Source organism: Mixophyes fleayi, chromosome 4 (assembly GCF_038048845.1).
Source record: "Mixophyes fleayi isolate aMixFle1 chromosome 4, aMixFle1.hap1, whole genome shotgun sequence".
Taxonomy (NCBI): domain Eukaryota; kingdom Metazoa; phylum Chordata; class Amphibia; order Anura; family Limnodynastidae; genus Mixophyes; species Mixophyes fleayi.
This window is the reverse complement of record NC_134405.1, coordinates 245,950,775-246,094,953: the sequence shown is the minus strand read 5'-3', so window position 1 is coordinate 246,094,953 and position 144,179 is coordinate 245,950,775. Positions and strand designations below refer to the sequence as shown.

Below are 144,179 nucleotides of genomic sequence, written 5' to 3'. Positions count from 1 at the left end.
CTTTGACCCATCCTCTCTCTAACTATCGCCCCATATCTCTGCTTCCCTCTGCTTTGAAAAACGACTTGATTTGGACATGACCCACTTTTTCTCTTCCCACTCTCTTTCACTCTACTGAAACCGGCCTTACTAAAATAACAAATGACTTGTTCTCAATTAAGTCCAATGGTCACTTCTCTTTTCTCATACTCTTTGACCTCTCTACTGCTTTTGACACCATTGATCATTCTCTTCTCCTCACTACCGTTCACTGCCTAGGTCTTTGCGAAACTGCTCTCTCCTGGTTTGCCTCCTACCTCTCTGGCCACTCTTTTAGCGTGTCTGCTTCTGACTCCCCCCCCTCTTCCCCTTTCTATTTGAGTCCCACAAGGCTCTGTCCTTGGCCCTCTGCTCTTCTTTCTCTATACCATCTCTCTTGGTGAACTCATTCAATCATTTGGCCTCCAATACCACCTCTATGCTGATGACACACAAATCTTTCTTTACTCCCCTGACCTATTCTCAAGAAACCTTTCTTTGACCCATCCTCTCTCTAACTATCACCCCATATCTCTGCTTCCCTCTGCTTTGAAAAACGACTTGATTTGGACATGACCCACTTTTTCTCTTCCCACTCTCTTTCACTCTACTGAAACCGGCCTTACTAAAATAACAAATGACTTGTTCTCAATTAAGTCCAATGGTCACTTCTCTTTTCTCATACTCCTTGACCTCTCTACTGCTTTTGACACCATTGATCATTCTCTTCTCCTCACTACCGTTCACTGCCTAGGTCTTTGCGAAACTGCTCTCTCCTGGTTTGCCTCCTACCTCTCTGGCCACTCTTTTAGCGTGTCTGCTTCTGATTCCCCCCCTCTTCCCCTTTCTATTTGAGTCCCACAAGGCTCTGTCCTTGGCCCTCTGCTCTTCTTTCTCTATACCATCTCTCTTGGTGAACTCATTCAATCATTTGGCCTCCAATACCACCTCTATGCTGATGACACACAAATCTTTCTTTACTCCCCTGACCTTTGTCCCACCTTCCTAATCCAGGTATCTAGCTGTCTCTATGCTATAACTACCTGGATATCACAGCGCTTCCTGAAACTCAACATCTCCAAATCGTGCTCATCATCTTTCCTCCTACCACTGTTGCTTTCCCTCCCAATATCTCCCTCTTGTTTGAAAACAGCACTCTTTCTCCTGTCACCATAGACTCAGCCCTCAGCTTTACCCTTCATATCCAGTCCCTCACCAAATTCTGACACTTCTGCCTCCGTAAAATTACGAAAATCCGGCCCTTTCTCTATTAGGAAGCAGCCAAAATCCTGGTCCTATCACTCATCTTTTTCTCATCTCGACAATGCAACCTCCTTTTCACTGGCCTTCCTTGCTCTCGCACTTCTGATCTTCAATCCATACAGAATGCTGCGGCTAGGCTCATCTTCCTCTCCCACTGCACCTCTTCCGCTTCTCCTCTGCGTAAATCCCTTAATTGGCTCCCTATGCATTTCAGAATTCAGTTCAAGCTCCTTACCCTCCCTTACAAAGCCCTTACCGACACTTCTCCCCTTACATCTCTGACCTTGTCTCGAGGTACATACCTATCTGGCCACTCCACTCTGCTCTGCTTCTGACCTCCGTCTCAATTCACCTCTTATTACCTCCTCCCATGCTCGCCTCCAACCATTCTATCTATCACCTTCACTTCCTTCGCTGCCAACTACATTTTTCTCTCCTATGGTAATCTCACCACCCCTTCCTTTAGAATGTAAGCCCTCCCGGGCAGGGTCTTCTGTACCTATTGTCCTACGTCTGTCTACTGCTCCTCGTACATCCTGTCACAAATTTTGCTGCACAATGTGTGAGTGCCAATAGCATTTCTCACACTCATCTGTGCTACTGACATGTATTACCCCATCTATTTGTTACTTGCTTCTCTATCCGGTGCTACAGAATTTGTGACACCTTATAAATAAATAAATAATAATAATAATAAACTGTACTTCTGTGTACCCTACATCTGCTATTCCCCAGCCTATCACTCCTATAATACTATATTATATATATTGTACCTCATCCTGTCCAGCCCTGGATGTGTATATTACTTCCTGCAGAGCTCAGTACAGGGTGTCTGCTAGAGATGGGCGAGCTCGGTTCCCCGAGATCCGAATCCATCCAAATTTCGCCTATCCAAGTACCGAGCCGAGCACGCTTGGTACTCTCCCGCCCATTCGGTATCGAAATCGAGGCAAAACGTCATTGTGACGTATTCGTATTTCTGAGCTCGGTTCTCGCGAGATTTGAAAAGCATAAATACCCGCCTCCACAGCAATCCATCGCCATTTGACAGAGGGAGAGAGCAGGGTTAGGTCACAGGCTATATTAGCGCAGGGACAGAGCAATAATTGTACACATTATTGTTTCAATTCTATTCTATACAATTATAATATTATTACCAATTGTATTATCAATTGTTAGAGCAGTAAGAGAGGAGGATAGAGGAGGCTTTTATTTTAAATTTTTGGCACTCCAAGTGCTTTTGGGGTGTCCCATATTCCCCAGTGTTTTACAGTAATTTTTCTGGCTGTCAAAAGTCATATTTGTCAGCAGTATTTCTACAATTTTTTGCACTACAAGTGGTTTGGGCTCATTAAAATGGATTCAAAGAAGTCCACATATGAGCAGAATCAGCTACCAGGTTCAGTCATCAGTCCTGATGGTAGTGCTCCCAGTACGTAATCTGGTAAATGCTATGTAAAAGTACATAGTCTTTTTAAATCAGAGAAAAAAACACACACCCCAAAAAAAATTACCGTGTTGAAGCGAAAAAGAAGTGTAACTGAGGAAAAGTTAAGTGCCGATAAAAAAAATTTGACAACATGCCATTCTACACACGCAGTGGCAAAGAAAGAATGAGGCCTTCGCCTTTCTCTATTAGTGGCAGATCAAAAAATGTTTTTGAGCCTTCTTCTTGTACGGTCACTCGTGAACAAGCAAGACCAAGTAATTTGGAGTCTAAAAGTGGTGCACAACTAATGTTACGCGTGAAAGCCGAGCTGCAAGAAAACAGTAAGGCATTAGAGGATAATGTATGCTCTGAATCAGAAATGACAACAATCCCTGTGGAGAGTCCATCCACCTGTGGTATGTGTAATCGTGAGCATTCTGTTAGTGTACCCATAAAGAAGGGCCCTTTCAGCAGTTCTGCTGATGTGTGCATGAACAGCCCGAGTGTAGCCGGTGATACACAATTTGAGGATGCCACTTTGGAATTAGAAGAGGATGAGGGGGAGATTTGTGTAGGCGACGAAGGCGCTAATGAGGATGTTGATGAGGATGAGGTTGTTTGTGTAAGTCCTGCACCAGTGGCAGAAGTTCTGGCACGTGACAAGAAAAAGGCCATTGTCATGCCTGGCCATAAAACAAAAAAATCAACTTCTTATGTGTGGAATTATTTCTACCCAAATCCAGACAACAATTGTATAGCCATTTGTAGTGTATGTCAAGCCACAGTCAGTCGAGAGAGGGACCTTAACCATCTTGAAACTTTGTCTATGTTACGCCATTTGACGAGAGTTCATGGCAAAGTGTTGGGAAAAGCTGAAAGTTCTTTCCAAAAAATTACAAGCACTCCATCATCAGCTAGGACCCTCTGGTCACCGACATCCCGACGGCTACAAAATACACCCACTACACCATCCTCATCAATATCCTCAGTAGCGCTCGGAGTTATCACTGCATCCCACTTATTAAGGCTGGATGACTCCTGCACTATAATTGATTCCTCTGAAGAAAGCGTTAGTCCCACTGCTGCTGCTGTTGCTGCTGCTGGGGGTGAATCGTCAGCCCAAAGGAAGGCCAAGAAAAAGAGCAGTCCTACATTTCAACAATTAACTGTAAAACAATCATTTGCTAGGGGAAGCAAATATGACAGCAGTCATCCAGTCGCCAAGCGAATCACAGACGCCATGGCTGCCATGTTAGTGTTAGATCTGTGTCCAATATCCACAATAAACGCAGCTGGTTTTTCCACAGTTAATTGAGGTTTTGTGTCTGCGTTACAGAATTCCATCGCAACACCATTTTTCCCGTAAAGCTATTCCACAACTCTACCAAAAAGTGTGTACAAATGTAGAGATTGCGCTGAAAAATGCCATTATGCCCACTGTTCACTTAACCACAGATATGTGGACAAGTGGAAGTGGTCAAACCAAAGACTATATGACTATGACAGCCCACTGGGTTGGTCATTCACCTTCACCAGCAGGTACAGCAGCAGAATGTACACCACTACGTAACATTTGTCACAGGCAGGCCACTCTTTGTATCACCGGCTTCACTAACAGGCATACAGCTGACAATTTGTTACGCAAACTAAGAGATGTGATTGATACATGACTTATACCACTTGGAATCTCCCCAGGATATGTCATTTCTGATAACACCAACAATATAGTGCGAGCATTACAGCTGGGTGAATTCCATCACATTCCCTGTTTTGCTCACACCATCAACTTGGTGGTGCAGAGCTTCCTACGAAATAACCGTGAGGTGCAGGAGATGCTTTCTTTGGCCCGTAAAATTTCAGGCCATTTCAGGCATTCTGCCACAGCATGTAGGAGATTGCAGCAGCTCCAAGAGCAGTTTAACTTGCCCTGCCACCAACTTAAGCAAGAGGTGGTAACTAGGTGGAATTCCACTCTGTACATGCTTCAGAGGATGGAGGAACAGCGCAAAGCCATCCAAGCATACTGCACAAGCCATGACATTGGGAAAGGAGGGGGGATGTATTTCACTCTTGCACAGTGGGGAATCCTTTCAGTGCTGTGCAAGGTGCTGAAACCATTTGAAGTTGTGATGTGTGAAGTGAGTGCAGAATCTGCTAGTTTGAGCCAAGTCATTCCTTTAATTAGACTACTGGAAAAGCAGCTTGAGAAACTGAAGGAGGAGATGAAAGCAAGCAATTCCGCAAAGTATGTTGGCCTTGTCGATCAAGTACTTAATTCGCTTCACAATGATCCTCGAGTTATTAAGATCTTGAACTCGGATCAGTACGTTTTGACCACTGTGCTTGATCCAAGGTTTAAGACCTACATTGAGTCTTTGCTTCAAAATTAGCGAGATGTGAACTTTTGCAAGGAGCTATTGCTCGTGACTGCTGTCTGGGAGCATGGAGGAGCTAACCACAAGGGGCTATTGAATGCTGGTGCTGGACTATTGCTCTCAGGGATGTTTGCAGCTAAAGTTTCAGATTTACAAGCTTGGAAAGAAAAATCTTTGGAGAATCAGGAAATAGACCAAGCTTGTCACTGCCTATCAGATGTCAGCAGGACTCGTATGAAGACAGATAAGTCTCTGATGCTTAGATCGTGACAAATTATCGTATATAAGGACTTCACGACACTATTATCCTACTTTGAAAAAGACTCTGATCTAGAGTCGAAACGCGTTGGAGGATAAGTGTGAGCGGGATTTTGACACATCGGGGACTGATATTGTGGAGGAAATTTCCATGCGAATATCCTGAATCTATCTGGTACGAGTACACACATTACCATTTTGGGATATCCTTGATGTTATGTTTTATATGTACAGGTCTCTGTTTGGAGATAATACATTTTTATTAAATGGTGTTTTATGATAATGCACCAGATTGGTTTTTATTTCTTTTTATCTGGCACATCATGTTATTACTCTGTGGAGGAACTTGAAAGCGGTACACAGAAAGGATCACTAGAGATGCTTTATTAAAGCCAACATCTTGTAAGCATATACCTTTGGGGGAGATGGTGTAAAAAAGTCACAAGAATAACGGTGGTATTCCTTCGTCTCCATCACGAGGTTGAAGATTACATTCTTTTTCCGGGAACTTTGTGGACTTTTATATGTTTATTTACAACAATCTGCACTATCATTTCTCCATTTGTTTTATGTTTCCATGAGTCTGATTTTCAGACTATAGGAACTCTAATTGAGGAGAGAGATAAGGGTCATCTATCCAGTGAAGGGAGTATAGGAGTTCCTATCGCCTGTGAAATGTGAAAAGGTGCGCGCTAAGTATATGTTAATTATATTTTATGTCTATGCTTTATTTGTGGAGAATAGTGGATACTCCTCTACATATATCAGGCTGCACACTGAGTGAAGCGCCACATCAGATCAATTACTTTTTATTGTAATAAGGAGCTATTGCTCAGCAAGTTGTCCGCTGAACTGGGCCTTGGCTTGACAACGTGTCCTCCTTCAGTTTCTCAAGCTGCTCGTAAAAATTTATTTTTTTTTAAAAAAAAAAAAAGCAGGGAAGACGCAGAGGGCAGACCAGAACAGTTTAACATCTGGGGGTAAATGTATTAATGTCCGGATTCTTCAACTCCGGCGTGTACAGCATCTTCGGCGATTAAATTTAAAGCGGCGCTGCATTGTAAAGGGAAGTTTCCCTTTACAATGCAGCGCCGCTTTAAATTTAATCGCCGAAGACGCTGAACACGCTGGAGTTGAAGAATCCGGACATTAATACATTTACCCCCTGGGCTGGTTTGAAGGATTTTTCAAAAAAATGTGTGACTTTGCCCATAACTCCATCCAATATAAGTATTAACATGCAAAGGATGGTGGAGGATTATTTTCAAGAGGTAAATGATATGGAAATATCAGACAGTCCCTTTCCTTTCTGGGAAGAAAAGCAGGCAATTTGGAAACCCATGTACAAACTTGCTTTGCAATATTTAATCTGCCCACCCTCCAGTGTGTACTCTGAACCAGTGTTCAGCACAGCCGGGAACTTAGTCAGTGATCGCTGTAGAACAGCGGTTCCCAAACTGTGCGCCGCGGCTCCCAGGGGTGCCGCAGCGATGTTACTGGAGGTGCCGCAGGTCAGCCAGAGAATAAACACAACAAAACAAAAACTTACAAATTCGCCGGGCGCCGGGACCCAACATCCTCCGCTCTCACGCAGCTGCGTGAGAGAGGAGGATGCTGGGTCCCGGCGCCCGGCAGATTTGTAAGTTGACAAGCTGCATGAGAGAGGAGGATGTTGGGTCCCGGCGCCCGGCAGATTTGTATGTTGACAAGCTGCATGAGAGAGGAGCATGTTAGGTTCCGGTGCCCGGCGGATTTGTACATTTTTGTTTTGTTTTGTTTATTCTCTGGCTGGCCCGCAGCACCCCTGTGGCATAGGGCACAGGAGGGGGACAGCGTGGCAGAGGGCAGAGGAGGGGGACACCGCGACAGAGGGGAGAGGAGGGGGACTGCGCGACAGAGGGCAGAGGAGGGGGACAGCGTGACAGAGGGCAGAGGAGAGGGACAGCGTGGCAGAGGAGGGGGACAGAGGGCAGAGGAGGGGGACAGCGTGGCAGAGGAGGGGGACAGCATGGCAGAGGGCAGAGGAGGCGGACAGCGTGAGGGGGCAGAGGGGACAACTTGAGAGGGGGCAGCGTGAGAGGGGGCAGAGTGTCTGGATGCAGAGGGGCATTTTTGCATACAACTAAATACTAAATAAGTATTTCTGTCCTGACCTAAATACTTATTACATTTTTTTGACCCAACTACTTCTTAAACAGGACTGCTCGTTAATTATTTTGGAGGGGTGCCTTGAAAAAATTATGGAGACTCTTAAGGGTGCCGCGAACTGCAAAAGTTTGGAAACCACTGCCGTAGAAGGTTACTTCCCAAAAATGTGGAGAAAATGATGTTTATAAAAATTAACTACATCTTCCACGAGGAAGGCCTTCACCATCCAAGACATCCAAGCACTGACTGTTCTCTAATGGCGATGAATTGATAGTCTGTGATGATGACGTACACACTGATGGAGGTGAGGATGAAGCTGAAGATGATGACGATAACATCTTTTTAAAACTTTCTATTTAAGTGTAGGGTGCAATCTACCCCAAAGAGGAAAGGGACTTGGGGCATTTCTATATCACGTATCCTCTTGAAAGGCTGCTGTTTGGGCAATTTCTCATTAAGGGTAGGGTGTCATACACAGACTGACCCCAAACTGGCTTTGTCCACTTAAATTAATATTGTACAGTCTATAACGGCTGAATTTTTTTTTATTTTCTACAAGTGGAGGGGGGCCTAAAGAGACAGAAACCAAACTGCCTGTGTCCATTTCAATTAATATTGTACAGTCTATAATGACTGAATTTTTGAGTATTTTCTACAATTGGAGGGGGGCCTAGAGAGACAGAAACCAAACTGCCTTTGTTCTTTTTTTTACATATTTAACTATAAGTGTAGGGTGTAATATACATCCAAAGAGGATGGCTGCATTGCCAATATGCATAGATGGAGAGGAAGACAATCTGGTTTGTGTGTAGAATTAATGAAGGCCTACCAGGAATTAAACAGTTTTTTTGATAATTTATTAGCTTTACAATTACATTACTTATCCAAGAAACAGGTGGAGCACTAAATTTGGTTATTTTATGCCCAAAAACATTGATTTTTAAACAAAATAGCAAAACAAAACCAAACAAAACCAAAACCAAAAAACGCAATGGTGGTTTGGCAAAACCAAAACCAAAACACGGGGGTCAGTGAGCATCTCTAGTGTCTGCAGTGTCAGAGAGTCGGGGCTAGCTCTGCCCTCCCTGTTTAAACTGCATCTAGCCTACACGGAGGATCTGCACGTTACTGTCACACCTCTCTGGGACTGTGCAATGCTGTGTTCATGTATCACCTTGCAGATACTGACTCGGAGAGTGCTATATCCTATCCCCAACAGCTGTGCTCATAAACCTCAGAGTCTAGCTAAGTGATGATAGAGCAGGTAATAAAACTGATACTTGGACTGTAAGACTGGCTATGCTTCCATCCTCAACTCAACAGCGAGGGCTGTTCCCACTGCCCGCAGGTATCCCTGGAGAACTGACTATCCTATTCCCTTGCACTGATCACCACTCTGTGCGATCAGTGCAGGATCCGCAGCTGAGAGCTGTTTTTAAATTCCCGCGCCCAGCTCAGTGCAGTGAATAAATTAGCTGACGTCACTGAGGGGAGGGAGTTTTAAAATGGGCTCTGTAACGGCTGTCTCTGGCACCACACTCATTGTAAAGTTTAATCGGGTGCCAAGGCTAAAAATGCTAGTGCGTGTCCTGCGCAACCCCAAAAGCCCAACTATCTCTCCTGCTCACAGAAGAATATTTTTTCGCGAGAGAGGTCAGCCATATTTGTACTCGCATGTGAAGCCAGTTTCAATACACCCAGCACACACCTATGTTTTTTTTTATGAAATTTGTCATGCGGTACGCATAGACATTTCTACATTGGCATGCCAAATTTCAGTTTAATAGCTATAGTACTTTTAAAGTGTAGCCCCTTGAACACCATGCCCCCCTCTCACAAAATTAACATGGCAGAAAGCCATTTTTTAGATTCAACCTTAATATAAGGGCACGACTGTGCCCTTACAATATATATAACCTAAAGGTGTAAAGCACAAATAATAAGCACCGAGTATATGATGATCTTCTCTGGAGCTTCCCCTATGTGAATATGCTTACTTCACTCCAAGTGTAAAAGGCTTTGTATGAGTCCAATATTGACGGACTAGAAGATTTTCATTGATCCTATATCAATCCTCAGGATATATGGCTAGCAAAAGAATAGAGGAGCACATAGTGCATTATCTCTCTTATTATTAATTATAAAAAAGTTATGTTAAAAAAAGAACATAGACAGGTTACACAATTCCCAAGGAGACAATAGAGTTTATCAGCCTACCAGAAAGCACAAGATGTGATATTACAGCATCCCATGGGCCCCCAGGATGCCGTAAATAAAACTGGGATGGCAGAAGTCCAATGTCCTTAGGGTAAAACAACCAGCATCGATGAGTTTCATCTGCTAGGTCTTTCTCAAAATTATTTGTTTCAAAGTGTTTCCTGTCCTCTATTTATATAGTGTTTTTATATTGTTTTAATTGTTTTTGGTGTACATACACATACATACCACAAGATGGAGTTTTTTTTATTTTTTTCTGTATGGTTTTAATCACATTTTAAGTTTTACTTACATATTATTACAATTAATATTTTATTACCTTAACCTGCTACACCATATACATTTTTCTCATTTTTTCCCACATGTTTTGGAGCTCTTAATTGAATGAAATTACACAGAAGGACCATACGGTATTTTGTATGGACTCAGGTTGAAATATATTTCTGCACAATTAGTACATTTTAGTTTTTGTACTTGTTTCCAATGGTGCTAATTTGTAGCGCCCATAAAGGTGAATTACTTTATTTGTGTTACCCATTGCACTACTATGCATATGCACAAAAAGACTCACGCTTGCGGCTGTTTGCAGAGTCAGTTGCATCTTGCGTAAACAATAAAGGCTTGTTCAAGTAAATGCAACTGTTGTAGACGTGGATGTAGATAAGCATATCTGTTTTGGGTACTCTAACCCTGGTGTAAGATATGAACTGATAATTGTGACAATCGACTGACGTGTTTGATTAGCTGAATGTGTCTTTACCCCTCCTACTGACTTAATCCATAACGTTACTGTGGCTGATATATTATATAAAGTCTATGCAGTTTATTCACATTACTTAAGCATTTGGATATAATGCTATTTTAAATGCTAAATGCGACTTTCACTTTAATAACTAACACTGTCCATTCACTATTCTATTATCTATCTATCTATCTATCTATCTATCTATCTATCTATCTATCTATCTATCTATCTATCAATCTATCTATCTATCTATCCATATATGACTCTTCATTAGAGCATTATATTGTACACAAGTTGGGTATTGACAAAGCCATCTTAATGACTTAATGAATGGGCAGGCTGAGCAGTTGCCGGCGGTCCCACGAGTATAGGAGCTCCATAGGCTTTCCAACTTTTCAGCATATTATTCTATTGAATTCAAGCCAATTATAAAGCAATTCTCTGCAAAGAAATTTCACAAATGTTTGTGTTGAACACTTGATTAATAATAAAAGAAAATCATAGTAATTTCATACTATGCCATCTCAGTCTGTATGATTTGCCAACTGAGTACCATTTTTATGTTGAATTTCTTGTTTTTCAACTTCAAGGCTCATGTTATTTTGTCCAAACATTTGTGTGGATTAATCTCTGCTCAACAGAATATTTTTTAATGTTTAAACACTGATTTTGTTAGATGTACCAATAAATATATACTTAATTGTATCTATAATTTACTTTTTATTCCTGTATGTGGTGTCAAACTTGAATAATTGGATGAAATAAACTATATTGATTGATATTGTTATGACACAATCGCACGATAAATAACGCACACATACACTTACACATTCACTTGTAAATAGTTCACCTTAAAATAGTTCCAACACAGTTGTTTATAATCAAATGTAATAGAGTTTACAGTTAAATATAATAATATTAAAAGCACTTTAAAAGTATCCAAGGCGACTTCCGGTGGGCGGGGCATCTGGAATGGCCGCTTTTTACTTCGGCTCTGTGCAGCTCCCAACAATCCGTTGAGCATAGGGGACAAGAAAACTCTAAAAACTACAAAATCTGGCTTACACTAAGCCCAGGAGTTTTGAAGAAACCCAAACAGCAGCACGGAGCCAGTTTGTCACTTTTACCCGAAGTCTGGCTCTGAATTAGAGCCACACCACATCTTCCCGCCTCATGGCGGAAAAATTTCACAGAAGGACACAAGAAAAATACTATGTCCTATCTACCTGTACTATTCCAAAACGGGATTTGATATTACAAACCACCTCATAAGTGGACTGAATTAGAGTCTAAACTCATCTTGCAAGTCTCTCAAGAGTGAAACAGTGTCGGCTGGAAAAAAGGGCGCGAATCCAGAGGCGCCATCACTTACCTGCAAGCCTTACTCGGAGTTCCTGCTGAGGTGGTGGAGTCCTCGGTGAACCTGGGGCTGCGATTGCGTGCGGCTGAAGCGGGAGAGGAGGAGAGACCGTAGAGGTGAGCCAGTCACCCAGAACAAGCCCAGCAGAAGGAACAACACGGGAGAGGACTCGTGAGGCCGCAGCGGAGTACATCGCTTGGGTCATTGAGACTGCGCAGAGGTCCCTCAAGAGAAGCTAAAGTGGTGGTGAAGTCTTTACGAAGGCGAGGTGTCCCCGGTCCTCTTGCTGTGCATCGGAGCGGAGACGGGAGGAGGAAGAGGAGAGACTGAGTCTGTGGAGAGAGTAGCCCATCTTGGGCCCCGTGATACCTGTTCTGGTACACAAACATCTGGAGAGAGATGATCGTTCCCTAAAACGCCTTTACACTCTCCCCCAGCATCACTCCTGACTTGGTTAAAACAAACTTATTATTCGCATCTACTTATACTTTCTAAAAGTGATCCATACTGAAGCAGAAAAGTAACAGGTCGTATTTTTCATGGTGTAATGTCACTCTTCTTTTAAAAATTCTAACATTTTGCATATTTGCGAGCTTATTATTCTTTGCAAATGGTAAATGCTTTATATCTCTGAATGTCTCATGCAAAATTTTATAACAAATAGTTCTATACAAATACTGTGTTTATACTGCCACCTATTGGTGAGTGACTCTCAATGTTTGTGAGACTCATAGGCTAACTTTGTATTGCAATATACATAGAAAACCAAAAGATCACCTGGCTGAGTGTGTGACTACTGAGTAACCAGAACTAAAAGGTCACTAAACCTACCCTTGATTCATACGTGTTAATTAAACTACGTAAAGTGTCTAACTAAATAAATCAAAACAACGCTGCTGTCTCCTGCTGCCTGCCACGTCCTCGTTTCTCCCACCGCCTGGACTGCCGGCCACTTCCTCTGGACTCCTGCCGCCATCTCATCTTCCCGCCACCTGGTCTTCTACCTGTGCTCCGCTGCTGTTCCCGTGGCCTGCCACGTATCCCGCTGCCTGTTCCCGCTCTCCAGTCCCTCTGGACGGCTACAGCGACCTGCCTCTAGACTCTCCCTGGTCTCTGGACACTCCAACCTGGTCTCTCCACACAGGGCTCTCCATCCAGGACTCTCCCGTTTCTCACCTGGTACCGCCTCTCTGCAGCCCTCCTTTAATCTTACCACTTCCACTTAATTTTATCGCATTGTATTGTACTGTTTACTATTTTATCCTATTGCTCTGTATTTTACTTTGATATTATTTGCACTGTAATTTTATTCTATCTTAATTCATTATTTCAATTTTAATTTATTCTATCTTAATCTGAGTTTATTTTAATTTTATGCGCTTTTACTTCATTTCATCTCACCTCATTTTCATTTTTTATTTCTTTCTTTCATCTGCACTTTGTTTTAATTTTACTGCACCGTATTTTACCGCATTCATATTTTATATTGCAACTCATTTCATATTTATATTTCATATTGTCTTTGCCACTGCCTTTGATTTTGCACCGTACAATGCCGCCCCACTCCTTTCCTATACCTATCCTCTCCCCCAGAGATCTTCTCTTGCACAACCCTCTCCACCCCTCCTCTCACCCTCCCACTCGCTCCACCAACCCCAACAATCTCATCCGCATATCCCCTGCTCCCGCCCTCCCTTTCTCATGTGCCCTCTGGAATTCCAGGTCCATCCGTAATAAACTATCCTCCGTCCATGACCTCTTCATCTCCAACTCTCTAAATCTTCTTGCCATCACTGAAACCTGGCTTACATCTTCTGACACTGCCTCTCCTGCTGCTCTCTCCTATGGGAGCCTCTCCTTCACTCACTCCACCAGACCAGATGAGCGCCCGGGAGGTGGAGTAGGCCTCCTTCTGTCCCCTAACTGTACTTTTCGGGTAATTCCTTCTTTACCTTCCCTCTCCTTCTCCTCCTTCGAAGTTCACTCCATCCGTCTCTTCTCCCCTATCCACCTCCGTGTCTCCGTCATCTACCGCCCCCCCCTCCCCCCGGGCCCCACGTCCCTCTTCCTCGACAACTTTGCTGCCTGGTTCCCCCACTACCTCGCCTCTGACCTCCCCTCCATCATTCTTGGCGACTTTATTATCCCCGTTGACAGCCGTTCTGACCCCGCCACCATCAAACTTCTTGCCCTTTCCTCCTCTCTTGGCCTCACTCAGTGGACCTCCTCCCCCACCCACTGTATTGGTCACTCCCTCAACCTTGTCTTCTCTCATCTCTGTGATCTCTCTGACTTCTCCAACTCTCCCTTCCCACTCTCGGACCATCATCTCCTCTCCTTCACTCTGTCCTCCTCCCCTACTCCCGCCTCGCCTAAAGCCGCCCTTACTAGGCGCTACCTTGATGCTATTGACCCTTCCTCTTTCTCCTCCTCTCTTGAAACTCTCCTATCACCTCTTCCATCCCTGGCCTGTCCTGACCAAGCGGCCTCTCTCTACAACCTCTCCCTCACTACTGCCCTTGATGCTGTTGCCCCGGCCTCCACCATCCGGCGACGCCGCCTTATTCCCCAACCCTGGCACTCCAAACTCACCCGCTTCCTCCAAAGGTGCTCTCGCACTGCTAAACGCCTCTGGAGGAAATTTCATTCCCTGGCTGACTTCCTTCACTTTGAATTCATTCTCTCCTCTTTCCACTCCGCCCTCTCCCTCGCTAAACAATCCTTCTTTAAGTCCCTCATTTCTTCTCAGTCCTCCAACCCCCGACGCCTCTTTGCCACCTTCAACTCCCTTCTCTCTCCCCCTCCCCCTCCTCTCCCGCCCTCCCTCTCCGCTACTGACTTTTCAACCTTTTTCTCGTCCAAAATTGAGGCCATCAGACTGAACACCTCCTCCTCCCCTTCTCCTGCCACCCCCATCGTCTCGCCTCCCCCCAGCAACCAACTCTGGTGCTCCTTCTGCCCCACAACAGGGGAAGAAGTTTGCTCCCTTATCCTTTCATCTCCTCCCTCAACCTGTCCTCTCGATCCCATCCCCTCTCACCTCCTTCGCTCTCTTTCTCCCACTGTCTGCTCTTACCTTGCACACCTCTTCAACTTATCACTCTCCTCTGGTTTAGTCCCCTCCTCTTTCAAACACGCTCTTATCTCTCCCATCCTTAAAAAACCCAACCTTGACCCCACTTCCCTCGCTAATTATCGCCCCATCTCACTGCTCCCCTATGCCTCCAAACTTCTTGAGCGGATCGTCTGCTGCCGCCTCGCCAGACACCTCGCAGACTTTTCCCTCCTTGACCCCCTCCAATCCGGCTACCGTCCTCTTCACTTCACCGAAACTGCCCTGGCCAAGGTTAGTAATGACCTCCTATCGGCCAAATCCAAAGGTCACTTCTCCATACTTATCCTCCTTGACCTCTCCGCAGCCTTTGACACTGTGGACCACCCTCTCCTGCTGCAAACTCTTCTCTCTTTCGGCCTCCGGATCTGTCCACGCCTGGTTCACCTCATACCTCACTAACCGCTCCTTCTCTATATCCATGTCCGGCTCCTCCTCCTCCCCCTACACTCTCCCTGTTGGAGTCCAACAGGGCTCTGTCCTCGGCCCTCTACTCTTTTTGCTCTATACTTGCTCCCTTGGTGCTTCGGTCTTCAGTATCACCTTTATGCTGATGACATTCAACTGTACATCTCCTCCCCTGTTCTTTCTTCCACCCTCCTCTCTCGTGTATCTGACTGCCTCTCCGCCATCTACTCCTGGATGTCTGCGCGCTCTCTCAAAATCAATATCTCTAAGACGGAACTTATTGTCTTTCCTCCGTCCAGACTCCCATCTCACCATGACCTCTCTATTGTCGTCAACAACACCACCATCTCCTCTGTCACCCAACTCAGCTGCCTGGGTGTCACCCTTGACTCCTCTCTCTCTTTTGCCCCCCATATTCACTCCCTTGCCCAAGCCTGTCGCTTCCAACTACGCAACATCTCGCGCATCCGTCCCTTTCTCTCTCAGGATGCTACCAAGACTATCATCCATGCACTCATTATCTCCCGCCTGGACTACTGCAACCTCCTCCTCACTGGCCTCCCCCACTCCCATCTCTCCCCCCTCCGTTCTGTACTCAATGCGGCCGCAAGACTCATCTTACTCTCACGCCGCTCCTCCTCTGCCTCCCCTCTCTGCCTTGCCTTACACTGGCTTCCATTCCCCTACAGAATCATTTTCAAACTCCTCACCACCACTTACAAGGCTCTCTCCAACTCTACTGCCCCACACATCTCTAACCTTCTTTCCATTCACACTCCCGCCCGCTCCCTGCGCTCAGCCAATGACCGACGCCTCTCCTCCACTCTTATCACCTCTTCCCACTCCAGAATCCAAGACTTTTCCCGTGCTGCCCCCCTTCACTGGAATGACCTCCCTCGTTCCATCCGCCTCTCTCCTACTCTGTGCTCCTTCAAACGTGCGCTGAAAACCCACCTCTTCCTTAAAGCCTACCAATCATCCACATAACCCCTTTCTCTATACTCCACTCACTCTCCCCTTGCCTTAGCTGGCTCCCCCGTGCCTTATCTGGCTCCCCCTGTGCCAGTCTGTTTTCCCTCCCTTAGGATGTAAGCTCACATGAGCAGGGCCCTCTTCCCTCCTGTCTCCTTACCGTTCTTCTGCTCCTTGTTTACTACATCAACCAGCCTGGAGTTTCTGAAGCATTGGTATTTTTGTTTATTGGTTTGTACTGTTTTACCCTGTTTAGTCTACTGTTTGTACTGTGTACAGCGCTGCGGAAACCTTGTGGCGCCTAACAAATAAAGAATAATATTAATAATAATAATAATGTAGTCTCTTGAGGGGAGGGAAAAAAAAAGAAAGCTAAACTCTAATTCTGGTGGTGACAGCTTAGGGAGGACTCAGATTTAGTGTTAAAATGTAATTCATTATCTAAATCTACCTTAGAGAGAGCTCCTAACTGAAATGTAATCATCACTCTTTTTTCTTACTTTCTAAGTTCTGTAAGCTTGATTGAACCTAAGTCCTAATTTCTGTGTGGTCAACCTTATACTAAAAGAGGGTTTTATAAAAACAAAAACAAAAAGAAAATAAAAAAATAAAAAAATATTATACTCCCCAGAACACTGGACATTGGGCATGTTTTAGACATGGAAAAATACTGTAATAAATCCAAGTCAAAACATGCAAACTCAAAACCCGATCAAACAAGACCAGGTCGAGGTAAATCAATAGTTGATAGGGGGGGGGCCTCCCCTTCTTCCTCTCCCCTCTCGTCGGGGGGCTTGGGAGAAGGTGACCAGCTACCCTTACAGGCTCCAACTGGGGAATCGGGGTCCGAAACGGCCCAGATAATTCTAAATATCTTACTCCCCATTATTGACAAAAAATTTGAATCACTTCGGGCCTCTCTTGATGCTGCTGTTCTGAAGATTTAAGAAAATACAGCCAAAATTGTAACTCTGGAGCAGCGCACAAGCGATGTTGAAGACACAAATTTACAACTACAGAATAATTCTGAGAAACAAGATCAACAAATGTCTCAATTCCAAGATAAATTAGATGACTTGGAAAATCATATTAGGAGAAATAATTTGCGCTTTATTGGCATCCCAGAAACAATCAAAGGCCCTGAGTTAGTTTCGTTCTTGAATCAGGATGTTGTCACGGGCCTTGGTCTTCAGGATGAGTTAGATTCCCCTCGTATTGAAAGGGCACACCGTTTGGGTCAATTGAGAGAGGGTCAAAATGGTCATCCTCGACCTGTAATAGCCAGATTTCTAGACTACACAGAGAACGAAAAAATTCTACTAGCTTATAGACGTAAGAAAGAACTGGTCATAGACAGTGATAAAATTCTAATCTTTCAGGACTATTCGGCCATGCTCACACAAAAGCGCAAGGAATTCACTTCGGTTTGTAAATTCTTAGCGACTTATAACAAGTGCTTTGCGCTCCTCTACCCGGCAAAATTAAGGGTTATAGAGAATGGCCGACCTGTTTTCTTTGAGGACCCGTCTGTGGCCAAACGCCATTTCGAAATGACCGCCTCACCCTCTGGCAATGCGGGTCATGCCCACTCGCTACCCCGTATACCACCTTGAGGGAATAGCTTGTTGTAAAGGTTACATACTTAATTACAAGTGCATAATAAAAAAGGTGGTTTAAGAGATTTACTAATGTGATGTTTACTCATTGATATAATATATAAGAAGATAGAGGAAAGCTCTTTCTGTGGTTTAAGATTACAATAACTCGTTTGGAAAAGTTTATTTTGATCTCTGGTAATTTCTCCAGAGGTCAATTATGTTTAAATTTGGTTTGGAAAATGTTCGAAAATGTATTGAGATTGCGTGAATTTACTGTTTTTGATTCACACTACTTAAGCACAATGTTAACTGTTATCCAAAGTGTTGCGCACTGTTTACGAGGATGCATGGTCAGCACCCTTCATTCTGATCCCCCGCGAGGGATGGGTTAAGTCATGCAGTCTTTAGGTTCTAAACCTCCTTCCCCTTCAACTCCACAAACGCTAAATATGTTATCATGGAATGTGGGAGGCCTTAATACCCCAATTAAACGTAAGAAAGTGATAGCACATCTTAAACGATTACATACAGATATAGCATTCTTACAGGAGACGCATTGAAAGGATTCAGAGGGCCTTGCCTTACGAGCAGGATGGATAGGTGATTGTATTACAGCCCCACATACCTCAAAATCCAGAGGTGTTGCTATCATATTGGCAAGACACCTTCAATATACCATTCAGGAAATGATAATTGATCCAAATGGTAGATATTTGCTAGTTTACATTCAAATTAATGATACAAAATTTACACTATTAAATGTTTATGCTCCAAATTCGGCCCAAGAGGATTTTTTCCGCTCCATTAAGCAAATGTTAATGCAAAAGGATACACCTAATCTTATTATAGCAGGAGACTTTAACTCGGTAGCAAATCCAAAGTTAGATAGATCAGGGAAAACAAATTTGATCAGAACTCCTGACTCTAATAACTTTTCGGGATTGACGGTGGAATGTGGTGTAGTGGACCCATGGCGCCTACTTAATCCGTCTGACCGTTCATACTCATATTATTCTAGTGTACATGGCTCGTTTTCTAGAATTGACTACATATTGGTTGCAGACCATTTGATGCCCCTAGTCAGACAAGTGGACATTGATGATATAGTCATTTCGGATCATGCGATAGTCTCAACTGTTATTCAACTACCCTGTTCGGGTCAGAAAACTCGTATTTGGAGGTTTCCATCGTACCTGCATGGCTCTGAGCATTTCCAATAATTCTTGACCAATGCATGGGCAGAATATTTGGACGATAATATAGATCACTAGGAAAATCCTATTCTTTTTTGGGAGGCTTCGAAGGCGGTCATGCGGAGAAGAATAATTGCATATGTCTCAAATCATCATAAAAAGTCAAAAGAAACATACGAAGCTTTACACAAGGCCTCAGCGGACTCTTACAACCGCCATATTTTACTTCAAACAGATGCATCCCTAGCGACACACAAGAGAAGCGCAACAATTATTGGAAAGTTTTTTAACATGCCAAGCTAAACAACAAATTGATTATACAAAAAACAAATTCTTAAGATGGGGTAACAAGGCTGGTAAATTACTGGCAAATATGACTAAAACCAATAAATTTAGAGGACATATTGTGGTAATTAAAACAAACTCGCCTAAGGGTCTACTCACTACTTCAGAAGAGATTCTGATGAATTTTCATAAATATTACTCAACCCTGTATTCAGGTACCCCGCCAGATCAACAATTGATGTCTAAATTACTTGGAGACGCAAAACTCCCCTCATTAACATCTGATCAGAGGGAGATCCTTGCAGGAGATATTACATCTCAAGAGGTAGATTTAGCAATTAAAGGATTGAGATTACACAAAGCCCCTGGCCCAGATGACCTTACAGCCGAATATTATAAATCCCTGCGTGCAGAAATTCAGCCAATTTTGACTGAACTTTTTTGCAAACATCACAGGGAGTGCCCGTCTTATCCTTCCTTTAATAGTGCTCACACAATCCTCATACCCAAACCTGGGAAAGATCCTCAGGAGGAAGGCTCTTATCGTCCAATTACTCTCCTTAATATAGAGTATAAACAACTGGCGAAAATATTGGCTAACAGACTTCAAAGTATACTCCCCCATTTGTTAACTTCTCATCAACTGGGATTTGTCAATGGTCGTCATTCAGTTAAGAGGGTGCGCTCGGCAATCTCGGCTATAATAGCTTCCACAAAAACCCCTTCCACAAACATGCTATTAAGTCTCGATGCGCAGAAAGCATTTGACACGGTGTCTTGGCCATACCTCCATGAGACTCTCTCGCTAAGGCATTTTGACAGCGACTTTAAGGCTTTAATAGCCTTCTTTTATACTTCCCCTAACACATCACTACTGATCAATGGTCTCAAAAGCCCAACTCTAACAATGTCCCGGGGTGTCCTCTCTCTCCTCTACTTTTTACCTTAGTCCTAGATCCTATGCTCAGAGTCTTGCAGAATTGAAATCTCCTTGAAGGTATTAAGATTGGTACTCAGGAGATAAAACTTTCAGCCTTTGCTGATGATGTATTGGTCTACATTTCTAACCCAAAACATTCTCTTCGTCCACTGATTGTCCGTATTGCTGAGTTTGGTCAGGTCTCTGGTTTTAGGGTTAACTTTGAAAAATCATCAGCCATGAATTTATCAAAGGAAGTTACTAAACCAACATGGGCACATGGTATCCCTATCACATGGATAAAGTCCTCTATGACATATTTAGGCATCTGTCTTCCAAAAAATATCCACCTATTATATCGCTCAAATATCACTAAGACAATCCTGGAAACTGAACGAGAAATAAATGGATGGGGTAGATTAAATCTGTCTATGGGAGGCCGGATCAATCTAATAAAAATGATTACCTTTCCGAGACTGCTATACCCTTTGCAAATACTCCCCTTACTTTTAACAATTTCAGATGCATCAAAAATAAATTGGATTTTTCGTAAATTTATTTGGAACTCGAAAAAAGCCCGAATTGGACTTATAAAATTGCAACAACCAAAGGAGAGGGGAGGCTTTAATCTACCAAATGTGGCTCAGTACAACCAGACGGCCCAGTTGAGGCATTTAAGAGACTGGATTCATAACACATCTACATACACGTATACTACACTCAATCAAAACTTCCTCCCAGATATAGACCTCCGTGCATTTATTCACATACATAAACAGGAACTTCTGGACCTGGTTAATGATAACCCAATTCTTTTTACTACCTACAAGCTTTGGCATCAGCTCTGTAGGCAAATTAAATTAAACACACATGCCTCGGTACATCTTCCATTACTAAGTAACCCTGAATTTCAGGACTGCATGGCTTCCTATCCTTTTACATTGTGGGACAAAATGAGAATCTCAACAATTCGCTCACTAATTGACAAGGTGTTACATAAACCCATGACTTATGATTAAGCCTCTTCTTCTTTCCCCTCCATCCGTGCTCATAATTTGGCCTACTTTCAATGTCAACATAATATTAAAACTGTCTTAAACAAGTTCTCTCAGTCAGACTGGGTCAACCCACTAGACCCAATTTTGTCTAAGCCGGACACTATTCTATTCTACGTCATCAATTTGATTTTAATAATTCTAAGACAGGTATTGCCAAATGGCAGGAATGTTTCCCTTCTATGACCCCAGATTTTCTTCTGAAAGCTTTGTCAAAACAGTTACGTTTAATCCCAGCTATGACTTATTCAGAGATGTTTATAAAAATCTTTCATAGAGCTTATCTCTCCCCATTCAGACGCTTTCAAATAGGCATGGCAGATAACCATAATTGTCCAAAGTGTGGAACACATCAGGCAGATCTAACACATTGCTTGTGCCCTCACATAAAGCGTTTCTGGGTCCAGATCTGGAGATACTCACTTGCCCATTTAATAAACTATGTCCCACTCTCCCCGGAATGGGCAATATTCAGTATCCTGCCAACAGGAATCAAGGTGACCAAGGGCTGTAGAAAGATATTGCTTGCCATTTCGGCGGCAGCCAGAAAGAGTGTTCTTCAGGTCTGGGCTCAGAAAGAACCACCTACATTATCATTATTTAGACAAAAACTTTACCATGTCTTCCATATGGATTGGATAGAAACCTCTTTACAAAAAGAAAGCAGAGTTGAATATTTTTTTAACACCTGGGAAAGCTTAATAGATCTTTTACCGAAAGTTATACGTACACAAGTTTGGAAAAGCTTTCATAACACAGAATGGTATGAGCTACGTATATGTATCGGGATCCGCCGATTGAACATTTGTCCCCTGTGTAGCTGGTTTTGAGGAAGAGGGAGGGGTGCTGGCCTGTGCCCTTGTGCTTATTTATACACTTACCTGTTTCTTAAAAAGCTAACAATTTTAAAAATCTTTGACTGTAATCTTTGGAACATAAGGGTTGTCGGTTAATTATACCAATATATTTCAATATATGTAAACACTTTGTATGTTTATTGTGCTCAATGTATTTATTGTGCTTACTCTTGTTGTCAATCTCATAAATAAAAATGTTAAAAAAAAAGTATCCAAGGCTCAGGATTTAGGAAATGTATCATGTTTAATGTCATTTTGATCTGCACATTACTATATCTCATCCTATAATTTCGGCTTTGCGATCGCTTCCTGCAATCAATAGTTATGGAAGATAAAAGATTGAATGATCAAAATGGCATTGTGTTTTAAGTTGTTTATAACTGGTTTGGGTCAGTTTCCTTGAGAAGCACATGTTTTCAGCTGTTGGGGGAAGGTGATCCCCTCTTCCCAGAGAAATCCTTTGAACTGACCTAAGACCTGATTTACATTAGACTGTCCAGAACCCTGAACCAATGGAAACATGTTCTATACTGAAATCGGATACTATCAAGCTTTTTTATCAGCTCTTTCTCTCTCTCTCTGAACGTGGCTACATGTGAGCATGGCTGTTATTCATTGTCCACGGGGGAGCTCTATAAGGAAAATGTAATGTATTCAGTGTTTTTATACTTTCCTGTTTTAATGTAACATCTTTAATAGGTATCATGTATCGGCTATATTGTACTGTATTGTACTTATTTATTGAACTGCTAAACAAATTGCTTTTGCTAAATAAATTGCTTGTGCTTCGGAAACACAATACATTCGCTTGGACAATGCTTGTTTGAAACGATAGAATTACTTTAATAGTGGTTGTGTAGGTAGGGCCCCAGTGCACTGCTTTGCCCAGGGCCTATAATGTTGTTAACACGTCCCTGGGTACTGCATATAAACATGCTAATGCATTTGATACAAACACCATCAAGCCACATCTCTACTGTTACAGACTTACCATTTCACGCTCCAGCACTGGTCTCTCTGTTGTTGGAGCCACACTTCCGGGTATCGGCAGTCACATGACCGCAACCCAGGTCGGGGAATTCAAACGCGCTAGGGTATTTAAACTTCACTCTGACACTCTGTTAGTGTCAAAACAATTTGTATGCTTCCAGGCTCCTTTCTCTTTGTAGACTCCCTGTGCTACTTGGTTCCTTGCCTGACTCCTGTGTACCAGTGCTACCTGTCTGACCATTCTTTGTTCTCCTGCGTTTTGTGTACCTACCTGGCTTGTTGACTATCCGCTGCTGACTCCTTGTGTTTCAGACCCGGCAATCCAGACTTTGTACCCCACCTTCTGATTTTGCCCTGCTCCACCTGATCGTGTACTGAACCCAGATCATCCCCACTCTGAGACAGCCTGCTGCTTTTGTACATTGCCTACCAATTGTGTACCAGATCCAGCTTTTCTGACTGTGAAAATCCTACTCCACTGCCTACTACTACTACTTTCATTCTCTTCCCCTAGTGCTACATCTTGGGGCAGGCCAGGGGACCGCGACCTGCGAGCTCTCAGCAGCTAAGTCCATCCTGCCTTGCAGCTGATCTTGGTAAACATTGGGGAGCTCGTTAGACTCCAACACCTCTGGTTGGCCAGCGCCAACCTAGATTAGCACCAGATCCTATCATCTGCGTTATATCTATACTAAATGTGTGTAAAAGTGTCTGCCACGTGTTGCGGTTGATTACGCTCCTCCATGCCGTAGCGTGCTATACGCAACCATAATTTCAGACAAAGACAATCAATTTGTTAGATATTAATTGAAATGACCATATCTAATTATCTGACTTCGACACTGCGTTTTAGACGGGCATTGCGTCCATCATAAGGCTCTTAGAGATTGGGACAGAGGCAAATTATATAGGGATGAAATAAATCCCTTTTGAATATGAGATTTTATACATAATCCTTCAAATGGAGACAAAAGTCCAGCTCCTCTGGAATAAGACAAAAAGTGCCAAAGTTGGAAGTATTTAAAGGTTTAAAGGGGAACTTTTGCTGGAAGTCCATGGTTTTATTCTGAGGGAATTTCTTTTCCAAACAGGAAACCAAGTTAGGATATTGATGCTCAAGAAGTGTCTAAAAATTAAGTACAGTAACTGAAGAGCCAAATTCATCTTAAGGGCTATGATCTTTAGCCATGAGTTAAGGCTTCCAAGATTCCATTTCTTTATTATCTGAGCCAATTGTCAGTAATCATATAGGAACATTCTGGACTCAACAGCTAGTCTGATTTGGCACTAACTGCAATGGAGTAGCGAAGTCTAACAAAGGGTAGGTATTCACTAGGGACCCTGGGAAGGAGGTATGTTCTTGACTGTTATCCCCTTTCAGGTCATTGCCCTTCGAGCAGGTATTGAAAATGACTGGCAGACTCCACCCACCATGGAGGCACAGAGGTTAATGAGATGAAGATTTTCACAAGAGACAGAGGCAAGGAGGTTTGGACTTTGCTGCTTAAGCCCACAGGTCGCGGCCCTCTAGATGGGTATCAGGCAAGACTGACAGGAGATGTTATAGCTGACAAAGAATGACCAGAAAAGGAACGGATACTGGATAACAAATTACCAGGATAAGCTGAGAAACAAAAAGCACAGCATACCAGGATCTGCGAAAAAGGAATGGATACTCAAAACCAGGATTGGATGAGAAGCAAGTATTGCTGGATACCAGAGTCAGTAGAATAGACACAAGTAGATGAATAGAAAATACCAGGATTAGCTGAGAAGCATATGACGCTGGATACCAGGACTTGATTATACAGGACACATGATACAGGATACCAATTGACAGGGCCGGACTGGCCATTTGGCACTTCTGGCAAATGGCAGAAGGGCTGATGGCTAGTTGGGCCGATCCAGCAGCTAGCAGCATGCCCGCCCCATCCGCCGAGCAGCTCACTGCACGCTGCTCGGCGGATGGAGTTTCAGTGATGTGTGGCCATGTGATTTTAATCACATGGGACGGCACCTATCATGTGGTGCGCGTCCCATGTGATTACTGGCATCGGCCGCATATCACTGTAACTCTGTTCGCGGAGCAGCGCTCAGGGAGATAATAAGGTAAGTGTGTGGCCGGAAATGTAGTGAGTGTGTGAGTGTGTGTGTGTTCATACAGTGTGTGTGTTCATACAGTGTGCGTGTGGGGGCCATAGTCAGACAGTGTGCATGTGGGGGCCATGGTCATGCAGTGTGCGTGTGGGGGCCATGCTCATACATTGTGCGTGTGGGAGCCATGCTCATACAGTGTGCGTGTGGGGAACATGCTCATACAGTGTGCGTGTGGGGGCCATGCTCATACATTGTGCATGTGGGAGCCATGCTCATACAGTGTGCGTGTGGGGAACATGCTCATACAGTGTGTATGTGGGGGCCATGCTCATACAGTGCGCATTTGGGGGCCATGCTCATACAGTGTGCGTGTGGAGGCCATGCTCATACAGTGTGCGTGTGGGGGCCATGCAGATACAATGTGCGTGTGGGGGCTGTCGAATCTAAATCAGATTGTTCACCTGTAAGTGTCAGTTTATCAGTTTATGAGCTCATCAGCCGGAGAGAATAAAAGACACTGCAAGTTCTGCGTGTACAATTAGCTCTGATTTATTAGTTACAGGTCCATATCTACATAGTACAAAATCACGTATTACAGAAAACTACGCCCCAAAAGGTTTTAACCACTCATGCTTCCTTTACACAGATCTTGCTACATTCTCACATTTTCACACAGGAATTCTCCCCAAGGGGAGTTGGCTTATCTCCTGTCTGCCACATCCAAGGTTATCTGTATAGTTTCTTGCAAACAATGAATAACTCCTATAAACTAGCTGTATCTAATCTGTCTTTAAGCTATAAGAGTACAAAATGGCCATAAGGCAACAAGATGGCGTCAGCTTAGCAAAATCACATTTCTCAGGGCCATGTGCATACAGTGTGCGTGTGGGCGCAGTATTCTCATACAGTGCGCGTGTGGGTGCAGTATTCTCATACAGTGTGCGTGTGGGCGCCGTATTTTCATACAGTGTGCGTGTGGGCGAAGTATTTTCATACAGTGTGGGTGCAGTATTTCCAAACAGTGTGGGCGCAGTATTTTAATACAGTGTGCGTGTGGGCGCAGTATTTTAATACAGTGCGCGTGTGGGCGCAGTATTTTATTTTAATATGTGAGGGAAGGGAGGATCTTAATATAGTGTGAGAGGTAGGCTATTTAATGGTGGAGTGTAGGTTAGGGGTAAATATTTAAGGTGAGGTGAAGGAATCTTAAATTTAAGCTGGGGTGGTTTAGGGCTATCAATTGAATATGGGGCTGATTTTGGAGAGGTAGGCTATTTATTAAATGTGAATATGAATTATTTATTGTTGAGGATGGTTGTGGAAAATGGCTATATTTATTAAACTTTAATTCTATTTAATTTATTACTGGGACTGTTTGGAGGGTGGGAAATATGTTTTATGTAAATGGGTATATTGTTAATTTAATGTTGGGGCTGGTTGGAGGGAAATAGGTCTACTTATTAAATGTGAATATTATTATTGTGGGGCTGGAGGGAGGCCTAATTATAAAATGTGAGTGCTATTGTTTTAACAACGGGTCTGGTTGGAGTTTTCTAAATCTCGTGTACCCATTTTTTTTCTAAATATGGCATCCAATATTCCCGGATCAAGACTAGAAGGAACTGAGCTAAAGAAACCAGCTGCTACAAGTGGTGATAGTGACCAAGACAGGTAGGAGAGAGCAGGACAGTCTGCCAACTGTCCTGAATCTGGTGGGGCAGTCTTGAACTTGGGTGACTGTCTCACTTAGTCAGGATTTGGTCTGACTGCAAGGACAGTTGGGAGGTATGTCCCACTTCACAATGTACTGCTTATGAAGGTAGAGCTGTGTACCGTATTTCCCCATGTATAAGACGCACCCTTTTCCCCAAAATTTTGGGTCCAAAACCTGGGTGCGTCTTATAAAGGGGTAGCGATACAGGGGTAGCGTTACAGGGGCAGCGGAGGGGGGGGGGGGGGTTGATCCAGTAGGAGGGGGCAGGCAGCGTGTCAGCGCGATCCAGCAGGCGGGGACAGGCAGCGGGGATGCAGAAGGCAGAGTGTCAGCGCGATCCAGCAGGCGGGGGACAGGCAGTGGGGATGCAGAAGGCAGTGTGTCAGCGCGATCCAGCAGGCAGGGACAGGCTGCGGGGATGCAGAAGGCAGAGTGTCAGCGCGATCCAGCAGGTGGGGACAGGCAGCGTGTCAGCGGGGATTGCAGAAGGCAGAGTGTCAGCGGGGATCCAGCAGGCAAGGACAGGTTGAGAGTGTCAGCAGGGATCCAGGAGGAGGGGGACAGAGGCACAGTGGCAGCGATTGCAGGGAGAATGTGCTGCCCGGCTGCTCTGATCACTATCAGAGCAGCCGGCCATTACACTCTCCCTGCCTTTTTTGACAGCTACCGTAATATTTTTTTTCCAAATTTCGGGGCCAAAAGTAAGGTGCGTCTTATACATGGGAGCGCCTTATACATGGGGAAATACGTTACTTCTAACAGTATTGCCTGTGTATTTGTCTAAAATGATAAACATGTTACATAATAGGGGCCCTGCTGTTTTAAATCCCCTGGGCCCCCTGAGCCTTAATCCACCTCTGGTTAGGGGAATGGAACTGATAGCTACTCCCAGTTCCCGGACAGGACACAGACTACAGAGCAAGCCGAGGAGTTCTAAGTATCACAAGATTTGGTAATCTTGTGAGACAAAGAGCTTCCCTACTCACTCTACAGGAAGTTCCCACTCTTATGGATATCAGCAGCACCAGAAGCATAGATAAGTACAGTGGGCTGGGGGTGTCAAAATGTGCCTGGGGGGATGGCATGATGTGGCTGGAACGGCGTGATAAATGTAATATTTTATTATAATGTATAATAATAATAATGTATTTTAATGTTAAAATAATCAAAATATTTTAAAAACATTTATTTATTTATTTATGTTTAAAGATTAGTTTTCTGCTACTGCTTAACATGAGCCATAATTGATACGGTTAATTGTGTGTTTTTGTGTAATTATTTTTGTTATATTGATTTATAATACGATGGAGAGAAAACCTGTTAGGTGGTTTAAATAATTGAGATTTTTTATGCATGTGTGATATCTTAATGTTCTAACGGATATTACGGAGTTTCAATGTCCCACTATCAGCCTGTTAGAGATGATGAAGTTCGGATTCTGAACCAGCTGTAGGTTGATTAATGATATTGAGAATATAAAATGTGGGATTGGTCTGTAGCGGATTACTTCCTCTGATGAAATCACCAGGCAGGTGACCTAGAGGCTACATTGAGCCGGTGGATCGCCCAGTTCTCTGACCCAGTCACTTTATCGTAAAGTTGTAGAAAGTTGTCTTTGGTGAAGATTTTTTGAGCCGCGAGATATACACTTACCTGTGATGTTTCTGCGGCGTACAGCCGCAATTGAAGTCTCCACTCTTAAACCGGTGTACGGAGCTACGGCTTCAATACGGACCCTACGGAGCTCCACTGCCCATTGAGGTATACACATTTGCAGACCTAATTACGGGACTGAACATCGGAACAGGTCTGTATAGCACAGAGTGCACATTCAGTGAGTGAGATTAATGTCTTCAAAAAGACTCATTTATCGGGATTGACGGCTTTTCATTCACCTCTGTGAAATATGTACACGATTTGTTGAAGCGAGTATTTGTTGTATTTACGGTGATATCAACTTTAGCGATCACCAGTGTGGCCACACTATTTCATTCATCATCGCTTTACTTCGTGCCTGCAATTATTGGGTCATTGGATCACATGATTTACATACTGCGGGACATTTTTATCATGCTATGATATGATTTAGTGACTAATCAGATTGGATATCATCTATTTATTGCCACGGCATGTCTATATAACATTTCCATAGTCATTTATATATATATGTATTTTTCCACTCTCCAGTGGTTGCCTATGTTTTATGCTTTTATTAATAAAGTATTTTTAATATCACTGCACGGATCTGTCCTTGGATGGGGTGTATTTCAGTAGTCAGCGCTGTTGTCTGTATTTTTTCCTGAACAGGACACAGCCTGCAGAGCAAGCCGAGGAGTTCTAAGTATCACAAGATTTGGTAATCTTGTGAGACAAAGAGCTTCCCTACTTACTCTACAGGAAGTTCCCACTCTTATGGATGTCAGCAGCACCAGAAGCATAGATAAGTACAGTGGGCTGGGGGTGTCATAATGTGCCTGGGGAGATGGCATGATGTGGCTGGAACGGCGTGATAAATGTAATATTTTATTATAATGTATGTATCAATTCCCCATGTTGGCCACACCCACAACACAATGTGGCCACGTCCTTTTTGGCGCCGACGCTGCGCAACGGCACACAGTTTCTTTCCTGCTGGAACTGAGGTGGGCTTGTGTACTTTAAATGTCAGGGCTGATTTTTTGTCCCAGTGCGACCCTGCCAATAGACATGAATACAGGATAGCAGGATTCAGAGGAGCCAAATATTCCAGCAGCTTAGCAGGCTACAGGACTTGAAGGTCTGGCACCATTTTGCTTAAACAGATACCTTAAATAGTTTAGAGAATGAGGGTGGGTGCTAAGTAATCAGCCAATGGCTGAATAGAGAAAATTATAAAAGAATTGGACGGACCGTCAGTGCCCGTAGGAGGCCCAACAGAGTAGGCCAGGTCTGCATACCGGACTCTGGTGAGGATCCGGTACATGACACATGGATGGATTAACCAAGACACACTGGCATGGTTGGAGAGACCAGGACACATTGCGTGGTTGGAGAAACTAGGACACACTGAAGTGGTTGAAGACACTAGGACACACTGGCATGGTTGTAGAAACCTCTACATACTGGCATAGATGGAACAACCAGGACACACTGGCGTAAATAGAACAACCAGGACACACTGGTTTGGTTGGAATAACCAGGACACACTAGCATGGATGGAATAACCTGGACATATGCAAAATACAGGAAACACAAGATCAAATGGTCATAAACAAGACATAATCTTCTGGCACCCTCTGACTGTCAAAGGAGCCATATATGTTCTAGAGAAAATAGGGAGGCAGGGAAGGTAGAGACCAATCATGTGGAGCCGGATTAAATAAATATAATGGGTATGGCCAAAGAATCATAAATGGTGTCTGCCATCTAATGAGGCAGCGGATACACCGAAGAGGAATGGGATCCCCAGTGCCATCTAAATCTAGCATGACTGACCTCAAAGATAAAGGTAGAGGGTCCAGTGCATGACACCAATAAGTTAGAAAAATTTGCAGTAAATAATGTTACATAGGTATGCCTAATATGTACCCCATATACTTAGTACAGAGGGTCTGCTACTTAAATTCGAAGGCAAACAGCAAAACTTTCCTGTACCTTGAATGGATGTGCCAGGGGAGAGCTTGTGATTTAGTGTAATTTTGTAACACTTCAATGCAGAAATCACAACTAAGGAGCCAGGAATATGGTGAAACACACAATGTTTATTGCAGGATGGTACAAACCGGATGGTGTAGATATAGAATGAGGACTGCATGGAGAAGCAGAAAGCAAATACCAGGAACATGGCTGATGCAGGTGAACAGGTAATATGAAGAAATCCCAGAGAAAAGGTGACTCAGGAGCACAGCAGGGAACAGCACAGCAACATACAACAGCAACAACAACAATGACCAGCAAGGTATACTGGGAGTGACAGGTATAAGTAGAGAGACACCTATGTGCAAGAGATAATTGGTGCAACAAGTTAACCCCTAGTGATGAAAGGAAAGGAACAATAGCAGCACATCTGGTGACCAGAGGCACTGCAGATAATACATAAAAGTCCAAGGACCAGGAGGCAGGAGCTGCCAATGCAAGCAGCATGCAATGCAGAGGGCTGCAGGCAGATCCTGACACATTTATTTTATAGCTCAATATTTTCCAAACAGGTATGCTGGCATGAAAAGTAGAGTTATCAGCATGCAGAGATAGCTTATATTGACAGGAGCCCATTACTATTCCTCTAATGTCTGTGGAAGCTCTATCAGTCACAGCGCAAAGCTCAGTGATTTTAGTAAAGATATGGGGGGGAAAGAGGACACACCTTTTTTGTGCCATTACTAATGTTTAAGACATTCGAGCTGGTACCAATGAACAAGACTCTGGTTGTGAGGTTCTAATATATTTCTTGGACATTGGTAAGGAAGTTCACTGAATTCCAAAGTTTTTGCAACATTAACCAGAAAATCTTATCCAGTGATATGGTTGAACAGTTATATGAATCAGGTCGACAGTGCACTTTGTATTGTCCCTTCCCTGATGCCCCGGAATAGACCATGCCTGATCACTTTATATGACAGTTGGAAGAACGGCCTGAGATGTGCTGCCAAAATGTTAACATATTTTTACATCATTGTGCCAGAGTGATTCAGTCCTTTTACTAACTCCGTCATGTGCTGTTTACCTTCTTTATGGATGACCACAATTCTGGCCTCCAGTCCCTGTATGAAAATATGTAAACTGATTTGTAAGAAGCAGGCTCCATTCTAAATAAATTATTAAATGATAGGACAAAGTTGGCCTTGAGGAAGTGCAAACATAAATATTACTAGTGGGGAATAAACCAGCTGGCTAGAGCTTTACGAGCCCAAAGGACAGCCTTCTTTATCCATTCCATAAAAAATCAGGTAGGTAGGGATTGCCATTTTAATGAAGTAATAGAGGAAATCTTCCATTAATTTTACACAAGGTTTACAATATTTCTGGGCCAGCTTCACCTGATGCTCTTAGATGAAAACAGGTGAAGATACCTGCTTACCTTAGTAATCGTAATTTCCCCAAAATTTCAGCAAAAGGCAGAAGTGCCTTAGATGAACCTTTCACGTTACCTAAGTTGTAAAAGCAACAAGAGTCCGGGTCCATATGACTTCTCTATAGCGTACTAAATATCCTTCAGGTCAAGGATTATTCTTGAGCACTCTTAACCAGATATCAGCTGATGTAGGCTTCTCACAGCAGTCTCTGGAAGCACATATCACGGTGATTCCAAAGAAGGGTGTCACGATTTGAATAGTTTTTTAATGATCCCTTGCCTCTGTCTATAATGATCTACCTCAAAAGTGACAGAGTATAGGGGAGGCAACACTCAGGCTGAATATCTTTAGCAATAAGACACTGGAGAGATGATAAAATTGAAAGATATATTGCTTGATGGCACAACAGGTATATATGCTGATGGTATAATAGCAATGGAAGAATATATATAACATGGAAAGCACACACGGCAATGGAATACAAACAGAATGCAATTCACCATATATACTTCAGTTTGTTAGTAACTCTGAGCAACTGTTATGGGATGAAATAGCAAATAGTCCAGACATGAAGATGGTATATTCCACATAGCAGGTGGTCACTGGTATCACGATAATTCTTGGACAATATATATATCAATCCCAATATGATCAAATAGAAACAGTCCGGTACTTAGAAGTAATAGAAAAGCAAAGAATCCCAGCCGCGTGCCGCCCCGTAAAGCTAATATCTTCCAACAACAATCCAACACAGAGATATCTTAATATTAAGGGTGTGCACCGGCCACTTTTGGTGTTTTGGGTTTTGGGTTCTGATTAGCTTGAGGTTTTGGGTTCTGATTTGTTTTGCCAAAACACCCCACGAAAGGTTTTGGTTCTGATTTTGGGTTTGGGTTTTCTGATTTTTTTTTAAAAAAAGCATAAAAAGTGCTAAAATACATATTTTTTATTTTCTTTTCACTCCTACACTATTATTAACCTCAATAACATTCATTTCCACTAATTTCCAGTCTATTCTGAACACCTCACACCTCACAATATTGTTTTTAGTCCAAAAGGTTGCACCGAGATAGCTGGATGTCTAAGATAAGCGACACAAGTGGGCGCCACAAACACGTGGCCTATCGTAGGTGGCTGTGTAGGCTTGAATGGCCTTTTGCTGCTCCTCCATTCTCTGCAGCATATAGAGGGTGGAGTTCAAGCAAGTCACTACCTCTTGTTTTAGTTGATGGCAGGCAGGTTCATGCTTTTTTGATGTAGCAGGAACAGTGAACGTAGTTTAATATCTGATACTAATATTTCTGCACTGCAGGAACAGTGAACGTACTTTAATATCTGATACTAATATTTCTGGACTGCAAGAACAGTGAATGTAGGTAAATATTGCAGTACTAATATTTCTGGACTGCAAGAATATATTGCTCTAGAATTTTTTTTATACTTTTTAAATTATTTTTTTATATTTTTTTTAGCAGATGCAAAACGATGAATGACCACTGGCTTCAACAATGATACATGAAATGAATTAGAAATATGCAGTGATGAAGGAAGCCTTAATTTGAAAGAAACTGGATTACTAATCTTCAAAATTTTATAAGGACCAATAAATCTAGGAGCAAATTTCATTGAAGAAACTTTCAGACAAATGTTTCGAGTAGACAACCAAACTCTATCCCCCACCTTGAGGGCAGGAACAGCCCGACGTTTCTTGTCTGCTGCAACTTTATAGCGAATAGAAGTTTTCTTGAGCTGAGATGTAACTTGAGTCCAGATAGAAGAAAAGTTCCGAAGAAGTTCCGCAGCAGCAGGAACATTCGTGAAAACTTAGGCAACACAGGATGTAAATCATACACTACAAAAAATGGAGTAGAGGCAGTAGATTCATGGAATAAATTATTATCAGCAAACTCCGCCCAAGGCAAAAGATCCATCCAATTATGCTGTGTGGCAGAAGAAAACATACGAACAAAAGTCTCAAGATCTTGATTTACTCTCTCTGTCTGTCCATTAGATTGCGGATGATATCCTGAAGAGAAGTTAAGCTGGACTCCCAATGCTTTACACAAGGCTCGCCAAAACTTTGAAGTATATTGTACTCCTCTATCCAAAACGATCTCTTGAGGACAGCCATGTAACCGGAATATCTCCCGAATAAAATGTTGAGCCAAAACTGAAGAAGACGGCAGACCTACAAGTGGAACAAAATGAGCCATTTTTGAAAAACAGTCTACCACGACCCAGATGGTATTATGACCCTTGCTAGTAGGAAGATCAGTTATAAAATCCATGCTGATGTGAGTCCATGGTTTAGAAGGAATTGACAATGGCAGTAACGGTCCCATAGGAGCCAAACGGGAAGATTTATGCTGAGCACAAACATCACAAGCAGCCACAAACTCTTTAACATCAGTACGAAGAGTTGGCCACCAATAGGAGCGAGAGATCAGTTAATAAGTCTTCAAAAATCCTGCATGACCAGAAAATTTAGAAGCATGATACCAACGCAATAGTCTCTTCCGGAGTGTTTTAGGAACAAAAGACTTGCCAGGAGGAGTAGAAGGAGAAACTGTAGACACTTGCAAACACTTGGGATCCAAGATGGAATGACTAGTAAATGAATCCAAATCAGATGAAGTATCAAAAGCTCGAGACAAAGCATCCGCTCTTTTATTTAAATGTCCTGGTTTAAAGGTGACATGAAGGTTAAAACGAGAGAAAAAGAGGGACCATCGAGCCTGATGAGGGTTAAGACACTGTGCCGTCTGTAAATACAAAAGATTCTTATGATCTGTAAAAATGGTCACCACATGTTGAGCTCCCTCCAACAAATATCGCCACTCAGCTAATGCCAACTTCATTGCCAATAACTCTTTATCTCCTATCGCATAATTCTGTTCTGCTGGCAAAAATCTCTGACAAAAAAAAAGCACAAGGCAACAAACGATTGGTAGATGATCGCTGGGAAAGAACTGCTCCAACTCCAACCGCCGATGCATCCACCTCCACGAAAAAAGGCAAAGACAAATTTGGTTGCTGAAGAATAGGTGCTGAGGAGAAGGCTTCCTTGAGATAGGAAAAAGCCTTTAAAGCCTCTTCTGGCCATTTTTTCGGATTTTCTCCTTTTCTAGTCAAAGCTGTAATGGGAGCCACAATACTAGAATAGTTCAAAATAAACTGTCTGTAATAATTTGCAGAGCCCAAATTGAATAGTTTTGAGAGTAGTTGGAAGTGGCCAATTTAAAATAGATTGAACCTTTTCTGGGTCCATTTGAAGGCCTGAACCGGAGATAATGAATCCTAAAAAGGGCATAGAAGCTGCTTCAAAGGAACATTTCTCCAGCTTACAATAAAGATGATTTCTGCGAAGTCTAGTCAAAACTTCAGCCACATGTCTCCTATGAATGTCCAAGGTTTCAGAAAAAATGAGGATATCGTCTAAATATACAACGACATAAGAATACAAAAGATCTCGAAATATCTCATTAATAAAACTTTGAAACACTGCAGGAGCATTAGAAAGTCCAAAGGGCATTACCAAATATTCGTAATGGCCATCATGGGTATTAAAAGCGGTTTTCCACTCATCTCCAGACCGAATACGAATTAAATTATAAGCCCCTCTGAGGTCCAGTTTGGTAAAGATTTTAGCACCTTTAATTCGATCAAATAACTCAGTGATCAATGGAATAGGGTAACGATTCTTAATAGTTATTAAATTAAGTCCACGATAGTCAATGCAAGGACGAAGCGAACCGTCCTTCTTCTTCACAAAAAAGAAACCGGCCCCAGCCGGAGAGACCGATGGTCTAATAAAGCCTCTTTGTAGATTTTCTTTAACATAGACAGACATGGCTTCAGTCTCTGGTTGAGAGAGAGGATAAACTCGACCTCTAGGTGGAATTTTATCAGGCAACAATTCTATAGGGCAATCCCATGGACGATGAGGTGGAAGGGTCTCTGCACAAACTTTATCAAAGATGTCTTCAAATGATTGATATTGAGGAGGTAGTGCAGAAGATTCCAAAGACATAGCAATTTCAGAAGAACGAAGTGGTTGCACCTTAGTTAAACATCCAGAATGGCAATGAGAACCCCAAGATAGAACCTCAGCAGTCTTCCAATCCAATTGTGGAGAATGTAATTGGAGCCAGGGAAGGCCCAAAATAATTGGAGAAGTAGTACAAGGCAAAATCAAAAAAGAAATTTTTTCAGAATGTAAAACACCAACATGCAGAAAAATAGACTAGGTCCGAGTGCGAATTATTCCTTGAGGAAGCTACGATCCATCAATGACTGTAATGGACATTGGGGTCTTCAAAGAAACAAATGGAATTGACCATTTATCAACTAAAGTCTGAGAAATAAAATTTCCAGCCGCACCAGAGTCTAATAAAGCTTGAGTGGTATAAGTCATTGAATTATCCAACAAGGACACAGGAAGAATACAAGCAGTAGATGAGGAGACTTTCTTAGGCCCCAATCTGACCTCCCCAGAACAGATTAGGGTTTGGCCTTTCCCGATCTCTTACCACAAGAATTCAAAAAGTGACCTGCGTCACCATAATAAATATATAACTTGTCACGACGTCTCCTATCACGTTCCTCTAGAGTCAAATGAGGTCTCCCAATTTGCATAGGCTCATCAGATATTGAAGAATGCGATACAGGGTATAAAGTTGGTCTATAACTTTGGTGACAAACCACCTCTTTCTCCACAGTTCTTTCTCTGAATCGTAAGTCCACTTTGTTACATAATGAAATGATGGCCTCCAAGGAGGTAGGAAGTTCATGGGAAGCCAAAACATCTTTAACAAGATCAGATAGCCCCTGCCAGAATGCAGCCACCAAAGCTTCATCATTCCATGACAATTCAGAAGATAATGTACGAAATGTAATGACATATTGAGTGTCACGACTTGCACTCTGCAGCTGCTGTCTGCAGTGACTTTATTGGATTCATTATGTATTCTACTTGTAGTACCACTGCCCACCAAAGGGGCCACTGTGCTACTTTGATTATTTTCCTTGATCACTGGGAGTGGTTTCAGCTGCATGAGGCCTATACAAACCTGCCTGCTTCAAACAATCTGGGCCAGATCATCAGGTCATTCCTGTGAGCATTCCCTGTGCTCAGCTTCTGTCTGCTGTTTCCTGTGTACTGGACTTCTGCATTTACAACCATTATACCTGGTACTAGTAGTTCAAGAGCCCAGCTTCTACCTACTATTACTGTTACCTGTGTACTGGACTTCTGCATCTACAACCATTATACCTGGTACTAGTAGTTCCATGCTGTATGCTGAAGTTACCTGTTTCCCATCTGCACACTGAACTGTCTTGTGAGTTGTCTACTTCATCTGTGTTCATATTGATTGGCTCAAGTACCTCTCTGCTCTGTTGTCTGTATCCTATACTGCACTGCAATCAAGTTACTTTGTCATCTGTGTTTCTTAATAAAGTCATTATAACCACTTTCCCCCTCTCCGTGGTCATACCTGGGAAATCCGTGACATTAAGACACAGAATGATTCCCTTGACGTAAACGAAGTATAGCCGTGGAGGCAGAGGAGAGCCGCCCAGGTTCATCAAACATCCGACAAAAGGTCAACAAAAAGGAGGCATAATCAAAAAGGAGTTGATCACCCCTCTCCCACAGTGGGGGAGCCCAGGCTAAGGCTTGGCCATTTAGTAGAGAGACCACAAATGCAACTTTAGACCTATCAGTAGGAAAATTCTGTGGTTGAAGCTCAAACTGAATTGAACACTGATTAAGAAAGCCACGACAAAATTTTGGGTCCCCATCAAACTTGGCCGGAGTGGGTAATCTGAGCGTTGAGGAAGTCACAAGGGAGGCCTGATGTCCTGACGATTGCTCAGGAGGAAGAACTTGTACAGTTGGTTGAATTACTTGAAGTGTATCCAAACGACCAGCAAGTGTCTGAAAACTTTGTAGCAACTGACGCTGTGTGTTCTCCTGTTTCTCAACTCGAGCAATAAGATGTTGTAGCATATCTCTTGCAGAGAACTCCACCGTGGGATCAGACATTGAGACCTGTTCTTACTGTCACGATTTGAGTAGTTTTTTAATGATCCCTTGCCTCTGTCTATAATGATCTACCTCAAAAGTGATAGAGGATAGTGGGGGCAACACTCAGACTGAACATCAGTAGCAATAAGACACTGGAGAGATGATAAAATTGAAGGATATATTGCTTGATGACACAACAGGTATATATGCTGATGGTATAATAGCAATGGATGAATATATACAACATGGAAAGCACACACGGCAATGGAATACAAACAGAATGCAATTCAAAATATATACTTCAGTTTGTTAGTAACTCTGAGCAACTGTTATGGGATGAAATAGCAAATAGTCCAGACATGAAGATGGTATATTCCACATAGCAGGTGGTCACTGGTATCACGATAATTCTTGGACAATATATATCAATCCCAATATGATCAAATAGAGCAGAGAGCCCTTAAATAGTCCGGTACTTAGAAGTAATAGAAAAGCAAAGAATCCCGGCCGAGTGCCGCCCCGTAAGGCTAATATCTTCCAGCAACAATCCAACACAGAGATATCTTAATATATAGCAAAGTTCACAAGAAGAAGTTCAATAGTAATAAACTTAATAGCAAGCTCGCTATGGAACACAGTCACAGTAGAATAGCGAGCAGAATCACAGGAGAGTCTTCAACGGGAGCCAGCTTGAACATACAGCACAGGTGCATAGAATTAACTTGAATATGCAGCGATCAACTCACGGAAGATGTTTCCAATCTGTAACTTATCAGCGGTAAAGTTCCACGGACCACAGAGGACTACAGGTACCAGGTGCATAGATGTAAAAGCAAAAGTTCAATCAGCAGACATCCATGATAGTAGATTCGGCATAGTAGAACTACAGGTACCAGATGCGAAGATGTCATAAGCGGAAGTCCGGCTAGCAGGAAACAGCAGCAGCAAACTCTGGGCACAGCGTAGAACTACAGGTACCAAGTGCAACGATGAATTAGGTAAGTCCAGCCGGCAGGTCACAGCAACAATAGACTCATTAGGCCCAAACAGAGGAACAGGTAATGGTAACCAGGAGCCAGGCAATCTGAGTAACACGAAGAACAGGCAATGACCCAAAGGTCATGGGTAGTTTAAATAGTACTCAGGACCAATGAGAATCAGGGAGGAGGTCCTGATCACACAACCAGCAGCACCTGTATGAAAGTAGTGTCTCTGAGTGGGAACAAGTCCAAAACATAGTTCATAGGGAAAAAGTCACAATGCCGGCACCTATCTACGGGACCGGCGCGTGACAAAGGTATGGACCCATCCCAGTGCTCCAGCAATAGACCTAACTCCCTGTTGAATTTTGTCTTGAAACTGTTTCCCAAAATGATTGTGAACCGCATTAAGCTTCTTTTACCTTCCCTGATTCATAGCAATCAGGTTGGTTTTGTGCCGGGCCAAAAGGCTCAGGACAACACCACTAAGATCATTGACTTAATATATTCTGCTGAAAAATTGAGTACCTCTACCTTACTTCTCTCGACGCATAGGCAAACCGAGGGGGAGTTTCCTAGTGCCTGGAAGCCCCCTCCAAGCCTGGGGCACTGTATAATTGAGGTGGCTGGACCCTGCTCCCTCTTCACCTAGCTCTGCTTGAAAAGGGAGAGCTGTGTGCACAGTAGTGCACGCAGCATTGCCCATATATATTATGGGGATAGGAAGAGTTAGAGAGCAGCCAAGCACTGTCTAAAATTATAGCCCCCATCCAAAAACATACTGGTAGGTTAATTGGCTGCTAACAAAATTGACCCTTGTCTGTCTGTGTCTGTCTGTCTACGTCTGTGTCTGTCTCTGTTTGTGTGTGTGTTAGGGAATTTAGACTGTAAGCCCCAATGGGGCAGGGACTGATTATGAGTAAGTTCTCTGTACAGCGCTATGGAATTAGTGGCACTTTATAAATAAATTGTAATAATAATAATAATGCATGCTGGTCACGTCCACTGGTGGTGTGGTGTGGAAACCCCACTCTACAAATCCTGCGTTTGCCCCTGTGACGGATGGTCAAAACCATTCGTCAGGGTGGATTGGTAATTTGTTTTAGGAGTACTGAACCTGGGTTTGGGATCTGTTTGTATGCATAGAACTCTTTCTTTATATAATAATACCACTACCAGAAATAAAATTAATAGCTCTCACTCGGACCCCTTTGACATTTGGAATGGGACAAGACAGGGTTACCCCCCTTGGCTTTTTTTGTGCCTGAAGGCCCTTGCTAATTCAATTAGAAATGATCCCGGTATTTTGGGTATCCAGGTGGGGGATAATATTAACCAATTAACCATTTTTGCAGATGATTTGTTGTCCATTATTACAAATCCAGTAATTTCTCTTCCTAATCTGATGTTAGAATGTGGTCACCTCTCAAACTTCAAAATTAATTACTCAAAATCAGTTGTGTTAAATCCATTGTCTCAGAATTCAGAGATCTCTCCAGGTTTATCTCATGGTACGTTTGCTCCTTGGTTGGATCGAGGGGTGCTTAGGTGTCGCCAGCTGTTGAAGGGTGGCAAGGTATTCTCTTTTCCTGCTCTACAAGAGATATCTGATTTACCTCCAACCAGTTATTGGCTGTACTTACAGATCAGACATTTTCTTGATAAACTAAATCTAACAGCAATGAGCAGGGCCGTGACATCTTTTGAGTCTATGTACTGTGATCTCCAGGACCTGAAACACTTCATCTCTACAATCTATGTATTGCTAATAAAAAACCTATATGACTCTTATCCACGATATACCAAATTATGGGATCGAGATTTGGACAGGTCAGACTCTGACCAGATTTGGCCCAAGATTTTCCAATATACCCAGATGAATTCCTCAAGCCTTTCGGTTCTGGAGACACAGTTCAGCGTCCTCTCTAGATGGTATTGATGTACCTCTCAATTGTCAAAGATGCATCCTGGGTCTTGTGTACGTGCTGGAGGTGTGGCTCGGAGTTTGGGACACTTTTACATATTTTATGGAATTGCCCTAGGCTCACCTCCTTTTGGCTTAAGGTTACAGAACTCTCTGCAAAAGTCTTGTCATAGCCTGTTCCCTCTGGTCCAGGTTTCTGGTTGCTGAACCTCATGAGTGTACCAATATCTCATTACAAGAAATCGCTCCTTAGACTTCTAAATAACACCACAAAAGCGATAATTCCTGTTCACTGGAGATCCCCTGGTCCTCCTTCCCTAAGGGATGGGAAATTTGGGCTATGGGAGATTCATCAGTACTGCCTAGATAAATATGCAGATTTCATAGCAACTTGGATTAATTGGATAGAATTTAAAGACTCCTCAGAGTTCAGCTGTCTATTCACAGAGTAAACACTATGGGCTAGAAGGTACCTCGGTCTACAAAATTTGTATCTGATTTACACAATTTCACGAACGCCAAGCCTGTCCCAGACACAGCAATCTGAACAGCTGGCCATCACTGGCGTCACCTTAGTCACTTAGCAATGAATACACCTTTTCTGCTACCACAAAGATTTATTATGATGTCCTTACGTTCACTAGAACCACTTATAAATGTTTCACACTTAAATCACATACACAAGTAGCATGAGCCTCCCTGGATTCATTAAATGCACAAAGAATGACAGAGAAATACACTAGATTAAATTTATTTAACCTGAAAAATGTTTCTAAGGCTTCTTTACAAAAATTATTAACAAAGACATAAAATATGTTGCACAAAAGAGCTTCAGAAACTAAAATAGGAAATAAAATCAGAGTACTTCTTACGAGGTAGAATGGCTGTGTGTGAGGAAACACAATTGAAAAGTATGGGACATTTCAGTCTTGATAGACCCCTCAGGAAATGTACAATCTGATGTCTAAGGCAGAAGATGTTAAACCATTTCTTGTTAGCTCTTCACCCCCCACCTTAGGAATTAAGCTGTCAATAAAGACAGGTTGATCTCCCAAATGTCACAAGGCTTTCGAAGTGAGCTGAGATCGGAAAGTCCACAGGACTTTGAAGTCTCACCTCTGCTCGTTCGTTTGGCTTGGCTAAGTCTAACTCCTCTGCATACACAAACTACTCAGAGATATATCTGGGCCTGACTACTTTCACAAGACCATAGACATTTGCCTAGATCAGACTCAGGTCAGTTAACAAAATACACTTTGAAAGGTTACATAAAATATTCACAGTGTTATACATAAATTCAACAGAAAATAACAATCAGTCATTAGATATGCTACAGTTTGTCCCACACGAGTTGAGCCGTCTACCTCTGGTACTTGATCTACTCTTATTTTCTTAAGTTTCTGATAATCACCCTCCCTCCCATGTTAAAATTTTATGTATTTATAAAGATTTTTATAAGTGAAGATTGTATTTTGGCTCTGCATTATTCTATATCAATGTTTATGATATTTACATACAGTATTATTCCTTTTTTTGTTTCTTTGTTCAATCTTCAATAAAAACAAATTACACAAAAAAGGGCATTTTATTTTTTGCAGAAGCAACATCAGAGAAATGCTAATCCAAAGTGAGAGATTTATAAAGGCTGCATGCAGATGAGATCTGTTAGTCCTGTTTGAGTTGATCTTCAAACTCTGATGCTGCAGGTGGCGTCTCTTAGTTCTGATTGCTTTAATATTTTCCAGAAGTGCTGAGACTGTCGTGTCAGTGTTGACTGTGCACTGCCACCTGCCATCCATAGCTAGTATTGTAGTGCATCCTAACACAGTTTCAACAGAGCAGGGACATTAACATCAATTAACTTAGAGAGTGGTCGTGAGTACCAAAGCCCTTTTTTTTGGGGGGGATAGCCACATTTTGTCGCCCAGTGAGAACACTGGCCCATCCCATCTCCTCTGGTCCTCAAACCTTTTTTGTTTAGCTACAATCTCTGGAGATTCTGCACATGCTTTTCTACAGAAAGATCCTAAAGGGGACATGGGAAAACATGATGAGAGGGGTGAAAGAGCCAGGGGAGAAGGTGGTGCAGGGGGTTAAGTGAGAGGGACAAAGGAGAAGATGGTGCAGGGGCATAGGTAAAAGAAAGTGTAAAGGGAGAGACATCTTAAGAATGGAAATGTCAGGGATGCAGGTATGCAGGAGGAGTACGAAATAAAGCAGGTTTTAGCTGTTTGCATATGCAGAGGTTCCGAACAATATCTGGTATACTGGAAGGGATTTGGCCCGAGGAATGAACCTGGCTGGTGGTATCAGATGTGCATGATTCACAGGCAATCATAAGTTTCGAGGAAATTCCCCCATAAAAAGATTTGTAGCTGTCCAGTGGCCACCCTTTTGAGGGGGGTATTCTCAGTACCAGCAGTCTTAGACACCACTGGCCTGCCTCCAACACTCAGCAGTCCACCGACTGCTGGCCTTCCCAATTAGAATCCTTAACTGAACTCAGCTGGACTCAGGCTAGAGATGACATAACAACTCTCTCACTAACCTTCAGTATGGCACATGAGGGGAATCTCAAAACATAAATAAACTGGATCATGTTTCACCTACTTCTGACTCCTCATCACTCATTTTTTTTTTTTTATTGAAGCTCGAGGTGCGTGCTCCAAATCACCCAGTGCCGTGCTGGGGGCTTGGGACTTAGACCCTTCCCAAAAAGGAAAGGGCCCCGTTGCTCCCTATCCCCCGAAGCCAAAAGGCCTCTTTGGAGGAAAGAGATTCTTCGGGCACCCCTTCGCTGAAGCTAGGGGGTGCCCCTTTACATCCCCGACCCTCGGAGCCAAAAGGCCCCTTAGAGAGCAAGGGTCTTCAGGACTGCCTCCGCTGCAAGGCTCGGGCAGTCCCCTTTACCTCAGAGTCGGCCGAAGCTTTCCCTGGGGGACTGGCTCTTCAACTCTCCCCATAAGGAGAGAGTCTCAGATAACTGAGGGAGAGGGGTTCCCCTTAGGGTCAAACCCAAACCCAAAACGTGCAAACGGAAATCACACAAAATAAAATTCGTGCAAAAAAAAGTGCCATACTGTGCATAAGTGCTGTAGGTCAATAAATAAAAAATAAAAAAGTGGCCAGAAGCCCCAGCCTGATGGCCGGAGGGTGTAAAAAATCTTCTGGCCCAGCCATAAGGCCGGGACCAAGAAACTATATAGTGGTGCAGGGTACTCTCTCAGTGTATTGTGCTCCGTGCCTTACTCTCTGCTCATGATAGTGGGTCGCCACCACCCGTGCATTTACAGGTCACCTGCAGGCCCTGTCCCCCAGAGGCACAGACACCTCGAGCCGCCAAGTCACCACCGGCCTTCTGGCATCAGACCAAGGAGCCCCATCCCTTCCAGGGCGTTTCCTCTCACCCCTTCTAGGACAGGAACTACACTTGATCTTAGCCAAAAGGCAGAGAAGCGGTCTCTGAAGAGCAGAGCTGGACAGCGCATCTGTGGAGGGATCGTGTGATCCCTCCCTGTCACTCATCGTACAGGTTACCTTCCAGTATGTTAGTGCGCAAGCACCAAGTTTTCGGTCGGTGCATGCGCACTAACAAAAAAAAACCCAAAAAAAAGATCACCGCAGCCTTCAAAAGTGAGAAAAGACTGCGATGATCAGGTGAGTCACTTCTCAGGGACAGCAGGTTATTGGCACTGCTGTCCCTGAGAAGTTTTTTAATACATAGCCGTTACTTTTCAATCCTTATCAAGGAGATAAGGATTGAAAAGTATCAAGTGCAAAAAACAAAGGGTCATAAATAGACCCCATAGCCTCTTCACTATCTCCATCCCCTGGCCCTTCTTACAGACATGTAATGGTAATTAACTTTTCTGTGTTAATCTCCGTATAAAGCGCAAATGCTGCGCTGAGGTCCTAATGGTATAGTTTCAGACACTACTTTTACCGTTTTAGATATAACACTGCCAATGGGGCCTTTTGGTGCATATTGCCGCTGTTTACCCCCATACTTGCTTCTTGAATTGGGACTCTACCTGTTTTGGAATTCTACTAATCTTCAACTACCCAGAGTTAGAGAAAAGCGGCTAATTCTATGTCTATATTCAGCCATCTGGGTGTTAATGTTTCAAGATCATATATCCATTTTGTCTCTAGTTGATTTAATTTTCTCCCTAGATCCCCCCCCTCTCCAATGAGGTTTAACATGCTGTATTCCCAAGGTTGTGGGGTCACAGTTATGGTGTGTCCTGTATCGATTGGACAAACTGTGTGTCTCTTTGCCTATTTTGATATTTCTGATGTTCAGCAACCCAGGTTTTCTAACTGTTGCCCACATACTGTACCCAAACAGGCAGGCAATCCACTATATGACATTTTTCATGTCGCATGTAATGCGATCTTCCATGGTGAATTGTGTCTTTGTACATGAGGAATGGAACCATTCCATGGGTTTCGAACTAGTGATTTTAGTGGTTCTGCATCCTGTACACTTGGTACACGGATAGAAACCTTTCTTGGTGGTGCTTGTAAGCCAGGTATCTTTTGGGGATTTCTCTTTACAAGGGTGGTTATCGGTTTAATTTGTGTGCCTTAATTAATAAAGTCCTTAATGCAAAAAGAGCAGACATTGTACAATATCTTTGTCTTCTAGGTTGAATGTGCTCAAATGGAATGATCTCTGATCAACCTTATTATATAATAAATTATCTCAATACTTTGCATGTCCTTAGAGCTACATTATTAGCAAAAAATTAAAAAGCATAAATAAAGCAAAGCGACTCTATTCTTCCTTGCTGACATCTGCACCCTTCTGTGCTTTATCTCACTAAGGCGCACACACATACTTTGCGGAATTGTTTTAATGGGTATATAAGCAATATTTGCAAGATGTTATGTTTATAATCGCACAGCAATGCTTGTGAAAACAAAATTGTGAATGTAATGGACAAGTAAAAACAGTGACAGCGCAGAGATAGATGGGCTAATGCTCGCTCACATGTCTGGTAGTAAAACTGTGTTTCCACTTCAGGGCTAGTCCTGCTTAACTTGTCCTGCATTTAGCTCTGCTCTTCTAGGCCACTGTTCCTCATACTTTCCTACTTTTGGAGGCAGCTGTCCGGGAGGGGGTCCGTCAAGGGGGCGTGGCCACTCGCGGTGCACCGTTAGGCTCCGCCCTGTCAATCTTGGCCAATTTTAGCCATTCGCAGCAGGGGGTGGGGCCACGATGCGCATTTAGCCCCACCCCCCACCATCTTTAAGAACGGCGACAGCTGGATCCGGGATTTTTGCCTGCTCTCTCGGGAGTCCGGGAGAACTCCCAAACATTCGGGAGTCTCCCGGACATTCCGGGAGAGTAGGCAACTATGCCCTACTCATCCTACCACCCCCATTACCAGAGAGATGAATGTCCATTACATCTCTCATATATAAAATAAATGTATTTTGCTGGTAAAAAATAAATATCACTTTGTTTTAATGATGGCAGACGAAACATAATTGGTACATTGAGCCTGTCATTGTAATTCTGCAGCCATTGTAATTCTGCAGCCATAGTCTTGGCCTTATGTAGCATTTCCACAAATTTGTGCCTGAATGGGCACAAGGTGAATATTTTTTTTTAGTGGTTCTGATATTATTTAGCCCATAACACACTTGCAGCACCATCAGAAAGTTGATTATGATCACTGTAAGATATTTTACAGTGAACATGTTCTACATAAGTCATCCTTAGTTAATGCTCAATTTCTGAATCATCACATGTAAAGTGCAGAATGACACTCACCGTTAACCAGGTCAGCAATGTTACCAGCATATTTGTTGAGCAGAAAATGCAGCTGAGCTGGTTGTGTCAGTCCCTTACAATGAATACAATGAGGAAATACTTCTTGTCTTGCTTGCTGAAATACTAGTGACACAAGAAAACATTAGAGACCTGAATCAGCTCCTATCTGACCATGGCTGCTAATAGGAGAGGCAGCATCCAGAAACATCAAACTAGTGGGAGGTAAGTATATATATTTAATTAATATAATATATATAAGTATGAACAGCATGTTCTGACATCAGAATTGATGTACTGTCTTACCAAGTTCATCTCTATGTTAGCTGTTTCTACTGATCATCTAATCACCCTATAAGGAGATGTCCTGCTGCTCTGCTATTGTCTCTGACTGCCTCAATGACCTGGTAGTATGCCTATCCCAGAGCTGTCAGTCTATTTATCTAATCATTCTCAGATAAGAGAACATGTGTGCTCCAGCATTTTTGTATGTGTGAGAGATAATTTGCAATTTATTTATTTTTCTCTTTAAATGGTGTATATTGTTTTGACATCACAGGTAAGCTTTCACGGGATAGTTTACCAGGCACTCAGTAACAATACTTTAGTATACATATGCATCAATTTAGCCCTTAGAAGCACCTGTTCATCTAGGCATATAGTGGACATATTATTTAATATTAAGGAGGTGAGAAATGTGTATGGGAAAGAAGGGAAAGGTGTTAAATAGATATCACAGCTAAGTGAGAATTAGAGGCACATTTAGAGTTGCATACATTTGGGCACCCAAACTGTGTTGAAAAAGACAGTAGCATTTGTTCCAAAACGCACATCAGGCTAAGTATATACAAGTGCCCCACGATAGAGCAGAGATGTGGCTTGACAGAGTTAGCAGGTAATGCTAAAGTTGTATTACCCTAGTTGTCCATAATATAATAATGTAATCAAGTGTCATATGCACGAGAGACAATAATTTCTTGACAGTCATTAATAAATACAAAAGTTGCATTTACCATATAAAATATAATTAAGTACAAACACCTCCACATCTGTTATTTTCCCCTTCAAATGGGAATCTTATTTCTTGCAGTAGTCCAAAAGAAAATGTCAATTAAGTAATGCAAATAGATGTCTGCAACTTAATGTGCTATAGCTGATATGATAATAATTTAAGCACTAACAGCTAGAGATGTAAATATTCAATCAGCCAATCAGAAGCGGTTAGAAAGTTCTGCTGATAGTCATCAACATCATTACATATCGTTAAGCCATCACTTCAGTGGAAAAAATACACCTCCTAAAAGGCATATGTGCGGATGCGTCCATGACTAATTGTTTACCAATTATGTGAACACGCTGTTACTGTACTCACCCTACGTTTCCACTTTTCCGCCTCTCAAGATGGAAGGAGACCCAAGTCAAGGTGTACACAGTGGTCGAAGTGTAAATTTAGAAATGGCGGTATGGAAAATGTAAGTGAATGGAATTTGATAGTAATACATTGAAGGCAGTAGGAAAAGTGGCGGTCAGGCATACCACCGTATACCAGACCATTTTGACCACTGGGTATACACATTTGGCCAATTTTGGAGATAAAGGGATGAAATTGAGGGGAGATTTCTGTCATATGAATAATGGTCTGTGGCTGTTTTTCATGGTTTGGCCTGGGCCCATTACAATGACATTCTAGAGAATTGTGTGCTTCCAACTTAGCGGTAACAGCTTGGGACAGACCCTTTCTTGTCAAAGCCCCTATGCACTCATGAAGTTCTATCAAAAAATGGTTTCCTATGTTTGGTGTGGAAGAACTTGAATGGTCTGCACAGAGCCCTGCCCTCAACCCCATCAAACACATTTGGGATCAATTGGGAGTGCCGACTGTGAGCAAAGCCCTATTCCCCAACATCAGAGTCCAACCTCACTATTATTCTTGTGGCTAAATGGGTGTGAACGCCTGCAGTAATGTACCAAACTCTAGCGGAAAACCTTCACAAAAGAGTAGAGGCTTTTATAGCAACAAAGGGGGGACCAACTCCATATTAAGGCCCATGGTTTTGGAATGATATGTTCAACTACCACATATTGATGTGATGTTCAGATTGTCCACATGCTTTGGCCATGTAGTGTACACCAAGGATAACACCCACTTTCCTCTTTGAGAAAATACCCCATAAAAACTCTCTGAATTCAAAAGGCAAAACAACCAGTTCTGAGTCCTTCCTATTGTCACTTTTGGACCACTCCCTTAATTAATTTCACCTTGTTATTTTTCACCAACAATACTACTCATTTGAGCCTCATTTATATCTTAAACAGACATCAATAGTGTGGGAGCACAAGGAATGTCTTTATTTCCTGTGTCACAGTTGTGCTTTTTAATACTTTTTTTTAAGTTGGTATGTATGAGTCTAAAAGTGCACTTTGCACCTTATTTACAAGTAACACAACTAATAATCTCTTTTAAAGGTACATTATCATCAATATTGTGTATACTTTACAGTATATTTTATGTATATACATGCAACTAAATCTGGCATAGGTACATGTAATGTTATGTAAAATTTATATCATTATCTTTTGTGTGTGGGTACAAATTTTACCCAAAATTTAAGCTGTTATCATTGTAGCTTTTCTTACTCAGTCTCAATATCTTATCATTTTATAGTATGCAGCAAACAGTATCTATCTAACTATTTACTTGGCTATCACTGAGCCAGGCTAAAGCAGGGTACACACTACACGGTTTTCGTCCAATAATCGGCCCAATCAGCCGACATACGACCACTCGTTAAAAACTCGGGTCAGTGTGTGCAGTGACACAATGGTGGAAAGTCTGCCCAAATGGACGATTGTCGCCTCATTTGGTTGGTCGTACCGTTAAATATTTTCGTTCCAATCTTGTTTCCGTTGTGTAGTGTGTATAAACTTCCGACCGATCCACGACAATCCTCCGATACTTCCTCGATCTGGGGGGCGTGTGTATGTAAATTTTTTGATGTCTATCCCAGTCCCACGTGGTGCGGAATCCGCAGATCACTGACTTGTGTTTTGTATAGATGTATATTGCACCTGTCTGGCTGCAGACCATTACACTTGTATAAAGCACATGTGTTATAACCCTTTGCGTCTATGTTGGCAATGTATTCATATTTACTCTTTATAAACTTTAACCTTTATAACCTATCAAAGTTATATTAACCTTTATTAACTTATAATTGTGAGGTACCCAGAAGAAACCACACAGTGTTCATGCAACATTTCTTATTGCAGGAAAAATGTACAAATTTTTTTACACACACAGCTGCCTGAAAGATCCACATAAGAAGTGTGCGCGCCCATACCAATCAGAGCGCAGAGTGCTGCAGAGTATTATTTTTAGTATTTTTAAAGGTGCTACTGGTTTGTGGCAGAACAGGTCTTGATGTCGCTTGGGTTTCTATACCCTTTGATTTCTTTATCTACGATACAAGGAAATAAAAAAACCATTTAACTTCTATATCTGTAATTTATATTCAACGACATAAATACTCTCATATTCAAACCTTGCACACTGCTCGAGATCAGTTTATATTTTGGTCCCTGTGGCGAAACTGCAATAATAGCGGGCTTAACCTCCATACATTCTGGAAAACAGGCGCCATTTTGGTTAATATAACGGTACAGGTATGTGCAGGGGCGGATTGGGAACTTAAAGTGGCCCTGGAAAAAATTCTTGAAGTGGCCTCATGTGGGCGGGTCCAAATCAACTGTGGGTGGGGCCAACACAAAAGTAGGCGGGATTTAAAACTACTGGAATTCGGTTGTAGTAACATTTAGGAAAACCTAGATGTGATGACTTAAGACACAGTAGGTCATTTCTAAAGCAAATCAGGGAAAAAGCTGCCAGTCCTGTGCTATAAAAATACATGAAATCTTTTACATTATATGAGACTGATTTATGCCTCTGTGCTCAAACTTCTTTTAGTTGCCTACTAACACATCCTTCCAAAATTCCCTTCATAGAAACATATCTGACTTTGTTTAATAAGTTTAACTATTACGAAACATGTTGGCAGAATCCTATTTGATCAGTCTGCAGCATATGAGAACCTCACCGCACTGTTGCATCTTTCCCTGACATCATGAGCTGTAACTACCAGTCAAATCTCTCTCTTTAATGTATAAAAATGTGTACTGTGTGTTTCAAACAATGCATCAAAAATAATCCTTATAATAAATGGCTATCAAGTGCGATCACCAGAAAAGTAAAATGCTTCAAGCATCTGCAAGAAAACCCTTCTTTGGTAACAATTATGTATGAGCCCTAAATGTGCTCAGTGATTGATGGTGGTTTGATTTAATAACAGTGCAGGGAGGGTTGGCAGACAATGGCATAAGTGAAGAGGGGAGCTATTCCAAGGGTTTGCTGGTGATATAGTAAGTTTAAAGGATTAATGATATTGTCAGTGCAATGGGGGCTGGCCATATGTTCAGCAAAGTGATCTGAGAATGGGACCAATGCAAGGTAGAAGGAGGCAAAGGAATCAAGGCGAGAACCACTAAAGTATCGCTAGAGCTGGAATAAGGCTCCGGGGGGCCCGGGGCACTTAAGACAGGGGGGGTTATTATATATGACAAATAAACAGGCAAAACTGTGTGCACTACTGTTAGGTACACGCAGCTCTGCCTTCACAAGTAGTACAATGTGAAGCGGGGCATACCTCTCAACTGTCCTTTCAGTAGGACCAAATCCTAAGCGAGACGGTCACAGACATTCTGGACTGTCCCACCAGATTCAGGACAGTTGTCCTCCTCTCTCCTACCTGTTCTTGTCACTGTCACCACCTATGGCTGTTGGATCAGTTGCTGCTTGTTTGGATCATGGAATGTTGGCAGCCCTACAAGGAAAAAAAAATGGGTAAATGAAATTTAGAAAACTTCAACCATCCCTGGCATTTAATCAATAGCACCCACATTTAATAATTAGGCCTATTTCCCTCCCTCTAAACAGCCCCAGCAATAAATTAATAGCATTTACATTTAATATAACCATTTTCCAAAAACATCACGGCATTACATAATTAATATTCACATTTAAATAAAAAATAGCTCTCCTTCCCAAACTCAGCCCCACATTCAATTAATAGCCCCAAAACATCCCAGCATTAAATTAAAGGTCCCTTCACTCCATATTAATTTAATAGGCCCAGTATTAAATGAAATTATCCCACCAATAAATTAAATTGCCCCACCATCACCCCACAAATATTAGCACCCATTAAATATTTAGCCCCAACATAAACTCCACCATTAAATTAATACCCTATCTCCCACCCATGAACTATTAAGACAGCCCCCTCCCTTCCCTCTTATCACACAATATATTAAGACCCTCCCAATCCAACCTTTAGCAGCCCCCACTCCTATCCTAAACACCCTTTAGTAGCCCCCCTCCTATCCTACATAACTGGTAGCAGCCTCTACTCCTATCCTACACACCCTTTAGTAGCCTCCCTCCTATCCTACATACCCTGTAGCAGCCTCCACTCCTATCCTATACAGCCTTTAGTAGCCCCCCTCCTATCCTACATACCCTGTAGCAGCCTCCACTCTTATCCTACACACCCTTTAGTAGCCCCCCTCCTATCCGACATACCCTGTAGCAGCCTCCACTCCTATCCTACACACCCTTTAGTAGCCCCCCTCCTATCCTACATACCCTGTAGCAGCCTCCACTCCTATCCTACACACCCTTTAGTAGCCCCCCTCCTATCCTACACACCCTTTAGTAGCCCCCCTCCTATCCTACATACCCTGAAGCAGCCTCCACTCCTATCCTACACACCCTTTAGTAGCCCCCCTCCTATCCGACATACCCTGTAGCAGCCTCCACTCCTATCCTACACACCCTTTAGTAGCCCCCCTCCTATCCTACATACCCTGTAGCGGCCTCCACTCCTATCCTACACACCCTTTAGTAGCCCCCCTCCTATCCTACATACCCTGAAGCAGCCCTCACTCCTATCCTTTACACCCTTTAGTAGCCCCCCTCATATCCTACATACCCTGTAGCAGCCTCCACTCCTATCCTAAATACCCTTTAGTAGCCCCCCTCCTATCCTACATACCCTGTAGCAGCCTCCACTCCTATCCTACACACCCTTTAGTAACCCCCCTCCTATTCTACATACCCTGTAGCAGCCCTTACTCCTATCCTAAACACCCTTTAGTAGCCCCCCTCCTATCCTACATACCCTGTAGCAGCCTCCACTCCTATCCTACACACCCTTTAGTAGCCCCCCTCCTATCCTACATACCCTGAAGCAGCCCTCACTCCTATCCTTTACACCCTTTAGTAGCCCCCCTCATATCCTACATACCCTGTAGCAGCCTCCACTCCTATCCTAAATACCCTTTAGTAGCCCCCCTCCTATTCTACATACCCTGTAGCAGCCCTTACTCCTATCCTAAACACCCTTTAGTAGCCCCCCTCCTATCCTACATACCCTGTAGCAGCCTCCACTCCTATCCTACACACCCTTTAGTAGCCCCCCTCCTATCCTACATACCCTGTAGCAGCCTCCACTCCTATCCTACACACCCTTTAGTAGCCCCCCTCCTATCCTACATACCCTGTAGCAGCCTCCACTCCTATCCTACACACCCTTTAGTAGCCCCCCTCCTATCCTACATACCCTGTAGCAGCCTCCACTCCTATCCTACACACCCTTTAGTAGCCCCCTCCTATCCTACATACCCTGTAGCAGCCCTCACTCCTATCCTAAACACCCTTTAGTAACCCCTCTCCTATTCTACATACCCTGTAGCAGCCCTCACTCCTATCCTAAACACCCTTTAGCAGCCCCCCTCCTCTCCTACATACCCTGTAGCAGCCCTCACTCCTATCCTAAACACCCTTTAGCAGCCCCCCTCCTCTCCTACATACTCCTACACACACTTTAGCAGAGAGACACATACACTTTAGCAGACATACACTTACCTTGTTCCTTCTGCAGACTCCCCCCACTGCACACATGGTACGTCAGCTGTCACGTGACACGTCCCATGTGACCTGTGTAGGAGACTGCAGCTACAGAGGGGGGGAAAGACCATTTTTCTCGGCCACATTAAGGTAGGTGGCTGGTCCCGGAGGAGGGGCCAGCTACCTAGTACCACACTGCCTTTCCCCCTCCCCCTCCGTTCATGGGGGGGGGGGGGCGCGCTATACATAATTATTATTTTTTTTATTTTTTATTTTTTATTTTTAATAAACCCCTAAAAAGACACTAGTCGGCCTCCTGAGGCTGTCGGCCTCCCGTGATTTTTACCGGTAGGTTACATGGCCAATCCGCCCCTGGGTATGTGCCCAAAGCATTTAGTTATCTACACATGTTCACTGAAATACCTTTGTGTAGAACTTCTTTAGTATATTTTTCTTTTTAAATTTGTTCTTGTTTGATAACAGGTGTAACATTAGTGGTATCAGTGGTATCTAAACAGGCCTTCTCACCAGGGTCGGACTGGCCCGCTGGGGGACCGGTCTATCCACTGGTAGGCCCCGACCCTGATCGCTCCCCTCTTCGTTGGTGGGGGTAGTGAGTAACTGAAGGAAAAAAACAAAACCTCGCGTGACTGCGAGGCCGGCTCCGTTCGCACTAAATCGTGCGTCACGTGCGACGATGACGTCGCACGTGACGTCATCACGTCCGACATTCAGTGATGAGCGCCGCAGACAGAAGACAGAAGAGAAGAAAGTAGCAGATAGAAAACGTAAGTGAGGGAATGGAAGAAAGAAGGGAGCATGATGGCAGAGTGAAGGGGGACATGAAGGCAGAGTGAAGGGGGACATGAAGGCAGAGTGAAGGGGGACATGATGGCAGAGTGAAGGGGGACATGAAGGCAGAGTGAAGGGGGACATGAAGGCAGAGTGAAGGGGGACATGATGGCAGAGTGAAGGGGGACATGAAGGCAGAGTGAAGGGGGACATGATGACAGAGTGAAGGGGGACATGAAGGCAGAGTGAAGGGGGACATGATGACAGAGTGAAGGGGGACATGAAGGCAGAGTGAAGGGGGACACGATGGCAGAGTGAAGGGGGACATGAAGGCAGAGTGAAGGGGGACATGAAGGCAGAGTGAAGTGGGACATGATGGCAGAGTGAAGGGGGACATGAAGGCAGAGTGAAGGGGGACATGATGACAGAGTGAAGGGGGACATGAAGGCAGAGTGAAGGGGGACACGATGGCAGAGTGAAGGGGGACATGAAGGCAGAGTGAAGGGGGACATGAAGGCAGAGTGAAGTGGGACATGATGGCAGAGTGAAGGGGGACATGAAGGCAGAGTGAAGGGGGACATGATGGCAGAGTGAAGGGGGACATGAAGGCAGAGTGAAGGGGGACATGATGACAGAGTGAAGGGGGACATGAAGGCAGAGTGAAGGGGGACACGATGGCAGAGTGAAGGGGGACATGAAGGCAGAGTGAAGGGGGACATGAAGGCAGAGTGAAGTGGGACATGATGGCAGAGTGAAGGGGGACATGAAGGCAGAGTGAAGGGGGACATGATGGCAGAGTGAAGGGGGACATGAAGGCAGAGTGAAGGGGGACATGAAGGCAGAGTGAAGGGGGACATGATGGCAGAGTGAAGGGGGAGCATGAAGGCAGAGTGAAGGGGGAGCATGAAGGCAGAGTGAAGGGGGAGCATGATGGCAGACTGAAGGGGGAGCATGAAGACAGACTAAAGGGGGAGCATGAAGGCAGAGTGAAGGGCTAAGCATTTGATTTTTATTAAAAACAATAATCACAATCAAAATATAAAAAACATAATGGGCCTGATTCAAATCAGAATGCAACTTGTATGTAAGTTGCATTTTAAAAAAGAGCATGGAACTTGAGTGGAATGAAGGGCTAAGCATGATGGCAGAGTGAAGGGCTAAGTATGATGGCATAGTGAAGGGCTAAGCATGATGGCAGAGTGAAGGGAGAGCATGATGGCAGAGTGAAGGGCTAAGCATGATGGCAGAGTGAAGGGGGACCAGGAGAAGGCGGGAACAAAAGCAGCATGGCACAGGGTGATGAAGGGGGGCAAAAGCAGCATGGAGGGTGCAGTGTGATCATAAGGAGGCCCAGCATGGTGATTAAGGGGCACAGTAATGTGTGTGTGATGGCACAGCGGGCTTGTGGCAATGTAATGTGTGCGTGGTAGGTGGTGGCTAAATAATGGGTGCTACTTTCTTTGTAGGGTGAAGGTGGGACAATTTAATTTAAGATGGGGTGGTTTGGGTGCTATTGAATGTGGGGCTGAGTTTGAGGAGCGTGAGGTCTATTTATTAAATGTGAATATGAATTATTTAATGGCAGTAACAGTTGCTGGAAATAGGTATATTTATTATACGTATTATACATAAATGCAATTAATTTATTGCAGGGGCTCTCTGGAGGGAGGGAAATAGGTTTATTAAATGGGATACTATAACTTTAATGTTGGGGCTGGAGGAAGGCCTAAGTATTAATTGTTGGTCCTATTGATTTAATGACAGGGCTGGTTGGAATCTTCTAAATGTACTAATTATTTTTTCCAAATAGGACACTCAACATTCCAGGATCCAGACAAGCCGCAACTAAAGAAACCTGCAGCTACAGGTGGTAAAAGGTAGGACAGTCTCTCAAATATTCTGAGTCTAGTGCAGGCTTAGCTAACCTGTGGCACTCCAGGTGTTGTGAAACTACAAGTCTCAGCACACCCTTCCAGCAATAATCTGCTATATATTGGCAAAGCATGCTGGGGCTTGTAGTTTCGCAACACCTGGAGTGCCACAGGTTAGCCAAGCCTGGTCTAGTGGGACAATCCCGATTTATGGTGACTGTTCTGCCCAATCTAAGAGGCAGGTCAGACTGTGTATACACACACTGCATTCTTTATATACTACACTATGATGCTAGCTGTCCTTCGTGGGCTGACCACTCCCCCTCTAGCGTCTAGTCTCGCCTCTATGATGGCTGGCCACACCCCCTCTGGTGGGCCTCTAGCGTTGCAGTCCTCCGGTGGGCCCTTAATGCCCCAGTCTGACACTGCTTCTCACCGATAATTCTTCGTTCTGACATAAAAAAATTAGGTTACAAATTAGTTTACTTTGCTTTATGTGACACTAGAATGAAATAAAGTCCTTCTAATATGTCCAGGTATACTACACGTGCTACTGACCTTTTTTTAATGTCGTTGTCGTCCTGGTCCAGTACTTTGACCATCATCTCCACCTATCTTGGGCTCATTGGATTTGCTCTTTGCTCTTCTTGAGTACATTTTTTGGCCCTTCCAGCACCATCTCTGACTCTGTCTCCGTCTCCATAGCTGCAACCCCCACTGACACCTTTTCCTGAACCTTAACCCCCACTGACACTTGCTCACTCGCCAACTTCTGACGCTCCTCAGCGCCAAACAGGTTCCTCTGTCATTTTATACACTCAGACATTCGTTCGTTTCTGCTGTGGACCAATCAGCGATGATGCCCGCCGAGAATGGAGCATTCCATTACATACGAAGGGATTTTATTATTAGGGAATATTTATTGAATTGCACTTTAGCAGTTTAATGTTTTTCTAAATTTTATGTATGTTACTAAACTTCTATTTTATATGAATGGATGAAGAGACAGTGTTGCCTTCTCTTTTTATGCAGCTTTGGGTGTTAACTATAGCGAAAGTTCTGCCCCTTTATGCTAATGTATTTGGTATCTCTTTACATTTCCCACAAATGTCGCTGCAGTGCGTACGAAATTAAAATCATTGCTGACGACAACATGGCTGTAAAAAGTCGCTAAAGGGACGTCCGCTCTTCCCTTTATCGTCCTAAACAAGGCTAGTGTGTATGCAGTCCATGGACCGAGCGATTGGACCATCGATCGCATGTAAAATCGCTCGGCATAAAAAGTTGGTCAAAATTTCTGTAGTGTGTACCCAGCTTAAGTGAGTGAATGAGGCAAGACCTATGACAAAATGAGACCTATCAGCTGTGCATGACTGTTGTATAGACACAGTGGGTCCTGCACTCTGTGAACTCATCTACGAAGTGCAAAACATGTACTCTGCAATGCAAAATCAGCTTTGTTCCTGCTGTGTGCCTTGATTTGCACAAGTGTGCCTAGATCTCTGCCATAGAACATGGGTTTGTGGAACAAGAAGGTGGTATTTGCAGCAAAGCAGTTGTTTGCACAGGGTGTTCCGTGAAAAGTCCAGAGTGCTCAGTCTTATGGAGCAATTTAGAAAAGCTTGATATCAGTGGTGGTGCTTATATAGTCTGGCCCTGGTGTGCAGTGTCTTGATTGAATATAATGGACATTTTTTCTGGTCTAATTTTGAATGAGGACAAGTGCTGACACTTGTTCCTCAGTGTGGACATCTATTGTATCAGTATTCCAGGACAATAAAAATAAACTCTTCCTTTTGTTTCTCTTCTCATTTCCTCTCATCACTCCCAGCTTCTTTCTGCTTAATTCTCACTTCCCTCTACTCATTTCTCACTTCCCTCTGATTTCAGCACCCTCTCTATGGAGTCTATTTATTAATACCATGTGGTGACAATCAATATGGGGTTTATTTATTAAGATGCGATCAGTCACAGAAATAGCAGTTTTCTCTGCAAAATGGGCATCGCATAATTTATGATGGGTTCAACGCATTTCTCCTGCCATAACCCATTTAATGTTCCTCAACTTAGACCGCATATATCATCTATGATATATTACCTGTAATTTTCAATGGGATCCGGCAGAAGCCTCTCTGGCTTCGCTGGATCACTCACCCATGGAAGTGTATTGCACATGCACATAGCACTTTCACCATTCACTGGCAGCGCTAGGCTTTAGTAAAAAGTATAGTAAAAAGAGTTCATGGAGGAAGGGGACTTCGCTCAGGGCTCTCCGAGTTCCCACAGCATGGTAAATTGCAGCACTGTTTAAATATGCATCACTTCGATTAAGTGATCCATATTGATTGACACTGCACAACCTTAATAAATAGACGCATAATCATCATCATCATTTATTTATATAGCACCACTAATTCCGCAGCCCTGTACAGAGAACTCACCTACATCAGTCCCTGCCCCATTGGGGCTTACAGTCTAAATTCCCTTACAGACTCACAGACTAGGGTCAATTTATTAGCAGCCAATTAACCTACTAGTTTTCGGAGTGTGGGAGGAAACAAGAGCACCCGGAGGAAACCCATGTAAACACGCGGATAACATACAAACTCCACACAGATAAGGCCATGGTCGGGAATTGTACTCATGACCCCAGTGCTGTAAGGCAGAAGTGCTAACCACTTAGCCACCGTACTGTAAACCACCACTGTAATTTACTATGCTCTGGGAGCCCTGGCAAAGACACCCCTCCTCTACAAAGATTATTTGCTGTTGGCCAGCAACCTAACTCTGCCAGCAAATGGAGGAATTGCTATGCATATGCGCAAAGCACTGTCACAGGAGAGGGATTCAGCGAAGCTGGAGACGCTTCAGCTAGATCCCATTGTAAAATACAAGTAACATCACCCTGAGACGGTGTTACTTTGCCCTTCGCAAAGACAAGGTCCTGTGTAGTTATTAAAAATCTTCAACAGGAACAGCAGTCATGAAAAACTGCTGTTCCTGCAAAGACCCCTCTTATATCTTTTCTATGGTCACTATCACAAAGTGACCACCTTTTGAGATAGTGACCAGAGGGGAGAGCAGTAAGATACGGTGAGGGATCCAAAGATCCCTCTACCGCAATGCTGTCCCCATAGGGCAGAACTGAAAATTACATATACGGTAATGAATGCCAGCCTGTACATTATCGTATGTGTAAATACCTTTTCATTCCTTATTAAATTGCTGTAAATAGCAGTCCCCGCTCTGTATTTCGAACAAAATGCAAAGAAGCAGATATCTATGATATCTGCTGTGATGCACTGTTTATAAATTTGCACAATACTTTGATATATGTCTGTTGCTCGAAAACCCCTTAAAGATACAAAATGATTTTATTTACAGCACTATACACTGTTTATCCCCTCAGAATGCCACTCTTGCAACATTAAATGAGTGCAAAAAAATGTCACTCATTCAGTATTTAGGTGCCCCTGAAATGTTGGCACTCTAGGCGACATCCTTATAGCACTGGCCCTGGACTACCTCTAATTTGTATAAATATCTCTAAATGTATCTCTATGCTATAACCTCATATTTATTACTAAAGTAGTTTATTTATTTTTTATGAATCAATAAATGTTTGTTGTATGGCACAACAGCTCACTTCCCAAAAAATATTTCTTTCCTGGGAGGAGTCTAGACAACTGTGATATCCCCTAAAATCACATATAAAGATTTTCGTGTCTAAGCATATAGTGTCACAGTACACTAGTTACATAATATTCTCTTTGGCTTCCTGAAATATTGTCAGATAACATTAATATTTAAGGAAAACTTTGACAATATAAAACTAACCCTTGCTTTTCAACAATGTACTTGGGGGAAAAATATTAGTTGTGGTGAATAAAGGCTGTTTCATGCAGTTGTTTTATTAGATACTATATTATATTCCCCGAGGTGCGGTCATTCTGCTGCAGGTTACACAATCTGTATAGCCGGCTCAGCGATCTGTTTGCTGGGTGCAATGTGAGCTCAGCACCTGCTGGTCGCAGTAGTTCCCTCCCAGGCAGCGTCAGAATGGTAGAATCACTGAAAGCAGCATAAACAGAGCATGGTGCCAAGGAGGCTGTCCTTATTGTATTCATACGCTGCTATAGCCTCAGGTTCCGGACAGCTGGAGAAAGACCAGTCTTCAACCTTCTGGGGAATATCAGCTATTTAAAGGTAAAGGGGGTGTGGCAAGAATACATTTTGGGTTCTGATAAAAAAAAATAATCTGAACTATCATAGTGCCAGCAGCGCAACCTGTTCACTGTTTGCTACATCTATGTCTAATTTGTATGCAGGATCTAAGCGTAAACTGGCTTGTGTAAACAAATACCTATTAGACTATTGTTACTAGTAATAATCCTCGCCTTATCCCAGTGCTCTATTACGTTATGTAAAAGTATGGATGCCAGAGCTAGTGAACGAGAACGCCAGGCACTGTAATACAGGAAGTGATGATAGATTGGAGCAGGTGCAATCCAGCTCCTCGGTCTGACTTTATGACGAACAAATGGACTAAAACTTGACCTATATCTATTTTGGGCTTCTTGTATGTAAATTACTGTTTCATGCTGCTACAAAGACATTCCTAACTAGGCTGGGTCTTGGTTTGTAAAATATGTTTATAATACAAGAACAGTGGACTATCAACCTTGTAGCTAATAAAGATAAACTGATTTTAAGGCAGACTTGTCCAGCAGGGTTATTACAGCATACCAAATGATTCAGTAGATTAGCTGCAGGGCATAGGTCCCTATTTTCCATGTTCAGTCCTATGTTGTCCCTATTTTTCAATGCTGACCACCAAACACACAGTTCAGTATATATATATATATATATGTAAAATAAAGTGGTTATATATATCACTTTTTTTACATACATATATTTTTTTTTTACACGCACACACACACACTATATATATATATATATATATATATATATATATATATATATATATATAGTGTGTGTTTTTTTTACACGCACACACACACACACTATATATATATATATATATATATATATATATATATATATATATATAGTGTGTGTGTGTGTGCGTGTAAAAAAAAAAATATATGTATGTAAAAAAAGTGATATATATAACCACTTTATTTTACATATATATAAAAGGGCCCCCCCTAACTTACCTTAAGTCCGATCCCCTTCTCTTCTTTTTTTCTGCGCTGAGTCTCTCTGTTCTGCGCTCCTCCGTGCTGTGCTTGCAGTAAATGTTAGAAGTGACATCACTGCGAGCACAGCACGGAAGAGGGAACCAGGGAGGGAGCCCGATCGCCAGCTGACATGACCACGTGGCTGCAAGCTTTGCACGGCCCCTTGCCCGCAGGGCCCCCGGGCACCTGCCCATTGTGCTCAATGGAAGAGATGGCCCTGAATCAGTCCCAATCCAGTGAGATATGTACAGCATGGGGCCCCTAAAAAGTGAGGAACTTAGTCTTAATAAATCCAGTGGGATATGTTCCATAGTGAATCTCTGGCAGAGCATCACCTCTTGGTTAAAACCAGTCACATGTCCAGCTCCCAGGGTAGCCTCTTTTATCACCTCCTAGTCCCACCTTGGGAACTGCCTGCCCAGGGGAGTTGCAAATGGTCTCGATTGGTCGGCTTCTCACACTATCCAGCTCCCTTCCCTACCTCCTCAGGTGTCCTCCCTCTGGTGACCTCTGCTGGGTTCTGCTTCTGGCTGACTGTAAAGCTCAATAGTAGACAATAGGGAGCAAACAGAAGGAACAATGGTACCTTATTCACTCAACTCCTGAGGGTTAACTTTGGAGGTGGAATTTAAGCCCTGAAATGCTTTCCCATGGAGATGTTATATTTCTATACAATAACCTTTATATTGAGACAGTGTTCTGATTACAAACCAAATCTAAGCCACGCCTCATAACAATGAACATTTGAGACAAATGATAATTACCTTAGCTAACACAAGCGAAATGACTTCTGCTGTCCTTTTATTTTCACACAATATGGCAATATTCTTTCTATTTCTAATACATACATTATTGCAGAATATTGCAGAAGGTAATGGCAAGAGCAAATTGTACCTAATAACTTGAACTAATAATACACATAATACACCGATGCTCTGGTGTATATACTTAGACTGGGCCAGGGATTAAAATGTACATTAAACTGTGAGAATCAGGTGATGAATAAAAAGTTCTCAGTCCAGTAGCACCCCGTTTCATCACATAGTCAAAGAAAGCAACCAGCTGGAGGGACAACAACTAGAATGGGGGTTGTACAGACAGATGGGGTAGAAAGACAGGGGAGACAAGTTGGAGATGAGGAGAAAAGAACTATGGGGTAGGAGAGTGCTGGGGTACAGAATAAAGAGGTTGGAGGAGAAAAGAGAAAGCTGTGGTGAGCTTGAAGCTTGGGGCAAAAACTAAAAAGCTTTTTTGAGAGCGTGTCAGGAGAAAAAAGAAGAAGCTGGGTTTGCATTGTAGGGCAGGCATGTCAAACTCAAAACCCCAATTAGGCCAAATAATCAAAGTCTAAAATTGTGTGGGGCCGCAAGAAAAAGAAATGTCTCCTTTGCAATTTTGTCACCCACTACCATCACACTGTGCCCCCTTCATCAGCACACTGCGCCCTTCATGTTTCCCCTGTTTCACACTGCGGGTTCGAAAAAGTTGATGTTGTCTATAGCAACAAATCAGATTCTAACTGTCAGTTTGTAGAATGTACTAAACAAATAATAACTAGAATCTGATTGGTTGCTATAGGCAACATCTCCACTTTTCAAACCCACAGTTTAGTAAATATACCCCTAAGTGTTTTGTTTCATATAAAAGCACATGGGTAATAGACTCTAATTATAGGTTTTAAATATTTGTCCCTGGAAAATGTTTGGTATTTGTTAATTATAAGGGAGACATTATTGTTAGCTTTGCCCATACACTGTAATAAAATGACACTCAAGCTCAGCACAAATCTCCCGCTCAAAGCCCAAGCCCACTAAATTTGATCCCGTTTTCTGTTACCCCAAGCCAGCTGCCTGCTAGCCTGCCCCTGATCCACTGCCTGCCACCCGGAACCCACTGCCTGCCTAACTATGAAGAGCTGATGTGGGATCTTATTAGAATGTACAGCCAGTGCTGACTAGAGTGACGTTCATGTACATATTTATAAAGTACTACATCTTTTTACTTGTAAATGTCTTTATTTTTCATTATTGGCCACCTGCACGGTATTATTCCTATTATATGCTTTATGAAATACAATACTTACCATTTGTTTTTATTATCTTTACTTTAAAATATCCACTAACAAGGAGTATTTAAAATGATGAAAAAAAACCCACACGTATCAATACCTCCACTCCTTGCTCCCCTCTCCCAAGGCTCCTGGCCACTCCGATGGGAGTTGGACCTCCATGGGACCTTTACTAAACAACAATGGGAAACCATTTATATCAGTTCCCATCGTATGACCACACGCATTAACCACACGGAAATGCAAGTCTAACTTTTAAACCTGTTGCATCTCATGCCTGATAGGCTACACACTGTTTGGCTGTCCTAATCCAAATACTGTTGGCGCCAGTGCACTCAGGTGGCCGATGTCTTTCATACCTTTTGGGTGTGCCCCTACATCCAATCGATTTGGAAAGACGTCTTTGCATTAACCTGTGTTGTGCTTGGTGTCACAGTCGCCAGCTTTGGCGCTCCTCCATGTCTATCTGCCCTCTGTCCCCAAGCTTGACAGATATCTATTAAGCTACATTTTAATAGCAGCTACAGCTGCGATAGCCCAGAACTGTAAGTCGCTTGCCCCTCCCCCCATATCTTGAATCATCGCTGTGATCCAATACAGCTTTGGCATGGAGACCATAGACATGCCCTATTCCACATCTCCATCAGCTACCATTATGAAATAGTTCATGTGACATGAGTATGCTACTCGTGGTGCTCGGGGAGCTCCTACCTCCTTCTTGACCCCATCACCTGCAGCCTAAATTGAAATACCTCAACCTGATGGATAAGATACATACCAGACTCCCCGTTGGTATTCAGACCTTGCTTCCCCTGATGTACTTGCTCACTTTGTGGTGTTTTAATGCATGATTCTTTCCATTTAATATAATTGTGCTGTTTCATGTGAGTAACTACCCCCCTCCCCATACATGGGGATGTCCTGTGTACCCCTTTTTTTACCACCCTTTTTGCATTGTGTACTCCCTTATAAGCCTTTAAAAAACTTAAAAATCATTGATGGGGAAAAAAACCCCCACACACGTAACCATATAGTACCACATGTATCATTCTTTCGTGCAAGAGCCCAACAACATAGTGTCACTGGAAATTATTTTAAAATGTTGGAAACTATGGTAACTCTTTGATCTTAATGTAGTTGGTAAGGCAACAAGGCAACTTAACTTTAAGCCATATACTTTGGTTAGCCTGTGCTGGCTCTTATTCTGTATGTATAGACAAGGATAATGGTACTATTCATGCTAACCTTTTCTTGCTCTGTATGACGGATGTCAATTTCAGCATCTGTTTAGATTTGTTATAACTAGACAACTGTGTGCTTCCACTTGTCTTATATCTGCAACACACTGGGATCATTTACGAAAACTGATACCCAGCAGCCCAGAAATATATGTTGTAATCTTTAGTAACTGATCTGAATTTGTCATTTTTCAAGTAGTATTAAAAAATGGAGGCTGATATTTGGTAGCTTGAAGTAATATCAACCTTTGCCTGTGCACCATTTTCATAAATGTCCCCAAATATTCACAATGAGTTCTACTTATTAAAGTGGCTGTGCTAAGAAACGTTAAAGGGTCTATTTATTAAAGTGCGATCATCCATTAAAATGGAGAAAACAGCAGATTGATATGGGGACTGTGAAGTTCTGCAATTTATTAAGCTTTGAAGAGCTTTGCTTTTTGCAACATGGTAATGCCACCTCAGTATGGTGTTACCTGTAATTTTCTATGGCATACCCATAGCACTTCCTCCATTCACTGCAACGTTAGGCTGCCGGTAAATAGCAAAACAAAAGTTTGTGCTGGAGTTGGGACATCGCTGGGGCTCCCAGAACAGCCTCAGTATGTTAAATTACAGCAGTGCTTCATTACGGCTGCGATTTGCAAAAAGGAATAATCATTGTCACTGCACTGTTTTAATAAAGACCCAATAGTAGGTTATGGCAGGAGAAATCTTTGGTTTGTCCTGCTCCTGCCATTTATTCTAAACTGCTGTTTTGAAACAGCAGACAATAAATGGTGTCCGCACTTATTCGGTTCCTGGCACCCTTATTACAGCACACAGTATTTACAGCAAGTGCTGAGTGTTGCTTCCTTGTTTGAGGAGGGAATACTGTAATGTCGCAATCTCACACATGGTCAGATAATTTACTTGGGACTATGTACTACACAGGGAATGGAGGTAACCTTATGTTTACCTTCAGATAGATGCAGTTGCACTTAATTAAATGTGCTGTCTGGTGAGTAATTGACCAGGATTCTCTTTCTGGGATTTCTGAAAACACATTTTTCATGCGGTATTGGTGTATATCACAAAACGTCCAAAAGTGCCTAGAAGCATAAACCCTTCTTACCATTCTGCTGAAAGAGCACAGTGCTGGGCCGTTTTATCCCTCAGGAGGACACCAGATTAGGGTAGCATTGGACCAAATGCAAGAAAAACTTTTTTATTTTGAGTGGACTTATCCTTTTAGTATTTTACTTTTTTTATTTTTACTATGTGCAAAGGTTTAGTGCATTAAAAGTGGTTCTCTGCTCCCTTTGACACTTTTTATTAAAGTCTTGGCATCATTTATAAGCTTAATGAGAATTGACTGAATGTACAATGTAAATTTTTTTTAGATAAAGTGCAGTTTTTTCATGTGCAGTTGAGCCTATGTCACTGCACCGCACAATGACATTTTCCTTTCTGATAGGATAGGATTTAAAGAAAACATACCCTGCCATATGGCAAAATTACTGTACTATCGGTAATAGTGCATACTTGCCTACTTTTGGAGGCAGCTGTCCGGGAGGAGGTCCGTCGAGGGGGGCGTAGCCACGCGTGGTGCACTGTTAGGCTCCGCCTCTGTCAATCTTGGGCATTTTTAGCCAATCGCAGCAGGGGTCGGGACAACAAAGCTGCGTTTAGCCCTTCCCCCACCACCATCATAAAGAACGGCAACAGCTGAATCCAGGATTTCTGCCTGCTCTCTCGGGAGTCCGGGAGAGCTCCCAAAAATTCGGGAGTCTCCTGGACATTCCGGGAGAGTAGGCAACTATGTAATAGTGTGCAGGCCACATTACTTTCACAAGTAACTTGGCCACTTGAATTACCCCTATATGTAGCATTTGTTTTAGGGGAACCTACCACACAAAATGTTTTTCTAAGCTCCCTACACTAGGGGAAGAAAAAAGTGCATCCTCTGTGTAGGATTGGACCTGCTTCCTGGGGAGTGGGTAGGCTTTCATCCAGCTTCCCTGTGTTGATAGGTATGGGAGCTGTGATGTAAGATAACAGCCGTCCATAAGTGGGCAGGATGATGCTATTAGCATGGCCATGCCCCCAGGACACGGACAACATTGGAGATCTCCCGGAACGGTGATCTCCAGTGTTGACAAGTATGCTTTAAGTGTAACATTACCTAAAATCTTCTTTTTAAAATAGGTAACAAATTAGCTTTCTCATTTATTCTATTGTTTGTTTCTTTCCAGAATAGTTATTTATTTATTTCAACCAAGCAAGTTGTGGGAGCTCTGATTTTGTTTGCTGCTATTTAATTTAATTTACTACTAAATATACAGCTGTTTTTGTTTATGTGACAGAAAACAGTTTCCATTGCAATAAAAGAAATTACAATAAAAAAAAAAAGTGCTATAAGTGAACGTTACCCAATGTCATAAAATTAGATAAAGACAGTTCATAAATTAGGCAAGCACCTAAATAGGAGGATCACTCTCCGAGTAGTGTTCCAAGGTTTTTCAACTAAAATATAATCCACAGGAAGGAGAAGTACAATCTGAAATAGCTATACATTATGAAAATATAGTAATGACCATCAATAATATTTATTAGAACTATAGTTAAATGTATAAATTGTACTCAGATGAACACAATACTCTGCCCACTGGTTTCTGCCAATTGCGCCATGTTCAAAAGCTGATATGGTCACACACCCACTGAATTACTGTGAGGTTGAACTGTGCATATACATTCATATGTATCTTTAGGCTCAAGCCTAAAGCTGGGTATACGCTAGAGAACATTTCTTCCGATGTGATATAATTAACGATTTTACCAAGGACTGAATGTCCTGATCAGCATGCCTATTAATCTGTACACACTTACAAGATTTACCTTGAGACCTGTGCTCTTCATCTGTCATAACCATCACCTGAAAAGATTGTGACTCTGCAAACTCTATTGAGATCTGCCTAGACTGCTGGTCGTGAGTGCGCACACACTGCAGAATTTACCAGACATCGTTCCATAATTTTATAGAGATTTTTAGTCCAGTTGTAAAATCAAATGAAATTATACAATCCTCTTTGGTATGATAAAGCATGATCGTGGGAGCGTACACATTAGTGCAATATCGGACCTAATATTGTGAGATTGGAACGAAAATTGGATGCAAAACCTGTAAGGGTTTACTCAGCTTAACACCTGCATCTGACAGCACCACTAGCGAAATATATGGGGAGATGTTATCATTATCTAACATGGGTGAGCTACAAGAATATGCAGAGTTGGCCATAAAAAAGAGAGTAAATTACTCTTTAAAAAGAGCATGGAAAATTAGCATATTTCCTCCCATACACATCTCGAGATGCCTCCGTCTCCACATTAACAGCATATGCACCCGGTTTACAATAAGTAATCATAACCAGTCAGTATTTGTAACTGCCCTTTATCAGGTGCAAAAGATACGCCTCCTAACAGGTGTATATGCGTGTTTTGACAGGTCTGCATGAGTCGTCTTTACTGTACTCGGCCAACATTAGAACACCCCTTCCCTCCCTCTCCCACTATTCCAAGCGCGGGCAGGCTTAGGTACCAGATTTGCACAAGTCTGCACATGAGTTTGCCCACTTTCTTGGCATGCACAGACCGATTTCACTCAAGGTATGTCCCACTATGCATTGGCCTCTATGCATTTATGTGCATTTATCTTGGGAAGGAGCACATGGCTGTCAGTAAGCTCTCATAATATGGATAAGAACTTCTTTTATTGAATATGTCAACCTTAACGCATTGTTTTTTATTTGCATTATAGTTTTTCATAATATTAAATAGTAATACGCATGCAGGAATTATAATGATAATTACATTAAATGTATAATAATGTGGGCATGTCTCTAAATTGCTTAGAAAATGTGTGTGTCTGTTTTCTGGCATTGAATAGGCTGTTTGCTGAATGTCCTGTTTGTTATCCCGTGGCATTGTGTAACAATGTCCTGTTGTTGCGATGACTCATATCATAAGGCTTTATTGTGGGGTGGAAGCTGAACGACAAGCCACACCAGTTATTTCTTCTGATCCTGCCCACAATAAAAATTCCATTTACTTTATACGAGATTATAAATCTACTACAGGTAAGGAGAGCACTATATCTCTTACATTCCAACAAGTTACATCACATATACAGATTTTCCAAACCTCCTAGCATGATGATAATTGAGTAGCCTTTGTTTGACTGAATGCATAAGATAATTACAGACCAGTATGTCTATTCATTATACTGCAAATGAGTTCTGCAAGCAGTTGTAAAGAAATCTTTATTTACTCTAATGTTGGATGACTTTGCACTGCTTCTTATGAATTTGTACAAATTAAGTTTTTTTTTCCCCCACGTGGATATGTCTGTTGTTTTTACAAAGCAAAATCTTATGGGCATACCTTTAACCTTTAAGAGAGTTTAATCAAATGCTAAATGTTGAACACAAACATGATAGTCATTGCACAAACAAGCAAACAATAATTGTAAGTTATCAAACAGAGATCTGTTTGGATTTGATCAGGCAGAATGGGAAACTGACTCTCTTTGCTGTTTAATTTTATATAGATTAAGTAAATAGTGCACATTTTAAACAAGTTCCAGATTGTTTCCTTTTCTATTTTGCAGATGGTATAGTTAATTAAAACTGCAATCTCACAAGAGCACACACCACATCAGAAATGTGGTCTCTATGCATTTTACCTGTGCAAATAGGACTTTATAGTATTCTTTTCAGTGTTTTTAAACTAGTCCCTTACTGCTCGCACCATGATCCTAAATGTTTTGTTTACTGTAGTGAAAATTTGTCAGATTACATTAAATTGTTAACATTTCAAAGAATTTTTGAGACGGTATCAACATTAGGGTCCTGATTCATTGAGGATCTTAACTTGAGAAACTTCTTATTTCAGTCTCCTGGACATAACCATGTAACAATTAGGGATGTGCACCGGCGACTTTTGAGGTCTCGTGTTTTGTGTTTTGGATCCGGATTTTCGTTATTTTTGGGGTTCGGATTTGTCTCGCAAAACACTTGACGAAAGGTCTCGGTTCGGATTTAAGGTTTTGGATTCGGATTTTTTTTGAAAAAAACATAAAAAGTTTAAAAATCAAGTTTTTGGGCTTATTTTCACTCCTAGGCTATTATTAACCTCAATAACATTCAATAACAAGCATTTCCACTAATTTACAGTGTATTCTGAACACCTCACAATATAGTTATTAGTCCAAAACGTTGCAACAAGGTATCTTTCTGGACTGCATAGAGGAGTGGGTCACCACAATATATATTAAAAACCCTGAACTTTTATGATTCGCACCAATAAATGTACCTGGACTGCGTAGAGGAGTGGGTCACCACAATATATATTAAAAACCCTGAACTTTTATGTATCGCACCAATAAATGTACCTGGACTGCGTAGAGGAGTGGGTCACCACAATATATATTAAAAACCCTGAACTTTTATGATTCGCACCAATAAATGTACCTGGACTGCGTAGAGGAGTGGGTCACCACAATATATATAATAAGAAAACCATCAACTTGTTTGATTCGCACCAATAAATGTACCTGGACTGCGTAGAGGAGTGGGTCACCACAATATATTAAAAACCCTGAACTTTTATGAATCGCACCAATAAATGTACCTGGACTGCGTAGAGGAGTGGGTCACCACAATATATATTAAAAACCCTGAACTTTTATGATTCGCACCAATAAATGTACCTGGACTGCGTAGAGGAGTGGGTCACCACAATATATATTAAAAACCCTGAACTTTTATGATTCGCACCAATAAATGTACCTGGACTGCGTAGAGGAGTGGGTCACCACAATATATATTAAAAACCCTGAACTTTTATGATTCGCACCAATAAATGTACCTGGACTGCGTAGAGGAGTGGGTCACCACAATATATATAATAAGAAAACCATCAACTTGTTTGATTCGCACCAATAAATGTACCTGGACTGCGTAGAGGAGTGGGTCACCACAATATATTAAAAACCCTGAACTTTTATGAATCGCACCAATAAATGTACCTGGACTGCGTAGAGGAGTGGGTCACCACAATATATATAATAAGAAAACCATCAACTTGTTTGATTCGCACCAATAAATGTACCTGGACTGCGTAGAGGAGTGGGTCACCACAATATATTAAAAACCCTGAACTTTTATGAAACGCACCAATAAATGTACCTGGACTGCGTAGAGGAGTGGGTCACCACAATATATATAATAAGAAAACCATCAACTTTTATGAATCGCACCAATAAATGTACCTGGACTGCGTAGAGGAGTGGGTCACCACAATATATTAAAAACTCTGAACTTTTATGAATCGCACCAATAAATGTACCTGGACTGCGTAGAGGAGTGGGTCACCACAATATATATAATAAGAAAACCATCAACTTGTTTGATTCGCACCAATAAATGTACCTGGACTGCGTAGAGGAGTGGGTCACCACAATATATTAAAAACCCTGAACTTTTATGAATCGCACCAATAAATGTACCTGGACTGCGTAGAGGAGTGGGTCACCACAATATATATAATAAGAAAACCATCAACTTGTTTGATTCGCACCAATAAATGTACCTGGACTGCGTAGAGGAGTGGGTCACCACAATATATTAAAAACCCTGAACTTTTATGAATCGCACCAATAAATGTACCTGGACTGCGTAGAGGAGTGGGTCACCACAATATATTAAAAACCCTGAACTTTTATGAATCGCACCAATAAATGTACCTGGACTGCCTAGAGGAGTGGGCACTGGGCACCACAATAAAATATATAAAAAACCTTCAACAGGTCTGCATTACACTACACATACGGCTGCTCCTCCATCCTCTCCATCATATACATGTTGGAGTTTTAGCGTGTGACAACCTCTTGTTTTTGATAATGTCAGTGCATTTTGAATATTTTTCAATTTGCCCCACACCACTGAATGTACTTTATCTATGATACGCATCTATCTATCTTGACTGCGTAGTGTGGTGGCCCCGGTACACAATTTGGTACCGAGGCCACAATATAATTAAAAAACCCTCCACGTGTCAGAATTCCACCAAACAAGTATCTGGACTGCGTAGTGGGGTGGCCCCGGTACCCAATTTGATACCGGGGCCACAATAAAATAAATACACCCTCCACGTGTCAGAATTCCACCAAACAAGTATCTGGACTGCGTAGTGGGGTGGCCCCGGTACCCAATTTGATACCGGGGCCACAATACCTCCTCCAAACATGGTACAGACAATTCGTCATTGAGATCCCATCAAGTATGTTAAAGACAGACAGGGTCCAAGTGTTATTGGTTGACTTTGTAAACCAAAAAACTGTCCCTGTTGCACATAGTCGTGCAATGAAGACTGACTTTTTCATTTAAAGGCACCATCTTTCAAGTGTAGTGTTTGTAAGTCTAAGTCATATTATACTTTTGGTAAAATTGGTTTATTTTGTTCCTCTTTATGGTAACTACTAATAGAATTAAAGTATTAAATAGAAGCGGCAGTTCCTCTTTATAATAATTAGTAATAGAATTAAAGTATTAAATAGAATTAAAGTATGAAATAGAATTAAAGTATTAAATAGAATTAAAGTATGAAATAGAATTAAAGTATTAAATAGAATTAAAGTATGAAATAGAGTGGTATAGAGTTGTAGTGTGGTATAGATAGAGTGGTCCCCACAATATAATAATAAAACCCTCAACTGGTCTGAATTCCACCAAACAAGTATCTGGACTGCGTAGTGTGGTGGCCCCGGTACACAATTTGGTACCGAGGCCACAATATAATTAAAAAATTGGGCATCAACTGTCACCGTTGTTTAATATCTGATACACCTAAATATGGACTGCACAGTGGAGTGGCCCCGGTAGTAAATTTGGTGCCGGGGCCACAATACCTCCTCCAACTTCCAAGTGTAGTGTTTATAAAGACAGACAGCGTCGAAGTGTTATTAGTTGACTTTCTTAACCCTAAAATTGTCCCTGTTGCAAATATTCGTGCAATGGACAGTTACTTTTTTATTGAAAGACTCAAGCTTTCAAGTGTAGTGTTTATAAAATATAAACAACAATACAGTAGTTTTAGAGCACGTCAATACCTCTTGTTTTAAATTATGACACGGCATTTTACTTTTGGTTTAATTTCTTGAATTTTTTAAAATTTGGTTTTACTTTTTGAACATGGCAAACGACTGTTGATTGGTCATATAATGCCAAAAAAAAAGTTCCAAGATGGAATTGTCCTTGGGCCCTCACACCCACCCTTATGTTGTTGAAATAGGACATGCACACTTTAACAAACCAATCATTTCAGCGACAGGGCCTACCAAACAACTTTGGCTGAAATGATTGGTTTGTTTGGGCCCCCACACCAAAAAAGCTATTCATCTCTCCCTGTACAGACTAAACAGGCTCTACTGAGGCAAGATGTCGTCCTCATCCTCAACCTCTGATTCCTCTCCCCCTACAGTGTGTACTTCCTCCTCATCACACATTATCAATTCGTCCCCGCTGGACTCCACAACCACAGGTCCCTCTGTAGTATCTGGAGGGCAGTGCTGTACTTCATTGAGGAATTGATTATTCATTTTTATAAACATCATTTTTTCAACGTTCTGAGGAAGCAACCTCCTTCGCCGCTCACTGACCAGGTTCCCCGCTGCACTAAAAACTCTTTCCGAGTACACACTGGAGGGGGGACAACTCAGGTAAAATAGAGCCAGTTTGTACAGGGGCTTCCAAACTGCCTTTTTTTCCTGCCAGTAACAATATGGACTGTCTGACATGTCTACTTGGATGGTGTCAGCAAAGTAATCATCCACAATTTTTTCTATTGTGACAGCATCCAATGCAGCGAGAGTAGACATGTCTGCAATGGTTGGCAGGTCCTTCAGTCCGGACCAGATGTTATCAGCATCCCCGCCAGTGCCTCTTTTGGGAAAACTGAGCTTTTTCCTCGCAGCCATAGATGTGGAAGAAAATGAGGGTGGAGCTGTTGGCATGTCACGGTCCTCTTCAGAGGACAATCTCCTGACCAGCAGGTCTTTGCACCGCTGTAGACTTGTGTCCGCCGGAAACAGAGACACAACATACGCTTTAAACCGAGGATCGAGCACGGTGGCCAGAATGTATTCCTCTGACTTTAAAAGAGTGACCACCCTCGGATCCTGGCAAAGCGTACGAAGGGCTACATCCACAAGAGCTACATGCTTGGTGTAATCGCAATGGCTTACCAGCTCCTCCCTCACTTTCTCCAGCTGCTTCTGCAACAGCCTGATCAGGGGAATGACCTGACTCAAGCTGGCAGTGTCGGAACTGACTTCTCGTGTGGCAAGTTCAAATGGCTGCAGAACCTTGCACAACACGGAAATCAGTCTCCACTGCGCTTGACTGAGGCGCATCCCCACTCCTTTGCCTATGTCGTAGGTGGCTGTGTAGGCCTGAATGGCCTTTTGCTGCTCCTCCATCCTCTGCAGCATATAGAGGGTGGAGTTCCAGCGCGTCACAACCTCTTGTTTGAGGTGATGGCAGGGCAGGTTGAGGCTTTTTTGATGTGCCTCTAGTCTGCGGTAGGCACTGGCTGAATGCCGAAAGTGTCCAGCAATTTTGCGCGCCACCGCAAGCATCTCCTGCACACCCCTGTCACTCTTGAGGTAATGCTGCACCACCAAATTAATGGTGTGGGCAAAACATGGGACGTGCTGGAAATTGCCCATATTTAATGCCCGCACAATGTTACTGGCATTGTCTGACACCACAAATCCCCATGAGAGTCTAAGTGGGGTAAGCCACTGGGAGATAATTTCCCTCAGTTTCTCTAATATGTTGTCAGCGTTGTGCCTCTTATTAAAGCCTGTAATACACAATGTTGCCTGCCTTTGCATGAGCAGCCATTTTGTAGATGCTGCTACTGATGCAGCTGTTGCTGTTGCTGCGGAAGGGGATGCATCTACCCAGTGGGCTGTCACAGTCATATAGTCCTTCGTTTGCCCAGAACCACTTGTCCACATGTCCGTGGTTAAGTGGACAGTGGGTACAACCGCATTTTTAAGAGCACTGAGGACACTTGATCGTACTTCTCTGTACATTTTTGGTATCGCCTGCCTAGTGAAGTGGAATCTCGAGGGGATTTGGTACCGGGGACACAATACCTCCATCAACCCTCTAAATCCCACTCCACTGATGGCGGACACCGGGCGCACGTCTAACACCAACATTGCAGTTACAGCCGCAGTTATACGCTTTGCAATAGGGTGACTACTATCGTATTTTGTGGTCATGGCAAACGACTGTTGGACGGTCAATTGTTTTGTGAAAGACTTAGCGGTCTTACGACTTCCCCTCTGGGAAGATGACCGACTAACAGCAGCAACAGCAGCAGTGGCAGTAGTAGGCGTACCGCTGCAGGATTCCTCGGATGAATCCCGTATTGAGGAGGACTCAGTCTGGCTGCTGACTTGGGCTGCAGGACTGAATCTGATGGAGATTGTGGAGGAAGTTGACGAGGAGGGTGTTGCTGGTGTGTATCCAACTGGACCACGGGATTTAGGTGTCCCTGTACCGATGAGGGTCCTAGCCCCAGTTCCTGAACTAACCACTGAACTATGAAGGTTATTCAGGTGACGTATAAGGGAGGATGTTCCTAGGTGGGCAAGATCCTTACCCCTGCTTATTTGAGCTTTACATAAGCTACATATGGCCATACATTGGTTGTCTGGATTTGGATAAAAATAACTCCAGACCGAAGAGGTGCATTTTTTGGTCTTCTGACCAGGCATGACGATGGGCTTTTTCATCCCATGGACATCAGCTGTTTCCCCCCCTGGTGCCTCATTTACAATAACCACATCACCATCCTCATCATCAAGTTCCTCCACAGCGCCAGCTACATCATCAATAGCCTCCTCCCGAGCCACCTCTTCCCGTACAGTGATGGGAAGGTCAGGCTTGACAACCACCAACATCCTTGGACTCGCCTTGTGGATTTGTGATAATTTCTCTTTAGAAGGCAGAGTTGTTTGCTGTTTTGTTGCTGACAGCATAACTCTCTTCAATTTTTTGTAGGGGGGGGAGGAGGAGGAGGGCTAAGATCCGTGGGTGAAGCTGAACCACTAGTCATGAACACGGGCCAGGGCCTAAGCCGTTCCTTGCCACTCCGTGTCGTAAATGGCATATTGGCAACTTTACGTTTCTCCTCAGATGATTTTAAGTTTCTCTTTTTGCTACTTTTTCTTAACTTGGGCTTTTTGGATTTTACATGCCCGGTACTACGAGATTAGGCATCGGGCTTGGAAGACGACGTTGATGGCATTTCATCGTCTATGTCATGACTAGTGGCAGCAGCTTCAGCATTAGGAGGAAGTGGGTCTTGATCTTTCCCTACTTTATCCTCCAAATTTTTGGTCTCCATTATATGTAGCACAAGATACTGCAGAATGTGTGAACTTGGTAATATTGCAGTACCAATGGACTTATACTGCTGTATTGGTTTTGCAAATTTGGTTATAATTATTATATATTTTTTTTTTTTTTTTACTTTTTTTTTATTTTTAAAAAACTTGGGAATAGTGGGGAAATAACTATGCCCTTAGAAGCACAGAGCACAGGACACAGCACCACTGGACTGAACAGGACACGGCACAGGACCCAGCAGCACTACGGAACTCAGCAGGACAGAGCACAGGACACAGCACCACTGGACTGATACTGCAGAATGTGTGAACTTTGTAATATTGCAGTACCAATGGACTTATACTGCTGGATTGGTTTTGCAAATTTGGTTATAATTATTATATATTTTTTTTTTTTTTTAAATTTTTTATTTTTTTTTATTTTTTAAAAACTTGGGAATAATGGGGAAATAACTATGCCCTTAGAAGCACAGAGCACAGGACACAGCACCACTGGACTGAACAGGACACGGCACAGGACCCAGCAGCACTACGGAACTCAGCAGGACAGAGCACAGGACACAGCACCACTGGACTGATACTGCAGAATGTGTAAACTTTGTAATATTGCAGTACCACTGGACTTTTACTGCTGAATGTGTGAACTTGGTAATATTGCAGTACCAATGGGCTTATACTGCAGGATTGGTTGTGCAAATTTTGTGGTAATTAAAAAAAATTAAAGTAGTTTTTGGTATTTTTTTAAAAAACTTTTTTTTATTTTTTTAAACACAGGGGAATATTGGGGAAATAACTATGCCCTTAGAAGCACAGAGCACAGGACACAGCACCACTGGACTGAACAGGACACAGCACAGGACCCAGCAGCACCACTGACCTCAGAAGGACAGAGCACAGCACACAGCACCACTGGACTGATACTGCAGAACACAGCACAGCACAGCACAGCACAGCACAGCACAGAACTAAACAGCACAGCACGAGATCTACCAGGACAGAGGACCACCTAACACACCCTCCCTCTACCCTGATCAATGCCCGAGTGAAGATGGCGGCGACTAGCGGGGAATTTATAGGATCCGAGTATCGCGAGATCCGACAACGGGATTATGAGTCAGAGCCTCAGTTTCACATTTGAATTTGGCGCCAATACCCGGATCTGTCTCGGATCCGACTCGGATCCGCAACGTTCGGGTGGGCTCGGATTTCATAAATCCGAGTGCGCTCATCCCTAGTAACAATGCAAGGGGTGCAAATTAGTATTCTGTTTTGCACATAAGTTAAATACTGACTGTTTTTTCATGTAGCACACAAATACTTGATAGCTTATTTGCACACTGAAATTTAAAGTTGATATTTGTGTGTAGATATTTGATATAAGTCCTGTAATGAGAGGATGTAATGAGGATGGATGGGAGACGCAGATCTTGTGTAGAACGGAGTTTGCGAGTTGGGAGATATTTTGAGACAAGAGAGGAGATGTATGTTGGTGCAGCTTTGTTGATGGCATTGTAGGTTAGTAAAAGTATTTTATATTGGATTCGGTAGAGAAACAGGCAACCAGTGTAGAGACATACAGAGTGATTCAGCAGAGAAATAACGATTTGCAAGGAAAACCAATCTTGCCGCTGCGTGCAAAATAGATTGTAGGGGTTTGAGTCTGTTTTGGGGAAGACCAGTAAGGAGGGAATTGCAATAGTCAATGCGGGAGATGATAAGTGCATGAATTAAGGTTTTTGCAGTGTCTTGTGTGAGATATGTGCGAATTATGGAAATGTTTTTTAGATGTATATAACATGATTTAGATATAGAGTTGATGTGGGGAACAAAGGATAGGTGTGAGTCAAGGATTACACCTAGGCAGCGAGCTTGTGGGGTGGGATTTAAGGTCATGTTATCAACAGAGATAGAAATGTCAGGTATGCTCTTTTTGGTGGGTGGGAATATTATTAACTCTGTTTTAGAAATATTACGTTTGAGTTGGCGAGAGGACATCCATGATGAAAATGGCAGAAAGACAGTCAGTTACACGGGACAACACAGATGTCGAGAGATCACGAAAGGATAGATAAATTTGGGTATCATCTGCATAGAGATGATACTGAAATCCAAAGGAACTTATTAGATTTCTAAGAGAAGCGGTATTGATAGAAAACAGCAGAGGACCTAGCACTGAGCCTTGCGGTACTCCAACTGATAAAGGAAGCGGAGCAGAGGTGGCCACAGAGAAATTAACAGTGAAAGAGCGATTAGAGAGGTAGGATGAGAACCAGGACAGGACAGTGTCTTGAAGCCCTAGGGATTGCAGCGTTCGTATGAGAAGAGAGTGGTCAACGGTGTCAAATGCAGCTGAGAGATCCAGGAGAAATAGGAGAGAGTAATGGCGTTTAGTTTTAGTAGTGATCAGGTCATTGACAACCTTAGTCAACGCAGTCTCTGTGGAGTGCTGAGAACGAAACCCAGACTGAAGAGGATCCAACAGGTTGTTTGCGGAAAGGAAGTGTGTGAAGCAAGTGTAGGCAAGTCTCTTAAAAAGCTTGGAGGTGCACAGGAGTTGAGAGATGGGACGGTAATTTGAGAGAGAGTTTGGGTCGGAATTTTGTTTTTTCAGAATAGGAGTAATCACTGCGTGCTTGTATAGTGATGGAAAGATACCAGTAGAGAGCGAGAGATTACAGATGTTTTTTGGGGGTCATTGGCTCTTTAAGAAGGAATCCACAATAGATGATTTGTATGAACATGGATAATTTATCTTGAAAATATGTGAATTTGTAAATGTTATTAGGCATTTATAAAGGGGTTATATAGAGTAGTGTTAAAATTAGTGAAAGTGCCAGGTCTAATCTTTCTGAAATTTTTGCATATTTGGAATCTATGGCTGTGTTATTTTGAATGCCAACCAGAGAGTTTTTGAAAAGAAGATAATGATTTGTAGGAGGATGGCTAGAAAAATGCTTGTCTCTTACAGGTGGGTTTTAAACACCCCGATGTATTAAAGGCAAAAGTGCTGATAAGTTACCCAAAAGTGGTGTTTCATCCAGCAAAGCATTCAACATGTTTGAAACAGTGATTTCACACACCAACTGCAAAATAGCCTAGACAAAAGCGGTGGTTGTGAGAGGTGAGATTACTAGACACCACAGACGTGTGAATTATTATGGCAATCATTATTTAATGTTTATAGGGCCAAAATTAATTAAAATTAATTGATGGGGCAATTTTTATTGTTCAGTATATTTAGGGGGGAATATTATTGTAATAAATTATGAGGCCAAAATGAATGTATAATAATATTTAGGGACAATACTATTTGATTGGTAATGGGGGCAATACATATTATGATGGGGACAACACTTATTATTTAATGTGCACCATTTATATTGCACAGGTGTGACACTACAAGTACCAGCATGCGCATGCTGGCACTTGTGGTGCCATATAATAAGTGTTGTCCCCATCATAAATCATTATTGCCCCGCTTAGAAATCAAATTTTGATTTCACATCTGGTTCCACAAAAATAATAATATGAGGAAAATCACCATTGTTCAGATTAGTTTTATTTTTAGGTTGCAAGTCAGTGATAAACTTTCCTGATTCATTATGGTGAGATACAAGGAAGTTAACCAGGACACATATTCTCATAGTCACTTTTAGCCAAACCTAGTGCACCATGCTTCATTTTCTCTTTTGTAATAGAAGGATTAGTATTTAGATCAGGCCTGTCCAACCTGCGGCCCTCCAGATGTTTGTGAAACTACAAGTCCCAGCATGCCCTTCCAGCTATCAACAGGTTGTCTACTGGCAAAGCATGCTGGGGCTTGTAGTTTCACAACACCTGGAGGGCCGCAGGTTGGACAGGCCTGATTTAGATTATAAGGTTGAGGCTCGTATTATTGTTGTTGTTATTGTCGTTGATTTGAAAGATATCAAGATTTTGGTTTTGGACATGCTGAGCTATAGGTTGCGTTGAAACATCCATATGTAAATAGTATTTTTAAAACAAGAGGCCCTCGGTCTTACAAGGACTCCATGGGGTTTATATCCTGTTATAGAGCTCCCCATCTCCTGGTGAGTCTCGGGCAATTGCCCATTTAGCCACAGCCCTTCCTTGATCTGCTTAGTAAAATAACACAGAATTGCTCACTCATGCAAAAAAAAAACAAACAAACAAGAAATGGTAAATAATCTCAATATTGATCTGTAAACAAAATATTCATTTTGTGCTTCTATCTGTTTACATTTTTAAAAAAACGAATTTTGTTATAATTGATGCCTGAATTTAATTAAATGCCTGCAAGACCAAAGTCATGATTTTTTTTTATTGGACAGGCGTTTAAAACACTTAAATCTAATTTGCAATAACTGTTTTTTTAGCATTATTATTTTAATGATTCATATAATAGTTATTACTTCTTTAGTGCACTGCAAATAGAGGATATTAATTTTTTTTTCCTGCTCTGTGGAAGGTCATGCAGAATAAAAAATACTTGAATTTTGTACCAGCTCCGAACTGGCAAAGATCAGTTTTTGTGCCGTTCTTGTCGATCTTATGGAATACACTTTTCACTTGCACTGTGGTGGAGAAGCACATTTCTATGTGCTTTTCTTTAATCGATTTAAGACAGAAACGTGGTTAAACTCAGCAGTATTTTAGGCTGTAGTAAAAAGTTTAATAAAAGGGGTGATTCTAAATTGTTATAAGGTTGGACAATGTGATTTGCATTGCACATCCTGTGAGCTTTGTAAATGAGGTCCATTGTGTGCAAATAATAATAATCTTTGTATTATTTGACCCATAACATTACAATGTTATACAATGCTCTCTTACACTCACAGGTCGGTTGCTCTTGTAGAGAGCTCATCGTCAGGTGTTTCAAGGGTTATAGACAATTCTCCATCCAGAATCGAAAGCTCTCCAGAACCTGAAACTGTATATGATGAAGACCATATATATGACACGTCTCCATTATTTGTGAGGAGTGATTCTGACCAGCTGTACCAGGATGTCAGCAGTGTGAATGATAGTGACGATCACTTGACTTGTGGTTATCCACTCGGGTAAGTCACAGATCTTAATAAATGCATTCAAAATATTGTTTGCATCTACTTTCTGTTAAAAGGACCACTAAACCCTATAATTAAAATGTTCAGATATGGACCATGAGGTAAATACATAGTCACGTGTTAACTTCCCATTTTGCAACAGACAGCAGAAGCTCCCCCCACAGTGTCCTGACGAGATTTGAAGCAGGTCAAAAAGCTTAGAATGTAATCCTTTAGTTAATAGTGACATCACTGGCTGTGTGCCAGTGTATAAATCAACTGATCCACACAGTGCATTTTTAGCAAACAAGTCTGCCAAGCTGTCAGTCACTCTGTGTCTGCTTTATTAAGAGACACTTCCCTTCTTACATCTGCAGATGGGTGAAAGAGATCATAATGGACTTTATAAGTATAATCTCTCCATTATTCATATTGGTAATACTTAGCCTTTTAGATATAATACTGTCAAAGAGGGACATTATCTTCTCTTTAAATGTCCGCAAGGTTTAAATCACACTTACAAATAAAGCATGTTCTGTTTATCTCACAATAAAATAAATAATTCGGTTGCCTCTATAAAATTAAACATTTAAAAATACATGTCAACTGTATTAAAAGATTAGCAGCAGCAAGATATTATGGTTCAACAATGTAAACGATTGACTGCATATTGGCCTATGATTTCTTTCCATTGCACATTGTAGACAACATCCTCACATCACAAATTGAGCAGGATTTGAGTCTGCATTCTGATTCTGTTAGTAATAGAGTGTTATCTTCTGAATACCTTGAAATGCTTTCTATTATTATATGTGTCTATTTGTGTTATCATGAAAAAAAACCCCTTACATTTAACATTGTTTCAGATCATCTAATAACTATAGATTTTCTTTCCCATGCAGGTTCTCTGAATACATGGATGAAACTGCCATACAAGGATCTGAACCACTGTCAAGCTATGGATCACATGACCTAAAGACATGTTCTCCTCCCCAGAGTGGTTCCACGTCACCTGTCCAAGGCAGTCCCTGCAGTGTGCACAAACGACCAACAGGAAGCAATATGTTATATGAAAATATCCCCCAGAATGAGGAGCCGCTGTATGGTGATGTGGAATATTTGCCTAGGACTGCAAACAAAGCTGTAGAAGAACTGATAGTTACAGAATCATCATACGTCCATTCGTTACGTCTTCTCACTTCTCACATTCAGCCCAAACTGGAGGAGGTATTAGAAACTTCCTATACTAATTGCACATACTTAACTTTTCTGTCATATGTCATTGACTATTTCAAAGAAACATTTTCCATTTATGACCATTAGCACAAATTTCTGCATCTGTGTTGTCCAACACTGTTTGTATTCTATAGGACCTAGACAGTGGATGGCTGGATATAGAACACAAACCATTCTTTCATAATCAGGAGAATCGTATTATGTCCAGTGCTTCATGAACTCATAAAAAGCAGACTGGAATACTGGACAAATATATTTAAAAATACCTATCTAAGGTAGATGGTTTTCCTCCAGTTTTTATCCCTAATAAATTGGCAGAATAGTTTACTTGGCGAAAGTCCTTTATTTGTAGGGAAAGTCCCAGGTTTTCATGGTTTGTTACCAAGTTTTTGCCTCTGACATTGTTTTGTTATGATTGACCAGGTATGTAAGTAGGGAGGTTGCTAGTCACTCCCATCCCTAACTTTCCGGTGTCACTTGAAACTCCCCCCCCCAAAAAAACCCCCAAGATTTGGGGTGATCAGGGGACTTTAAATAAAATAATACAAGCCAGAGCGAATATACGCATACTGTGATATTTTACTACTATGCTTCTTTCATTCTATCTACCTAACGATGCTGTCAGTCACTGTGCTCTGTTTTACTGAGTACTGGAGGAGGTATACAGTGAGTAACTGCAGGAAGAGGTGCTAAAGAGTGAGGAAGAAAATAGAATAGTGGTAGTAGATCAATACAGTGTGGGTGTTTACAAGGGTCTTGGTTTCAACTTGAGTATTCTTTAAAAACAATTCATATTCTCTCATTAATATATATATATATATATATATATATATATATATATATATATATACATACATATATATTGCTCTGAAAAAGAGGGATACATATGTTTCTGTGCTCATTTTGATTTGTGTCCAGCATTAACTCCATTATGATGATCTAGGTTTAGACCGTGATGCAGCAGGAACTGCTTAGGCTGCATGCCCTGTTCAAGCCTAAAACATATTGACTTAAGCAACAAATAAGGATTTATCTATGTGGCCCGGTGTAAATTACCTTGTCATTACTTTTCCCAAAGCACAATGACAGGAGCATCTTTCTGTTTACATTATTAAAGAGTAGCGTCACACTGATAATTGTTCCACAACAATTTTGTCAGTAAAAATCAAAGCTGAAACAGAAAATAATGTTTCCATTAAATGTTATTGGTTATGGAAGTTATCCCTGTAGGGATGCGCTGGCATTTCCTGCTGACAGTAGATAGAACGCTACTGGAAAATACAACTCTGTTAAAACAAATGGTCTCCGACTGTACAATAAGGGGGTATAGACTTTTTATACCCACTGTATAAAGCCTTCAAAAATGCTTTTTTTTTTTAACCACTTTTTTTTCACAGAAAATTGCTCAGTTAAGGGTTCCACTAGTTTTTAATGGGAAATTTGTATAATTAAAGAATTGGGGAAAATTTTATTGAGATCACTGTAGAAAGCAAAAATAATTTATGTTAGATTTATAGCTTTTTTAGTCATAATATTTATTTTATTTTTTGCCAAAATTTTTTTCATTGATATTGTATATATGTGTGATATTTCTGGTAATGCAAGTTGTGTTTATGTGTTTTTGTACACAGTGGACCTCATTTAGAGTCGGACGCAAAGTCCGTTTTAGGCGCATCTAACCAAAAAACACTACCACGCATGTGCAGAAAGCCCCAAATCCGCCTGCATCTTGGACGCAATTAACACTTGCGACTCACTACGAAAGAATGGGAGGAACACGGAATTGTGAAGGCGTGACCATGTAAATATATCCTAGTCACAGTGAGGCGCAGACGCAACACACGTCAAAACAGGGCTAAAGCTGTGCAGCAGGAATTAGGTGGCTCAAGCTTTAGCTAGCTGCAGGAACTGCTCGCAGCTCGATAGAGTATTAAGAGTGGGACGCAACTGGGGTTTGCTTGCAACTCCTAATACCCTACCAAGCTGCGGCACACTCCCACACCTACACTTCTTAAACGGACTTTGCGTCCAACTCTAAATGAGGTCCAGTGTGTGTAGTTTTTGTGTCACCGGGTATTACAGCACCACTTCCTCTCCACTCTTGTTACCTGCCTGTGGTGCCTGTATGCCTAGGCTAGTTTCTTTATTGGCTCTATTTGTATTTGTTTGTATTCAGCTATTTTATTTCATGTTTCACTTGTTACATTTTACATCCAAAATCTTAACTAATATAACTTCTTTTTTTTTGACAAGTCTGCAAGTGGATATATTGAAGAAAGGTTACAATAATGCAAGCACTAATAATAACACTTTGCACATGAAGTAATTTAGTCTGTGGTCTTCTAGATGCCGGAGATTGATGTGAAATGCCTCTTCTCCAACCTGGATGAAATTCTTTTGGCCCATGAGTCATTTCTTAATGAACTAGAAAAGACAGAAAATGATGAACAGAACCAACTTGCTAATATCGGTATGAGAAAGAATTAAGACTATTGCATTCTGCTTGTAAAAGGAAATCTTAAGATTATTACATGCTATCAGTTTGCTACTAGTGGAGACACTCTAAATACACAGATGTGTTTTTTTTCTTTTCAGGAATTATATTTCAAGAATTTAGTAAGGATATGGAAAATGCCTATAGTATATATTGTTCTGGGAATACAAGAGCCGTGTCACTGCTGCAGAATTACCAAGAAACACAGGTAGCTGAAAAGATCCTTGAAATACTAAAGTGAGTACCACTAGTTCTTAGCTTTTTATTGGAGAAAAACCACAGGAGAAGAGTCTGGATTTAATAGTGAAACAAGTAAAAAAGATCTCTCTCTGTGTATCCTCAGTCATAACGGAAGAACTTGCAGGAATTGATATTGTGAACAATAATGTATTTAAGTTAAACCACTGTTTTTGTAGAATACAGCAGGGGCGCACGCAGGGGGGTTTCTGGTTCTCCAGAATCCCCTCCCCTCCACTAACGAAGTGCCCCTATATACGGCACTGTACTATACAGCAGCCGCGGCTCTGTCAAAGAAGCGTCCGCGGCCGTGCTGTATTGTACAGCACCACCACGGACGCTTCCTTGACAGCGCCATGGCTGCTGTATAGTAGAGTGCTGCCGAAACAGAGCTGCTGTGCATGCGCCCGCGATGCGCAGCAGCTCTCTCTAAATTGTTTTTTGGGGGGCGTAGAGGGGGGGGAACCCCCCCTTAAAAATTTTGCGTGCGCCCCTGTACAGCCTGCATTTATCAAAGTGACACATGGAGCAGTGAATACACTATTTACAACCCTCCCTAGTTTGAGTTTTCGTGCACAACTGCTGCCAAACAACCTGGGATGCTACACCTTTCCCCCATGTCAGTGCATATGACATTGACAAATGAAGCAAATTCTGTCAAAAACCAAAAGGAAGCACAGTGGTTAATAAAAAAACTGCTATCAAAATGAATGAGTCTAGAAGCCCTACTAGCGGAGAAAGGGCTTCGCCGCATAAATGACGGGGTCTCCATCGCCGGTAGCCCCCACTGACATTAATATTCACAGCAATTCTTCAATTATCAATGAACAAATGCTTTTTTTATTTAAATAAAGCATTTTTCTATTGTGAACTAGTTTATATTTGTTTTAAAAAATATATTTTTATCTATTTTTTACAATTTATTTTTCATAACTATTTTGAAATTAATAGAACTAAAAGCCCAAGTATGGGCTTTCAATTCCACTGCACATGCGTGAAACAGTTAGCACCGTCACGCATGCACATATCCCCTCAGACTGGCCAGGTGGCACAATAAGATAATGCTGCTCCACGCCAATATCGTCGAGGTGGCTGAGTATTAGCTACCCGAGCGAGATATTAGATATATTATGTTAATAGATGATTTTCTTGCGGCAATAGAAAATCAGCCTGCTATATAATGATAAATAGACCCATAAGTTACAACACTGAACAAACTGAATATTGATATAATGACAGGAGATGAGAAGAGTGTAATCATATATTGATAAATGGTTATTAAATCTTGCAACCCATACAAGAAAATCATCCATGAAGAGGAAAAATAATAATGTTGAGTAGAGAGCTCTGCAAAGCGGTAGCAGATAAACTGATGCTGGAAAATCTCCTATATGTATCCAAAGGCTACTGAGTGGGTGACCGAAAATGCAGCCTTGTATAGTAGATGGAGGATACAATAAATGGATAAAAAGAATGTGGCAATAGCATACATGGTGTCAGGCGGGAGCCAGTACCCTGTGTAATAAAGTCTCTGCACAGGGCAAATACACGACAATGAGGCTGGCATCAAAAGAACAATTATAATGCAAAACCATAGCCGTCAGGGTAGGCTCCCAAACCACAGTGGGTAAGGGGGATGTAAAACCACTGCACTGTGTCACACAGACACAAAGGAGAATATTAGTAGTCCTAGGGCAGCACAGTGACCTAGTGGTTAGCACTTCTGCCTCACAGCACTGGGGTCATGAGTTCAATTCCTGACCATGGCCTTATCTGTGTGGAGTTTGTATGTTCTCCCTGTGTTTACGTGGGTTTCCTCCGGGTTCTCCGGTTTCCTCCCACACTCCAAAAACATACTGGTAGGTTAATTGGCTGCTATCAAAAATTTACCCTAGTATGAGTGTGTGTCTATATTAGGAAATTTAGACTGTAAGCTCCAATGGGGCAGGGACTGATGTGAATGGGTTCTCTGTACAGCGCTGCGGAAGTAGTGGCGCTATATAAATAAATGATGATGATTGTATATATACACCAGCCAGGGAATTAATCACCCTAAGTGGCTACACACCAGCTAAAGCCAGATATCAAAATCAAACTGGACTATTCTGTAGAAACTATCATAGCAAGCAGATATGTTACAAATGCACATTCAAGCCATGGGGGGTCAACATTAATTTATAAATACACAGAGTTTATTGTTGGATTAAATCTGTGCCAGTGACCTCCACAGGGGCAAGGCATGATCAATGGTCATACAGTGAAGTATTGGTAAAGGATGTTTGAAAGTTTCTTCCGATTGGTCTTTCTGTTGTGCCTTTTACATACATCTTATGAATAAACATCTTGTTGTCCCTCACACATTCTCAGCAGTGGTAGAAGTCTTGACAACATAGTACAGACAACGATGAGGAAAATAAATGTGCATAGTGCTGCATATAGTATAACGAGCCTCTATTTGGGTAGCCATGTGTTCTTGGCACTCGACGAGGCACAGAGGAGGAAGTTGTTGCCTAACTTCCATTCTAATAGCCCATGAGTTGTAAGTTGAAGAAAGGCAAAGAGAGGTCACTGATGAGGATGCCCTAATTGGAGTTGATGATTCCCTGGATAGCAGAGATGGCCCCTGTGTGAATGTGACTTCATATGCTGGTTCACCTCTTGTTTCGTGCACACAAACTGCACCACAGTCTAGGCTGAAACTGTGCTAGCTATACCAATGGAACTGAAAGCTAGGTTTGGGCTTTAAGATCCATTGCACATGCAAGAACCAGCTAGCTGCATTACAAAATGCAGACAGCCTCACAGCAAATTGTATTAGCACTAGGATGTATTAGCTTTTATGCTTGTTCTGTGTCATCTTTAACATGTGTGAATGCCATGTCAAAATAGAATGCTAGTATAGACGAACAATGTAAGGGTAAGTATAAACTAAGGAACCATATGTAAACAAAACAATGCACCCTAGAAGCATATTAAATACAAGTTAACCCTTGCATGATACTCATGCATTCTAGTCAAATCAAGCTACTTAAGATGTTAAAAAGGTTCTTGTCATGCATTTGGGCCATAGCCCAGGCCTCAACCACTCCCCACTGTCACCCCCGGCAACCACCAACCACTCCCAACTGTCACTTCTCCTTCAAGAAATATATATATATTTTTTTAAATCTTTATAAACACTTTTAACAATTAACAAATTAAATTAACAAATTAAGAACATCTTAGTATACCAAATTTCAGCCCTTTCTGAAATTTTTTTCCCACACACACTAAGAATTTAGTAGGTCAGTGTATAACTCCGCCCAGCAGGTGGCGCTGCAGCTTGGTTTTATTTTTTCCACACACAGACAGACTAACACACGCCACTAGACATTTATATTATAGATTAAATATATGGCAAGAGATTAATATTACTATACAATACAATGGATACTTGTTTTCACAAGACAATTCAGATATTCATGAAGAATAAATATCAAAAAGTAAAATAAATGTTTATGTCACTATGATCTGAATCAGTGGTCAAAGTGGGCTGGTATATGATGGTATGTCGTACCGCCACGTCTCCTACGGTCTTCCATTCACTTACATTTTCCATACCACCACTTCTAAATTTCCACTTCAACCACTTTTCCACTTGATCTGAGTAGGAAGCAAATATACCAATTGATTGAAAATTCATATAAAACATTTAACAATTTTCAAAAAGAAAAGCAAGGCAGAATTTTATTTGATAAAAGTCCTAGAGACTATATAGTTTTTGAAGGTATTTATTCCTTAATTTTCTTTTTATATATAAATTATTTTGGAATTATATTAGTTTGAGATTGTTTACCTCATATGGGTTTTTAGAATTTATGGTACAATCATGTTTTGCTATTCTAAGGGGCGGTTTCAATTGAGCGCAAGGTCCCGTTGGAGCCTTGCGTGATCTACTCCTTTGTGCATTTTTGGCTGTTGCGGTACATGAAACATTGCTTATTTTTGCTCACACCGCATAGAAGTGTGAGGAAACATAAGCAATGTTTTAGCACATAAAATCACGCTGAGCCTCATCATGCGGAACCTCACACTGAATTGAATTTGCCCCTTAGTGTTCAAAGTTTTAATAATAAAAAAAGTTATGCAGCTTTTACATATCTGAAGAAAAAGTTAAATATTCTTTTTATTCAAAAAACTATGATCGCACATTCCTACAACTTCTACATATTTGTTTTACACTTTTCATGTTCCTACAGTATGTGGAAAATGTAGTGTAGCTATTTTAATGAAATAATTTATCCTATTCTTTCTTCAAAATTAGAATTTTTAAAATAACTTTAGATGGTATTGATGTTACCATACTCTGTGTTTATGGCCCATTAATGGATACAATTATTTTTTCAATACTTTATTTTCTATTCTCAAAAGTATAAAAAAGGCATTTCATTCAAAGGAGAAAATGTTGCCTTTCCTATAAATACCAAAGTAAATACTATATTTAAAATCTTAATTAAACTTTACAAACCTAGATAGATTAATTAAATGGATATGATATATGGAGGGATCTAAACCCACAAGTAATAAATGACTTGTACTTTTCCCTGCATCATAATATGTATTGTTGATCAGATTACCTATTTATCAGTAATTCTATAATGTCAAATGTTAATTCTTTTAAAGACCATCTAAAAAAAATGGAACTGATCATAGCTTAGTCTTAGCTGACCTTCACATATATCAGATTCCAATGGGAAAAGAGTTTGGAGACATAATTACAAAATTAATGCAAATACCTGGGGGTATATTTACTAAACTGCGAGTTTGAAAAAGTGGAGATGTTGCCTATAGCAACCAATCAGCTTCTAGTTATAATTTACTTAGTACATTCTACAAAATTACAGCTATAATCTAAATGGTTGCAATAGGTAACATCTCGACTTTATCAAACCCGCAGTTTAGTAAATATACCCCCTGAAGTTAAATCTAAATTAAAGATACAATTTAAAAATACTTTCATGGAATTTTATTTCAAAACCTTTTATTACAGGAAATGTACAGTATTTCAGTAGCTTCTAATAGAAAAAAATTGAGAGAAAAAAATGAGCACTGATCTAGAAAATTATGTAAAAGCTTTAGAAGAAAATATAAAACAAAACCTAATAGAAACTTAGCAAGAAAAATAGCAAATAAACACCAACAACTTTATATTTCCAAATGTTGATCTTCAAAATGGAGTTATTTACCACTCAATAACTCATACTTAATAAAATACATAAAATCATAACTAAAATGTTATGTATCTGCTTGCAAAAATACATTCCCTTTCTCATGAATAAAGATCAAGCTGGATTTATACATACTAGACAAACTGGTCATAATAGCAGACTTCATTTAACATGCAAGGAAAGCTAAACAAGAAAGTGTTATTCTAAAATTAGATATTCAAAAAGCGTTTGATATGATTGAATGGCCTTATGTGAAATATGTATTTAAACAATTTGGACTAGAAGGTCAGAATTTAGATTTTGATAAATCATCACATATAGAGTAAATTGTCAATTTTAGAAAAATGGGTTACCAATCAAATAATATAGATATAAAAGGCGGTTAGATAATGATGTCCATTATCACCAGCATTATTAGTCCTATGTATTGAACCAAGGAAACCTAAGTTAGAAATGATTCTAATATTTTTGGTATACATACTCACCAATGTATTTGGTGAGTAAGTGATACTCACCATAAACTAAAGTTACTTTATTATTATGTCAAACCCAACAATATCATAATCTTCAAACTTTAGTATTGAAGTCACTTCAAATATGGCAAGAAATATCACATAAACACTACAAAATCTGAAATAGCAAATATACATCTTCCAATATATATAATGCATTTTAGTTCAAGCAACTTAATTTTTTTCACTATTTAATTTGGAAAAATAGCACTGATATACAGAAAACAGCAAAACAGTCAATGCAAAACCAGACACAGGTAGATGACAAAGCAGAGAAAGTGCCGTAGTTGGAAATACTTGTAGAATTTAGGGAGGAGGTCCAGATACTTAGATCACAGATCATCCCAGGAGATAAAGGCATCTTGATATAAGAGATCTCTAACAAACTGAACACCCGATGCAAGCCAAGCATCAGAGAAAGCCGAGGAGATCCCAGGAGAGAGGATAGAAGGGGAGGAGAGCGGGATATCAAGATTGGGCTGGCAGGTCTCCCAGACGGTAGCTGAGAAGTACAAGGTGTGATAATGATCCATTAAAGGCGATCTAGATTGGCAATTTAAAATTTCAAAGTAAATCCACATCTTTAAATACTTAGATATTACATTCTTAACTAATTTAAATGTATAATAGAACTTAATTTGTGAAGAACAATCAAAACAAGTATTAGATCATTTGAAATTATTAAAACTGAGCATTTTAGGAAACTTAAAATGCCATAAAAATTATACTGCATACAAAATGTTATTTTTTTTAAGATCTTACCTTTCAATGTTCTAATGAGTGATTTAGTAAATCTACAGAAATATTTCACACCTTTCTTTTGGAATTGCAAACACATCAGGTTTAACAATGAAATACTTGCTTTAAGGTCTTCTGTTTCTGATATAAGAAAGTACTTTATAGCTATACAATTGAGTAACATTCCACATTTGTTGAAAAAAAATTAGCATAGTCGTGATACCACATTGGGTATCTGTAGAAACTCACAACCTAAATAGTTTTTTTATTACTCAAATGTTTCGGATTAAAAGGTTATGGGCTAAGATTTCTAAATAATTTTCTTCTACTTTAAACTTAATTTATATGGGATATATACAAATTCAAATGTAAACTCATTAATATTACACTTAACACATGTATTACGGTAATCATTATTTCTAAATATTTAAAATCTAAGGATGATCTTATCTCACAATATGAAATGTATTTATTAGGTACACCTTCTTCCAATCTGTGTGACACTAATAAAGGTTACTTAGATAGTTTAGATAAAGAACCATTTACATGTTTTGAAATATTTATTAATAATGGGCAACCTGAATCACATGATGTTTCTTATATTTATAAACTTGTGTTATACACATCTAATCAGTTACCAGTTTGTGAAACATGGGAATCAGAATTAGGAGCACAAAATTCAAACACACAATGGTCACAAGTTTTGAATGATTATTAATTGTTATCTAAATACTGCCTTTAATGAACATGATTTTAAAACTCTACATAGATTTTCTTATACTCTAGTGCTTCTTAATTCTTTTTACCCAGAAACAACGCCACTATGTTTTGCACGACACAATATAGTGAGAAATGTTACAGATATATGGTGGTTATATCTAACAGTTTCAATATTTAGATTAAATTTGTAAAACATTACAAAAAAATATAAAAAATCCTATTAACATTTACAAAAGTCAACATAACTTAGCTTTAAAATGTCAAATCTGATTTTTTTTTATTACATTTATCCGATCATGCTACATACCTACAAAAATGTTTACCTATTTGAAAATTGAATACCTATTTCAGTAGATACTATAGATAATCTCTTAAAAAAACATGCCAACTATGTTCAACTATGGCTGGAACAACCATATGATTTTCATTTAAAAAATACTTTAAAATGTTATTTTAACATTTTAAATGTTATTTTTTTGTAATTTTTGTTACAAAAATATTTTTTTTCCCTAAAACCCATATTAAGCTGTTGGTCATTATGTAAAACTTCTCTTTAATGTATTTCTTTATATATACTGTATAATGTGTGTTTGTGTGTGTATACAATGTGTGTATGTGTATATATAATGTGTTTTATGTATACTATAAATATATAGATATGTGTGCATACATGTCATAAATACACTTAAAAGTAGCAAAATTATTTTTCAGACTTAAAATTTTCAACAGACAATATTTTGTTTAAGGTGAGCTTCAGATGCATCAATATATGCTTTTGTGCTCTCCAGTTAAATTTGTAAGTATTCCACATTCAATGTAATAAGGTCTAGACTCTATGGAGCCAGACAGTGTGGTAAGCTCTTTAAATATGTCAATATCTGATGCGGATACCATAGTAACTTGATGGAGAGACTTCCTCCTTACAACCTCAGTAGCCCTGAACAGCTTTGATTGGGAAAATACAAGGCATCAAAAGATGAACCTTAAATTGCACTGTTTTATAAGGATCAATTGATCTCTCTGGGATTAAGGGTCAGTTTACAGTCCACACTTTTTTATTCTAATCAGTTTTAAGAAACAGTTTTCTAACAAACTAAGTGAGTTATCTTTTCTGTCTTTATCTTTAGATATCTTTCTGCTATATTGCATTGTGAGAATGTTTATACCTTGATACATATTTTAAGAAGAACTTGTTTCTAAGGTGTATGCAAGGATGGTTTAGGAATGTTAAAATGACCCTGGAAAATATTCTGAAAGTGGCCTTATATGATAGCTGTGGCCAAATTGTTAGTAGGTGGGGTCAGATCAGCAGGAGGTGGGCCACTGATTTGGGTGCCACTATGCTGCCTGATGTAGAAGTAACCAGCACACGAGGTATAGCTATAGCTGCACACAGTGTTAGGTCATCCTCCAAACACCTCCACATTAAATGCACAGACAATGCTGCGTGCACCACTATTAGGTGCATGTGGCTCCCCCTTCAGGCAGAGCAGTATGAAGAGGGACATACTTTCTGACTTTCCCTGTAGTCAGGTGCGAGACAGCCCCACCACAATTGAGGGATTTGTCAGACAGTCTGTCTTCTACCTACTCTTACAGCTTTCACTATCAGTTGCTGCTTGGCCGAATCCTGGAATGTAGAGGCCCTGTTTGGAAAATTTATAGATGCCATTCAACTCATGGAAAGCTGAGCAACTATTAAACACTTTAGGCACCCCAGCCAGACCCAACATTAAATCAATAGCATTCACACTACACATATACCCTACAGCAATCATCAATATCCCTCCATATTACAGCAATCAACAATATCCCCCCCATTACAACGATCAGCAATACCACCCCCCCATTATAGCAATCAGCAATGCCCCCATGTTACTGTAATCAGCAATCCCCATATTACAGTAATACCCCTCCCCCGATTACAGTGATCAGCGATGCCCGCATGTTACAGTAAGCAGCAATACTCCTCTGCATTACAGCAATCAGCAGTACCACTTTCCCCTGATCACAGTAATCAACAATATCCTCATTTCACAGCAATCAGCAATACTCCTCTGCATTACAGCAGTCAGCAGGATCCCCCCTCCCCCATGCCCAGTTACAGTAATCAGCAATATCCCCACTTCAGAGTAATCAGCAATACTCCTCTGCATCACAGCAATCAGCATTACCCCCCCCCCCTGCCGATTACAGTAATCAGCAGTATCCCCATGTTAAAGTAACCAGAAGTAACATCCCCCCCACCGATTACGCAATCAGCATTACCCCTCTATATTACAGCAGTCAGAAATCCCCCCCACACACACATATATTACAGCAATCAGCAATATCCTTCCATACTACAGCAATCGGCAATACACCTCCATATTACACCAGTCAGCAACACCCATCCCTCCCCGACATATTAGAGTAATCAGCAATTCTCCTCCATACTACAGCAATCTGCAATACCTGTCTGCATTACAGAAGTCAGCAATACCCCCCCCCCCCAGATTACAGCAATCAGCAATACCCCTCCATACTACAGCAATCGGCATTACAACTCCACAGTACATCAGTCAGCAATACCCATCCCCTTTAACAGATTACAGCAATCTGCAATACCCCTCTGTATTATACTGTATTACAGCAGTCAGCAATACCCCCCCCCCCCCAGATTACAGCATTCACAACACCCGTCCAAACTACAGCAATCGGCAATACACCTCCACATCACAGCAGTTAAAATTATCCCCCCCCCCACTTAGCAGTCAGCAACCCCTCCTCCAAGTTACAGCAATCAGTAATTCCCTCCACATTACAGCAAGTAGAAATAGCCCCCAAAGTGCAGCAAAACTCCCACATTGCAGCAATACCTACTCCCCACCCAGCACCCTCCACATTGCAGCAATACCTACTCCCCACATTACAGCAATCGACTATACTGTACCCACATTACAGCATTTCCACCCCCATGTTACCTTCACATTACAACAATATCACTCAAACAAAAGCATATTAAATATTAAAGTTAACAGTTACTAATTACGAAATACAAACCAGAGATGCCCTGTTGCCTACTGACATAACTGACACTCCTACACCCCCATTAGGGCACACTTCTCAATAGGCATTGTTTTACCTTTAAAGCCATTGCAGCTTTATATTTTCACTGCAAACTCGCCGAATAGCGGCGAGTTGAAAAAAAATCGGCAGTTTATACATTTACCCCCAAGAGTCCAAACTGTTCTTCACATTATAGCAATGAAGTCAAGCAACATATACAGAAACAAATATAATTAGGATGTTAGGGGGGAGGGAAGAGGAAAGAAAAAGAAGGGGGAGGGATGAGGAGGACACACCATTATTTTAAGCCATACATACTGGTAATGGAGGGCTTAAAACCCCAAAATGTGATATAGCAAGTCAGATTGTATTATACATCTGCACAATGCATTTCTTATAAGCATACTTGCATGGTTTTACTCCTTGTCTGAATTTTTATGATGCATGGCTGCGAGACCTAATCATACAATCTACTAAGCACTTTTTACTTTTGTAATCTAGTTGACCAATATGTAATATGTAGCACTTATCCTATGAGCTCGGGCAGCACAGACAAGGGTGCCAGGTTTCTTCCTTTAAAAATGTATTTTTATGTATATCAGATGACATCCCCTGGGAAGAAAGTCATTTTTTAAAAATGCCTTCATTGGCCCCACGAATACATGGAGACTGCCGGCATGTTGAGGTCTATGGCCAATCTGCCCATGGGTAAATGTCTTGTTTACATGTGGTTTCTGTTTACACGTAACCTTTTTGTGTTTAACTATGCTGGTGTCCTATTTAACTGTGGTTTGACATGGTTTACATACTTGATAAAAGGCATAGGGAATAAACCCAAATCGCTGTACTTTACAGTGCTATAATATCTGTATTTGAAGATATGTGCTGTGCTGTAAATTGTCTTATATGTTTATATATTGGCTGGACAGAACATCCTTACAAGACAAGGAGATTACAAGCTACCCTTATGTGTAACTTCACACCAACTGTTCAGAGGTCAACCAGTGACACAAATAGACCCCCAGACAGGATATAATATGTTGGTTCATTATTGCTTTTGTAATATGGGGAGACCCTAAAGAGTCAGAGGAGGCTTTAATGGGTTTTCCCTAATGACCAGCGCTAATAGACTCAGTAAGGAGAGCAAATAGTGGAGCTTTTTTGCTTCTACAAGAGCAGGGGCAAATGAGTAATAGCAATAGCCATCATTGTGCAGTAGGAGGAGTGGCAGCAAAGCTTAGTACAATCATACAAATAAATAATTACAGAAAATGTAATGCAAAGTTTCTATTAATGTTTAGTATACAATTATGGAAAGTAATTGAAAGTTTTGTGATCATATAAAAATGTCTATATGTGATTTCTACATAATCATGTGCTTTTTAAAGTAGTTTCACAACATTTTTACAACTTTCTCTCTACCACACAAAGGAGTGGACATTCGCGATATCCGGATCTCTCCTACTACCTTGTTCTGCCTGTGCAACGTATCACCAAGTACCCCTTGTTACTGGAGCAAATCCAGAAAACCGTCCCACAGAACAAAGACTCACACTGTGCACTGCAGCGAGCACTTGACACTATGAAGGAGGTGAATGTCAACATCAACGAAAACAAGAGACGAAAAGAAGTTGGTGAGCTATAAATCAAATATACTATGCAAGCTTCCATGGGTGCCAGTTTATTTACGACCAACGTAAATAAATCCTGCTGCACCCTGCAAAGTGCCAACGCACCTAAACCAATTTTTATGCGAGTTACATCAAGCACAATATTTTCTACTCCCCAGACACAGACACAACATACATATATCATATATGGAACATTTAGGAAGTGACAAACTGTGGAGTATAGCATTTTAGCTTTATACTTTAGAGTGTGAATGGGGCAAGCTTATAGACATGTACATGTAGGCATTTTCATCATCATCATCAATTTATATAGCGCCACTAATTCCGCAGCGCTGTACAGAGAACTCATTCACATCACTCCCTGCCCCATTGGAGCTTACAGTCTAAATTCCCTAATATAGACACACACTCACACACAGACAGACAGACAGAGGGAGACAGACAGAGAGGGAAAGACTAGGCTCAATTTCGATAGCAGCCAATTAACCTACTAGTATGTTTTTGGAGTGTGGGGGGAACCGGAGCACCTGGAGTAAACCCACGCAAACACAGGGAGAACATACAAACTCCACACAGATAAGGCCATGGTCGGGAATTGAACTCATGACCCCAGTGCTGTGAGGCAGACGTGCTAACCACTAGGCCACTGTGCATTTTGGGGCAGATTCAGTTCCCTGCGTTTGTTCTTTAGAACAACGCTTTCCGCGCATTATTACCGATACTGCAGTAATTTTAATACAGACTTTTGCTCGCGGCTTACAGAGCTGCGAGCAAAGATCAGCGTTGAAATTACCGTAGTAATGATAATAATGCGCAGCTATTACCGTAGTAACTGTAACTGTATGCAGCCCGCATTGTTCTAAAGAACAAAGCATGGAATTGAATCTGCACCTTTGTGTCTGTTCCTTGGGCGTCCTCACTTTCTATGTGACTTGGGAGCACGTGGTTATTTGGGTATAGTTGGATCCATTTATTGTAGCAATAATGAGATTATTTAAGTAATGAGGTTCTTTAAATAGTTGGACTTCCTTTGCACATGTCAATAACGTTTCCCATGAAGACTGGAATTCATTACTTGATGTAAAAACAACAAACAACTCCTGCAACCCCCACGAAATACCTTTAGTATGTATTGAGTGGAATGAAAGCAAAGTGAAATATCTCCCATATAAATCTGTCAAGCTGACATCAATACATTGGGACTCCACATAAGCTTGCTTACACCATAGGTCCTTCTGACCAACTTACATTTTGTACATGCTCAGGTCACAGGTCACACACATCCCAAAATTCCTTTCCATTGCTTCTGATTCCTATCTGTGACACAATGCCATGAGTGAGAGAGTAGATGATGGGACAGACAGAGCTCTTTTACCCAGGGACCTACATATTCATCTGTTTATTTCTGTAGTCTTTACACACTCATGTATACCATAGAGTTGTCCGGAGGTTATGACCAAAAGCAAACGTATACCCACACTGGCGTAGAATCTTATCCCATAATAAATTACCATATCACAAATGTATCTCATTTTTAATGTGGAAGCTACTCTACTGAATACATGTAGCATTCACAAAAGGAGAAGAAAAAAAGGTTGTTCCTATTGGAAACACTCAGGCTCTAAACCAGGGTTGTCCAACCCACGGCCTGCGGGCCGCATGCGGCCCAGCACGCCTGTAAATGTGGCCCAGAAGGAGTTTTGGTTGTGGCAAGGGGGCAGCACTGTTAATGGAAAAAAAAATCCTGCAAAAAAAAGAAAATAAAATACTTACCTTGCCGTCACGTCAGCTGGTACTCCGGCTCCCTCCCTTGTCTCCCCCTCCATGCGGTGCTCGCAGTGAATGTCGGGCGTGATGTCATCACGCCCAACATCCATTGCGGAGCGCAGCACAGAGGAGTCACCCGCGCGAGAAGAACAATCAGCAGCACAGAATTGGAGAAAAGAAGAGAAGAGAACAGGAGAACAAGGCGATTAAAAGGTAAGTTAAGGGGGATTTTTTTTATTATTTCAAGGGACGCTGACCAGTGAATAAAAGTCACCTGGTACTGGAGCATCATGGACCTTATCTCCCGGCTACATACTTCTACTTGTAATACTAATGGGGCATTATATATTATTCTCTTTGGCCCATTATAAGTTGTTATCCCTTAACTAACATAGTGGTGTAATTAGCAAAACAGGTCACAATTTGGGGTCACAGTGATGTATATGTCAGGTACCGCAGGCCTGGTCAGGGCACCCTGATATACAATGCCTGGCTTAAATGCATTTTATTGATATTGCATCGAAACAATACAAAAAGTGATTATAGTATAATAACTGGAGAGGATTTTTTGAACAGGGCGATTGAAAGGTAAGTATAAGGGGATTTGAAAAAAAAGTGATATATATATATATATATATATATATCACTTTTTTTCTCATATATATATGTTAACTACGTTTTCTATGTTTTTTTGGATGATCAGCTATCGTTAATGTTAGTGTATCTTATGTGCGGCCCAAACCAACTCGTTGTCTTCCAATGTGGCCCAGGGAAGCTAAAAGGTTGGACACCCCTGCTCTAAACCAACACCAATCTCAAAATAAAATATCCTATACTTATTATTATTATTCAATAAGTATAAATACCATCAATCTTATGAGTCCCCATTAAATATACTAGCAAAATATTAGAAAACCAATTGTTTAAAATATTTTTTTTTGGTGAAAAACCCATTACAATATTTCCATTCCACATTTCACACTAAAATTAGATACACTGGGCCTGATTCTTTAAGGAATGTAAATCCCGCTATGTGCTGTATTTTGCATTAAATTGCACTGCACATGCCCAGAAACAAACTATATACCACTGAACGCAAGAACAGCAAATTCGTCTTTCAATGTAAATTTCGACAGCCTATGCTTTCATGGGCGGAACAGGGAGGGGAAGGGACATATGCTTGTAATCAATGTGCAGTAAGGGCGTGCAAAGCTCCAGCACACGCAACAGAGTGGGCATCTCGTGTTTTTCTGTCGTATCACTTGCACTCAGAAATCGTGGGGCCCAGTACAAATGAAACAGACAGGGTTCTCCCAGGCACCCACCATTCCCGAAAACCCTCCCCGATGACCGAGCGCACCCCCCCAACCACCGTTCCAGATGGATATCTTATGTAAATGTGGCCGAATTATGCTGAACTGCATTATCATCAATTACTGAGACAAATTTAGATTAATTACTAAGAGCAGCATATTTGAACTTTGTGTGCTCTGAATCCCTATTGGAAGTGGGATTTATTTTTTGGATTGTGGGACTGAATTACAGATATAAACTTATTACTATATTAGATTTGCCATTTAAGTGTGAAATTGAATGACTTGAACTACATCTCAATTATTGATTTGTGATTGTGCATTAAGTAGTGTGGAGAGGAATATTATTTCATCTAAAATTTAACATGGTTTTAGGCTACCGGATTTGTATTTATATCCACCAACATAATTTCCTTGCTTTCTTTATTGTTCCCTTATGCGCCTTTTCCCTTAAAGTACAATTTTTGGATTTTGTTTATCAATATTGTATTTATTAAAAACTATAACTCCGTCTTAAATTATATCAACCCTTCAAGACATCCTAATAATAGTAAGTGGGAAAAACAGTCAGCTTTTATCACACTGTGAAAAGGAGTCATGTTAGCAGGTATAGGTCACACAAAATATGTATCAGGAGTCGTCACGCCCCCTGTCCTGATTGACAAAAGAGGTAGGTTTGGGGGTATGGTTATTTTGTGCGTATATATACAGACCTCGACCCGCACCCCCTGTAAATAGGAGCACACTACCATAGCATGATTGTTAATAAGCAGAGGGGCAGTGGCTTAGGTAAAATACCAGATAAATGGATGGCAAACTTGGACAACAATGTAACACACGCAGTTCAGTTGAGATTGTTGTAGGAACATACAATGTAAATCACAGTAACTGGCAATTAACTCTAATAATATAATCACTACTAAATTCAGATGTTATCATGCAGTTCCTAACTATTATAGGCAGTTGATCACAGTAATGAACCTTACTTTAATGGTGTTAAATTCAGTATACAGTATGTATAACTTACAAATTACTCTGACACCCAACACTCAGGATAACTACACTTCTGACTAATAATGACACCGGCATTGGTGCAGATGATTTGTCGGTGATGCACATACAGGAACCCAGAAATAGCTGTCCTGGGTTTGCATAGTTGTTAAATGAACAATAAATCTCCCTTTGTGGGCTCAGCCCTTAATCCAGTTCTCTCTCTGTATAAATCCTAGCTGTCTTTATATCTACCTTATGCACCATTCCCTTAAAGTAACTCAATTTCTTTTAAAATATAAGTACTTACCTAGATGTTGATTCCTGCATCCTCTCTGCTCCTTCTTCCTACAACGACAGCAGGAACACATCAGTTTGACATCAGATCACACAATCCACTGACAGGGAGAGGGGGCCGATCACATGATCGCAGGGGCGGAGCAATCATTCCCCTGCTATTGCGTTTGACAGCTGCAGGCTCATGGCAGCAGCGGGGATGCCGGGGAGGAGGACAGGGGGCCCCCTTGTAAGTCTGGGTTACGGTGAGCCCGGGCCCCATACGCCGTTAACCCCTGTGCCCCCCTGATGGCGGTCCTGCTTGCCCCAGCTACAGGTCAGGTGTAAGTGCTGATTACTAGTAATGACGGTCACGTATGCATTCTAGAACATGTGCTTGCCATCAGGAGCAACTGTAAAAATGCATTTTGTGTACAGTAGACATTAATAACATCCTGATAAATGTATTACATTGGGGGAAAATTTTAAATTATGTTTCTTCATTAATGACTATGGGCCTGATTCATTAAGGATCTTAAATGAAGAGGTATCTTATTTCAGTCTCCTGGACAAAACCATGTTACAATGCAAGGGGTGCAAATTAGTTTTCTGTTTTGCACATAAGTTAAATACTGACTGTTTTTTTCATGTAGCACACAGATTTCAACTTTAAATTTCAGTGTACAAATAAGCTATCAAGTATTTGTGTGCTACATGAAAAAAACAGATACCTCTTCATTTAAGATCCTTAATGAATCAGGCCCTATATTATTAATAGGTGACGATAACTGAATCCTTTTTCTGTGCGTTCTTCTGGGACTTTATATTCCATATATGTATTGTACATATCCTGGAGTGTACTGTGTCTGTCTGAATAAGGCAATTGCCATATATGCAGAACGTACCTAGACCCGTATTCAACAAGAGACATTTATTCAGCTCCGCTTGTAGTTATGAATATGAATGTGTCCAGTTTACGTGTGTTTTTAAAAAAGCGCACAATACGTTCATTGTGTGTGTCTTAATAAATCCATGGTGGCCCATGGTGATAATCCCTCTTATTATTTCCATAGTGAGCTGCTACTGAATCTGAGGAAAATGTTATTAAATATTACACTGCAATAAAATTTTCTCTCTTGATTAACTCATCTGGTGAAGGCTACATTTGGGGCCTAAAAATATGATAAAAGTAAACAAAACATATAAGTTACTTCTTTAATATTTCTAATTATAAAGTAAGGGACCCACACTTTTCATTTAAGACACTTTTTTCACAAGCACACTTACTATATTTTAAGCAAAATTTTTTTCTATTATATCGCTAATAAATTTAATGTGGTCTCATAAAATTGTGTATGACATATTTAATGAGTATAGAACTTTTGATTTTGCAATTGATGTTTATTTAGATTCTGAGTGTCTCCAATAACAATACCCTTTTTTCTCTTCTTTTGTGATTATGATCAATACTCTTATGGAAAATTTATAAAAACAGTCACATATTCATTTTCAGCCAGCAAGTACCTTCGGTTAGACCAGCGGACTTTGAGAGAAAAAGTGTCCAATCTGAATACTCACACTATCTCTAAGAAATCGCAACGTATAAGCCAGTTTTTGAAGCAGCAAGCAGGGGTGGCTCCCAAGGTAAGCATTTTCAGCAATGTTTTTTCAAACATTCTATCCAACATAATACAGGTAACATCTTAATTGTTAACTCTCTTACCCTATTTGTACAACAGCAATGACTAACAAATTATTTCTCTTTTTATAAATTGATGCAAGCAATAACACAGCTTCAGTAGCTGAACATTGACTCCAAAAGAAAAATAAATCACATGAGCTACTCTGGGATTAATGTTGCAACACAGTATATATTTAGACATTTTTCATTATGAGTTTGATCATTTCCTAAACTCCCAATTTTACTTTTGAGTGTCAAACATAATGCAACTTTCTCTGTGGTCTCCCACATGTCAGTGTTTTTACATCTGGAAACCTTTCAGTCTAAATTCTTGTTTTCTTAGAATTCAAACTTTTATGATGCTTTTAGGTCATCAGAATTAGTGGGAATAATCTCCTGTAGCCAGTAGTACAGTTAGCGCCTCTGGGTGAAGCTTACTGTCAGGATTTCCAATATGAAATCCACGGAGAGAGTGTAAGTGAAACAAAGTAGTTTATTATTACACAGGTTACACAGGTTAGGGATGCAATAAAGGTAAGGCATCAAATACAAGTCAGCAGAGTATGGCAGTTATAGGAAGGATTATTCAGGAAGCCACAGATGAAGAGGTTGGTCAATAGTATATAGTTTAAAGAGGCAGTGCTGAGAAGCCATAGAATCCACAGGATACCTAGTTTGTTCTGGAGGGACAAGGATGAGACACAGGTGTCAGGACTGCAGTTTACTTAGGAGGCACAAGGCACCTGGTGAGTCATGGGTAGCAGGACTCCAGGTAACTCAGGAGGCACCAGATGATCAGCAAGCCGAGAAAATGTAGTGGTCTGCAGGGCGGAGTACTTGGGGGGTCCAGATAGGCAGAAAGCCAGGAGACTGGATCAGACACAGAGGTGTACCAACTGCATACACATGATCTGGATATGTCACAGACTGTAGGTGCTGGATTGTCAGTGGTGCAATGGAATACAGGCACAGGAGCTGGATGTGTCACAGAGTGTAGGTGCAAGAGTGCTAGTGGTTCAATGGAATGCTGACACAGTAAAGCAGGAGGGTCAAACAAGCCAGGGTCAAAGCCACATGGTCCACCACGATACTAGGGAGAAGACAAATGAGAAGTCACAGCAAATCCCTTAGAATCCCTTAGATTGTATGCTCCTTTGAGCAGGGTCATCTCTCCTCCTGTCTTCACCACTTTTAACTCTGCTCTCCAGCTACCTTGCCCTCCTCCTCTAGGACCTTCTTCTCCCCGTTCCCTCTTGCTCCCTCCTCTCCACTCTGGAGGTTTCCCTGCCATCCGTGCCCTCTTGGGCTCCGCCGTATGCGGGACCTTCCCCTCTCCCCTCCCCCGCCCCTCTAGCTGTGCTTTGAGCTCACTGAGTTACTGTGCGTTTTGTTTACTGTATCGTGTTGTCTTACCTTTGTATTGTAATTTTGTTTGTCCCTGTACGGCGCTACGGATACCTAGTGGCGCCCTATAAATAAAATTAATAATATTAATAATAATAATAATAATAATAATAATCCAGGTCTGGGTCATAAGATGAGGTGCAAAACAAAGAGCCAAGCAGAGGTCAATACCAGGAAATCAATCAGGATTCATACACAGGAAAACCAGCAGCAGTAAAGGGAACAGATGAACTGGCAAAGTGGGACAGGCAGGCTTTTATAGGCCAGGGACAGATGTTAAGCATCCTGGAGTAACGAGCTTAGCTCTGGAAGGTAGGAGAGCAGTCCAAGTACCACAGTGGCCCCATTGCTGCAACAGTGATACTGCAAACTGGATACATATAAAGGCAAAAGTCCAACATAGTTCTTGGCAGACAGGAGCTGCAGGAGGCAGATAGTGACACTTACCCTACGTCACTGGAAATTCTAGTTATGGCTTCACTACAGCTGCCATGCTTCATATAAATAAGGTGTTTTATGTAGTAATAAAGCTGCACTGAGTAATCATATTCTGACTTATTGACTTATGCTAACTACATCAGAGTCTGAATTCTAAAAAGATAAGCATTCTAACATACAATGGTAGAACTATGGAATATACTGTGAAAACCAAACAGGTGAAAGCTACAGTTGTTGCCTACTCTAGGTACATATGGAACAGGAATTTATGATTGCTTATTATGAATAATGTAGTTCATCAACACCTGCTATGCTACAGTTCACCAATCACCATTTGAATGCTTTGATTTACAATATTAAAATTACTTATCTTCCTTGGTAGAAAGAAGACAAGGAGTTTGACAGCCTAGCTGATCGGTTTCAGAGATTGGCAGCAGTTGTCAACCAAATGGAAGAAAACGTTGTGTCTTATGTAAAGAATGTGCAGGTAAGCCCTGAAAATGGATGTCACCTGTGTTTTGGATTGTACAGAAATTCTTCAATACAAGAATAATATAATATACAGTAGCAAGATGTGTTATCTGGTATATTTATTTGCCTTCTAACAATCCATTTGCTTTAATTTTCAGGGGTTCTTTCACTAATCAAATATTTTGCATCACTGTGCATTTACTTGTGCGTAAGTGTTCCTTTTTGTGTGCCCAGTGATACATAGGTGTCCTCCTAATTTGGGAAGTGTTCCTCCAGGAATAGGGGCCAGATGGAACTGAACAGTTTTAGAAAGTCCATTTTTATTGTGTAGTGATTGAGATCCAGAGAAGGAGAACCAACAGGATCTCCAACACTCTTTATCCCACATATACTCTGTCATCAACCAACAGGGTAGAGCTTATAATATTTTCTATACCGAAACCTACTTTCGTAACCTGGAAATACACCACAGTTTTCCTATGGTGCAATCAGAGGCTTTTTGCTGAATGCTTTTTGAGTCAATTTATATAAATCTTTACTAAGCCCCAAGTGGCTCATAAAGTTAATAGCACCCTCTATCTTTTCATAGTGTTTTATTGTGTTAATGTTACGGCTACCAGCTATTATCATAAGCTTGCAGAACTAGAAGCAGAAGTCCTCAGCTATAGCAGCCTCCTTTCCCATAGAGCTGGATATACTCACAGGTACTCAGATGCCCCTGTGTCTTAAACTCAATGTAGTGCAAGCTTATGAGTAATGCTGCAGCGTGATAATAGGGGGAGATGACAGCAGGTAACTAGGTGAGGAACAAGCCAGGGACCAAGGGCAGGAGAAATCAGCGAAGTCGGGTTCAGGCAAAAGATCAGGGCTGGCAGCAAACAGGTCCGAGTCACAAGCAAAGATCAGGGTCACGAGCAATTAATCAGAAGTCCAGAAGCAAGCCAAAGGTCACACACGGAAAGCAGTCCAGGAACAAGCACAGTAGGAGAGGAGCAGGAAAGCAGCCAGGAACTGACGCTATAACCGGCCGGAAAGCAAAGCCCTCCCTGCCTTAAATATATGAGGGAGCCAATCAGAATGGGAGGCATGAATCAGCCCCAGGAGGCTGATAATAAAAATAATTGTCTCCCAGCGCATGCGCCCAGGTGCCCCACCTGCTGGGAAGCAGCGATAAAGAGCTGAGCTCTTTGTAAACCGGAAGTGACGTCCCGTTTGTCATGGAGACGGGCGGGATCGGGCACAGTGAGTTGTGGCGGCTAGGGCACCGATGCGGCTCATAACAGTTAATGGCTCTGTTTTATTTATTTATTTTTTGTAAGTACCTGTCACGGGCACTAGGAGTCTTTACCCAGTATCACCCGCTGATGGTCTTATCAGAGCAGTAGAGTTGGTATATGATACTCTGGTGGCAGGGTGATAATGGAACTGGAAACAGCAGATGGTTAGAGAATGCTCAGAAAGTCTATGACTAGCAGCACTGGTAAACAATAGGTAACTGAACACGAGGATCTGGATGGACAAGGACACGTGAGGGTAGTCAGTGGTCTGCGCACGGCAAGTTGTACCACTGCTATAGTGAGAAGGAATGTCCAGGAGTAATAAGGAGGTGGAAGTCAGCGGTCTGCGTATAGCAAGTTGTACCGCTGTCTGTAGTGAAGGAATGGAATCCAGGTGAAGGTAACGGGGAAGTCAGTGGTCTGCGTGTAGCAAGTTGTACCACTGCTTATGTGAGAGGATATATGCAACTGGTGACACAGGGAAACAGGAATCAGAGGTCTGCCTCTAGCAAGTTGTACCACTGAATATATATGTGAGGAAGGACACGAGGAGATAAATGCAATGCAGAGTCTACACGGGTACACTGAACTTGATCCCACGTTGAACTGCACACAATAATAATAATGAATGAACAGCACTGCACAGATAAACAAAGTCACTAGAATAGTCCAGCAAAAGGAAACACAGTCAATAATAGCAATAGTCTCAGAGGATGGAAACTCCGGAGGAGAACAACTCAATCCAGATGGATATGCAATACACCAGCACAGTCAATGAGAAGTATGCATACCGTGGTTCAGATGAGCAGGCTGTTAGAGATAGCTGCAGGGATACCTGAGCGGCAGGGAACTGACGAGATGAGAAGTCCTTGCAGAATGGAAGCGGCAGGTAGGTGCAGCGCACTGTAGGTAGGCCAGCAAGGACGACAAAATACTCAGGAAGCAGTAGTATATCGAATTGAACAGCAGGAGATCACGGGAGAGCCGAAGCGATGTAGCAGAGCTGGAAGCCGAGGAGCGTAGACTCGATGCTAACAGGCAAGTTGACACAAATGGACACACTGTAGAAGCAGTAGGCAGCGGGTCAGCTGACGGCAGGTAGAATGCAGACTGGAGCGCTGAGACGAGCAGGACTCTGTAGACAGGCTGAAGTAGCTAACAGGAATCAGCTGGAACAGTAGCGATGTAACACAGGAGAGTTGGAGAGATCTGTAACTTGTAGACACACGGAGGCAGCGGATAGGAATCAGCTGCTGAAGTCACGATGAAACACAGCAGAGTTTGAAGTAATCTGTAACTGTAGATACACGGAGGCAGTGGATAGGAATCAGCTGCTGGAGTCACGATGAAACACAGGAGAGTTTGCAGTAATCTGTAACTGTAGATACACGGAGGCAGCGGATAGGAATCAGCTGCTGGAGTCACGATGAAACACAGGAGAGTTTGCAGTAATCTGTAACTGTAGATACACGGAGGCAGGGGATAGGAATCAGCTGCTGGAGTCACGATGAAACACAGGAGAGTTTGCAGTAATCTGTAACTGTAGATACACGGAGGCAGGGGATAGGAATCAGCTGCTGAAGTCACTAGGAACACGAGGAGTAGAAGTGGTCTGGAAACCACAAACGACAAACAGGAATCAGCATAAGCTGAACACACGAGGAGGCACTGGAACACCTTCAGAGACTCATGAGGAATGAGACTCCAAGATCAGGCCACGTGGTATTGACCACAGGTGCTTAATATAGGGAGTGTTGCCTGATCAGCCAATTAAGTTAAAGGAACAGAACTGAAGGTTAGAAGGGACTGCACATGCACAGTACCTCATTATAATGGACGGACACGGTTCCTAGCTACCTTAGAAGAAGCACTCACAGTCCGGTGAGTGACAGTACCCCCCCCTTTTAAAGGTGGGCACAGAACACCTGGAACCGGGTTTGTCCGGAAATTTGGTATAGAACTTTTTCAAGAGGGCTGGAGCGTTGAGATCTTCAGCTTTGATCCATGAACGCTCCTCAGGACCAAAGCCTTTCCAATGCACGAGGAAACGAAGAACTCCTCGCAAAATTTTAGCATCCAAAACCTGAGTAATCTCAAAGTCTTCCTCCTGATGAACTTGAAGCGGCCGAGGTGCTGAAGGAGGGACCGAGAAACGGTTGATGATGAGAGGTTTGAGCAAGGAAACATGGAAGGCGTTGGAAATACGAAGACTCTTGGGAAGTAAAAGTTTGAAGCAAACTGGATTTATAACTTGAATGATCCTATATGGACCAATAAAACGGGGAGCAAATTTCATGGATGGAACCTTCAAACGAATATTCTTAGTAGATAGCCACACCCGGTCTCCGACTTTCAATGGTGGAATAGCCCGTCTCTTTTTGTCCGCAAAAGACTTATATCTGGCAGATGTCTTCTTTAAACAGGTTTTTACCTGAGCCCAAATGTTTTTGAAGGTTTGACACAAAGTCTCAACAGCAGGAACTTGGGTGGGCGGGAGGGCAGGAAATTCCGGGAAAGACGGATGGTGACCGTAAACCACAAAGAATGGAGTTTTAGACGATGACTCATGGTACATGTTGTTATGAGCGAATTCAGCCCAAGGAAGTAATTCTACCCAGTTGTCTTGATTGGCTGACGAGAACATCCTTAAGAAAGTCTCAAGATCTTGGTTGACTCTTTCAGTTTGTCCGTTCGATTGAGGATGGTAGGAAGATGAGAGTGCTAATCGTATGCCCAAGGTCTTGCAAAGGGCCCGCCAGAATCTGGAAACGAATTGTACTCCTCTATCTGACACGATCTCGGACGGACATCCATGAATACGGAAAATTTCTCTAGTGAAATGTTCAGCCAGGGTAGAAGAAGAAGGTAAACCAGACAAGGGAACGAAATGTGCCATCTTCGAAAATCTATCCACCACTACCCAAATGGTGTTGCAATTCTTACTAGGAGGAAGCTCAGTAAGAAAGTCCATACTAATATGGGTCCAAGGCTTAGATGGAATGGGTAGTGGCTGAAGCAACTCCGCTGGAGTTCTGCGGGGGGTCTTGAACTGGGAGCATAAATCGCATGCCACGATAAACTCTTTGACATCTCTCCTCATAGAAGGCCACCAATAACTTCGAGAGAGGATTTCAAAGGTCTTGCGTTCATCAGCGTGTCCAGAGAAACGAGAAGAGTGAAACCATGAAAGGATTTTTTTCCTAAGAGCAGGAGGCACGAGGATCTTCCCAAATGGTAGCACTTTAGTGGAAGAAGTAGCCAGAGAAACACATTTGGGGTCTAATATAGAGTGGTTAGGAATCTCTTCAACGTCTGAGGACGCCACAAAGGCTCGAGATAGAGCGTCTGCTTTTTTATTCTTTGCAGCTGGTTTGAAGGTTATGATTAGATCAAATCGGGAAAAGAAAAGAGACCATCTTGCCTGACGAGGATTTAAACATTGAGCAGACTGTAGGTATGACAAATTTTTATGATCCGTAAAAATTGTCACCCGATGACGAGCTCCCTCTAACAAATATCTCCACTCCTCCAATGCTACTTTAATAGCCAGCAACTCCTTGTCCCCGATGGTGTAATTCTTCTCCGCAGGCAGAAGACCCCGAGAGTAAAAGGCACAAGGATGGAATTTTTGTTGCTCCGATTTCTGGGAGAGAATGGCTCCTAAACCAACATTAGAGGCGTCTACTTCTAGGAAGAAGGGAAGCGTCACATCAGGCTGTCGAAGGATGGGAGCAGAGGAGAAGGACTCTTTAAGAAATTGAAAGGCTTGGAGAGCCTCAGATGACCATTGCTTATTATTGGCCCCTTTGCGAGTTAGAGCCACAATGGGAGATGCAATTGAAGAGAAGTCTTGAATGAAGCATCTATAGTAGTTGGCAAAGCCTAAAAAACGCTGAATGGCACGAAGAGTAGTTGGCTGAGGCCAAAGTAACACAGCATTCACCTTTTCTGGATCCATTTGTAGACCAACTCCGGAAACAATATAACCCAAAAATGGAATCTGGGGCAACTCAAATGAACATTTTTCTAATTTACAGAATAATGAATTTTTCCGGAGTCTGGAAAGAACTTCGGCCACTTGTTGGTGATGTGAAGGCAGGTCTTGGGAAAAGATGAGTATGTAGTCCAGATATACTACGACACATACATATAACAAGTCCCGAAAGATCTCGTTAATGAAGCCCTGGAAAACAGCAGGGGCATTACATAACCCGAAGGGCATTACTAAGTATTCATAATGCCCATCTCTGGTGTTAAAAGCTGTTTTCCATTCGTCACCGGACCTGATTCTAATCAAGTTGTAGGCACCACGAAGATCCAACTTAGTAAAAATCCGGGCTCCCTTGATCCGATCAAACAACTCAGTAATCAGAGGAATGGTATACCGATTTTTGATAGTGATAGCATTAAGTCCACAAAAATCTATGCAAGGGCGTAATGATCCATCTTTCTTCTTCACGAAGAAGAACCCAGCTCCAGCGGGAGAAGTAGAAGGTCGAATAAATCCTCGCTGGAGATTCTCTTGGATGTATTCAGCGGTAGCCTGAGTCTCGGGTAATGAAAGTGGATACACACGACCCCTAGGTGGAGTCTTGCCAGGTAACAGGTCAATCGGACAATCCCATGAACGATGAGGGGGAAGACGTTCAGACTGAGCTTTATCAAAGACGTCGGCAAATGAAGCATACTGAGGAGGAAGTCCCGGTGATGAAGGTGAAATGGAGGTTTGCTGAATTTTACGAGGAACAACACGAGAAAGACAATGTTGATGACATTCAGGTCCCCAAGACGTAACTTGAGGAGTGCGCCAGTCAATCTGGGGAGAATGACATTGAAGCCATGGAAGGCCTAAAACAATCGGACTTGTAGTAACAGGAAGGATTAAAAACGAAATTTCTTCTCGGTGTAGAACCCCAATCTGAAGGGTCACTGAAGACGTACTTTGGGTGATGAGACCGTTGATAATACGTGATCCATCGATAGCAGTCACCGTAATAGGAGTCTTCAGGGTAATCACTGGTAGGGACCATTGATTTACAAGGGATTCAGAAATGAAATTTCCCGCAGCTCCTGAATCAATCAGAGCTTGGGACTCAAAAGACTTAGTAGCAAATGAAATGGTAAAGTCAAATGCACAGATTTTTGATTTCGTAGAAGATGGAGAGGACTCCAGGGACCCTAACTTCAACTCTCCAGAACTAGGTAGGGCCTGGCATTTCCCGATTTTTTGGGGCATGACTGGAGCATATGTGTGGCATCAGCACAATAGATACAAAGTCTATTCTTAATTCTTCGATTCCTCTCTGCAGAGGTTAGTTTGGAACGTCCAATATCCATCGGTATTACCGGAGGTGAAGCAGGACGAATTTGAGTAGTGGAACTAAGAGATGTTTTAGCTGAAGTAGTTCTCTCAGAGTCCCTCTCACAAAATCTGAGATCCAAACGATGACAAAGAGAAATCAAATCTTCTAAAGACGTAGGGAGTTCTTGAGTAGTCAGTGCATCTTTAATTTTATCCTAGAGCCCGTGCCAGAAGGCGGCAATTAACGCTTCAGTGTTCCACTGAAGCTCAGAGGCTAAGATCCTAAATTGAATGACGTACTGTCCTACTGTACGAGAACCCTGTCGTAAACGAAGAATGCTGGAGGCAGCGGAAATAACACGACCTGGTTCATCGAATACATTACGAAACATGGAAATAAATTTGGCACTATCCTGTAACAACGGATCATTTCTTTCCCACAGAGGGGAAGCCCATGCGAGAGCTTGTCCGGAAAATAATGAGATGAGATAGGCCACTCTGGAACGATGAGTAGAAAAGTTTTGAGGTTGGAGCTCAAAATGTACTGAGCATTGGTTGAGGAAACCTCTACATGTTTTGGGATCTCCATCATACTTTGACGGAGTTGGCAGGTGAAGCGTGGAAGCCCTGGGATGGCACTGGGGAAACGGAGGAAAGCACAGGAGCATCAACAGAAGCTGTAATATTCTGCCCAGACGTTCCTTGGGAGACTAACGTCTGGTAACATTGTAGTAATAGTTGTTGACGAACATCCTGTTGTTCCACACGGGTGACCAGATGCTGCAGCATCTCTTTAGCTGTGGGTTCCGAATCTGGGTCTGTCATGGCCTGATCTTACTGTCACGGGCACTAGGAGTCTTTACCCAGTATCACCCGCTGATGGTCTTATCAGAGCAGTAGAGTTGGTATATGATACTCTGGTGGCAGGGTGATAATGGAACTGGAAACAGCAGATGGTTAGAGAATGCTCAGAAAGTCTATGACTAGCAGCACTGGTCAACAATAGGTAACTGAACACGAGGATCTGGATGGACAAGGACACGTGAGGGTAGTCAGTGGTCTGCGCACGGCAAGTTGTACCACTGCTATAGTGAGAAGGAATGTCCAGGAGTAATAAGGAGGTGGAAGTCAGCGGTCTGCGTATAGCAAGTTGTACCGCTGTCTGTAGTGAAGGAATGGAATCCAGGTGAAGGTAACGGGGAAGTCAGTGGTCTGCGTGTAGCAAGTTGTACCACTGCTTATGTGAGAGGATATATGCAATTGGTGACACAGGGAAACAGGAATCAGAGGTCTGCCTCTAGCAAGTTGTACCACTGAATATATATGTGAGGAAGGACACGAGGAGATAAATGCAATGCAGAGTCTACACGGGTACACTGAACTTGATCCCACGTTGAACTGCACACAATAATAATAATGAATGAACAGCACTGCACAGATAAACAAAGTCACTAGAATAGTCCAGCAAAAGGAAACACAGTCAATAATAGCAATAGTCTCAGAGGATGGAAACTCCGGAGGAAAACAACTCAGTCCAGATGGATATGCACTACACCAGCACAGTCAATGAGAAGTATGCATACCGTGGTTCAGATGAGCAGGCTGTTAGAGATAGCTGCAGGGATACCTGAGCGGCAGGGAACTGACGAGATGAGAAGTCCTTGCAGAATGGAAGCGGCAGGTAGGTGCAGCGCACTGTAGGTAGGCCAGCAAGGACGACAAAATACTCAGGAAGCAGTAGTATATCGAATTGAACAGCAGGAGACCACGGGAGAGCTGAAGCGATGTAGCAGAGCTGGAAGCCGAGGAGCGTAGACTCGATGCTAACAGGCAAGTTGACACAAATGGACACACTGTAGAAGCAGTAGGCAGCGGGTCAGCTGACGGCAGGTAGAATGCAGACTGGAGCGCTGAGACGAGCAGGACTCTGTAGACAGGCTGAAGTAGCTAACAGGAATCAGCTGGAACAGTAGCGATGTAACACAGGAGAGTTGGAGAGATCTGTAACTTGTAGACACACGGAGGCAGCGGATAGGAATCAGCTGCTGGAGTCACGATGAAACACAGGAGAGTTTGCAGTAATCTGTAACTGTAGATACACGGAGGCAGCGGATAGGAATCAGCTGCTGGAGTCACGATGAAACACAGGAGAGTTTGCAGTAATCTGTAACTAGATACAGGGAGGCAGGGGATAGGAATCAGCTGCTGAAGTCACTAGGAACACGAGGAGTAGAAGTGGTCTGGAAACCACAAACGGCAAACAGGAATCAGCATAAGCTGAACACACGAGGAGGCACTGGAACACCTTCAGAGACTCATGAGGAATGAGACTCCAAGATCAGGCCACGTGGTATTGACCACAGGTTCTTAATATAGGGAGTGTTGCCTGATCAGCCAATTAAGTTAAAGGAACAGAACTGAAGGTTAGAAGGGACTACACATGCGCAGTACCTCATTATAATGGACGGACACGGTTCCTAGCTACCTTAGAAGTAGCACTCACAGCCGGTGAGTGACAGTACCCATATTTGATCACTAGAAATATCCTTAGGCATGTATTTTATCTGAAGCATATACGTGACCTTTTTCCCCATAAAATAAATGTTCACACTCTCGACAGTGTTAGGGAACTTTCTGTGCAGTGATGTTAACGACTATAGCAATCCAATCTATCCAGCATTTTCATTTGTAGCAGTATGTATACTCGGTGCCTTACATTTACTGTCTTTCCACTATTTGTCCACTCCATGCATCCTAACTGTCTGTAACCCATACATGTTATTTTTATAAATAATACATACCCTTTATAAATTTACACAGTCTTCTTTCTGCAGGAATTTATCCTTATACAGCCTCAGACATATCCACTGGAATACCTGCAACAATCAATCCATCCCTTCCAGGGGTTCTCACAAGAACTCTGCAACAACATCTACCCAGTATTTGTAAGTTATTTGATGCTCAGATTTATCAATTATTCAATTGTTGAAAAGCAAATGGGTTCCTTATAATTAGCTTTAAAACAATGATGTATAAACCTGTTAAAATCCATCTGTTACTTAGGTTTACAAATCTCAATCATATTCTGTCTGACCAACAAATGTTTGTTAGACCATTTAATCAATCATTTACAGTCTAAACATCCATCAACCAATTCAGTAAGACTGTTGCACGGGTACTTGATTCCTACAGTACTTATGACAGTACCAACAATTATCCGTGACAGAAATGTCAATGAATGCTGTAACATTTTGAAATGTACTTTTAACAGCCACAAAATAATCATGCTAAAAAAAATAATATATAATTAATTGATTCATCTTTAAAGTACCAAAACAGTGATACAATAATGTGTTTCGAAGTCACTTCAATTAGGTGTCTTGATTTGAGGATTGGACCATTTATTTCCTGATGACATTAGAAGATGGCACGTTTTCTTGGTGCATGCCATTTCTATATATCTTGTTCATGTAAACTATAAGCTCTGACATCACTTTCTACTTGCAGAAGAGGAGGGTGCAATTAATGGTCCTGCAGCCTCTTATCAGCCTTTCAGAGTGTTTAAAGGGGCCAAAAAATCTGATCCGAAAGAGAATGGACAAACTGTTGGACTATGAAAACCTGGAAGAGAAATACAGCGATACTGGCAGAATGACATTGGAGGAGGAGGACATTGTGAAAAACTACAAGGCTATCCATTCCTTGCTACTGTCCGAGCTGCCTTGTTGCATCTCGCTGTCCTTACAGTGGCTTCATACGATTTTGCTAAACTTCATAGCACTGCAGAAAGATTTGGCTGAGCTAGGGCTTCATGCAGCAGAAATACAAGCTTCTCAGGTAATGAATGTATTTTTAGTTGGAAGATACCTTATTACATGTTAGCATTAAAATAAGAGCTTACTAGCTACAACTACACAGTTGTAACGGCCAAAAAATACATCACAATATACAGGGTGGAGTCTGTTATACATTTAGAAGTCAAGCAGGCACTTTGAAAGCTTTCACCATTTTAGATTACAGGCCTCTACATCCAGTCTATGGAAGGAATTGTTTAGGAGAAGAGGGGGAATTTGGCACCAAAGTATCACTGTCCTTGCAGTAGAGAGGTATGTACACAATTATCCGTGGAAGCAGTGTGATAAGAAGTATTGTTAACACTGCTTCCAATCTTTTCACTACCAACAGCCAGACCTACTTGAGGCATATTTATTTAATAAGTATATTGCTATACATCAGCTGGAGTGGTGGGTTATTAGAGGTATGTAATTCCAGCTTCATGAAGAAGGGGTGAAAGAAGCAGTGAACAGCGTAGGACGAGGTGCCATAAAATACTAACTTACCTTAGCAGGTGTGGGGCTGGTTCCAGCTGGTTCGCAGGGATGCAACCCAGCAAAATAATGAGTTTTTATTTATAAGATAATAAATAGATGTAAGCATTTGCTTTTATGTAATGTTGCATACATATGTTAAAGCTTTTATTGACCATGCCCATTGTATTTTTTTGCATCCAGTGTGTATGATCATTGTGGTTTGAAAAGTGGGACTTGTCGAAACCACTCCCCATGTAACTTTCTCATTCCTATTTTAGTTCTGGAAGGAATTAGACTTTAGAAACCCTGCCAAGCCAATCCCTCCCAAAAATCCTTTCCAGCCTAAAGATTTTCCTAGTTTTCACATCAACCAAGATTTAGTGGTGCCAACTTTGTGCCCTTCCACCCCCAAGGAGCAATACCTTATTCCTTTGATGTGGTACATTTTCAGCAGATCTGTCGGTTCAGGACTCAGGAGCTCCATCCGCCTGTTTGCCCTTTATGAGGGCCGTAACAAACAATCCTCTTAGTTAACCTGATGCTGAATCAGGACAGCAGTCCATCAGGCCTGTTCTGTGGAGGGGCACCGGTCTCATCTGGATTAATAGATATTACACTCGACTGTGTTAGTGCCCTCAGGTTTTTCTCCTAACATAATCATTGATCATGATATAATTCAATCATACGTAGCAAATTTAGTATTTATATTTAGTTTACAGAACAAGGGAAATTATACTATGCAGAAAGTCATTATTGACATATAAACTTTGTTAATAACAAAAAAATAAATCTGGTGAAACACAGAATGATACCACAGCCAATATTAGGCAATGTGGCCAGATTTCTTCAAATTTGGCTATGGGTTGTTAGGAATAACCTGTGTGCGGCCAGCTTTAAATTTCCATGCGATCTCACATATCAGAAGCAAAGGCTGACCTTCGAGACAGTTTTTTCTTGTGATTACTCTTGTTTAATGTTAATGAATAATGTTCACTCTACAGTTTGTCTTAAATTAGCCACTGATATGATTTCAAATTGATGATTACAAATTTCAAACGTTTACCATTGAGGTTTGTCAGAGCTCTAACATATAAGGTCTAATATATGAAGCATTGCTGCCTGTTGTTATAGATGGAGCACAGCATGGTTCCTGAGGCCCAGTTCAGGAGGTGGGTAGAAGACTGCATCCAGTACACAGTTTCTCAGCTCAACGAATTCACCAAAAAGTTTGACGAGGTATTGCCAGCTCCAGTAATACAGGTGAGCCTCTAACTGAAATATCCGAATGCCAGGCTGTGAGTTTATGCTCCAATAAAATAAATAGCAAGGAATTGTTTATGCATGCAAGTTACTGTTGGCTAGTGTAATCTGGTTTATTGTACTACATGTAAAAGTGGTGTCCATTATTTGCTAATTTTTAGCATATTGAGCCCCAACGCCTAACTAGTATTGTTTTTAAAACACAAAAACTTCTACAACTACTTCCTTCACTTTTTAAGTTACAGATACAAGTAGGCACCTCTTGTGGCCAAAGCTCTTCAAGCTGCCAGATCTAGTAACAATCTAGTACTCATCCTTAAGTAAGTGAGTACCAAGCACTGCTAATCAGGAGATACTGGGAGACTATTATTCAAACTGGTTCAACCAGATTGATATTTATAGTGCAAGTTTAGAAAAGGATATTAAAAGTCTTGCTTCCTGTGGGTTATATCGGCGCTTATTGCACACTTTTCTTTTTGCCAATTTCCATTATGGCACAGGACGCCCAGCACAAACACCGAGATATAACATAGATTTGTGTTATGTTGGAGTTACCTAGTGAGTAAGTTTATTAATACTTAAGTCAGTATAACAGTTACAGGGGACTATTTTCTTGAATGCCAACTTAACAACAAATTATACAGAGATCATGTTTCACATTTAATTTGTATATATATGAGTACATTCATGCCTTTGACAAAGATCCCAGGAGAAATATGAGATTAAAATCCTTTTTTTTTTCTGATTTGTGAATCCCTTATTTACCTACCTGTTGTACTGATGGTAGTGACAGCTCACCGCACCTATTGCGTCTCGGTTTTCCAATACATATTTCAATTTTGTCCCTGTAAGTCTTAACTCGGAATGCTTCATTTTTTATAATTTAACAAGGGATGAAACTCTCATTTAATTGATTCCACAATAATACTGTAGCTAAAATCTTGGACACTTCTTTATTGTATAGTCATTTATGTTTACAGACATTAATGTTACATACCATATTTGAATCTGCATGCTCCTTTTTAGTTTTCACTTATTCAAAATTGTATTTCTTGTTTTGTGTTAGGAACACACTCCAGCCCTTGGACGGCAAATCCAGCAACTGTTGCAGCACTATGGGCCTAAGAAGCTCTACCAGGTGGTGAGCAATGTAAAAGGCAGTCGGGAAGTGGAACTCACCCTCAGCCGTGGTGCCGTGGTCGCTGTAATACAATTTGCAGACTCCAAAGGGAGTAAAAATAGATGGCTGGTGGACACAGGAGGTACACTTCAATGACACATTTTGTGACTTCATAACTTTCATATACAGTGTCTAGTAAACGTTTTGATAATAAAAAACCCTTTAATTAGAAAAAAAACATGGTTATGTTTATATTAAATATAATCCCAACTTCATTCAAAATATGTATGTTTATACTTACAGGCACAATTAAGCATCTGTTATTGCATCTATGTTTACATATTAGCTTCACTTCCCCCTTCCCAACAAGCAAGATCAGCCACAGTTTACTTGAAAGTGAGAGTAACCAAATACAAGCAGAATACATTATTGTACAGCTATGTTTACTGGGTAGATTTTTGCTAAAAGAAGACTTGTCACTTTTCGAGCACCCACTGTCTCGATCCTCTCCTTGCAGCTTTAACCTTCTATTAGGCATGTGTCTGCACCTAATTCTTCCTCTTATTCACTCTGACTTTAGAAAGGTTTGCTTTGTGCAATCTCGTGTGCCCACGCAATAGGTATTATGGTTTTGGTTTTGTGAGCTCCAGACTGCAATATAAACTTTTCTTGTTTCCGGGCCATACCTGTCAGCTTGTAAACCTGACTTTGGCTAGTGTCCTGAATTAAGCAGTGCTGTCTGTCCTAACTACTGGCCTGTTCCTGACTACAGTTTTGGATCATAACTTTTAACCTGCTCTGTGTTGGCAACATTGATCCTTGGGGGTTCCCAAGGAGGGATTAGATAATAAATCACATATAAAACATCTGCAAGAATCCCCTATTGTTGTGGTTACAACATTTTTAAATCACATTTTTTTTTTCCATATTCACTTACCTACACTGTACTTTAATAATAATTGAGATATCCATTTTTGGCAGTGCTTGCACTAAAATGGTACATAAAGCAAAGGCTGATCTTTTAAGTATGTGTTTTTCATTTTCACAGAGGAGGAAAAAGTGCCATGCTACTTCACCTCTATAATGCCCCTGCAGACTTTAACTACTGTACTTTCTTATGGGGACTACTTTCATTATATCTGGAATTAAACTTGTGATGCTCCCATAAAGACTCTATCCTTTGCAAGACGTACACGAATAGGGTTTGTCATATCTTGGAGATAGAGTATGGCTCTCCACCAAGAATGTCAAGCTTAAAGTACCCTTTTTCAAAGTTGCTCCTTCTTTAAATGGCCTGTAAGAGATTTAGGAATATATTAACCCTATCTACTTTCAACTCAAGGATAAAAGTTCAGATATTAGCTTTGCATAGACAAGTAGTAAATTAAGCCACTTGCTATCAGTTTATCTTTCTTTCAAATTAAGCTATCCATGTTGATTGTCTGCAGGTGATTTAAGTAAAACAAATTTTGCATTACAAGTTATCATGTGAAAAATGATTAGTCAACTGGAAGATCCTGATCCACAGCTTTGGATGTGCTTTCTTCCATTTCTGATTAAGATGTTCCAACTACCCTTTCAACTGAAGCCATGTAAATGATACCCGTAAGTAAATGGGGGCACAGTAACGTGCCACTGACAACAACGTAACCTGTTCAGCCACCCACAGTCCCAAACTTTTTGCTTGTGGCCTTAATCTACAATTAAACGTGGGCCCACACGTTGGTATTGCATCTTATGATTTTAATGGTCTGCTCAGTGCAATGTACTGTGCCTAAGCAACAGTTATCATGCATTGTGAAGTTCCTGTCTGCTGGTGACCCTTATCTTTGGATTGTAATCTGACTTTGATCTGGCACAGCCTGCCTTGACCCCTAGTCTGACTCCTAGTATGATTTTGGCTCATTGCTTGTCACATAGTCCATTCCATGTTGGCTGCTGCCCAGCAGTGTAAACCTGGGCACCGCGACATGTGATTCTGCGGCGAAGCCCATCTCATCCTTGCCATGGTCCCTGCTGAAGACCAATCATCCATTTACAATCCACAAGCAAGTGAGTCAGCACCAACTTAGTGGGTCCACAATTAGCATCTGCAACAAATACTTTAAAGATTAGATGACTATGTTTAAAAACAGAAAGGAACGGTTATAACTAAATTAGCCATGCTTTCCTCTGAGCAAACTAACAGGAGCCATTGTTCTTTTTATAGCTATAGAATGCTGTTATTTCCACCTTTTCATTTGCATTCTAAAGCTCCAGCTGTTTAATAGCTAATGCCAGCAGGATGTCAAGAAATCATAATAAAGAAGGAAGAGCTCAAAAAGAAAGGTTTCTAGATCAAAAGATGCATGGTATATAGCTAGGTGAGTCAGAAATGGTTAATTCATGAGCACAGGTACATTTTAAACTTACAGCCTTGTCAATAATTGGGATGATGCCGTTTTCCTTCACAAATATTTTGTGTCACTTGAACTTTTACAGTATTGGGAAAATAAATAGCTGTTTGCATTTATTTCTGGCTAATCCTAATCTATGACGCAGCCCTTGTCAAGTGTATTTTTATAGAGTTGATAATGGATACCTGACTCCGATAGATACCTGTCAGATGACACAAAGAGCTCACATAAGAGAAGGTCATGCAGATCTGGCACTGGTCTTTGATTTTTAAGCCAATGATTTCAATAAAGGTCAATGCAAGTAGTGGGTGACAAGACTGTCAATCTGACCTGATTTTTTTTCTCCTTCTTGTACATGTGGATTTGACTTGTGATTTTTCTCAAAGTATCAGTATTTCCTAAAAAGGAAAATGTACATCATATTTGCTGTAAGTGTTGGGAATGTCGTATTCTGCTATAATTAGTATTATATACTATTATATACTATTATATAGTATAGTGTATACAATATAGTGCTCCCTCTATTACCAGCCTTTACAAAACTACATTAAATCTTTGATTTCCATTATAGATCACAGTCATTAGAACGCCACCCTGACTATAACACCAGTAAAGGAAACCTGTCATACTGCTTTAAATTAAATATTGTAGACAAAACCGAAGTACTTCACCAGAATCCAATCGATGTTAAAATAATGGAATGCCTGATATTTCCAAACAGTCGCTTTGAATGATGTTGTTCAAGAAACTTAGTACCATATGGCAGAACATTTATAGAGAGATTTATTTATATACCATCACCATATATATAATGTATAAAATACAGCATCCAGTACAGGGTACATGTACAAATAATGGGCAAAAGGACAAGTGTATTGGTAATTACTGAATAAGTCCATGGCTGGATTATTGGAAATAACTCTGTTTCTTTTAATACTGGTTGCAGAGTACTGCTAGTGAACTAGCTATGTGTAAAAAGAAGTCTAGTGTTAATATGCTATTGATCATAATCAAATGTGCTTCCCATAGAGGTTTAGCTACATGTAGAATTACTCACTATATCTATTTTTTTTCTTTTTTGTCAGGTTCACGTGGATATGTTCCATGTAGCAAACTACAGCCCTACCAAGTAACGCAGAGTCCAAACCGTTCTCAAAATTCTCCTGAGCCAAACAGCACTTTGGCAACACCCCAGATGTGCCCATATCCAACCACATCATCCCAGGATACTACTACAGCCTTCCAGGTAGGTTGAGTGTACAAAAGGGCTTAAATATTTAATATCTCATCTATTATTTAAAGGTTTAGCTTTGTAAAAAAAAAGTGCATCATTGTAATGTAAAAGTATATTGCATAGACAAATAATAGTTTAACGATTTGATGATGTGGTACATTTTGATAGTCTGAATGCTGTTGGTAGAATTGAAAGCGTATGGTAATAGGAAGTATATGTATTAGGCAAAGTGAATGATACAGGCAATTCATACAAAGCTTGGACTGTTTTAGGCAATATCTGAAATAGACATTGTATGAAAACTAAGGCAGTTCTGAACTCGCCCTCTGCTCAGCTGTGGCCCCCTCCCCAACGTCCAGACACTCTCAGGAGACATATCTGTATGTCATTTTCAAATACAATCTTTTTTTTAAATTAAGTAATTATGGTTATAGTCTGGAATCAACAAAAATAGATAGAAACAGTGCACACAAAGAAACTGCCTCCTTTTCTATAATAGTTACGTTATGATCAAAAAAGTATAAAAGCAAAACATTACCCTATGTTAGTGGGGACCTGCAATGTAATTAGCATCAAATAGTTAAAAAAATAACAATTACAATAATTAAAATGTATCATAATACAATACATAAGCATGTAATTTACACAAAAATGTTAAGAGACCTTTTAACCCACTTATGTAACCACTAGGTGTGTGTGACAAAGATTTAATCACAGCAAACTCACCTGGTCTGGCCTAGCAATGATTACAATCCCCTGTTTATATCACACACTCACTATTCCCAAGAGAAGAACTTTTACAGCAAACCTTTGATTACTTCCTGACCTCAGACTACAGTGGAATCTTAAATCATTCAAAGTTATTAATCAAATAATACCCTGTACTTCAGTTATGTAGAGTTTAATAGCCAAGCTATCTAGCATGTTTAAGGAACACAGAGACAGAACGTAATGTAATAGGGCACATTAGCCACAATGCCTAAGATATATAAAAAAATAAGATAAAATAATATACAGTAATATTGAGCAAACCAGTTTCTTAAAAGAAAAGGGATAGAATATAAAAAACCTTTCTCAATTTCTTATCTCTCTATGGCAGAACACAGAGATCACAACCCTAGTTAAATTATTCTCCAGGTAAAGTCAACAAAGATGTTTTAGCCTCATGTTGATTTGAAAAAAAAACAGCTCCTCCTCCCTCCCTTTGTGGTCCCCTCCGAAAGGCAGTGTTTATGATAATAGGTGGAAAATCCACACCCGGGTGTGAAACATAGCCTATTCAGGAATATCGAGTAATTGGCAAACAGACTATAAGTTGCCTCTCTAACATCCAGAATCATACATGCAATCAACAGAGTATACATATACCTACTTGTAGACATGAAACATTACTATCAAATATTGATTATTTGGGACAATAGTCTGTTCTATCATTTTCCGACCAGGTAGATCTTTCTGTTTAAATTATTAGTTGTAGTTCATTCTCCTGAGTATGAATACGCACAAGGACTTGGTCAAATAGGAATGTTAAAAGAAATTGCTTTGATGTAGACATTTCTTATTTGAAATTATAGATCTGACATGTTCTAATTTCAGCATGGTCGGTAATAAATTTCTGTCTGACATGCGATCTGATGACTGGGCTGAGAATACTGCTCAGGCCACTAGCTATAAAACTGCTACGATCAGGACATAATCAACAGTAGGGTGTCTGACTGTGGCAAACATTCAGTTACTATGACAGCAAAGCTAAATAAACTCTTTTGTTACCTGCCCACAGTGAATTACAGTAATTCATCTTTTATATTTTAACCCGATTGTTTCATAACCGCGACAGATGTTATGTTACATTGTGTATTTTTTAAAATCTGAAAAGTCCTTTTATTTACAGACAAAAGGAAAAATAAATCCCCTTTGTTCTAATAAAGTGATATCGCTATCAAAAATATATTGATAAATTTCATAGAAATGGACCCAGCAGTGTAGATCAGGGATAGCTTGCATTATCCTTACATAAAAATAACATGGAAATCATTTGCCTTACGTGACCTTGTAAGACTGGGTCAGGTAAACGCTCATTGTCCAGATAAGATCCTTCTACTACATCCCACTGAAGCCTGATAGAGGCCCAAATACATCTGTGGACTTCTGAGCAGCCACATATTTCTGGTTAATTTACAATCCTAATCTTTGAGTTATCACAATTCCAAAAATTAATCATTGAGAGTGGCAGTTTGATCACTAATATAATTGGAGGAGAAGCATCTAAACTAATAAGCAATGCCTCTTATATTGATATGGATATGGATTGAACTTTGCACAATATTTATATGGATTTTTTAATATAAGAGAATGGATTACAGATCTATACTCGGCTACCGTCTATATTGCCAGTCTGGTTATTATTATTATTACTGTTACTACCTGTTTTAAGTACTTTATATAGTTTGTCTATTAATACTTGTGTGTATACAATAAAGAAATATTTAAGTGATATTCTTTTTCATTATTCCCTACAGTACAATTTTAAATTATCTATTGAGTGAATTGTCTAATATGATTTAATTAGTATCTGTAAGTAAATTTACATTGTTTTTACGTATTTAAATCAAGCGAGCCTGATATTCTCATTACAATGCACCTGTCAAGGGGTGGAATATATTAGGCAGCAAATGAACAGACAGTTCTTGAAGTTGATGTGTTGGAAGGAATTCAGGTTTTGTGTGGTCTCATTGATGGGCATCGGGAGCAGAAGCTTAGCCCACTGAAAAAAGTTAATGCAGGCTATGATAGAAAGGTGGTAGAACACACAGTGCAGGGGTTGTGCAGATGCAGACCAGTCAGAGTGCCCATGCTGACCCCTGTCCACCGCCGAAAGCATCTATAATGGGCACGTGAGCTCTAAAACTGGACCATGGTGCAATGTAAGAAGGTGGCCTGGTCTGATGAATCATGTTTTCTTTTACATCATGTGGACTGCTGGGTGCCTGTGCATCGATTCCCTAGGGAAGGGATGGCACCAGTGTTCTGCTGGGAAACCTTGTGTCCTGGCATTCATGTGAATGTTACCTTGACAGGTACCCCCTACTTAAACATTGGTGCAGACCAAGTACACCCCTTCATGGCAACAGTATTCCCTGATGGCAGTGGCTTCTTCCAGCAGGATAATGCATCCAGCCACACTACAAAAATTGTTCAGGAACAGTTTGAGGAACATGACAAAGAGTTCAAATATTTGACTTGACTTCTAAAATCTACTATGAAACTAAGGAAGCTTAAGCTCCAGTGCCCCTAATCCCAGAGGGGCCCTGAAGCCACTTTTTTCAGCCTTTTTTTTTTCTTTTCAAAGAGTGCATTTTTCCACAAAATTGATGGAGTTATTTTATATGTGTGCTATTAAAATAAGGTTTTTTAGTGATAGAATTATAAGCCAATAGGAAGTACTTAATATTTACCTTAGAATATGTTCTACACAGGAGGGGTGTCTGAATACCCAGAACCACCCCCCCACCAGTGTTGGCCATCAGATCCAGCCGGGAACAGAATAGAGAGCTGCTGTTATTGTCACTGTGTGCTGAGTGCAGTACTGCAGGGTGCCACTAGATGCCCCCATCTCCATTTGTGCTATCCCACCTGCCAGAAGTTGGCCCTGCAGGCTGCAGTGCTGACCACAAACTGAAAGCTGAGCAGATGAGGGTGGATGGCATGGCATATAGCTGCGCCGAGCTGGGAGCATGCAGCGTAGGGGTTATACCACTCAGGAGGATCAATAGCTGGAATCTTACAGAGGAAGTAAGTTTTGGCTTGTATGTAATCTATCTACAGTCTCTCTCTCTGGGGGGTTTCTACATCTATTTGTTTATCTATCTCTTTCCCTTTTTAAATAGAGATCAAGACCCCTAGGGGAATAGCAATGAGTTCAAGAAAGTATTTAAGTGGATACCAAACTCAAGAAAAAGTGATCTGACAAAATTTCTCAATGTCAAAAACTATCAAATTATGTCAAGTTTGATAGTTCAACAGTATCAAGTAAAAGTTTGTCAACGCCTACAGCTGAAACAAGCCATGCGAGCACCAGTGAAGCCAGTGTCAGTACACAAACCATGGGAGCTCTTTCTAGCAATATTCAACCCACTGTTGACACTTTTGATACAGATGACGATCACAGTGATCAACATGAAAGTCCTGTGGAACAAGAAGAGACAGAGCAGGAACAGGAAACAGGAAGCAAGTTCAGTGATTTCAAAGAATATAGTGACCTCGCAAACTGGCCCATAACAGTTCATAATGACTTCATACACAATTGTTTAATTCAAGACATCAGTTTTCTTCAAAATAAAAAAAAAACCAGATGATGTACAGTATATACTGAATCCAGCAGGATTTACAAAGAGAAAAACAGAAGTTTCTCAAGCATATACTTTGAAAAAAAGATTGAAATATGGTCAGACTGTAATGAGGTCCTGGTAGGTTTACTGAAAGAGTAAAGGCTGCATATACTGTTTTGTTTGCAAACTCTTTTCTAAATGCCAATGGTCATTTACAACAGTTTGGTTCTCTGACTGGATGAATGTACTCGGAACTCTGGAGAATCATGAACATAGCATGGAACTGTTATGATTCCTAGTATGAGCTCAGGGTGAGGCAGAAGTATTGGAATAAAACAAAGTATGTTTATTGATGCAAATATACAAGGAAGCCAATAGGTGTATGGAATCTGTAAACAGCAACTCAGTTGAAGCAATGATCTGTTTCAGACATCTAGGTTTGAGCCAAGGATGCAGGGAGTGATTAATGGTACAGTCTATAGCACTGGTTCCCAACTCCAGTCCTCAGGGACCCCTAACAGTGCATGTTTTCCATATCACTTTGCTGGAGCACAGGTGTATTCATTACTAACTGACACATTTTGAAAGATCCACAGGTGGTATAATTATTTCACTTGTGACCTGAAAAATCTGCAATGTTAGGGATCCCTGAGGACTGGGTTTTGGAAACACTGGTCTATAGCAACAAGATTCAGTTGTGGCATATGTGGAGAGCATCACAGAACAAGCAGAGGCCAGATCAAGCTCAAATCTGGATGGTGGAACACAGTGAGCACAGGTAAGTCCTGAGGAGCAGACAGCAGGCACCATGAACCTGAGGTTGGAAGTGAAATCGCAGATGAAGGGCAGAGTAAAATACCATGCGAAGGTTCTGTCCAGGCAGCGATATTCGTAGTTGCTGTCACAGGCAAATGGTCAATCCATGCAGAAATCAGGAATGGTCAGGTCACAAGCAGAGGTCAAACCGAAGTAACAAGCTGGAGCAGGTTATTCACAAGGTTAGCAGCCAGGTACAAACGATGAACTGCAAGGAATACTGACTGAGGCAGATATATAAAGCAATGAAACAGGTGCAGGCACTAATCAGGGAAGGAAATTATCTCCTGCAGGCGAGGTGGAATGTTCAATGGCAAAACAGCAGCACCTCTGGTGGTATTGAGGTACTGCAGCTGCATATAAGATAATGACCTAACAGGAACATAGCAGTGGGATGTTTTGTTGGTAGCAAGAAAGTCAAATAAAAGCACGATGGATCAGCAACTTGAGGAACAGATGAGAAAAAACATTCAGTACTATTTTGAAGTGCTGAAAAGAGTTGTAGCTGTTATAAAGTTTTTAAGTAAAAGATTTGTCATTTAGAGGTCATGAGGAGAAGAGGGGCTCACAAAATAATGGAAACGTCATGGGGCCAATTGAACTCATTGCAGAGTTAACCCATTTTTACATGAATATCTGGAAAGGTAAAAATGAAAATGTAAATGCTGCTTACCTGTCAAAAACCGTGTATGAAGAATTGATGGAAATCATGGGAAAAACGTGCAAAATGAAATTGTGAATAAAATCAACAACCTAGACACCAAATTCTACTCCATTATTGTTGACTCTACACCTAATGTGACACATGTTCACCAGCTGGTAATTGTGGTTTCATACTGCTATAATGGAAAAATCTGTGAAAAATATTTAACATTTTTACCAATAGAAAACCATTCATCCACGACCTTATTCAACAAAATGTTACAATTCCTGGGTGAACATAACCTTTCACTTGAAAATATCTGTGGTCAGTCCTACGATAATGCATCTTACATGGAGAGCTCTGAGAAAGGGCTGCAAGCTCTCTTTAAAAACATTAATAGATGTGCAGACTATGTACCATGTGCAGTCAATTCACTCAACCGTGTTGGAGAAAAAAGCAGTGCCTACTGTACTTGAAGTTGTTGACTATTTTGCAGGAGCTAAATGGTTTTTTTTTGGGATTTCTACGAAGATGGGAGATTTTAAACACACACAGCAATTTAGATTTTTCTCTAAATAGTTCAAGTGTAACTAGACGGTCTGCACACTATGAAGCAGTCCGGGCAATTAAAAATGGATATACAGGTATCTTACTAACAATCAAACAAATTTTTGAAGATTCAGAAGAGAAACCTGAATGTAAACGAGATGCAAAGAATTTATACAACAAGTTGGTAATTTGGAATATGTTATTTTAACAGTCACTTGAGAAGAAGTGATGGAGTGTTACAACAAAATAAGTAAGAAACTCCAAACCCCTGGTTTTGATGTATTTGAAGGTTATCTTCTGCTTTCATCTTTACTTTTATTGTTAATGAACTCCGAGAAAATTCAGCCGACATGTCACAATAACAATCAATGAGATTATCGGATCCCCTAGATCTGCTGGGCTTGGCACTACCCCTACCAAATGTGCGGAGTCTAACGAAGCAGATGGTTTTCGCCAGGGATCCCTGCAGGAAGTTTGGACTTTGCAGCCTCTGCTTCGCAGGTCGCGGCCCTCTGAGGGAGTACCTGGCAAGACCTGTTGGGAGAACACAGTTGCTGAAGAGCTGAAAATGTTCAGATGGACAGCTAGGAACCAGCAACTGTGGATAGGGTATCACAGATTTAGTAGAACTGCAAACTCAGGTGGGATGGTCTGCGGACAGGTAACCGCCGGGAAAGTGGAGAAATGCACACTGGTGCGATAGTAGAGCACGGGGAGCCACATCCTTACTCAAGTAGGGCTGCTGACTAAAAGAAGAGGCACAGAGGACCGAAGGGAGGTGCTTTAAATAGAGGGGGTAATGAATGAGTCTCCAATGAATGAGGAGCAAAGATCATCAGAGGATCGGGTCTGACAGCACCATGGCGGCCGGCAGCAGTGGAATGCAGCGATCGTCAGGCAGGTAAGCGCACCGGACCTTGGGCAGGAAAACCGAGAGTCCATGTGATACGACAGAATTGCACACTATAAATCAGAAGTAAAAGGTTTGTGTGAAGATATCACCTAAATTTATTCTGATGCTTCCAAAGGCATTGTTACAAAGAAATTTTCAGATGGAACAAGTGATAGGGCTTCCCTAATTTTCATCCCCCATAACTTGAAACTATAAGGCATAGCCTAGAAAATATTTGTTCACCTGTGACTTTGACAAATGAGATAACTCAATATAGCAATTCTGGGATGTAGTGGTTACATTTTTAAAAAAAATTGTGGTGATCTGCCATGGAACAACACCCATTGAAGAAGATAATGGTTACCCAGATCTCATTGTTGGTGAGAAGGGACTCACTGTATGGCCCATTTTCAAGGACTCCACCCAACCACCCTGTTCTCTGCCATTTGTGCCTCAAGGTCCTTGCAAGGGCAGCAAGGCCCTTTGGATCTTGTTGGATGTTGCCCTATTTTTGCTGTTTGCAAAGGGGCCCCCAAATCAGTTTAAGCTTCAGGGACCCAAAAATGTAGGTCTGCCATTGTTCAGAGATCTCATGGAGTCCATGCCTCGACAAGTTAGAAATGTTTTGGCGGCATTAAGGCGGACCTACACAATATTAGGCAGGTGGTTTTAATGGTGTGGCTGATTGGTGTATAGTGTAGTATTTCTGTCTGTCAACTCACATGTATGCTGAGTGTTTCTCTTTTGTAACAATTGTACTTAAAACAGATCAAAACTTGACTATAGTGTTTCCCCACAGAAATTCATATGTTTTCTTTTGTTTGTTTGTCTTAATGTATCCTGAGGTTATTTCTGACATCCTTAAAAACATTACACACATCGGTAGCTTTCAGAGTTTAATAAGTCAAAACAAGCATAGCTGCAGTAAAATGTTTTCGATATTACATTACAGCAAAAGATGGAAAATGTAACATTTGGACATGTTACAAAATAGATTGTGTGGTGTCATTTTGTATCCAAATGTGCTTCCTGAGTGTGAAACAGAAGGTATATCGGGTATAAAGGTTTCCAGTTTGGTCACACACTTGCAGCTAAACAGGACAGATTGCATGTGCACCTGTTAGTGCAGTTTCAGATGACATTTGCCAATTTCAGCTTATCCTCTGCCCAAACAGGCATTATTGGGTAATTTGACATTATGTATGCCAGTATTATAACATATGATCAGTACTGGTAAGGCTTTTGGCTATTTATAAACCTCTTTGCAATATGGCTCCAGCTATCAGTACCTTCCAATGTAATTCATTCATCATTCTACAGAATTTTGCATGTATCAGCTATTATAGACGGGGAGAAGGAGGGTAAGGGAGACAAAGTATCCAGTCCAGGAAAACAATAAAGCTACAACTCAGCAGTATAATTTCCCAGATGGTTACTAATTACCATTAGTAACCTAGTTCCACATGAGCTTTGTATTATTGAGCCAGCTTTGCTGGCAATATTTCAGCAATGTTGTGGACAGTGGGGCATTGTAAGGTGTGATGTGCTCTGGGAATGGCTTTGCTGCTTAGAAATGTATTTTTGCTGCAATCCTTTGGACAGCTGTTATAGCAACTGTCACTCATATCCCTGATTAGACAGTAGAATTTCCCAAATAATCTGACCATGCCAACCATTCTGTGATGACTGGGCATACATGCTCTGAGAGGTTTATGGAGAGATTCCAGCAGTGCCCTAAACTAAGCTGCTATATGTACGGTCATATGAAAAATACACAATCTTTAAAATCTGTTTTGCTACATTTCAAGAAATAATTAACAAGCACCCAGTCCTCAAGCTTATAAACTTAATCTCATGTGACAAATAACAGATAACAGATTTTACTATGTCCTTATTTATGCAACAAAAATAAGCCAACATGTAAAGCAATGTGTGAAAAACTACACCCCTTGATTCAGTAGTTTGTAGAAACACCTTTAGCAGCAATAATGTGACATAATCATATTTGGTATGAGTTAAGCCATCTTTTACCTCACATTTGAGGACTTTGGCAAACTCATTACAGCACTGGTTTGAGGGAATTTGTTTATGCACAGCTCTCAAGGTCCTACCAGAGCAACTCGGTGAAATTAAGTTCTGGACTTGGCTCTGGTATGAAGAGAACATCACAGCGGACCGGATGATTATGAGTTGTTCAGGATCCGTGGCTGAGAAACCATTCCAAATCATCTTCCTTTCACCACTGTGGTTGAAGATTGGTATGAGGTACTTGTGATGAAACTGTGTTTGGTGATGGCCAAACATGACATTGTGAATTAAAACCACTTTCATGTCATCTGCCCACATTGTTCCAGAAGCATTGTGTTTTGTTCAGTTTTTTAAAGTTTGAAAATCTAATGGTGGTTATGGGGTGGAGAAATGGGTGCCTCCTGGCTACCCTTTAATGAAAGTCATAGTTGTTCAGTCTTTTTCCGATGTGCGAGTCATACATTTTAACATTTATAATGTTGGCAGAGGTCAGTAGATCCCTAGATGTAGCCTTTAGCCTATTTATGATTTCTTCAAGCATCATAGGATGGGATCTTTTCTTGAGACACCCACTCCTGGTAAGATGTGCAACAACCTTCGATATTATCTGTTGAGTTCCTACTTTAGAACAACGGTCTTCCAGGTGACACGTCTACCAAGTTCCTTGATGGTTGCTTAGGACAGGAGCTCCAGGTGCAGACCTGGAAGTGATTAATAAGGACACGTCTGTTTAAGCCCACCATCAACTATATATCTATGTCTTCTGCCCTGAAGAAAAAGCCAGGCAAAGAAGGTGAAAAAGTTATTTCAAAAGAGAAACATTGACTACATGGGTCCCAACATTGCAGACATGTCACACACAGCACAGTAGCAAGAATCAGAGCCTGATAATGAAGGTTCTGTAACTACTAAAGCTGATTTTCCAGGAAAGCTGTCACCGAGTTTCAAGACTGCAGTGACCTGCCAGACAGAACAAATAAGGCAATATGTCTGGAGAATAGAGTAGATGAAGTTATTCAGACTGAAGACAACCTTACATAGAAAACTGATAAAATGCATAAGGAAATCCTGATCCGGAAAGATGCGACAAAAGGACCATGAAAAAAAACAGGAGGAATAGCAAATTTGGGATATTCCTGATTCCGTGTTGACTAAATGGTTAACTCAGGAACTATTTACCTAGGTCAGCACCTTGAGGTGCTGCCTTGCATAGAATGGTAATGGTTACCCCACATAACAGCTGTTATCATAATTATACAATTTTGCCACCATTAGTGCTAAATGTTATGTTTGATAACTGATTTCTTTCTAATTCTATTCCCAACGTACAAATGTGGAAAATTTTGTGTTATAAACATTAAATCCAGTTTCAAGTGAATTAAAACGGTGTACACTATGGCTAAGGCTATTGGTTATATGTTCAGACGTATTGTTATATTATACACTTGGGGCATAGTGACTTTTAACGTCTTCATCAATCCTCTTTATTTAGACTTTGCATAATATAATATAATAATGTTTATTAACTTGATGAACATAGCCAAGTCTAGATGTCCTCCACTTCTCTTGCTGTCTTTAGATGCAGAGAGTGTCTCTGACAGGATTGCTTAGCCATTTATGATGACCTCATTGGGGGTTTTGAAGATCCCTGGCCTCTTCACAAGACGTATTTGAATCAACGAAAGCTTCCGGGCAACTCCAAAGCCATATTTCAGATCAAGAATGGTACACGGCATGGGTTTCCATTATTCCTATTACTATTTACCATTTCCATGTAATCTTTGACATCTAACATCCATAAAAACCCAGATATCTCTGAAATTTCCATCATAAACAGGGTATACAAAATTCTGTTATTTGCTGTCTAAACAGTTATCATTACTTAATCCGTTTAGAGAGATTTAGATGTTTGGTAAACTGTCTAATTTCTCAATCAACCAAGACTCTTCTCAGGTCTTGGGTGTAGGAGTTGCAGTCAATATGAACATTCTTCCCAGGATCGTATAATTGTTCCATTCACTTTCTATATCAGTGATCACCTCTGATATTTCAAACCTACAATTCAAAATCTTTTAATTTATATGGTACAAAATACACCCTTCTGTAAAGCCATCAGTATTCATTTTGTACTCCACCAGTGAAATCTTGGCAGTGCCACATCTTCTTAAATATTACCAAGCAGCTCAGTTGAGCCACCTTACCCTTTGGCATTTTCACGTTAGAGACAAACACTGGGTTGACATAGAAAACTCTACATTGAAATAAGTAATCTTATTTATATTGGTTGGGTGACAATTAGAAGATAAGTGTCTCCCTATTATTAGTCAAACCTTCCAATTATAGGATACACATTCTTTTATATAATCTGAAAGGTTCCCCATCTGTTCTGACCCCATTTTTGGGTAACCTATATTTCCCACGTGCTTAATCTCCAGGCTCATTTGCATTTTGAAGGAAAAATACCTTGCTGGCAACAGGTACGTTTTAACGTTCCAAGAACATTAAAACTAACCTGTCTATGTTTCACAAATCGGGGTCTTAGTCTTGTTTATACCACTCGGCTGTTCCATATCACCGTACATCTCACTCCTGGTCGAATGCAGCATTCTATCCTGAGACAAGCGTGACTTCTGTCTGCAGTACTGGAGGCTGCCATCTTGGGTGAGACATTTGCTAAATATCCTGATCTCATCTACCAGTTGGCTTCCTCTGTAGACTATAAGAGTCCTACACTCAGCAAATTGCTAATGCAACACTTTCCTACTTCCTGGTTCCAGACTCCCACAGTTGCTGTTGTTTGCTGCTTCTATCCTGTCTGCTCTATGCAGATCTCAATCATCATCCTTCGTGTGAATTCAGCTTCATCCTGTTGCTGTTCTATGGATTTCTACCATTAAATCTCTGAGTGAGTTCAGCTTCATCAGATGTGCTGTTATATGGACTTTTACCATTAACCCTCTGTGTGAATACAGCTTCATCCTGTAGCTTTTATGAACTGCAACAATTGACCCTTTGTGTGAATTCAGATTCATCTTGTTGCTGTTATATGAACTGCAAACCATTAACCCCTCGTGTGAACTCAGCTTCATTCTGCCTGCTGAAATAAATACTTTGGTTATTTATTCCTCGTGTGAATTCACCTTCATTCTATAAGCTAGTGTACAGATTCCAGCTGTTATCTTCTGTGTGTAGAGCAAGCTCTATGAGCAATGCATTCATCCGGCCTCTCAGTTTCTACTACACTCCTGCCACAGCTAGCCCCAGGGGTCCCGAAACCCCAGAAACCCTATTGCCGTGACACTTTGAGCACTTCCATTTTATTCAAATTTCACTCTCAACTACCTGAAGAGTTCTTGCCCATTACAATATTTGATTGTTTATGTATAAATAGTGGTACCTAAAAAGGTATCATTTCTTCCATGTACAGATTACTGTCCCCATTCCTGGCAGGGGCTAGGTAGCAAATTTTAGCCTGGGGGGTGAGACTATTCTCAGCAGCCAATTAGGAACGTTAAAGAAGGAAAAAAAAAACAGGTAACTGAACGACTCAACCCAAGGTAGCCGACTACGGGACCGGCCCGGCCCGGAGGGCAGATGCCCCCTGCCCACCAGTCCAGCCAGCCCCTGATCCCCGGAGGGGTTGGGTATGTATTTACAAAGGTAGAAATACCAACGGAAATAATATCGACACGAAAATAGCGGCTGTCAAAACCTGCATAATAAAATTCTAATAGCCGGCAGGTCTATTTATAACCTGGAGCTTGCGTTTCTGATAGCGTGGGAAAGTGTTCCAACTCTTAACAGCATTTATTTTCCAGACCCCAACTCCCTAGAGAATCTAGCCCCCTGCTGCGGGTTCCCCAGCCATGATGGCACCAGCCCCGGCTGGCTAATTCTAGGGCTGGTTGGATGGGATTCTGGGATTATTATTATTATTAATTTTTATTTATAAGGCGCCACAAGGCATCCGCAGCACCGTACAGGGACAAATTACAATACAATGGGAGACAACACAGTACAGTAAACAGTAACTCAGTAAGCTCAATGCACAGCTAGAGAGGGCGGGGAAGGGGGAGGGAGGATCCGCAGACGACGGGGCCCAAGAAGGAGGACGCGGAAGACAGGGAGACCCCCAGGGGGGCGGAGGGAGCGAGAGTGGACGTGGGGTGGAGGACCCTTGAGGAGGAGGGCTAAGTAGCTGGAGAGCAGAGTTAAAAGTGGTGGAAACAGGAGGAGCGATGGCCCTGCTCAGAGGAGCATACAATCTAAGGGGAGGGGTGGACAGACAGAGAGACGCAGGGGAGAGAGGGAGAGTAGGGGGACGGAGGCAGAAGATAAGGTAGGAAGTTAAGTGGGAGACAGAAAGGCTTTAAGAAAAAGGTGGGTTTTTAGGGCCCGTTTGAAACTGGACAGATATGGGGAAGTTCTGATGGAGGGAGAGAGCTTGTTCCAGTGGAGGGGGGCAGCACGTGCGAAGTCTTGGATACGCGCGTGGGAGGAGCTTATAAGGGGGGAAGAGAGGCGACGTTGGATTACTTCCAACTATGCTGGGTAACTGAATCATGATAGCCTCCTTCTGCACATTTGGTGTCAAAGATATTCTTAACACACATTTCTCTAATTATGGGTCTCTGTGGTGGTGACACAAACCTGATTTTCTCCTTGGAGTGGTAATGACTCAAACCCGATTTTCTCCTTTCAATGGTGGTGATACAAACGTGAATGCTCCGTACAGAACTTCCACATGTTCTACTTTTATATACAGTATAGGTGGTAGCACTTCCTTATGATCAGTTAATGAAGGACACTTGATTAGCAGCACCTAGATCAGATTTTCTTTATTAATACAAGTGAGGTGTACTTACTTTTTCATATATTGCTTCTTCATGTTGTCTTATTTTTTTATAGAACAAATAAGGGCGAAGTAAAATATGCTATGGTTATTTGTCACATGAGATCTAACTTATACACGGTAACTTCCTCTCTAAAGTGCGGAACCTACACACATACAAAATGACAGATCTTACAGATCCCAAAATGCAGTATCTCTCAGGAGCCATCTGGCCTCCTCCCCAGGTATTGAGATACTGAATGAACTGCGTAGCAGCCTTTTAACAGCACCTAACTCCTGACTCCTGAAAACCCAAAACTGGCCTTATAAATGGAGTCTGCCCTTCTCCCTCCATTCATACCCCAGGGACCCTTTTACCGGCTTATCCTAAAGCTGAACACACTCCTTGGGAAGCTTTTTCCCACACACAAACAATCTCCTTGGGGTTTTTAAAATGCAAATGACATTGAGGACTATATTCCTGCCATTTACCGTTTTCCCAGTGCTTCTGTCACACTACATTAGAACGCCCCTTCCCTTTACCCGTCCCACCTCTACAGGTGCAGATGGACATAACTGCCAGAATTGCAAAAGCCTGCATAGGAGCATATGCATGTGCCCACTTTTTGCACTTTCTGAGCATGCGTAGAGCTATGTCACGCAAGATATGCTATACAAACTAGCGTATGTGCCACTCTGCATCCGCTCCATACTGTCACTTTATGAAGAGTAAAATGTGCGTGTAATGTCAAAGTATTTACTGACACTGCAAAGAGATTAAAGGAGCACAGAGATCAGTATGTACAAGTAGATGAAAAAATGTCATATTTACATTTGCCAATCCTGTAGTTTTGTTTGTTAGGTTATTTTTGTAATCATATGCATTTTTGTTGTTGCATAAGTGTACCTTTTAAGCATGCTACTGTCATGATTTCAAAGAAGGATTCTGTCTTCAGGCCATTATAATATGTTTTGTACAGGGAAAACATTGTTCAAAGCTATTTGCAGAAAGAGCCTTGTCATGCCTATGCAGTAGAATTCTGTACTATACTATACTAGTACTATAACTTACTTGCATCTTCTTCCACTCATCCCTGTACTGTAACTTACTTGCACCCTCTTCCACTCTTCCCTGTACTGTAATTTACTTGCACCCTCTTCCACTCTTCCCTGTACTGTAATTTACTTGCACCCTCTTCCACTCTTCCCTGTACTGTAATTTACTTGCACCCTCTTCCACTCTTCCCTGTGCTATAACTTACTTGCACCATCTTCCACTCTTCCCTGTGCTATAACTTACATGCACCCTCTTCCACTCTTCCCTGTGCTATAACTTACTTGCACCCTCTTCCACTCTTCCCTGTACTGTAACTTACTTGCACCCTCTTCCACTCTTCCCTGTGCTATAACTTACTTGCACCCTCTTCCACTCTTCCCTGTACTGTAATTTACTTGCACCCTCTTCCACTCTTCCCTGTACTGTAATTTACTTGCACCCTCTTCCACTCTTCCCTGTGCTATAACTTACTTGCACCATCTTCCACTCTTCCCTGTGCTATAACTTACTTGCACCCTCTTCCACTCTTCCCTGTGCTATAACTTACTTGCACCCTCTTCCACTCTTCCCTGTACTGTAACTTACTTGCACCCTCTTCCACTCTTCCCTGTGCTATAACTTACTTGCACCCTCTTCAATCATTTCTTTTAATGTTTCCACCAACTCCCACTACTCTGTTAATTCTTAATAATACAAGAGCTTCTCAGTTAACCATGGCAAAGTCCTTGTACCAATACTGTAAACATCCAATAGTATATGTCAGGTATTTATCGCAAGCGTATCACATGGTCACTGAACTTTACCCAATGTACCACCCAAAGAATAATTTACAGTCTACTAAATAAATATGAATATACATTAACAAATGTATCAGTTGCATCAGTATGTCAGGGCAAGTCTGTTTGTCTTTGTGTGCGTTCTGTGTCCTCCTGCGCTGTCACTTTGAGTACCTCTTTATGCTTGACTTGAGCTGTTTGCTCCAAGTTTTAAAGGCATGCGTCTATGTGTATATCTAAGATGTATAGATCGGATTAGCATCTGGTAATTGTAAACATATGTCTGAAAACAATTTATTGAGCTGAATGCAAAAACGAATTGGCAATAGCGCAATTTGTCTTTATTGTCATTATTCTGCCTTTGTGTACTGATGGCCATTGCTTACTTTACAGATTGTTGCTGGATATTCATTCACTGCTCGCAGCAGTTATGAAGTCAGCATTATGGAGGGTGAGCAGGTGACCGTTCTGGAGCCACATGACAAGAATGGGAGTCCAGAGTGGAGCTTAGTAGAAGTGGGCGGCCAAAGGGGTTATGTGCCTTCCAACTACCTAGTAAGAATACCTGTGCAAGAAAACAACCGCAGGACATCATTATACTAATACAAACTAGACCTGTGATTCATAAGGAAGTTAGAATCATGAAGATCAGTCCAGAAACCGCAGAACATTGGGTAACAACATCTTACTCTGCATGGCTACAGCTTATCTCATTCATTGTGACTTTGAACTAATAGCAGTCATTAACATAAAGGCATATAACTGCATAGGAGCAATGCATATGGTGTTATCAAGCAAGTACTATTATATATGCAATGTAGTCACCTACACCATAAAGAAATATACAAGGCTGCATATTATGTCAGTACTTGAACTGTGCAAACTCCATTAACAACAGACTCCATGTACTGTAACTAGTTATTTTGACCTTGTACTTTATAAGACCTTAACAAGCCCTGCTGATTTTCTTGTATGAAAAGCCTGAATTATTTTGCAGAGTCTAATATGTGGTAATATGATAATATAGTCATATTATCGCCACTGACTATGTATAATGTAATCCAGGCACTGGGTCCAGCCATTGACGCTTTAAAAGTGCCGTTTCCAGCAGGCCCATTACAAGTGATGTCATTTCTTAGTGTAGATGTATGTAAAAGTCACATTTTTGTTTTGGAGATAAATAAAACTACCGGAAACAGAGGCTGTCAGTTATATGGTAAGTCCATATTTTCAGCTTGTCACTGTCACACTCATCGCTATTTTTTGGCATTGAAAACTTTGTCGGCATAGTCAATGGCGATAAATCCTATCACACCCGAAATATAGACATCCATCTTTCAGAAAGGAAAGGCCAGTATGCATGTTACTTAGTCACTGCCTAATGTGGATGCTCCAAGTTATACGCCATGTCCCCTCCGATGGACTTGCATTGATCAGAGGAAAGTTAAGAAGTGCACCAGTTTCTGTGTATGTTCAGAGTCAATATAATATGCCTTACAAGGTACAGAAAGATAAAAATATAATCCTGTGCAGCATGAAAGATGGAGCACTCCAGATACCTTATACAGGGCAATATTACACAGCAAAACTCCAGGCTCTATTTGGACCATTAAAAGTGATTCCTACAAAGATAGGTCATGGAGGTAGCGTGTATTCTTATCCTATTGGGTCAGATAGAGTCCTTCTAATGTCTAAGATTATAACTTGATTCTCTTTTAGACTTTTTCATAGTGACAACTTGTGAAAATAGCAGGGAGCTGTGAATGTCTCTCCATAAATGGCAACGGATTGCAATTGTAAATATATATAAAGAGCCTATTCATAGATGAAGTTAATTGCTGACCCTGTTGCTTTCTGGGATATAACGTATTAGAAACTCTCTTTTCTTCTATGGACCCTGGTATGAATTCTACAGTTGTCTATTTATGATCATGAAATTGCTGTTTGATCTCTGAGAACAGCAAAAACCGATTATAAGCTGGGCAGTGAAATCATGCCTGGTAAATCACTGCAATATACAGGTTAGCATGGTTACACTGGAAGATTAGATTCAGCAAATTAATTCATCATTAATTGGCTTGCTTGAATTGTTCCTTATCCCTTCTCTGGGGGAAGTAAGGTTTATAAGGAATACATGTAATAAACTCTGTTATTTACATACCAGACTGCATTGTCTTCTGTTTCTCACTATCTGTGCTGTAGTGGGTACACACTGTATAGACAACATGTTGCAAAACATTGTATGCACAGAAAAGTGCAACTGTAGGCTCATTTATATACATTAACTGTATTCTGTTTGACAAAGAATTAATCCAAATGCATGAAGCTGCAACAATGGACATGACATAGTAACATAGCTGTACGTGTAAAGCTAGGTGCACACTACACAGTTTTCATCCAATAATCAGCTAAATCAGCTGACATACGACCGCTCGTTCAAAAGTCGGGTCAGTGTGTGCAGTGACACGATGGTCGAAAGTCTGCCCAAATGGACGATTAACGCCTCATTTGGTTGGTCGTACCGTTTAATATTTTCGTTCCAATCTCGTTTCCACTGTGTAGTGTGTATAAACTTCCGACCGATCCACAACAGTGAGTACGAAATTACAGTCATTGCTCACGACAACATGGCTGTAAAAAGTCGCTAAAGGGACGTCCGCTCTTCCCTTTATCGTCCTAAACAAGGCTAGTTTATATGCAGTCCATGGACCGAGCGATCAGAACATCGATCGCATGTAAAATCGATTGGCATAAAAAGTTGGTGGAAAATTCTGTAGTGTGTACCCAGCTTTAGGTAGAAAAGTAACACAAGATTACCCAAATCAGTCACTTTGCCTGCATTATTCTCATTTGGGCCTGATAGCATAGCACACAACTATGTTGGAGCAAAGACTTGTCGAACATTCCATTCCCATTATTGAACAAAACCATGTTACACTGATTGTTCCACAGCTGGGAGGGAAAACGTAAAGGGATGGTCTTTGATCAAGTCAAGTCTAAGATAAGTCTAAGATATATTGGCGTCTTTTCATGTAATGGCTGCAGAACTCTTGTACAGAGTTGCATGCAACAAACATTTGCCTTGATCATAATGGTTTTCTCATAAAAAAAAACTTGTGTCAACAATGCACCATAGTTAGTTATTGCAATTCCAAATGATACATATTACATGGCTTAATTAGTAGAGTTACTAGTAGTTTCAATATATTTCTTAAAGCCACTTCTAATTGTACAACTAAAGTAACATATGTTCCCAAAGGTTACAATCCCTCTCAGGAGTTATAATTAGTCACACAACTAGGCTTGCCAATATATCCTGGATGTAGAGTCAGAAATAATTGTCATGTATGGAACTACTATGTACCACACTGCACTAGCAGTCTTTGTTATCCATATCAGACTTGCTCATTTATACTGCAAATAATGTGCACTAGAAAGGCCATCTTTAACAGTACACACAACATCATAAAATTAAACAGTAGCCATGTGAAACAATACAGCACTCAAACAATATTAAAATGAATAATCTGCAAATTAGCAATGAAGTATAGTCCATTGAAAATCACTAATATAAATATTGCTTCCAACTGAAGTGCTCAAGGATGAAACATGGATGAATTTGAATTTTCTCTGTTACATGAAGGAAACTCATTGGCACATCACAATGTTGGTGATCACTTAAGTACTCACCGTTCATCTTCAACCAAACAATTGAAATAAAGCCTTCAGTTAGTGGATAAAAAAAAATTAACACCTGGGTAAATGAGGGACACCAAGCATATTGAAAGCATCCACATAGATGTGGTTTATGCGTTAATTAAGCAAACAACTTCTCAGCAGGTCATCGATTTGTATAAAATCCTGGTTACCTAGACTTATGGATAGCATGGCTGCAAGAACTCGAATTTGAAACAGGGGTAAATGTTGGGATATGTTTGGCAGGACATCTATTGTTTCTTGAACAATAGTGATGTCCGCATGGAAAGCAAAAATCATCATCAGCACCAGCACACTGCAGGATGAGGATACTTGTGCATTAATTCAAAGTGCAAAGCAAATCAGGTAAGTACAGATCAGTTGACTGCAAAATTCAACTTGGGGCATAAGGAGCCAGGTTAATCAATAATGGTCAGACAAGCACTCCACAGAGCAGGATATCAGAGTTTGATTGCAGTGAATATCTCCTGGTAATGTACTTTGCAAGTTCAGGGGTGCAAATAGCACAGCCAATGGACTATGTAGTGGTGGAGAAAGATAATACGGTCAGATGAATCATCCTTCACCGTGCTCTCGATAAACGAACAACTGAACATGTGGTGCCAACATAAGTAACTACAGTCCTGAGTGCTTGTTTCTGGTTGTTCAGTAGAGCAATTTCCTGGCATAGTTTGTGTGCAGTCATTTCCTTGGAAGGCAAGAAAGCTAATCACTACTTAATGGTACTGAGTGGTTATTTTCACTCCCTGTTATCAATATGTCATGGGTTGCTCAATGACCAGACCTGGGCGCAATCAAATATTTATGGCAGAGGTGCCAGAACTCAGTCCTCAAGAATTAAAAACTGATAATGTCTCGCCAACTCAAACTTAATCCTTCTAAAACAGTTATCCTTGACTCACACCTATCCTTTGTTCCTCACATTGACTCTATATCTAAATCATGTTACATACATCTAAAAACATTTCCAGAATTCACACAAGACACTGCAACCTTAATTCATGCACTTATCTCCCACATTGACTATTGCAATTCCCTCCTTACTGATCTTCCCCAAAACAGACTCAAACCCCTACAATCTATTTTGCACGCTGCGGCAAGATTGATTTTCCTTGCAAATCGTTATTCCTCTGTTGAATCACTCTGTATGTCTCTACACTGGTTGCCTGTTTTCACCGAATCCAATATAAAATACTTTTACTAACCTACAAGGCCATCAACAAAGCTGCACCAACATACATCTCCTCTCTTGTCTCAAAATATCTCCCAACTCGGCAGCTCCATTCTGCACTAGATCTGCATCTCTCATCCACACTCATTACATCCTCCCATTCCCGGTTACAGGACTTTTTTCAGGCTGCACCCACTCTATGGAATTCTCTCCCTCGCACAATAAGACTCTCCTCTGGTCTACAAGCTTTCAAGTGTTCTCTGAAAACCCACCTCTTCAGACAAGCTTATGTTATTCCTCAACCACCCTCTTAACCTTACTACATTACCCTATTACCACCCGTTATACAATTACCCCTTGACCAACATTGTTGTGTGACAGGATCATTTAGCTTATGAGTCACTTTTACCTTTGCAGTCGGCCCAGTCAGACTGCAAATGTAGACTTAACCTCATGTGTCAAACTTCCATTGTCAAATAGATTGTAAGCTTGCGAGCAGGGCCTTCTCACCTCTTTGTCTGTTTTACCCAGTTTGTTTATTAGTTTACTATGTTTGTCCCCAATTGTAAAGCGCTACGGAATATGTTGGCGCTATATAAATAAATGATGATGATGATGACGATGATGATGATAATGTTTTCAGGATTTATTTCATCATGCACAGATGAGTTAATCTATTTGGCTTGGTCATTATCCCACCTGTTTCTACAGAGAGAAATCCTGAAAACCTGACCTGTTTGTAGCTCTTGAGGATTGATTTTGAGCACCTCTGATGTATGGGATATTCCAGACTGATATTAGACACAGTACTTCTCACCATAAACAAGGTGTTAGTTGAATTTTGTTCTTGTGGAAGAACGGTGCTACATCCCTCCTGCACAATTACAGACATGGTTGGTAGAC

General features: G+C 41.3%; 1 protein-coding gene across 1 annotated transcript; it reads left to right on the top strand.

The window, feature by feature from the left end:
* Window positions 1-46,903: 46,903 nt before the first annotated feature.
* ARHGEF37 (Rho guanine nucleotide exchange factor 37) lies at window positions 46,904-140,546 on the top strand. Its single transcript, XM_075209608.1, has 14 exons — window positions 46,904-46,997; window positions 81,200-81,421; window positions 82,309-82,633; window positions 84,989-85,112; window positions 85,238-85,373; window positions 97,030-97,232; window positions 103,089-103,219; window positions 105,481-105,585; window positions 114,983-115,093; window positions 115,656-115,985; window positions 117,590-117,718; window positions 118,785-118,980; window positions 122,320-122,480; window positions 138,782-140,546. Exons 1-14 carry the CDS (start codon window positions 46,948-46,950, stop codon window positions 138,989-138,991), a joined length of 2,433 nt encoding a protein of 810 aa, XP_075065709.1. The 5' UTR covers window positions 46,904-46,947; the 3' UTR covers window positions 138,992-140,546.
* Window positions 140,547-144,179: the final 3,633 nt, after the last annotated feature.

What these genes read in the sequence shown, in the direction of transcription:
- ARHGEF37 (XM_075209608.1), top strand. Translation starts at nt 46,948, where the DNA reads ATGGCTGCTAATAGGAGAGGCAGCATCCAGAAACATCAAACTAGTGGG. An exon ending in CTTATGTAAAGAATGTGCAG is followed by an intron (nt 105,586 to 114,982) that starts GTAAGCCCTGAA and finishes TTCTTTCTGCAG; the next exon opens with GAATTTATCCTTATACAGCC. An exon ending in ACAACATCTACCCAGTATTT is followed by an intron (nt 115,094 to 115,655) that starts GTAAGTTATTTG and finishes TTCTACTTGCAG; the next exon opens with AAGAGGAGGGTGCAATTAAT.